At 28.1% G+C, this 144,179-nt stretch overlaps 1 protein-coding gene across 2 annotated transcripts; it reads right to left on the bottom strand.

Moving 5' to 3' along the window:
• Positions 1-43,059: 43,059 nt before the first annotated feature.
• Positions 43,060-131,183, bottom strand: Drgx (Dorsal root ganglia homeobox). Of its 2 annotated transcripts, none has more exons than XM_016065680.3 (8): positions 131,067-131,183; positions 94,629-94,725; positions 76,579-76,670; positions 73,785-73,886; positions 62,770-63,117; positions 55,845-56,074; positions 48,227-48,374; positions 43,060-46,133 (listed from the first exon to the last, which is right to left on the bottom strand). In XM_016065680.3, exons 2-8 carry the CDS (start codon positions 94,723-94,725, stop codon positions 46,095-46,097), a joined length of 1,056 nt encoding a protein of 351 aa, XP_015921166.1. In that variant the 5' UTR covers positions 131,067-131,183; the 3' UTR covers positions 43,060-46,094. The 2 variants fall into 2 exon arrangements, with proteins under 2 accessions (XP_015921166.1, XP_015921165.1); XM_016065679.3 differs by having other exon boundaries at positions 48,241-48,374.
• Positions 131,184-144,179: the final 12,996 nt, after the last annotated feature.

Here is a 144,179-nt window from a genome sequence, read left to right as displayed (position 1 = left end):
AAAATTTAACATCTAGCGCTTTCCTGACCAAACTATTGGGACCATATTTCCCAGATTTCGGCTACTCCCTATAATTTGGGGGACGGAAATCCTAATCCATCGAAAAAAGGTATGTTTGTTCAGAGAAAGTACGTCTTTATGTCTGATTCTTTATTCCGTAACTTAAAATATCGTCTGCTCTTATTAATTAGCTTATTTGAGGTTACCCCCTGGAGCCATTAAGATTGAGTCATAGAATGTGAAAATCCAATCATTAGCTTAAATAGTTATTGAGGGGGGTTCTTTTTTTCGGAGCACAATACATGCATAATAATGGTGTTCTATGATCACTACCTTTAAAATACTATTTTAGAACGATTTTCGAAAAAGAAATTAAAAAAAATATTCATGCATATAGTATAGCAGACACAAATTAAAATGCGAGAAAAGAATAAACAAAACCCCTATCGAAATCCATGGATCCGTAGAAAAGCCGGATGAAATCAGCCTAATTGCCTCGTGAGGCATGGAGGCATTTCTAACAGCATCTTCCAACTTCTCCCTGATTCCTCTAGAAATCAAACAGGTTTTGATTCTTTCATCCCCATTTCTTTCAATATTAATCTGTTAAATTTCGATATCATTTCTATTTAAACCCTCGCTTAAATGTTAATTTTTGAACCTTAATATTTATTTTCCTTACTTAATTTTTAACATGGATTTCAAAAACACAAAGTAAGAGTGATAATAGAATTAGGCATTTTCATGCATAACGCAGTATTTATGCTCTTTTCCGCATAATGCATTATGCAATGCAGAACAGTATTATACATATGCATTTTTAAAAATTATTAATGACACAAAAAATATGCCTCCTAATTAAAATTTTAAATTGTTTCCGAGACATAAATAGAAATGATCAAAATAAAACTTAAGAGTGATTCAAATTAAAAATTCCAAATAAAAATCTTTTACCTTATTGAAACTAAGATAATGAGTTTAATATTTAAAATCTAAAATTATTGAATTGCTATTCCCCACATATTTCGCATTTACATTATTTCAAAATGTTTTAAAAGATTAAAATTGTTAATCGAATAGTTAAAAAGAACATAACTATTTCAAGCAATTATAGATTGAATTGTTTATTTAAGAGCATGTGTATTGAAAGTTAAACTAAATACATCAAAGATTTCGGCAAAAACAATTAAATGCTACTTTGTATTAAAAGATTCCTTTTATCTTTTCCCTTTGAGGTGAAAAAAATGCAAGTATTTTTTTATTAAAAATTTTTTTTTTTCGAATTTTTTTTTTGTATAAGTAAGTGATTAACAAACCTTATCATGTTCTCTTCAGTAAAGAGTAATTATCTATTCTTTCGGCTTCTTTACGTTAAATAATCATTACCATTTCAAAAATAATACTATTTATTATTAAAACACTATTTAATTTCTTTTTGACTCCTCTGAGGGGAAATGCGCATTTTTTTTCTCAACTTAGTTAACCATTACGAGTTCCTTACTTATACCGAAATCTAAAGGTGATTATTGTTTCCGCAAATGAAATTAATGCTTTGAGAAAACCACAAGATTGAAATAATATAGAAAGAAGAAGAAATAACTTCTACTTCGACTTTGGAGTAAAGGAGAAATTGGGAAGAAAAAATTTTCAATTATTCTCGTTACCCTCGCTCTAATCCATTCTTGGCGATTTTTTTCCCTCTTCTTCCATTTTCCCGTGTGCTCCTAAGAATATTTTGAGATTTTTTTTCTTTTTTTCCAGTTTTCTTTATCAGGCCCGAGCTGACGGGGACATAATTTCGTTACACTTCTTAATCAAGATTCTCTGTGTAGCCCTAAGTTCTTTATGTTCTAAAAGGTAGGTACAAAATTTATGCTGTGTTAAGAAAAAGAGGGATAAAAAATTAAGTTCGGGGAGAAAAAGTAAAAAAAAAAAAATTAACTTCAACCGTAACCACAGCTTGTGTTGACATTGATATTCTAACCATGGTTTCTTACCTTATATTAGTATTTTTTGTAGACATTATTTAATTATTTTGTGCTCTCTAGCTTCTTTTTTTATATTTTTAAGTGATAGTTTTTTTCTTTCTATAGGTTAAAAAGTAATGACTTTTCTTTTCTTACTTTATAAATACTTTAGCCTACGGTTAAGAAAATTAGTAAAACAAATTGGTGATGTGATGTTGTTATACTACATTTTTAAATCATAGACAATCGCAAATAAAAGCTTTTTACATTTTGGAATTCATGAAAATTAATATCTGAAATTTGCATCCATAAACTAGAAATGTAATTCTTGTCTGGAAACAAAAATATTATGATATTCATTGTGTCAATGCATTGTTAAAAATTTCTCGGAAAAAATGGCTTAACCCTTTGTAACTCAACAACTCTGATTTAAGAAATATTTACGTGGATGTTAGAATACATCATATTAAGCGTGTAAAAAATAATGAAAAAATTAAGATCTTAAAATTTAAAATTTAATGATAAAAAGCATTTGTTGAACATCTCCAATATCGTGAAAAATAGCACAAAAATTCCAATATATTTAAAACTTCATGTGAAAAATTTTGAAATTGTTGTTTATATGGTAACAAGATCTGACACCACATTTTTCAATCCCTCCTTAGCCAAATATACAATGAAGGGGATTGTTGTTAAAAAAATTGTATATCCTGCAATTATGTCGTGGAACAATTCTTGCTAAACGCATTATAATATTGGCAGCTGCACCAAAACTTGGTTCCCCCGAGTTTGCAATATTTTCTTTACCTGAATTTAGTTCGATTTTATAGGTAAATCCACCTCATTATAGGATTGAATTTTCATGTATGTTGCAGATATGTAACGCGGTGATACAAAGGGTTAAAAACAATTTATTTAATTGTTATTTTACCATATTCAAACGAAACAGTCAAATAAGCATAACGGTTTTCAAACTGTTAGCTAGCTGTGAACAAAACCGTTTATTAACTATTTTCTCTTAATACGGTTAAATAATTAGAGTTTCACAGAACCAACTAAACCTGCCTAATGAAGCCACTTATTAGTTTGTTGCAACTGTGTACATATTATAACTGAGAGGGCGAATCTGTCAACCTCATGACTGACAGAACTTGGGTTCGAGTCTCAGCGTTGACAATACAATATTTCCCCCATTGTAAACATTATATTCAGGGTTTCATGACCATATTAATTGTAAACGGTTCCAAACCCGTAAAAGTAGAAAAAAATGTTCTTTACCATAAACTTTATGATTAATCGGCTGCTGAGACTGCTAACGGTTATTTTATCACAATTATATAAAAGCTCCTAGTTCGATAACTTATAAACGGGTCAGAAAAGAAAAGTAATTAACAATTATGGAGAGTAATAAGACATCTGCTTCATGAAGTATTTAATTTACGCTTAATTTGTGATAAAAATACATTGTAAATATTGTGTGAAAGTGGAAAGTGATGTGATGAGCAAACAACAAATTCGAATGCCGCATACTATTCTCTTTTTAATATTCTGAAACTAAAATTTTGTGCACCAATATTAAATATCGAAACTGCTTGAAAATCTCTAAAAAAACCTTCACGCTTTTTTCATATTTGGAAAAGATGGAAAGTCATTAAAAGGATGTAAAATGTAAAAAAATAATAATAATAACATTACAATTACGTAATATTCTAAAGATATTCCTACACTTGTATTCTTAAAAATATATATTAAATGCGAATAAACACATTAATTGATAATTAGGAAAAATTACTCTTTAATTTTTGACTTTAAAATTTTTTTTTATTCTGTCTTTAAAATATAAAAAAACAACTTAGCAAAGTATTATATGGTTAAGTTTTAGGAATGGCATCAAATGACTAAAAACTTTAGATAAAAATTAAGTATTGGAGATAGTAATAATGGAAACTAGGAATATTGTCATGCAATTATTTCAATTTCAAGTGACCCAAATCAATAAAGCATTTTAAGTTTGACACCAATAAACCATTTTCCAATTTCTTGTAGAAAGAAACAATACTGTTCTAGGCTTGAATCAACACATGCCAAATGTTTCGTTAATAAACATAATAAAATCAAATTATCTTATTTTTGAACTATTATACATGTACAAGAACTTATCCTAATATGCATGTAAATTAAACTACAAAATAATAGTAAAAAAAACTACAAAATAATTAAGAACTTACTGATAAATACGTATTTGTAATTAAATATTTCCCTATACTATTTTTTGCTTAGTAAATTATCTAATTGGCTGAACTATTAAAAGTCTTATTAACAATATCCAAGTTTGAAGTTAGATTTTATTTATTATATTATTTTTAAAACTTAACTACTCAGATTTATATGGAAAAAAATACAAGTTGTCTTCTTCCTGGAATTTTTAACATATTCAAGAACTTATCCTAATATACATGACTTAGTAAAAAAAACTGCAAAATAATTAAGAAATTACTGATAAATGCGTATTTGAAATTAAATATTTCCCTATACTATTTTCTGCTTAGTAAATTATCTAACTGGCTGAACTATTAAAAGTTTTATTAACAATAAAATCCAAGTTTGAAGTTAGATTTTATTTATTATATTATTTTTAAAACTTGACTACTCAGAGATTTATATGGAAAAAATGCAAGTTGTAAAAAAAACCTTTGATCAGCCTATAAATACCATTTCACCACTTTCTCAGTACATTAAAATGCAGGCCGGGATTGCCAGGTAGCTAGGGCATTGGGTCCATGTCCAAGAAGTATCGAGTTCTATCCCTGCCTATCGATACTGGTGCCCGTTAAATTTGTCGGGTCACAATGTTCTCTATGTTCCCATAACTAATTACACCTCTGGGAGCACTGAATTGGAGTCTTCTAGTTCAGGTCAAATTGACAAACTCTGGATAAATGAATAGATGTATGAATAGGTCTACCCTATAAACAGGCTGTGAAATGTGTGTGGCTAGAATCTTATTTTTGGCCATAGATGGCGACAAAAAGCACGCCACTAAAACACACCCTCTACTTTAAATTTGCTTTATTTCACTAGCGGGCTTGCTGATATTGGCAAGTGGCATTAGAGGCATCAAGAACAGCATTTTAAAGCTAGGAAATGGCAAGCATAATTGTTCTCTTTTAAGTAATGGCACTTTTCTTAAAATGGTGACCATCTTCGACTAACCAAAGATTATTCTATTATTTTCTTAAAACTTAAACTCAGATTGACATGAAAAAAATGCTATTTTCGCTATATCAAAAATAATAGTGAAATTAAAGTTTTCGCCATTTTCTTTAATATATTAAAAAGTTTGGAAATTTTTATAAAAAGGTTTGGTCACCTTGGTTTAACCAAACGCTTTTAATGTAACCAAAAGTTAAAAATTATATAAATATTTTTTCTTGGCAACTTCGATATTTTGTTTATGTTCCACATGACTTCGTACTGTCTTTGTGTTAAGTCTTTGTAAAATTATTTAGAGAAAAAATTAAAATATTTAATAAATAATCTTTGTGAAAGAATTTAGAGTCTGTCAATTAAGAAAATTGATGCTTGACTTATTTGGCTTACTCGAAATAGAATGATATGAACAGTTGCTAACGCAAGCAAATGCCACGTTTCAACATCCAATCAGGATCGAGATACCCGCACTACGTCACTTGCAGGTATAACATTCAAAGATTGACAGTAATTTTTGATATAGCCTCTTAACGCATGCGCAAAAGTTTATGTAAATGAATTAACCTGCGTAGATTTGCACAAACGTGCACATAGACTAGAAACGATGAAACAAACATAATTACCGCACAAAATATCTATTTTTAAAATGATTGTCAAACATGTAAAGAAAAGAGTATACTCAGTGGATGTCACAAATTAATAATTAGGTGAAAAACCGTTATCATAATAAACCTTTACAGCGAAAAGCGGAGCTTTATAGAATATAACTTACATAATACATATATAACGTAAAATAAACGTGAACAAAAATAACATTGAAATCCCTTTATTTGTGCCTACATTTGCAAATTAGGATTTTTCAATAGAATTTCTAACAAATCTAATCTATTGCAATTTTAATGCTTAGTAAACCTTCAAATGGGGCATCATATGCCACGAAGTCAAAAAATATAAAATGCTGATTCTATTTCAATGAACATATTTTGTGTGTTTAAAATAGGTAGAATCGAATTTTTTCTCGTTTTTAAGGATTTATGATAAGCCAAGATACATTAAATTTAATATTTTTTTAAACACGCTATGAAAAAAAAAGACCAAAGAAACCATAAGTGCTTATGTGGTCCCCTGTCATAATACAGCGCATAATATATGTGAATTGTGCAAAAATAAACAAGAATGTGACAGTAACTGCATAAAGCTAGAGATTTCACTGTCAAGTGGGTTTTAAAAATGACTTGAGAAACACGTCTGCCTCCTTCGATAACCACATTAGAGTCCCAAAAGAAACGTTATTTTAGCTTTTATAGTTTAAGTTACTTATAAACTTTTTTTACTCATATTTTTATTCTTTTATACTTTTTTTAAGAGGTTTTTTTTTGTCGTCTGCTTTATTGAAGAAAAAAAAAAGCTTTTACATTTTTATTTTCGTTTATTTTTTTTTATTCTAAGAATTTTGCTTCTGACATATAAATAAAATAACAGCAATAAAAAATACAGCCCCTTTAAAAAAACATTTTTTTAAGTTACCAAATTAGAAATAAGACAACAACTATGTTAAAATCTTTTGAGTGATTAAAGTGTCCGAAATCTGGCAGTAAAAAGAAAACTTAAATAATAATAATAAAAAAAAAACACTTTTTTTTCCAGCAGACGATAATTACCTGTAATCGTGTAAAAATATCTTGAGAGCCATTTTTGATCGGTTTTTGAAAAACTTGAGGTAGAAAAAATTCAACGAAGAGAAAGCTAACGAGTAAAAATCAGTAAACACAAATAAAAAGAAGACAGAAAGAAGGCAAAAACCCAATTTGTGTCAGAAAGAACGTCCGCTTCGTGAAAGTTTAATAATGTACCCAATTAATACGGAAGCCGGCCTTTCTTTTTACTAGAATGCTCTGCGATCAAATTGTTAAATGATTCATAGCATTAGTGCCTTGAAGCTCGGCTTAATTGGGTGCGCGGAGAGAGCCTGCTCATTAAATATGCACTGCGGTTGTCTCATTTGCATAGACGCGGCGTCCGTACGCAAATTAACTCGCCCTCTAATAGACGGCAGCGCCACCTGCAAATCGAATTAAGTTACCAAATGGAATTATCGCGCAAGTGGATTTGGATGAGCAGTCCGCCTAATTCCCTGATATGATAATGGCCGCTTTTCCACTACTGTTGCTTTAGATATTGATACAAACATCTTGTCTCGAATTAATAAAAACCTCTTCACCAAAACAAATATCTCATTTTTTTCTGGGAATCACTTTATTCTACATGATTGAAAGATTATGGGGATAAATGCTTTAGCGTATAAAATTGCTGGTATTAAGCAACAGCTTTTAGTTACAAAGGCCTATATTTATACTTTCGAAATTAATCGAGTTTTCAAAAGCCATGATATAGCTTTTAGAAGAAAATATAGATGGCTTCATTTGCTGATATTATTCTTTTAACACAGTAAGTTTAATGTTAAAATACATTTTTAAGCATGCAGTTATTAAGGAATTAATTAAATTTAGGATCAAATAAATTTTTAATAATTTTTTACGACAATGTCAATTGTCATGAAACATTATGTTATGTTTTTTCATTTACAGAATTGAATCTTTACTTAATCAATTTCATTACTTAAAATGATTCCAATACAAAAATTACAATGACAAATACATTAAGAAATTACAGCCATAGAGAGACTTTTGGATTATTAGGACCTTATCAATAAACTATCACATAAGGACTTATTTTAATGGAACACTTTAGTTTTTTTATCCTTACCCCCATCAGCACCGTGATCACATATACGTGATAACGCGATTCCTCCCTACCGGCCAATGGTATCATACAGGGTCTTTATAATTAAAGTTCCACTTTGAAATGGCTATAAAAATAAAACTACTCGACCAAATGTCATCAAACTTGATAAATGTCTATTAGAAGTCATGGGATTTTAGTTCCCGCAACAAAAAAAAAGAAGAAAAAAAAATAGTTCAAAAATTCACCAGCAGCGGAGAATGGCGCTGTAGGCAATAGTGTTAAACAAATGTGAAATATGCAAATTGTTTTACACGTCATGTGACTTTGCAGTTATAAAAGTGAGGCGCCTTGTCTGAGCTGTCAGTGTTCTGAGTCGACAATGTCTGTTACCATGCAAGACCGTGCTTTGCTCGTGAAATGTTACTATGAATGCGACAGCAATGAACGGTGGGATTTACAAAAGTTCCGTACTGTAAGAGGAAAACGCCGAGGTCCAATGAAACCGCAAGGTTTTCGGCAAATTTACGGTAAAAGACGTGTAAAACAAATTTGCATAATTCACATTTGTTTAACACTATTGCATACAGCGCCATTCTCCGCTAGTGGTGAATTTTTGAACTATTTCTTTTTTTTTTTTTTTTGTTGCGGGAACTAGAATCCCATGACCTCTTATAGACATTTACGAAGTTTGATGACATTTGGTCGGGTAGTTTTATTTTTATAGCCATTTCAAAGTGGAACTTAAATTATAAAGACCCTGTATATAAAACCAGTCTTTCCAATCATGAGCGTGATTTCAATTTGGAACTTTTTATTTCAATTTTTAGGCATTAGATTGCGGTTGAAGTCCGTTCTGATTTCTAATAATATCTCAAAGAGTGTTGACCTCCCATATGCGCTTTCGGTTCCAAGTTTGTTTTCTTTATTTGATCCGGGGTATTTAAACATCTAAGATACTGCGTGTGTTCGGCTCTTCCGAGAGGATTGGGCGTGTGAATTACTGCATTCTTGGTTTTTGTTTATATTATAATGAAATGCTATGAAGGATGGTTAATATGAGCCTTTGTATTTTGGGATTTACTAGATAGTATTTTGTACGTTTTGGGCCAGTTTTGCAATAATTTTAGCTGTTGTTGTTCTGTTTATCAGGGGACTTGGGCGAGTCATGCTCAGCGGCCATAGATCTTTTGTAAATTAAGTCAGGAAGGTGTGCTCTTCGTTTGACAAGAGAGCACCGTAAGGGTGAATATGCATTTTAGCTCCACAGGAGACAGCAACACCACTCATTCGTGAGGCCACTTTTTCAATTTAGACAAAGATTTGATGGGGAAAGAAATTTTCTTCGGATCCCTGTACCCAGGGTACTGCTTACGACCGACTACGAGGCTTTCGATTCCACGGATTTTACGAACACTTATATCGCATCTACTCAGTGATTTTTTGTGGAATCGAGGATCAAACCCCGACCTCTCCGGACAGGAGTCCAATTCTTCCATTAATGGGCTTCCAAGGCCATTTTTTCTTAATATCATGGACATTTTATCACAGTATATTTAGGTATTATCAGTGATAATAAACCGTGAATTTCAGCGTATTTAATGGCAGCATTGATTTTAGAGGAATTTTTAAATTAGGCTTGAAGAGAAAATAATTTAGTTTCGGGCTTACACGAAAGCGTTCTTAGCGTTCAGGTATGGAAAAGTGCTTCTTTCTGATTTCTCTGGTCCTGAAGAGATTAATGAATGGTATCAAATAAATTACTTGATTTTTAAGACTTTTAAGAATTTATTATATTCGTTTTATTTACTTTGGTTTGAATTTAATAGTTTATGATCTATGATAAAAATCTTAAAATACATGCTAAATAATTTAACAGAAATATTTAAAGAATTAAAACTTGTTTGAATTTCTGACGAAGCAATTTGTCAATTTTTTTATCTAAGCTTCCATCATAGAAAAGGCAAATTTTTGCTTTAAATATCTCAGAAAGTTGGTCATTCAGTTGATCACGTTTTAATTTAGTCACATGCATGCTTTATTATATCTTATTTTGTTGCATTTGCTACAGCTAAAACCCTTATGTTTTACATTTAAAATATCTAAATGGAATTTAAAGTATTTTAAATTATATTCAAAAACGGAACAATGCGTTCTTCAAAATAACACATTGAAAAATCTTAAAACATTCTAACAACAAAAACAGAAGTCGAAACTACTGTCCACACTGGAAATTTTGTTAATTTTGAGTAATTGAAACCATAAATTATTTTCAAAAAAATTTTATTTTGTTGTAGGGTTTTATTTCTAAATTTTTTTTTTTTTGTTCATATCAATTTATTGTTTTTATAAAACTTCTTTTAAGCATGTTTTAATGCCTTCTTTACTTCATGGGGAAGCAATTAACACTTGCAAAGAAACTGACAGTTAATTTATCTCTAAATACTTTTGTGCATTCTCCAACATGCCTTTCTGTTTTTTTTTACATAGGTAAAAAGAATAATGGGGAGCGAGAGATTTTAAAATAAGTGATATATTAAAATACCAAGCTAAATTGCATTTATTTTTTGGATTAGTTTTTACAAACTTCTTCGAATAGCATATCCGATTTTGAAATCCATAGGTTTTCAAATTTTACCTTTTATTCAATTTCAAATTACTTTTATTCAGTTATAAATTTTACATTATTTACAAACTAGATCGTTTTATCTCATATAAAAACCGTCGTTTTTAAACACTTCGAAATAAATTTAGAGTGCATTTGGAGGTGCCCCATGGTTTAGCGCCAAGTTGATCACCAGGACGAACGATGTTGTCTCATTTATGGCAACTCAAAGAGAAACTTTAATAACGCAAATAGTATTTTCCTTTTTTGAAGAGCATATTAGGTTTCATGACTTTCATTCGCATCATATTTTTTTTATGTTTTGCTTTTAACATCGTTTCATTGGGAAAGGCGTTGCACGTAGGCTCAACTCTAGCAACAATTTTACCTTGGTTCCAGTTGGGTTCAAAATTGGCTAATATGGGTCCATAAGAACATGCACCGGGGGACCAATATTGGGATGTCTAGAGTTTTTAATATTGGCCCTAGAATGGCTTTCAATATTGGAACAAGATTTATTTCTATCTAGGACCATTATTACAAAATATAGACATCTAGTATTTACCCAATATTATGGGCCTATAGGGGACCTAAATACAAATGAATCGTAATACAAAAGCTATTCTAGGACCAATATTAGGAAATCTAGACATCCCAATGTTTAGCCAACATTTAAATTCTGTAAGAGACCTTCATAGAAAATAATATTAGTCCATTATTGAATGCCTTTCTAAAACCAATATTGAAAAACCTAGCAACACCTCAATTTATACCCAACATAATAAGTCTATAAAGGTCCTACATAGAAAATGATGTTGGTTCATTATTAAAAGTCATTCTAGGACCAATGTTAAAAAATTTAGCCATCCCAATGCTTGTCCAACATTATAAGGCTATAACGGTCCTACATAGAAAATGATATTGGTCCATTACTGAAAGCCATTCTAAGACCAATATTGAAAATCTAGACTTCCCCATGTTAATCCAACATTATAAGTCTATAAGGGTCCTACATAGAAAATAATATTGGTCCATTATAAAAATCTCTTCTAAAACCAATATTTCAAATTATAGACACCCCACTATTGGCTTGTAGAGTGTTGGTTGAGGCAAACGTGTTCAGATCATGCCCGCGAGTCGCCATGACAACTTTCATCTATCAATCTCCCCCACCAGAATTTTATCTGTGATAGAAATTCAATGACTGGATACCACTAGTTGATTCATTGCTGTTTTGAGAGAGGCCAGGAGAGCTGTATTAAGATCACCAGCCTTTGTGTGCTTGCCTTGAGAGGCTGCATTAAGATGACGGTTGTGTGTGTGGCCCTTCCGGTGTTGCTATTAGCAGTCGAGTGTGTAAATGCACCAGATGTGTCTGATCAAGATTGAGTAGTGAACTGCACGAGAAGGACAATGTCGCAGTCACAAATTGCATGCCAACAGCTCTGTGTTCCATCTATCAAACTAGGCGTGTTCATATCGAGTTAAGCGTTTCTGTCGAAATAGGTTCAGATCACGCCTGCGAGTCACCCATGTGGGGCTAGGCTACCGACAATATTAACCTTCATCTATCATGAGGTATCCCAAGATAGAATCGATTTAACATGTCATATATACTAATGACCTGAAATTTAATAATTGTAGAGGTAGTTACGTTACAGGTACTATATCGCAAGCCTACAAGGGCCCTATATAGAAATCTATATTGGTCCAATGTTCAAAACATTTCGAGGACCAATATTAAAAAATATAGACACCCCAATAGTGACCCTATATTGTAAACCTATAAAGGTTCCATATAAAAATAAATATTTGGCCAGAAAATGAAGCCATTCTATGACCTATTCTCGCGCCTCAATCTCGGACCGATATCAAAAGCCATTCTAAGACCATTGTCTAGAAATATATACCATTACAGGCTTGCTATTAAGGTTCAGTTTTGTATTTACATCTATTGAACCTTGAAAGACTTAAAATATTTGAATAATATTCATTTCCATATTTATAGTTCCCTAATAAGTAATTTTCAATACAACCAAACCTATCTATAACAGATTTTCCTTTTTTCCTCATAAGACATTTTTGTTTATTTCACAATAGTCCAGGTACAATATAAACATTCACCTTTTGAAAAGAAATAATTTTCTTTGTTTGCCTATTAAACTTCTGATAGTTCATATAAAATTTTGGTAAAATTGTACAGGATTGAAGGAATATCTTTGTCTAGGATTATTTATTATGAAATAAGAAAACCACTGCGTCTTAAGACTCTCAGCTGATCGTTATATCTTGAAAATTAATTAATCAATAGAACAATTAAACACATATTTTAAGAAAAAAAATTTCTTTTACTCATCATACGGCTTTTGGGAGGGTAGTACGATGTGATTTGGCAAAGAAAGATAAGTGATGCAAGGGGTCTTAAAAATTTATTCTGTTTTTTTCTTGTTGATATTGCAGGATGTTAAAAAATAGATTGCTTAAGCTGCACTTAAAATATAGGCTACATTTTAGAGTGGGCTTAGAAGATACAATGAGCAATCCGATTAAGCACTGTCTTTACAGCATCACTGGAAATGATTGGTCAAAACGGCAAGTTTCTGGTCAAAATTTATGTTTGATACTGCAAAAGTTAAAAATTAGACTGATTTGAACTATTGGGGAGATTTTAGAGTGGGGTTCAGAAGACGTGATGTGCAATTCAATTAAGCACGCAGTCTTCTTCGAATTACTGGAAATGATAACTACAAACATTTTCACCTAGAGTCATGGTGACTCAGGGGATAGAACGTGAGTTGAAGCGGGTTCGAATCCCAGCAATGGCTGGTCAATACGAACGGATCATGGGTTAGAGTCTCCTTACCGTCAGGCTAACCATGGGAGGTTTAGTGGTTTTCCTCTTCATGCAACGCAAATGCGGACTAACTCCATCAAAAAGTCCTTCACGAAGGCAAATTTCTCCCAATACTTGATCTAAGATCTTTCGTCTTCTGGATTAGGTTCAAAATTACAAGTCTGCCGAGTAGAACATCGGTGTCCCGCAGTGGACTGATCGTTAAGACACTGTCCCCAGCAGATCACCGAAGTCAAGCATCACTGGCTACGGTTAATGGGCGGGTGGGTGACCACTTGGATCAGTCTGCGTAGGGACCGAGGGTGTGCGGTATTGGTCCTCGTTAAACTGTTCTACCATAAAGTGCTCGACTTCGCGTGCAGGTCGTCGGGCTACCGAAGAGAGGGTTTCCATCCCCTCTGCAGAGGATCAAAATTGTGATGGCATGTCTTCGGATCATCCTCCGGGATGTTCCCAGGCGGTCGCCAATAGCCCATTGTGCAGCTCTAGTGAGACGTAAATTAACAACAGCAACAAGAACATCGGTAGTCGTAAACCCAGAATTGGATCGGCTGTTCAACGGCGGTTATAAAATGAAACATTTTCACCTTGGTCAAAATGATAATTTCTGATAGTAGAAAATTGAGCTACCAAGAGCATTGCTTGTTTTGATTTTATTGTAAATATTGTGGAGATTTGAAAGCAACTGAATATGATTTTAGAGAAAAGCATTTATTATACTTTACCTTTTAGGTTTTAATTAACGACTATAAAATATTGCATTAATCGGCCAATTTGAAATAGTGTCTATATTGGATGAATAACGTCTTTAAAATATCGGATGAATTGAACGATTCGATGTATGGCCTATATTGGTACAGTAAAGGTTGCAAAATATCGGGTCAGTCGGATAATTTTAAGTAGGGTTTATATTGGCTGAATAACGGCTATAAGACATTGGTAGAGTCGGACATTTATATATCGAACCGACATATGCTGAATAACAGCTATAAAATATCGGGTGAACTTAAAAAATCTGTATGGGGCCCATATTAGCGAAATAAGGGCATTAAAATATCAGTTCAATTGGACATTTCTATATAGAACAAACATTGGCTGAATAGTGGCAATAAAATATCGAGTGAATTGAACAATTTTATGTATGGCCTATATTGGTTGAGTAACAACTATAAAATATCGGGCCAATTGGAAATTTTAAATAGGGTCTATATTGACAAAAAAATGGCTGAAAATATTGGATGAATAGAACAATTCCATAGAGAGATCACATTGGCTGTATAACAGGTTTAAAATATCACTAATTTCTATGTATGTAGGGTTATAATTAAACAAGTAAGTTATTATTTAGCTATTTTATTATGAAATATAAAGCATTGAATACTTACTTAAGCTACCACAGAAGCAGAAAAAAGAACACTTTGCTAAACCTAACCATATACCCCCTTCGAAAACAATTCTTAATAAACGGAATTTTGAAATTTATTCTTAAATATCTATGTATATCTGTTTCCTAGATGTCCTTCTACCAGTTTGAATTAAAATTAGTAATTTCTGCGAGTTTTTAATGACATTAGAACAAAGTTAATCAACGGCCGAAACTAACATACTGAATAAGTTGATCATAAACAGATGGTTTGAAAAATTAAATTTTTTATCAGTTTATAAAACTGAAATAAAAATGCTTGCTGCAACCCCAGTAAATGTCTCTAAAATATTAAACAAATTATCTCCATATAGAAGGAGAAAATAGATGTTTTTTTTCGATATATATCCACTTTACCAACCCTACCTAATTGCTATTGTATTATCATAATTTATTTCTTAACATATTTTTTTTAAAATTTACATATTTTATTATATTATTGTATTACATTGTTAGTTAATAAAATATTAAAAAAATGGCATTCAAGTTCTTCAGAGCTTGAAACCCAGTGAGTTAGAATAGATTTCTGTTTGAAAAAATTTTTTTAACTTATTTCCTTTTTAACCAAAACTTTAAGGTGAAAGCGATAGAAAACGATAAACAAATTAACATTTTAATAAAATGAATTAAGTTCTTTGAAAAATCGATAACTTGTGTTTAACTTCTTATTTAAAAATGTAGTTTGCAATTTTGTTTCAAAAACATATTATTATACACCAGGTGTATGTTTTGTTTCCAAAAAAATGATTGTAGGTTTTTTTCAACACCAGCTCAGACATTTAAAAATAACATTTTCGAAGTTGGTTTGATAACAAAATGAATGAACGTAAGTTTTTTATTTCCAGCAGTAGATCACACAGTTTGAAATTTCTAATCTAAACTTATCAGTTATATGAGTAATAATATATAAAGTTTTTTTTTAAAAGAACTTCTACTTTTAGTTGAAATAATATTTCTTAAATAACTGCCTAAAAAATAAACTTAAAGAACTTTCTAACAGTAAATTTTCGTTAAGCCTAATTCTACGACCACATTCTGTTTTTTTAAAAAAACATCTTTAAAACAGTCTGCATCACAACATACCTTTAAATAGAAAGAGTTTTTCAGAGATTTAATGAACAAATTATTCATTAGAAGTCATGTATTTTCTTTGTCCAGTCTTCTTGATAATAGTTAAATTTTTCGTCAAAATGGAATAATCGCTTCCTTCTCTTCGCTCATGTTGACATTAGATTAATTATATATTCAATACTTTGTTTATAACTTTTAGAAGCTGAAGTAAATCGATTTAAAAATTAATCTAAAATTTTAATAAACTAAAAATTTTAAAAACAACGTTTTACCGAGCTGATTTAAGAGAAAAAATATGTAATTTTGTCAAACGTAAAATCGAAATTTAGTGGTACGTAAGGAATATTTTCGGTGTTGAAGTAGTTTATAAAGAAAGTGATGCCATTTCATTTTTCGTTTTAGGTCAGACGAAATTCAATAGTGGCGTGGGAGACATTGCCGGTGTTGAGATAGCTTATTAAGAAAGTTATGCCTTTTTAATTTCTGTTTTAGGTCTGACGAAATTCAGTAGTGGTGTAGAAGACATTGTCGGTGAAGAAGTAGCAAATTACGAAAGTGAGACTTTTCGTATTTTATTCTAAGTCAGACTAAATTCAGTTTATTAGGGGTGGGGGGTATATTTTCGGTGTTAAAGAAGTTTCTTATGAAACTGATGCAACTACATTTTTAGTTTTAGGTCGAACAAAAACTAAAGTATTTTCTTAGTATGCTTATGAACGGTATTTTATATTGCTTTACTATTTTTATACTAACTTTGTAGTTCTGTTTTGTTAATTTTTCTTCTTGATTTATAGTCTGTTTTAAGAATAAAAAAATATTTTTTTCAGAAAATTTCTGAGATTATTAATAAATTAAAAATATATGAATTTTTTTTTTTGTAAGTATATATAAAAACCAGTTGGGACCAATTATCGAGAGGCATTTTTACTCCAAACAGGAGTATAACTTAAGAACTTTATTTATTTATTTATTTTGAATTCAATTAAAATTCATTGTATGTTTAGTTAAAAGTTTTAAATTTCGGAAAGCTATTACATAAACACACCTGTAACAAATGACAGATAGCTTAAATCTAAAAAGAATTTACGTTTACGGCAAAATTCAAAACTATTTTAAGATTTGATAAAATAAATACCACTAAAAGAGAGATAATCACTTCTTCAATTGCCCAAGAACAAAAACGAATTCTTCTCTCTGTTAAAGCAAATCAATGTTGCAAAGATTTCTTAAATCAAAAGAAGAAGAGAACATAAGGTATGTTTCAGCATGATAACCACCCGAGCTAAAATTGGAAGGAAAAAAAATGCAAGAAATAGGAAGAGAATTCAATGTGTGAGTAAAGAAGAGATCGTGAATGCGGAGATGCAGTTTTTTTTTTTATTCCAGTTGGCAAAAATCTTACTTTGGATGTGAGAGAGGAAAAAGAAAAGAAGGGGAAAGGGATGAAAAAAAGGGGTCAGGAGTAAATTGATTTGTTCCCCATTGAGCGAGCCCAAATGAGGTGACATGCTGCAAGAATCAAATCACCTGTGGCTGCGATCGCCTTGGCCCACGCTGCGTAGGTTGCAATACTGTCTCTATCTTCAGCTTCTGCACATTTGACGCTGAATTGGCGCCGATTATCGCCAACAAATACAGCTCGGGCAAAAAATATGGCATAAAAGAATAAAAGAAAAGTTAGGATTTTATATTATTTTATTGGATTTTATATGGTTTCATTAATGGCTTGATTTTACTGAATCATTTAAAATATATATTATTATTATTATTTAAATCAGTATAATTGTTTTTATATTTAAGAAATTCTATTTTTCGCATTTGATATTTTAATAACATAAGCGTTTAATTCTGGTAAAATTTCGTTTTTGTATGGTAAAGATATTTCTGGATCATTTAAAATATATATTACTATTATTATTTAAATCAGTATAATTGTTTTTATTCTTAAGAAATTTTATTTTTCGCATTTGATATTTTAATAACATAAACGTTTAATTCTGGTAAAATTGCCGTTTTTGTATGGTAAAGATATTTCCGGTAAAAAAAATAAACTTAAGCATGGCAGGAAAACCTAAATATTCGGTATTTAAACCATTGGCAATTTTTTCATTAGTATAGCTACGGTTTACCTGGAACTCTGATTTTCAAAATTATAGCTCTTAATACCACATATTTGGAAAAAATACTGGAAAAACTGGAAAGTAAATTCAACTGAATAAGAGGTTTTTAAGCCATTCTTTAGTTTATAAAATTAACACATTAGTCATCAAACAGTATGACAATAAAATCTTATGTTATTGTTTGTTTTACCAAAAGTCATTACCAAAACGCCTCGGTAAATATTACCATGCTTTTTAGTGTTCCAATAGAGCAAGAAACACGGTATAAGTTCTACCATATTCTGGTAGTTCTGACCACACATTTTTTCTCAGAGCAGATAAGCTTGTTTAACTATCGCCTGTTGATAAAATGTGTGAGTCAATGATTTTTTTTCTCCTAAAGATGCAGGGAGATTATCAAGAAATGAACGTTGTTTTCACAAATTTATTTTAATTCTCACAAATATAAATAATTTTTGAAAAGCATATCAATTAAAGAAAATATGTAGTGCTTTATAAAAATTATTAAAATACTTAAATGACTACTTAATTGCTATAAATATTTGTAATTTCAGTTAAGTTGGAGCAAATAAAGACATCATTATTATAATAATGGAATTGATCCCAATTTTGATAAAAATACCGGTTTTTTGAAGACTGCATCAAAATTTTTATGGTACCTTATTATTCTACACATAGCTTTACTGTCTTCATAAGCTTTATTTTTGCAATGACGTAAAAATGATTCCTAGACTTGCTGAATGAGGAAGCGTGCTTTTGATTTTTGCTAAAGCTGCTACTATTCGACAATGATGACGAATAACACAAGAGGTCTTCCCTGATCTCGCGTTTTTTATGATAATTTTCCTCTTCTCGACAATGTTTGAGACACCATGTTTTAAGTTTTCATCCTGTTAATGGCTTTCTATCATCTCTCTGAATTTATAAGTGGAATTTCAGAATTTCCTGCTCTATTAATCAAAATGCATTGAACTTAAATTAATGAATTTCGATTTAGTTTTGTTAGTTAAAGATAAAATATTTTTCAGTTGTGCGACTTCCAATTGCACGAGAAAAACTTAAACACTTTCACAATACATATTAATATACGAATTCCTGAATAGAAATTAATGAGTGTATTTTTAGATAGAAATTAAGCTATGAATTTTTGAATAGAAATTAATGTATGAATTCTTGATTTATTTATTTATTTTTTTATAATTACATAGTGCACATTTCTTGATTTAAACCCAACACAATAGAAATGAAAAAACGTTGATGGTCTTGGGTAGGACATGCGCTAAGAATGTCCCCAGAAGACACAACTAAAACAGCTTTGACATTGGCGCCGGATGGAAAACGGAAAAGAGGCCAGCTGAAACTGACCTGTTGACAAATTAGGATAATAAAGAATCGAAACATCCTGAGATGGCCCAGTTGGGGGATTGCAAGGGAAACTGCTCTTAACTGGCAGTGATAAAGCGTCAAGCTTATGGGCTTATGTGCCACCTGGTTGGTTTTTCCTGATTTTTATTATCTATTTCTTTTCTTTTCACCTAAAAAATGATGGTAAGGAGGGAAAAAAATCCTGTGTAAATGACATAGAGTCTCTCTCCTTTCTATATTTTAAAATTTAGTAATGTAAAATTGAAATTTTATGATTTACAATTCAGATAACGAATCGACTAAAATCCCGCATACTTCATACCGAATTCAACAATATTGCAATCACGGAAAATCGGTGAAAAAAATATTCTAAGAACTCATCTTTCTTTAATAAAATAATTTTTAAATAAATACTTTAAAAATGCAACGTCAATTCACTCCAAGATATTCCATAACCAAGTCTTTACCCCCTTTTTCAACAATATATATAAAAAAAAATAAAAAAACAGATTATCTGACAAAATTTTTTTTATTTGTTCAAGCAATGAATGTCAGTGTAATAGTCTAAAAAATTTAATATTTCTCTTTAACTAAAACTGGCAGTAAATCGCCAAAAATAGTGCCGCCAAATTTTCTATAGATCCAACAGCAGCAATGGCTTGATTTGATTTCTAACCCGGACTGTGAAAGATAGAGGGGGGTAAGAGAGGGGTGATGCGTAGGGGAGGGAGGGAACGAAAGAAAAAGCGAGGCCAATTTCATCACGGGGCGCTCTGTCGTCCCCATTTGGAGCCCGCTTGATCGAGTCAATGAAGCCAATTTGGGCTGCAAATTTGTTTTGAGAGCAGTGCAAAACGATGATTGAATTTGTGATTCAATTTGCTTCCCTCGCACTGCATTGCAAGAAAAATGTCCGCCTTCCTAGAGAAATGCGATCAAGGAATTGATAGATAGTATTAGGGACCGTCCGTCTGATGCGTGGGCCCTTTCGAACACCCCTCTTTTTCCACCAAGTCCATTCTTTTTTGCTTTCTTTACTCCAGAAATTGAAGTCCGATTGCTTACTCGCTTTTTTTTTTTATTTTCCTTCTTCTTATTTTGATTCACGAAGTAAAGAGGTATCGAAAAATGTACAAATTGAACCGGTAGCTGCAACATCCGCTTTCGGGAAGCTATTGGATGATGAAAAACACTAAAAAACGAAGTTATTCTTTTGAGAAGTTCTGGAAGTGAAGAACGCTTGTGCAAAAGGAATTTTACTCTGGGGAGTTTAATTAAATATGGGTATTTGGGAAAGTATAATTGCGTCTTAAATTTATTTATTAAATTAAATAATCGTACCGGCTAATCATTTAAATTTAAATAAATTATTAATGTTTGTATATCAGTGGGGATTTGAGAGGAACATATTATTAAAATAATAATGAAATGTGGTTGGAAGGAAGATGTTATAAGCTGTCTTGGTTATCTAGTGCTTTTTAGTAGACATCTAATTGGTTACTTGTTACTCGGGAAGAAGACGATCACTGATACACAAACACGTGACCCATGCCTCAGTGTCAGCTGATTGTTTATAAACAAGATGGCGTGTTAAAGTCGAGATAAGTTTCTCCACATGAGTTCGAATGTAAATTAATATGAAGTTATTAAATACAACATCATATCCCGAATATCTATTAAAATACAATCCTACTACGTATTTTACTTAACTTAGAGTTTTTATTTGTTTATGTATTTTATTGTAATCGTGATCATTTTTGTTTTGTGTGCTTGGTATCTTTGATACATAATTAGCTTGTTTATGTTCTAAATGGCCTCATGCCTATTTTTGTGTTAATTAGGAAGTATATTTTTGTGAAAGAGTATAGAATGTGTCATTTAATAGAATTGATACTTGACGTGCTTAGCTTACTCTGAATAGAATGGAAAGAACACTTGCTAACATGAACAAATGCCGCATTTCAACAGCCAATCAGGATCAATAAGCACACACTATATCAATTGCAAATATTCAAATGACTATTTAAACTAGGTAAATATGCAAATTTAAATGAATTATAGTTTCTTGTTTGCGTTAATTTGGAAGAAACTTTTTGTAATAAAAGTAATCGAGTAAGGTAAGGACCTCCTGTTTTGATTACTTAACAAATTTTGTTAGAAAGAAAAAAAATTATTTTTATAGAAATTATTTTTATAGATATATTTTTATAGAATATTTTTATAGAAGAAAAATTATTTTTATAGAAATGTGTAAAACAGTCCTGTTTTATTTATTTAAAATGAATTTTATTCGATTATTTTGTATGCCGTGAAAATTTAAATGATTCTAATGCGTATACTTTTATGACTTTATTTACGACAATGAGAGGAAAGATATATACACTAAAGGTCAATTTGAAGTCTCAGTATTTCAACTTAAAAAAACCCTTCCATTGAAAATTTTATATAAGTCAGTTTATCATTTAACTAGAAAACAATGCTACCGTTAGTCAAATAACTTCTATATTAAAATAATGCCACAAAATAAGCAATAACGTGTAAACTAGTTTAAAACAATGATATTATTTATTTCTCAAAATTCATCGCTTTCCTTTCAGAAAAACAAATCGGATTTGGCTTAAATAATTAAGTGCAAATTGTATTAGATAAGAGGCTATAGCACAAATTACACTGTTAAAACGATATATACTATATGAAATGTAAAATCAAAATTACACAAAGAAAAAAAATCTCGTGAAATTACCTTATTGAATGGTAATGACATTTCTGGTAAAAAAAAACATACTTCTGGTAATAAAACCAAAATATATGGTACTTATAAATCCTTCATTAAATGATTTTTCCGTTCAAGTGGCAATTATTTAGTAGAATTTCCGGTTTCCAAAATTATCATCCTTATAACCAAACATTTAGTAAAAACAATACAAAACTGAAAAACAAATTTAACAAAATTAATGGTTTTTATGCCTGCCCTAAGGAAAAAAAAAGGATAAATGTTTTCTTGAAAATCCGGAAAAAAAAAATTTCTATCCTTTTTTTTTCTTCCAGTTGTTTGTTACTTTTTTATTATGATTTTTCCTTCCCCCCTTTTTTCATATGTCTATAATTTTCCTTTGTTTTATCTTCATTTTGAACTTATTTAATGAGTTCTGTTCACTTGCAGCCAGCTTATGCGCAATAAATGAAACTTATTGTTTTTCTTAATTTTCTTCGTGTTCTTTTGCATTTATTTATTTTTTGTGTATATATATATATATATATATATATATATATATATATATATATATATATATATATATATATATATATATATACAAAGAATACTTTAATATATTAAAATAAGTTTTTTCACATTCGTCAAGAAGCCACTGAAAAATTATTAAATAACGAAAATGATTTCACATTATTACGATTATCGTCTCATGACTAGACACAGTATTATTAGACTCGTACTTTCAGGTGTTCACATGTACCATTTTTCTGTTAATGTCACATTTAAATGTTCAATTAAAAAATTATGTTAAATTATGTCAAATTAAAATGTGCATCACTCACTTTTTTTATCCTAACTCATTTTATTCTCCTACAAAGCTTTAATATTTTGTATTTCCTTCGAAATTTCCTCAGAATTTCAAACTGAAAAGCACCATACATAATTTTCTACAATAATTTCAATTATTTTATGTTTAGTCAAATTAATTTGAAAAGCAATATACATGTGGCAGAATTCAACAACCACTTCTTCCCCAGGAAAAATGTGACCTTCCCGAATTAGACAGTTGGCTTCACAGCAAGCATTTCGCTTCGAAGGAGAAACGGTTTTACAGATGTATCCTCGTACTTGGCTAGTTACGCTGTAAAAATTTCCGTATCAAATTACGGTGTAAAGTACCGGCATTTTGGATGCATCATTCATAAAATCCTCTTTACCGTAAAATCTATTTAAACCGTAAAATATTATACCCTAATTTTACAGTAACATGCATTTAATTAGAGTGAATTCAATGATTTACAGTAATTATTCTGTAGAAACTACGGTTGTCAGATTTTTTGTTCCGTAATATGCTCTGATGAAAATGGATTTTATGGTAAAAATCACCGGTTTCTTGAGTGCCAGTACTTTTTTTTTGCTTTGTCCAAATATAACCAGAAATATTCACCAATGATTCCTACAATAGTTACAGTACATCAGATTTTTTTTTCCGTAACATGTTCCGGTAAAAATGGATTATTTTGTTAAAAAGGGTGCCGGTACTATTTACCATAATTTGATTTGGAACTTTTAACAGTGTAGCTTTTTCTCTCCATGGGTTATTTGTGAAGAGGAATGGTTATTGATATACGATGTATGTATAAATAAAACGGCATGGTTTATGAGGATTATTATTATTATTTTTTAAATACTTTTTATTAAAAGTATAAAATAAAAATAAAGATGAAGTTTGTTCGAGTTAAAATATAGCAAACTTAGCAATTATATTTTTTGAATATTAAAATTACTATTTTTTAACAATTAAATGTAACCCTTTCCCCTATTTCTAGAATCATTTTTCGTTTCTAGGTGATAAACATCTAAATTAAAATGAATATAATTGATATTTTTTTATTGTATAAAAGACAGCATCATTTCCTCAGATTTAGTTCCCAATTTTGTTTGAGATTAAACTTAAATCAAGCATTTTTCTTGGTTATCCGTCGCAATTTCATCTGCAATTTTGATTTCAAATTAGCCTATTTAATTTTCTTAAAATCTTTTTCGCTGAAGAGATTATTTTTAAGTGCTGTTAAAAGTTAGTTTCTAATAAATGTTTTCAATTTTTTTAAGCAATATTTAAATTACATACGCTGACTGGTCATAGTTTGACACACAGTTTAATTAATAACAAATGTGAATCATTTTCTGTTTAATAATAGTAAAGAGGCTAATAATTTTAGATGCCGATTTAAATATGATAATCATAAAAGGCGTCAAATTAGTTAATATCATATCAATATATTAAGTATCATAGTAATCATACTATATCACGATAATAACTAAATAGTACAAGGAGAAAAAAGTTCTGGTGAAATTACCGTACTCTGTGTTTATGACATTTATGGTAAAAAAATAAATAAATGAATAAAAAAGCATAAATCAATTAATTAAACCGAAACATATGGGGTTTAAACTATTCATCTGGTAATTGTTATGTTCCTATAATAACGGTTTATCGGAAATTCTGCTTTTCAAAATTATAGTACTTATTACTACATATTTAGTAAAAAATATAAAACTTAAAAGTAAATTTAACAGAATAAATGCTTTCAATGCCATGCTCTAAGGTATCGTGATAAAATAACATATTTTATCACATTTACCAATCTTCCTCACATATTAGCCTCTGGTCATCTGGTCAATTCTCAAAAGTTATAACTGACGCTTCAGATATTTATAAAAAGTATGATATAGAAAACGTAAAACTTTATAAATAATCTGACTGTCTGTATAAAAACATTTTTTACGAACGGAAAAATAAAAAGATAAGGAAAATTAAACATTTTTTCTGTGTTCAGGTTTTTAATTTTCAAAGCTTTACATTTTCTTTCTTTTAAAAAAATTATATATATCCCATTTCTTTTGCTTCTCAAAATAGGAGTTTGATTAACCAAAATTTTCCCAAATTGGCCTAATATTTTGAACTCGAGAACTGAAAATTTGGAGAATCAACCATAATTGAGATGAAAGATAAACTAGAGAACAATTTATGAGGCCAATTTTTATATATTTCTCCCCAATTTAGTACAGTTCTGCAACTTTATAAAACGAAGCTACTAAGCGTTCATTCGTATCACGAAATCTTTTTATGGGTGTAGTTATGGAGTAAAATAGTAAGAAATATTTTTGAAGAGTATTTTTAGCGTTTTTATTTTTTCTACTTCTTATTCAACTTATAAATAAATTATTTTAATTACTCTTAATTATAAATTATTTCATTTCAAAAAGAAAATAATAACTGTGTTACTTTATTAAAACTTCATTCGCTTCAAAAATATAGAAATTGGAAATAATAGTTGGCATGTTTCAAGAGCTCAAAAACAGGCCCTCATTTTCAAGACTTGCCAGACGTGAATGAGAAAAAAACAAAAATGATTTGACAACAAAGCTGCCAATGAAAATTCAAAATTTTTTTCTCAGATTCTTGGAATTAGCTTCTTGGGATTATTTATTATATAGGGATTATTTATTACACTTATAATTTATTACTTACTATTTAAATTTTGAATAAAAAAAGCTTTAAGCTTTCAAGATTTAGATATGAAGACACAAACGATCATTATTCATTTTCACCATAGATTTGTTTAAATATAGTTGAGGAAATGAGCGAGAAATAATGCATCTATAATATAGGTATTTTTATTCAATTATAGCTGCTTTTGCGTAAAATATATGTATTACGCCTTTTATTGTTACATTATAAAATGGAAAAAATTGGAGATATCCACATCATTCAAAAGTAGAGGAGGAAATTTTTAATTATTTCCTTTCATGAGCAAATCAACTTTTCAAACTGATTCCGGCTGGTCTTACTTTCACCTTTACAATTGGCATTATAAATTACGCCAACTATAGATCTAAACTTGACATGGTTAAGTGATTAAGATTTGTTAAAGTCATTACGCAAAAATGAAAATTGAAAACTGGGAATACATAAAAAGATGATTAAACATTTAAGGAGTGTAAAAATAGAACTTGTTCTAAGTAATGTGATAAAATGTAGCTGTAATGAAATTAAACACACAAGAATATTATTAGTAGATAAAAAAAATATGTAATTTATAACTGGCATTAAGTGAAGGAACAAAATGGAAGACAAATTTTATCTGTCGGTTACATAGTAGCGACGCAACATTTCATCGCTTAAATATCCTTAAAATTATTGTTATTTGCATGAACGTTTCCATGAAATGTATTTGAACTTTGTGTCTATTTTAGCAATAAAAACTTGCTATCACTAATGAAACCACTAAATTTCTTTCAAAAGTTTCGAGCTAAAATTCATTTGCAAATAAGTTCTTGGACGAGACATATTTGTAAACGTCTGGAAATATATTTGCTTATGTCTGGATAAGAGATAAATGTGTGTGAGATATAGTCTCCCTCGAATGCATTTATAAAATGATGAAGGCGTTATATTCGTTAAATTTGTTTTAGAAAAAGATTTTGCTCTAAAAATAAAGTGAACTTTCTTTTCTGAAACTAAATATTTCATTTTTTAAAAAAAAACACGTGAAAATGAATTTTTTTGGAATCTATTTCTCAAACTTATTAGTTTAATTATTTATCTTTTAAAATATTAATTTTATTAATAAAAAAGGGTGTCATGGTGTTTTAGGGTTAAAAGTTGACGGGAATTAGTTTTACGATGTTAAAATAAAGTTTTAGAATAAATTTTTTTTTTTAGAAAATATGAAATTTTTAGAAATATCAGTCTTATGCTCTGTAAAATATCCTGGATAAAATTACGGTAAAACGTACTGGCAATCAGGGTGCCGGAACTTCCTTTCGTAAAATTCATTTCTACCGGAACAGAAAATTTTATATAACATAAATTTTACAGTAAAAATTAACGTAAAAACCACTAAATCACTCTAATTAATTAAATATCAGTGTTAAAGGAGGGGATCCTGCCTTCACTATTGCACGCCACACCGGCCCTCAACAAGGCATTATGGTCTGGGGTGCCATTTCCTTTGACAGCCGGACCCCTTTGGTCTTCATTAGAGGTACACTTACTGCACAGCGGTACGTCGACGACATCCTAAGACCTGTTTTGCTACATTTCCTTTCACAGCGCCCTGCGCTGGTTTTTCAGCAAGACAATGCCAGACCACATACGGCACGTGTTGCTATGAACTGTCTGCAAGCTTGTCAAACTCTTCCTTGGCCTGCCAGATTACCAGATCTCTCTCCCATCGAGCATGTCTGGAATATGATAGGAAGGCGATTGCGTCTGGCACGGAATGTTGATGGCCTCGTTCGACAATTGGATCGAATTTGGCAGGAAATACCGCAAGAGACCATCCGAGAGCTTTATCGGTCTATGCCACGCCGTGTGACAGCTTGTATCCAGGCTAGAGGCGGGTCAACACCTTATGGAACTTGTTACTGTAACTCTGCAATAAATTATTCAATTGTTCTGAAATTTTAATCATTTACTATTCTGTATATTGTCTTCCTATCCACCAATTTTCGTTTCAATCTGACAGCTCCCTTTTGGTGCGTCGAATTTTTTGTTATAGAGTGTATTTGATCCCCTATGAGTAATACATAAGGTCTTAAAATGTTGTCTATACAATAACATTCCATTGATAATATATACAATAATATTTACACTAAGTTCTACAGGAATAGAAGTCTTCATCAGGGTTCCTAAGTGGTGTTTCATGGAACGCTTGAGCTCCACGGAAAAATTACAAAGGTTCCCAGTTAGTTAACAGTTAGTTTTAGTTTTTTAACAAGCAATGAGTTTTTTTAACCTGTAATTTTGCGAATAGTAGCCTAGATCAGGGTTCCCAAGTGTTGTTCCGTAGAACCCTAGGATTCCAGGGGAAATTACAAGGGTTCCCAGAGTTAATGACTTTTTTAACCAGCAATGAGTTTTGAAAACTGTAATTATATATTTATATCCAATTAACAATCCATAATTTATGTATTTCGTCATTTTTGTGAAATTTTTAAACAATATGCCAGTGAAAAAATAAATAAAAAAAATTCAAGATAGCCTTTTTTTTCCAAATACAATACATTGTATACATTATGAAAAGGTTATGTATTTCTATATAATTCCATCAATATCTCTTATCAAAGATTTCAATTAAAGATAAAGTAAATAAATTCTAAAATAAGGATATTCGTTTCTCAGATAAGCAGTCTCATGATTTATAACAGTTTCTTTCGAAAACTATAATTCAGCTAATGATATCCCTAGAACAAGTTTAGATGCCGCTTTAGACTGAGAGGTTTAACAGCCTGGCATTAAACCTATTTTTAGGGCAATTCTTAATAAAATGATGAAAATATTTCCTTATTCACAATAAATGTTTTCAAAATAATTATTAATATTTCTTTGATTATTATATTCACAACTAATGAACTTCATTTATAAAATCGGAATCCTGTCAAAAGTATCTCGATTACTCAGTGTTACAAATAAGCCAAAAAAATAATAAAATCGGAAGAACTGGTTTAGATAAAATTGAATTTTTTACCAATATGACGGCGATCCAACATTTTTTTTACCTGATTTTAAAATTATTAGCACTGGGTGAAGGGAGGGTACAGGTCACAATGCATGGCTCATCAAACAAGACCCTGGATTAAATTTAATTAACCTTCATTGTCTCAGTTGAATTATTAGTTGATGGATAAACCATTCATTATACTCTTTTTATTTACGTTAATCGATACGTTGCCTAAATCACAATGTTTTTGACGAAACTACACGGGAAAATAGAGTCTACCAAAATTACCAAACTGAATGTCAATGGCATTTTTGATTGAAAAAAAATATCATAATTCTGGTTAATAAAACTGAAGTATACGGTATTTAAGCCATTCATTTGGTAATTTTTTCTCACCACGCTCTTACAGTTCACCGGAAATACTGATTTTCAAAATTATAGCTCTTATAAGCATAAACTTAGTTAAAAAATATGAAATTGAAAAGTGAATTTAACCGAATAAATGATTTTTATGCCACGCTCTATGGCATCATGAAAAAAAAATTTCAAATTTTACCACAATTACCAAGTTTGATCACATATTATAAGACCATATTTGATTGTTAGCTTTTCAAATTCATTTCCAAAGTGCTTCGGTAAAAATTTCCTAGCACCCTGGTGTTCCCATAGATCCAGAAGCGCGGTAACATTTACCTTATTCTGGTAATTTGGATCATATTTTTTTTTATGTGGAGTAGTCTCAAGTGAGAGTAGATAAAAGTTTTCTCAATTTCACAGAATGTATACTTGAAACATTTCCTTAGAAACGGCTGCTTAGAAACTGAGGAAAATTTCATTAAATTTGAGTATTCATTTTTTAAAGTCTATAGCATACACCAAATAAAAACAACTTTACAAATTTAAGTAAAAACAGCTTTACTCAATTTGACGAAATCTTCGCTCGATTTCTTTCCCAGGAGACGGTTTCGTCAAAAATAAAGAAATGTATTTTTAACAATGCATACCTTAACCTTAAATAAAGACAACAATACTCAATTTGACGAAATCTTCGCTCGATTTCTTTCCCAGGAGACGGTTTCGTCAAAAATAAAGAAATCATCAAGTAGTTTGAGTATCTAAATTTGACTGTGAATAAAAATACACTAAATAAAAACAAGTTTAATTAAATTATATGTCCAAGTAATAGTTTTAATATTAGAACGCCCCCGTTAAAGGTACACTATGTAGAAAAAAAAGTACCGTAGACGAAGAAGTGTCAGCCTGAGGAAGGCGGAACCGAAGAAGAAAAAACGAAGCTGGGATGGAATAGAGGGACAACTTATTTTAGTAAGAAGACGAGCGAAATGCCATTCTTTTGCCCGCCCGACGAATAAGAAGACCTAATGGCCTCCAATTTCTATTCTATTCCATTTTTCTGGGAGACCGAGGAAATGCGTTTTTAGCGTCTTTCCGTTCCTTTTCCAACTTAAGGGAAAACCTATTTAAATTCCATTCGAATGTAAATAACGGCACTATTTGAAGGCTTTCTATTATGTTTCAGTCTCTCATAGTTTAAGCAAGATGTCGCCTCTTTTTCCCTTTCAATGGCGATGAAAGGAAAATCGCGTATTCGCCTAAATTCCGAAAAGTCCTATTGTGGCGGTTTTTATTTCGAACACAATTTCCCGCCAATTCTTTATTTCGTTCTCGTTTGCTTTCTTCTCTTGAAAGTACTCTTAGAATTCTTGCATACACTCATTTTATTGTAGTTTTGGAGGAGCGTGGAGCATGATTACTGTAGTATAAACATGCGCATATATGCCTAATATATATTTCGGATTCTTATTTGGTGAAAAGCTTCATGAATATGATTTTCCTTCGCGAACTTATTCAGAAAGAAACGACCAATGACAATACTGAATTTGTGATAGATATCGAGTCACAATGCTATTGGAATATTTTGTATTCTTAAGATCATGCATTGAAAGCTACTGGAATTGATGGGGGATCTTATGACATTTCTGCACATCCGCGCTTCTCAGATTTGTAAAATATTTTTTAGAACATTTTATTTTCTTTGATTCATATTTTTTAATAAAATCAGTGTTATCTCTACAATCTACAATATAATCATTTTACCCATACGGGTGCTTTTCTAAGCTTTTTAACCAGGTAAAATTTAATAAACGAGGGAGATTAATGGGTACTTTGGTACTTTTATTTTACGTCACACTGGAGTTGCGCAATGGGCTATTGGTGACGGTTTGAGAAACATTACTGTGGATGATTCGAAGACAAGTTATTACAGTTTTTATCCTCTGCAGAGGGGATCTCATATGTGAGGTTGCCTCCTTAATTTAGACGTAGATGTGAAAGGGAGGGAAAGATTTCCCAGATCCATGAACCCCTTGTACTGCTGAGGCTGACCACAGGACTTTCGATTTCACAGATTTTACGAACATCATGTACTAGGTGGGTTAATCGAAAATCGAATCCAAGCTCCTCCCGTCTGGAGTTTGATTCTCTAACCACTGGGCTACCACGGCCACAGAGATTAATAAATGGGATTATTGGACTCATAAAAATACATAACAATTGTATATTTATTATGTCCTCGAATGTAATAAACTCAGATTGAATGAATTAAGGAATGTTTTTGACACTCTAGTCCTTCTGCCCTCGGATTGAGAAAACTTTTTTCCGGGCAATTTGTTTGTTTAACTCAGTTTTTAATAAAATTAGTGTTGACTTCTTACTAGAACTTCTAAGTAGTGGGATTACAATAATAAATCGTCATGGCGTACTCAAGAGTGTTTTTTGAACTCTTTCGCCAAGAACTACAAATAATCGCAAATTGAATCCGTTGAAGTGATTATCTGTAATTTAGCCTTTTTATGTATACAAAATTATTAATAATTGCATTAATTATAAATTTTTTTAAACATTAATATAATTATTTAATATATTTATTCAGCACTCGAAGCAATACGTAACGGTAATGCATCAATAACCCCTGAAATTAAAGCCTTCTTCTTTCATTAAATATCCGTTGCACTCTCCAGTGGATCCCAGCTCATGTTGGAATCGAGGGAAACGAATGCGCAGATGCCCTTGCAAAGGAAGCACGCGACGAAGATCAACCTCGAGCTGTCACCTGTGCAGATGCGAATGCTGTCGCCAGACGCAGGATATACAACCAGCATTTTAGCAAGGCAACAATCCCCGATCTAAACTGCCCAAGAAACCTCTCCTCTACAATAGCTAGACTACGTACTGGACATTTCAAGGGCATGAAGATCTCACGCACCCATATAAAATTCTATGCCATGTGCAAGTACTGTCCTCATTTGCAACTAACTCCAGACCATGTTTTTGACTGCCAGGCTATTATCGGCTCCCTCTTTCAACTTGGAGCACCTCCCATCGAAATTCTCCATAGCCATCAGGCTCCAGAACTTGCAAACCTTGTTATCAAGACTTTTGGAGGACTCTAATCTTTGCACCAGCATAGACACGACAACAACAACAACAATATATTTATTAAATATAATTATTTAATGCATTTATTAATATATTTATTAATATATTTATTAATACATTTTTAGTATATTTAAAAGAAAAAACGGTCTATAGATCCTATAGTCTATAGGCCTAAGTAATTTTTTGTTATTACTAACCGACTTAGTGGAAGTTGTATTTTGTATTCCACTGAATTATTTTTAATTTTTATTACTTATATTAAGGCGTTTTGAAAAGTAACTTTGTTAACCTAGTATTTCATGGATTAGAATTACAGAATAGTAGGTAATTAGTTAGCTTAATGATAACAATTATTGAAAGCCGTGAGGTGATAACATTTTCCCCTATTCTTATTGAACAAGACAATCATGTGACACAGTTTTCAACGAAATTCATAATAAACTATCAAAAAATTTAATTGCTAAAATCATTATCATTATCTCCACCTACAAAATCTTTAATACTTTTTATGTTATATTTATATATCTTTTTGCTATGTATAAATAAGGTATGTTAACACTGTATCTGTGAATATATAACATATGTTAACAGTTACAGAGAACAGGAGGTCTCACCATATAGATTGTAAAAACTAAATAATAAATAAATAATAATGTATTTAAGTTGAATGAGTAACCTCAAAGCGATCTTAACCACTTCATAAATGAACTTTAACTCTTTGAAATAGAAATTCTATTAAAATTATTAACCAGAATAAGGAATAATTTCAACGTCAGAAAAAAATATATATAATGGGCACCAAGGTCTTATCTGCATAAAAGGGGTAAAATATCATTTATTGAGATTTTTATAAGTGCTTTTTAAATTAACAAATAATATAATAAATATTTAAAATAATATTCTATGTATGCAAAAATATTAGTAGAAATTATATATAATCTATATATATATTTCTCTTACACGGCACCAAAAAAAAGCCTCATTACAACTCCCCGAATGGCAACGTTAGAAAATCGACCAATGATTGCTATTAAAAATGTCACATGCCAAATCCAGCTCAGGTGGCTCAACATATAGCGCTTTTAAAAACGGAAACAATAACCAGAGTGAGCATTATCAGGTTGTTCAATTCAGATCCATGCCCCAAAACATGATAATATTTAATTTAAACTCAATTCGCGATCGCAACGAACTATAGGGGGCGTTGTTGTATGAGACGCATACCTGCGATTTCTATATGAACCGTCATTCAGTTACTCTGGAGACGTCGTTAATGTAGCGTGTAGCATTGCAACGTTCCTTCTTTAATGTGGCTTATTAAATTTAAAAAAGAAAAATGCTTGATATTCTTTCTTGTACAACCGAAAACAAAATGGTATCTCTTTTTATTAGAGAAGGAATATCCAAAACACATCGGAAAAATATTTGCACATTAACAGAAAAAAATATGTATATTCTTATAAGAGTTAAAACCTAATGCCCGAGAAATAGTATTACTAAATTTAATGATATAACATGAAAGGCCCATTTAAACTTTACATTCTATAGTTTTAAGAATCATATTACTTCAAAAATTAAAATGTACAAAAAAGTATACATAAGCCTCATAATTTTATGAAATTTAATTTTGTAAACAAAGTTTTTTGACAACAATTTTTATCAAAAAATTTCAAGTTTCAATAAAAATCATTATTTAGAAACTAAGAAACGTAAAATAAAGAATGCTGACGAAACAAAAACAAAAAAAAAACAGTTCTTTTTTGTCGCCATTTTTAGTGCTACAAAAATTCGTCTTTGGGATTTGCCAAAAACAAAACAAGATGCAATTTTATTTTTTCAGGAGGGAAATATTTTACCGAAAAAACGAAAATGTACCAATTCCCACAACATAAAACTAACTTTATCTTGGTAAACGTACGTTTTGGAAATGTTATTTCATTTGGAATCTTATTTATCAGAGTTCATATGGCGATATGATTGTTTTGAATCTATGCTAAACTCTATATCGGCTCATTTTCCACCGAAATCCGATTGACTACTTTGGTTTTAAATAAAGTGTTTTATTTTATGAATTGTCACAAAAATTTTAAGTGTAGATTAGCGGCACTTAAAAACCGCCAAATCTGTAGCGGCGGTGGCGTTAATACGTAAGTACCGAATTTTTATTCCATACTTTTCTGAATCATATTACTTCAAACATTGGAATATACAAGAAGTATACATAAACACATAATGTTATATCATTTAATTTTTCAAAAAAAGTATTTTGAGAACAATTTTTATCAAAAAATTATAAACTAAAAAACGGAAAATAAAGAATTCTTAGGATAAAAAAAAACGATTTTAAGAATTCTTTACATTGAAATAAAAACTTTCATATTGTTTCTTTTTTAATTATTCTTATAGTTCTTAATCAGACGTAAAAAACCATTCTGTAGAGAACCATCATCAAATGAAAAAAAAATATTTACAAGCAAATTTTTTATTGTAAAAATCATTGCACTTACCTGATTTATAATTCCCGGAGAATTCCAAAATGATAAGTTCCTTGTTTGAAAACTTTATTCTCAAATAATAGATACATAGTTTACCCTTCATTACTTTTAGATAACATACTACACAGCAAAAATTTATAATTGATGTGAATTTGAATATGTAGCTAACAACAGAATAGCTGAATTCTAGTTGAACTTATTCTTTCAAAACTAAAAAATACTTACCAAGAAAACGATTTAAATTAATTAAGAATCAGCACAAATGGCACTATTTCAAGTAACTTGGATAATTTTTTATTGTTGTTTTCCGAATTATATGGATACAGAAATATATACTATTCTATAACGAGGAAGAATATGCTATAAATATTATAATTCTGTATGTTCTGAATTCATATTTATTCACTGGAATGACGAAAGCAATGTTGATTTCACTTTAATTCGTAATGAATTGAAGACAGAAGAAATTCATTTTATTTTAATACACACATCTGTAACAGTATCCGAAATCGGAAGTCATCAGTTGCAAGTTTGTTGATAATAGAAATTAAAAATTATTTGGAATTTTTCTTCAAATGTTTGGCGTGTTCTGTTCCTGAAAGATTTACTAATATTCTGGAGATTTTTTTCAAGTTCTTCGGCCATTTCCTTAGGGAAATTTTGTTTCTTATTTGCTGCTAAAAAATGGCGTCTGATTCTGTCAATGACTTTGATGGAACTAAATGAAAACGTGATAAATTAATGTCTGATATTTACAGGCTCCCGCTAGACGGCGTACTCGAGCGTTGCGATCGCGAATTAGGAATTGATTAATTAATTGAAGTGAGAATGCTTTAAAACGCCGCTGTTGAATTGATATTTTTCTACTGGGAGCTACCTAAACGTCTAAAAAACGTCTAAGTGTTTGTATTGAATGCATTGAATTTTTTTATATTTCGCGTTTATTTATGCATTGAATTTTCACGCTTTAAAATGCAGAATATTAGTGAAGCTGCTAGGGCTTTTAAACGTAATGAAAGAAAACGTGTTCGAAGAGCCCAAGAAAGTGTTGAGGAATGCTATGGAAGAAGTAGATTGCAGAGATCAAGTGCAATAATAACTGTTAAAGATGTAACAGTAGATGTCGAAGAGTATAATATTGGCTCAATGACGGAACAATGTAGTTATTGTAATGCTTACTTCTGGGCCAAAGAAAGAAATTCTTCTGGCAAATATACGAAATGCTGCCACGATGGAAAAATTAATTTGCCTACACTAATGGACATTCCCGAGTTGCTGCAAAAATTATTAAGTGATAATTCGATTGAGGCACGAAATTATCGAAATCATATCCGGGAATATAATTCTGCTCTTGCTTTTGCATCATTTGGAGCACATATAAAGATACCTCCTGGAAATGGACCGTATTGTTTTCGGATTCATGGTCAAATTTATCATATGGTGTCACCTTTGTATAGCAATGATCAAAATAATGCTGGATACGGGCAGCTGTATATTTTTGATTCAACTGAAGCTACCAACAGACGCATTGAAAACAATACTGGATGTTTACGCTCTGTGATGGAATGGTAAAATGTTATGTACTTTATCACAAATGTTAATTAATATAGAAATTGATTTCAATAATGCTGATCACCAAAATATATTTCATTTGGCGATAAAACAAATTTTTGTGTTCTTGAAAATGAAAGACTTTTGAGGGTTATTATCTCACAAGGAAAAGTTAGGGTTTAAAGCTTATGTTTTAAAATAATAAAAAAAAATTCTAAAACTTTCAGAATTTCTACCATTAACTAATTTATTATACACACTTAGTTGTACTTAGGTGAGTAACTGCAATATTTGATAATTTATTTTGCTAATATGTTTCTCATTTAGCTAGTGTTTTGATTTTTTCACCGTGTACAATCTAAATAGCTAATATACTTTTTTAAAAGCCAATAAGAACATTGATAGAATTCTTCTACATAAGTACAATACTATGTCTTTGATGATAAAATACTATGTCTTTGATGATAATATACTATGTCTTTGTGCTGAAACATTGTGTTCATTGGCGAGCGAGCGCAGCGAGTCATGGTTCGCGGCGTGAACCACATAGGAATGCGTAGCAGTTGTCGGGGGTTGGCGAGCGTTAGCGAGCAGGGGGCGGAGCCTCCTAGTTAATTTAATTTTAAATGTATGTAAGTGTACTTCACAATTTTACTAATGTACTAATTTTATTGGCAAATACACAAAACGTGCATTATCTAATCATGAAATAACGAAAACAAATTAATCCTTAAAATATTTAATAGCATTTGAAATAAAACAAATACTTTTAATTTACAAATAGAAGTTTTTTATTAGATTTCAGACAATTTCTCCGAACTAATTTTTTTCCATCCGATAAATTTTGTTTCTTCCATTATATGTCAATAAAATAAAATATATAAAAATAACTCAACTTTTTTCCGGATTCTATAATGACGAATAGTCTGAAACAATAGCAGATTCGAAGGAGGAGAGTTGAGGAGTCAGGGTGCTTCTCGTCAGGTGGCGTGGAACTAGAGCCAAAGCCTAATTCGGTGCACAATCGAATCAGGACACATTGATCGCTTGACACGGGAGTAATTTGCCGTCCCTCATTCGATTAGGCCTCCGGAGAGGGACAGACGGACCTTCCAATAAAAGGCAACACGAATTACCGAGATCGTCGGAATTTGATCTTCTTTGAACTCTTCATGCAATCCAATGGCAGACGACGGCCAATTGGGAAAACGACTTCTTCTAACTGGCAGTCGTGGACGTGCACAAGAGAATCGGCCTTAATTTATTTTTATTTTTTTTCCCTTGCATCCTTTGTTCTTAAAATAAAATTCTTTTAGGATCTGGCAACATTAGGAAGTGGAAAGAAACACTCTACCGTTGATGTTTTTAGGTCCATTTTTTATTTAATAAAAAAAAATTCGACGCAGAAATAGAAGAAAAAAAACTATCGTCTGAGTTTTCAATTGGATACTTTTTGCTTTGTTTCTTGGAAAGTAATAAATAATGGTTTAAGTTGTTGAATTTTTAGAATTGAAGTGAATGAAAACTCAACCTTCAATTTTTTTTAAAGAAGTATAGTAATATTGATTTTAAAAATTTGAGCAGGTTACGAACTTTTTTTAACAATCTATTCTAGCGACAGTATTTACTTCATTTTGAACGGGAATTATAAAAAAAAATTAATTCTACCATTTTTTGAACAATGCCTTAAAAATTGCGGAAACTAATCAAATAGCACCTGTTTTTAAGACTTGCCAGACTTTTTCACGTCTGACAATTCTGGAGAATGGATGCCTATTTTTAAGCGCTAAAAACATGTCGACTTTAATTATCCTCTTCTTACTTTTGAATCCAATGAAATTTTTAACCAAATATTTAAATTCTATTGTTAACAGCTTCTATTCAATCAACAAATTCCTCCAAGATTTCATACAAATTCATAGAAATTCATACAAATTCACAATTTATTTCACAAGAAACCAAACCTTCAATTTGACAAATATATATTTTTATACAGAACATTTTTTGGATGAAAAACATGATATAAACCATAAAGTTAAATTTCAAAATTTATATCATCTCATATAATATTGATTCTATAGCAAAAAACTTGTATCATGAATTTTTATTGCAAATTAATCCTTAAAAAAAATATATTTATTTTTGTTTTAAAATTTTATTAAGTCATGCTAGTAATGATAATAATTTTCAAGAGAAATTGAATTTATGCAACCTATTTTAAACGTTTTAGAATAGAAATATCAAGAACGTAATTTTAATTAAAGAATAAATAAAACTCTCGTTACTATACACGTTTAAATTTGGTACAGTTGTAAACTAAAGTAACTTGATATTTGAATTTTATCTTTAAATAAATTAATCCAAATTTAATGTTATTTTTGTCGCACAAAAATGATTTCATGTATCAAAAAAAAAAGGTTTCATCGTGGCTCAAAAATCAAATATTTACTTTAGTTCACAGGTAATTAGCATTTCTTTAGAAATGAAAGAGTACACTTTAAACCTTTGCTTTTCAAATTTTTATTAATGCAGCATTTCAATACCCTATTATTTCATAATTACAATTACTTTCATTAAAAAACAAAGTATACTTCGTAAAAATATTCTAAAGTAAAGAAAAACTTTGAAGTTACTTTTTTAAAAAGAAATGAAAAAAAAACATTGAAAGGAATGTTGAAACTCGAGCGAGTTAGAAAGTGTATCTAAAAAATTTGTATTTTAAATCAAAATACACCAAAGATATCTGATTACCGGTATTTGTTATTCGCCTACCAGGCATATTTACAAGAACCCAAAGACAAATATTTGACAATACTGGATTAAACTTCTTTCCACTTTTTTGTAACATCTCATTACCAAATTGTTTTTTTTTTCTTTTTTTTTTTAATATCTATAGAAACTAACGACAATGTTTTAGCTCAAAAATTTAAACAGTATTCTCGCTGAGTAAACTCTATTTTCGGGAGATTGTTTGTTTTGAAAAAGGTTGCTTTAAGTCGCTTTTTATATTAATTAAAAACTCAAGATATAAAATTACTGCACACTTTCGTATCACAAGTTAATAATACATAATTCTACATGCTAGTTCCAGTGAAAATGAATAATTTCGTTACAATGCTCCTTTATTAATTTAATACAGTTTTATAACAGTTAGCATTTTATTAGAGTTTTGATACTATTTTTTCAGTGGCAATCACATAAAAAGTTATATTGAATGCGATTTTAATTGAAGATAAATGCATAAAGAACTGATTTGAAGATTTCAATTGCCACAGAATAAAATGTAAACGCTGATTATTTATTTCCTTTAACATTTGATTACACTTTTAGAACAATATTTTTTCTTCACATTTCAGTTTCGTTGATGACCATGCTTGCATATGTTCAACCCTTTAGCATTTAGTGATGAGTTTAAGTAATAATAAAAAACACAACCTTAAAACTAAGCACACACAATCACATACGAAGAAGTTTTTTTCTGATATTAATGTATTCATAATTCATGATATAATCATACAGAAGTAAACAGAAATATGGCGGAGACACTACAAATGAAACGATAGAATTTCAACTGTTCAATTCTATCAAGTATCACGTAAAATCATATAAGTAATCATTTCTTTTTAGTGTTCATAGAATGATAAAAGGTCCGTTAAAACAGAAACTTTTTTTAAAAATTCGTCGCGCAAGTAAGAAGAGTATCGGAGATCAAAATTCTATCGAAATTATTTATTGCTATTTTTTATGTGTAGGTAATTACACTGGCTGTTTAAAATACAATATAATACATTCAATAATAAGGTTCCTGTTTTACTATCGAATTATTACAATGTTATGATATGTATGACTAATATACTTTGATTAGTAGAGAAGCTTTGAAATAATATTCAATATCCTTCGGTAAAGAATTAGAAGTTCATTCGATTAAGAGAGAACAAATACATAGGAAACAATACTTTCTTTTTCAACAATAGCAATCATGATGCGTAAATAAATGCAAGTACAAAATTGTACTTTTGTGTACGGAATCCTTATAACTTCTTTTACAAATTGCCGTTTTATCTCATTCAATTTCGTATGAAAAACTCCTTTGGTAATAATAATGCCTTACTTGTTGCCAGTGTAACGATTGTTTAAATGGCAATAACAGATGCTTGAAAAGATATAAGTGCAAAATTGTACTTTATGTATAAAACTCATATAATTTCTAAACTTATAAAACAATCGTCTAAGAAATTGTTTCATTTAATCCAGGGTGAAAAAATGCATCGGAAAAAATGCCTCACTAGTCTATATAGAAGACATTTAATTCTCCCCCTCAAATCAACCCTATTACCGTCAAAAAATAAACGCAATGATGGCAGATTTCAGGCATCATGTGTAAAGACATAACACAGTTTTTTTATGAAAAAAAATTTTGGTTATTATATTTTTCGAAGGAAACGTCTAATTTTATTGGACTAAAGATTACAATTCTGAAACACATAAACGGTCTTATGAAATGGTGGCAAGAGATGAGAGAAATTTTTCATTTGGATTGTATAATTAGGGCATATAATTAGCTATAAAAATTATAATTGCTTAGTCATGCTAAGAAATACAACAAAATTATCTTTTTTCAAAATAATTTCATAACAAATATTTAAAGGAAGGTGGAGTTTTTAGTTTTCATTTTGTTTATTCTTGTTTTGATTTTGTTAAAAAAAATATATAAACCCTCTCCATGCATGGATATGATGAATTAAATGGTACACCCTTTTATTCAATAACTTTTCAAAGCATGGTTTCACTTAGAAAGTATGACTTTCGAAAACATCACTGTTATATTTATTTCCCTTTAAATTTTTTTAATTTCATCTTAACCTAATTAATTTAGCCTATGTTACAATATATGTTATCATAAAAAGAAATTATAAATAATTTTCTTAGTCGTGAACATTTACAAACTTTATTCTTTCTTCACTTAAAAGCTAAGTTGACACTTTTTGATACGTTAATTACTATACTTCATTAAAGTTAATAAACGTTTAACACTATAAAAAAGGATGACTCAAAATTATTCAAAGACGCATCAAAATGGCTCTGATATAAACATAGTCAAATTTGAAAACCCCATATGCTCATGATTGAGCATACACAAAATCGAAATAGTTCTGAGAAGCCACATTCATTTGTAAACATGGCGGTGAGATAGGAAAGTTTTGATTACAGATTTGAAGACATTCTTTATCTGTAAAATATAAGTTTGGAATGAAATTAAAAGTTCAGTAAATTTTTGTCTGAATCGTTTTTCTTTTCGAATATTTGATTATTATGAACTATTTGAGTTTGCACTTTGTCATATTTGAAGATGATGAGTTAATTTTCTATGATGTGTCTCTTTTAAGACTAATCAATTTTGAGCATATAACTTATGTTCAAAAACGAGCCCATGAGCTTTTCAAATTCACTATATTTGTTTCGGAGTTTTTTTTATACATTTTGACTCATTTTTTTACAGTCAAGTAGTGATTTAACATAGCTTCGGGAGGTCTTGATTTAATCTAAAAGACTTCTGAAAACAGAAATTACTTTATTATAATCTATTTTTAAATAACACAACAGTGGTCTTCAAATTTATGCTAATGTAATTAATTCTCAATACTATTTTAGTATCAATAAATAAAATATTTCTACTTTTTTGTAGTGAAAGATTTCAAATAATTTATAAAATATCGCATGATTTCCGAGATCTTCTTACGCTAATTTAAACTTATCATTGCTAGTAAACTTGACGTTAGCACAGTAGCACAGTAAACTTATCGTATACTGTGAGTTCAATCATACTCTACATTGTCAAAAAGTTTTGGATTTGGTTTGACCTTAAAATCGAGTAAATTTTCTGAAAGCGTAATACAAGGTCAAGCTAAGCCATTTTGACGTGCAAATTAAGTCATCTTATGCTTGCATATGCTGTACTATGGATAAACATAAACCAAAATATGGTTTAATTTAACATTTCATTAAGGTTGTATTAAAGTTGAACTGCATGATGGTTAAAAGTATCAATATTATGATTCAAAGTTACACTAATTTTTTGAGAGCATAATACATATAGCTTCTTAAACTATGAAACGCATAATCAAAACTTCTTAAACTAGGAGTCCTGCATTATAACCCATTTTTTGTACTGTAGAAAATATTCAATGAAAAATTTACCAACTCTCAACCTTAAAAAAACTTCTCTATGAAATATAGAAGTTAAGATTATAAGGTAATATTATGAAATAAAGAAATGGTACTTTAAGGAAAGAATTGGGAAAAGCTAAAGTTACGAAATAAAGAATTGGTACCAGGTCAAGGAGATTGACCTGGTCTCAGGAAGATCTCGAGATCGAGTCCCACTTCAGGCATGGTTGTAATTTATTTCTCTATTCTGACAGCCCTGCTTGCATTATTCGATAGTCATTAATCCAACTATATGTCCAACTATATATCTTAAATAAAGGGATTATTAGGAGAGTTAAATACTTTAGGCACTATAAGATTTTTTATTTTTGTGAAAAATAGAATGACGAAAAAAAATTTTTTTTAATTTTGGTGAAATTCATTTTATTTGAGAAGTAACGATAGTTAATTCATCACTTTGACAAAAAAGTTTTGCTTGGAGCATATAGTAGGAAACGGTTTCGTCAGAAACGAAGAAAGTTTCGTGATATTTAAGTATCCAATTTTTCAGTGCATTATGCTGTAGTGCTCATGATGAAGATAACATCATTAACAGCCTTTCCACAATATTATTATTATTATTATTATTATTATTATTATCGTTATTATTATTATTATTATTATTGTCGTTATTGTTATTATTATTATTATCATTAATATTTATAAAGGTAGGGTGGCTTAACATTTTTAGTTTGGAAAGTGTTTCATACGCAGTGCATTTTTATACCCTACATAAGTAACTAAAACACAAGAAATAAATAGAAAACATTGAAATTGCATGAAGAAATTTATTAAACAGATATATCAACAGAGATTCAAGATTAAATAATGTACAAGAACATAACAAGATTTGAATTCTAGGAGATTTGTGATTTTTGTATAAACACATTTGTTTTCTTTTACAAAATGACTAGAATTATAATGAAGAAATATTTGACTAGAACAAAACATAGAGTTAAATTGTAAACATCACAAACCTATAGTCAAGAAATTCTTAACAAAAATATCACTTTTTGTTGTATAATAATAAGAGAAATAAAGCATAAGAAATCAGAAGAAACAATTAGTGAAAGAGAGAAATAAACAATGGAATACGTGTGCAATGCAAAGCCTGTAAACAGTGTTTTTTACAGTCTTAAAGCATGACATAAAAACCATTTATTCGGTTGGATTAGCTTTTCAGATTTGCACTTTTAACTTAATGTGTAATAATAAGAACGATAATTTTTCAAGCCAGAATTTCCGGTATACCGTAATATATTATAAACGGAAAAATTACCAGATGAATGGTTCAATTACTGTATATTTTGATTGTATAGACCAGAATTGTGTTCCTGTTTTTTTACCAGGAATGCCATTACCATGGAGTACGGTATTTTTACTAGTTATTTTGGTTCAATTTAACACTTAAAGTCGCTGCTAATTTTTTGCATATTAATGTTCAAAGTATCGATATTATGGTTCAACGTCTACGTTGAACCATAATATCCACACAAATTTGTCTGAGAGAGTAGATTTTCTTTTAAAATCATTAAAATATTAAACAAATCACAGTTTGAACGAGATTGTATTCATGCTAAAACTGAGGGCAAACTGCCGAGAAACAAAACTGCAAACTGCCGAGAACAATTGCTAGACTTGCTGCAGTGATAATTGTAGACGCATAGAAAGTGACGAAGGCCATTTGCAAACGGCAGGGTTTTCGAATAAGCTTACGGTATGCATAACTATTTTTTTTTTCTAAAAGCGTAGTTAGCAGGCTTTGCAACTGAATGAATCCCTTATTACTTGAAATAAAAAAAATTCTTACAGAAGAAATATTTTTCAATCACTTTAAGAATAGGTGGAGTAAAATAATCATGAAATAGTATTTTTATTTTCAATTTACTTAATTAAGATTTAAAGTTTTCGGTTTAAATTTAAAAATACATCGCATTACGTTTTAAGTAATATTTTTATTGAATAATTATTGTGTAACATGCATTTTTAGCATATTTTTTATGAAATAATTCTCTTAAAAAGAGGGGGATACGATTATACAATAAAGTAAAAATTTTATACAAGAAAAAAAAATATACAAGAAAAAATAGTTCTAAACTGGTTTTATTGGTCAATAATTTTTTAATAAGTTAAAAATATTTAGCACAATTTTGTTTTAAGTGAAATGCACCAAATTTATTTTATAAAAAATGTTAAGAGACTGTAATGAATTTTAACAGAATTAGAAATTTTAATAGATGCTACGAGGTTATTTTGCAGCTTAAAGAAACTTAATGGTACCGCAATGAAAATTTAATTTTCCTTAAAATATATTTATATCTGTCTTATTAATTGGAAAAGAAAAACTAAATTTTAAGCTCTTTAACTTCGAGCAATTTAATCATCGCTAAAAAATGAATAAAAATATATGTATATACTTCCTACTACTATTTTTATCGCAATTATATCTAAAAAAAAAACTACTAGTAATTTATTGCAAAAGAAAAATTTAATACAGTGTTTTGCAAGAAAGGAACTTTGTTTAAAAAGTTAAAGAGCATCTTGGTAGTAGAAAAGAATTTCCAAAAGTATTGGATGCTTGTTTTTTCTTCATTATCCAATACAGTAGAAAGACTTTAACCTACGTATTTTTCTTTTCCCTTTTTAGAATTAATTATTCCAGCGCATATTAACAAATTGAAATTAATCAAAAAAGCCAATCATAGTTTATCGGAATTACATTTACATGTTGTAAGGAAATCGAGATGCTTATAGCGCAATAGAGTAAGGTTCTTTTTGAGGAATTTTTAAATTTCAGTGACCGTAAGTGTTATTAAAGCTTGCGGTTTTATCAATATTTCAAACAATAAAACAAATATTGAAAAATAAAACAATCATGCCACTATAGCAATTAACATATCTAACATTCCAATTAGATAATGAGATTATTGCAATCTTGCAACTAATGAAAACATTGCAAATAAGGTTTTACTCCTGCAATTAATGATAATATTTTGCAATTGTAAATAAAAGATTACAAAATATGAATTTGTATTTAGACTTCGTACTCTTTTAGCAGTATTTTATATTAATTGTTAAAAGTATATATTGTAAACCTATAATTAATATTTCACCATTGCAATTAATGCAAATAATCTTGTTTTTCTTAAATTAATGTTACTATTATTGCAATAAATAATAAACATTTCTATTATGCATTCAAATTTGAAAAAGAAAATGGCAATATCACATGCATTGCAATCTTGAAATTATAGTTTCGAAATCTAGAAAATAATACAACTAATATTACAATCTTGCAATAAATTTAATCAATATTACAATCCCGAATGAGGATCTGATATTGCGATCTTCTCAGTCCATATTGCAATCACGTCAATGCTGTTTAGATTTAAATATAACTGTCAACGTTTTTAATAACACTAAATTGCCTTTCATTCCAACTCCCTTGAACATATACCAAACTTCAATAAAACTCCTTTAGCACTAAATTTTGGGAATAATCCATAGAAATCACTGTACAACCCGAATTAATCCTCTTTCTTGGAGTTGAAGTTCAATCCGTAGCCATCAAGGTTCTTACGATCTTCCGTATCATTCCAAATAGATATTCCAACAAAAAGAATAAATTTTTTTCTAAAGATATTTTTTGTATCAGTCAGAACTGCTCTGTTGTTGAGTGCCGTTATTAAGAATAGCAGATTGAAGCAAGGCTTCTGAATGTTCTCGAGCTTTCCGTCGGAGGTCTGTGACACTTGTCGATGTCGGGTCGGGTGAAGGGCTTTCTGATGTCACCATGGATGACGTCATGGGTTTTGGAAGACAACACGCGCAGAAGGGAAATGCTGAAGAAAAAAACAAGAAAACGAATGAAAATCTGTAAAATAAATATTGAAATGCATATATCAATGTTAATGAAATGTGATAAAGATGTACTTTAATTTCTTATCAATAAATCCAAAAGTTTAGTGGTAAATTACTTTCAATACTTTCCTTGAACTATAGTTGTACTGGGTCACTGGTCTACCCAGTACAATTCATTTACATTTTTATTGCTTTGGTACATGGACACTGTTTTGTCACACACTTATTAAGAGGACACTATACCACGTGAGAAACTTATCGTCGCAAACTCTTTTTATCCTCCATTACTAATGAAGAAGGAAAAGTGAGTTCTGGCAAACCTAGAGCAAGTCATGAAGTTTAAATTTCAAAAAATAAAATTTCAAAATATCAAAATGCAAACAAATTATTGAAAGAGAACTTTTCTATTGCGTAATCTTAAGTTATCCTCTCATAATTTATTTTTATTTTGATATTTAAAAAATTTCCTTTCAGTATTTGAAACTTTGTGACTTACTCTAGGTTTGTCTGAACTCATTTTTTTCCATACTTCAAATTACAAATTAGAAGAAGTGAAAGGAAATTTGCGATGAAAAGTTTCTCCCTTGGTATGGTGTCCTCTTAAATATCAAGTTGCATGGCAAACTATTGATTTCTGAATCAAACTACTTTAACTATCAAGTTACTTTGAGTAAACTTCAACAAAACTTCCTAAACCTAACAATATTTTTTCATTGAATAAAAATAAAAATTTATAGGTGAATATTAATATTTATAGGTGAATAGGAGGTACATTAAAGAGGATGAAAAGAAAACAGTTCCTAATCCGAAATGAATTCGAGTCTTGAGAGTAACAATTCCGAGAAACAAAGGACAAACAAAAAAGTGATTGCCTTTCCGAAAGTTAAATATTGCTTCAATTGAGTGTAACGATAAAAGAATTAATTTCATGCTTTATATAAAGTAAAAGCCTCCAACAACCTTCTCTCTATATATATATTGTTTTTTTTTTCTTTCTATTTTTACCTGCCGACTGGACTATGTAGGGATGAGGGGACTGGCCTTACATCAGAAAGGTTCTGAGTTCGATTCCCAGGCATGTTCTTTCATTCTCTGTACTATCTGTCCTTACTGTGGGAGCAACATTGGCCCACCTAATAAGGTGCTCCTGAAAGAGTGGTCAACAAATCTGCCCTTCAGATGTCTGTATGACGAAAGGTCATTCCCCAGAAGGGCATTGGGAAAAAAATATTTTCTTACCCTGATTCATAGCTTTTCATAATCATTAAATAATCATTAATTGTAGAATAGAATTAATAAAATCTTAAACTAAGTGATTTCCTATGATTATTTAACTTTTGAGCTTAAGCCTCTTCGAAAAGAAATTGAAGTAACATGAGCAGAGGCTATATGATTACATATAAATTAACTTATCGTTCTGGCTAATAAATTAAACGCCTACAAAATTTCTCAGTCCACTCTCATAATAAATATAAATAGTTTATACTATCTATAACACTACCATTCAACCCCGTCTATTTTACCTACTGCGATTATTTTCTTTCTCTTTTATATCCGCTGATAATGCTTGTATTTATGTTATCTTCGCTATTTTGCCACATTTCGATCATGATTGTCGTGGTTTAGATCTTCTCAGGTTTAGAAATATGTGATTGAATTGAAACTTTCGAAGTTTTATCTTTTTATTAATAATAACTTATTAGATATGCTTGTCGTGGTTGCAGGAAATGGTTTTTTGAAAAGTCATATCCGCGTAATAAATGAACAACTTATATAAAAACAATTTTTAAATTTATAACAAAAAAACAAGACAGTAAAAGCTATAAATCTTATGACAAAATATCAAAGTATTTATTTTTTAAAAAAGCTGTTTTCAATAAATTTCTTTAGAATTTGACTTTAGTTTTCCTATGTAACACAAGTCAGTTTTTTTTAATCAATTATATCAACATCGATTACTCTCGCATCAAGTGGCAGGTATAACAATAAATAATCTAAGTATCATTGTGATATCACAATGATATCTAAATGTAAATAAATATTCAACAATCCATATACTGTATGGTATACGTACATAGTTCCACTGACCTTTGAAGGGCAGGCTTGTAGGAGTAAATTGATGGCTGAGGTGGTGCGGAAAGTACATAGGAGGTAGAGGAAAGCGTCCTTGGTTGGCAGGATTCATCATGCTTTCCATACAGGCTTGACTGCTTAGGGGACCCCTGTACACATACATTTAAGGAACCAATTAATAAACATTATTCATTTTATTAATTATTATTGTTAATTGCACATACTTTATATTATTACTTTTATTATTTTATCATTATTACTTTTCAATAATTGCAATATCTAGAAAATGTCCAGTTTCATTCTATTTTTCAATTCTATTATATTATTCTATTTTTCAATTATATTCTATTATTCTACTTTTCAATTATATTCTATTATCCTATTTTTCAATTCTATTTTTCAATTCTATTCTATATCCAATTTTATTCTATTTTTCAATTCTTTTCTATTATTCATGTTGGTGCAAACGAAAATTTAGAGTTTGTATATTTAACTTAAAACAAGAAAAAACTATCGAAAACAAGAAAAAAACGACTAGAATATTGAATCAGAAATTTTCTGAGCAAATTATTCTCTAATGATTAAAGTAATAATTCATGAAATTGTTATTGATCATTTGACATTAGAGGAGAGAATTGCTGATTATTTTCTAAATTTTGATAGAAAAAAAATTTGATTTTGTTCGTTATTCATTTGTGATAGCGATTACTTTTGTATTTGAATTAAGTTTGAATGAAGAGGAAGAACTGATTTCGCTTTCGAATAATCGAGATTCAACTTTGAAATATTCGAAAGAATCAATTAATTCATTTTGGATTAGAAGCAACTATCCCATGATAGCCAAAAAAAGTCATAAAAATATTATTGCAATTTTCTACATCTTATTTGCGTGAATTTGCATTTTCAATATTATCCAACATAAAAATGAAAAATAAATTGAGACTGTTAAATATTGAAGACGATATGAGAATAGCATTGACATTTTTACGACTAAATATAAATGAAATTATCGAAAACCATTAAGCTCAAATTTCTCATTAAAAATATTCCTATTATCAACTTGTAATTAATCCCTTAATAAACGTACTCTTGTTTTTGTAGTACATATTATTTTATTTTACATTTTAAATTATTATCATAACTCTTAATTATTATTATAACTATTTTACACTGTGTATTATACGTAAGTAAACAACTTATTTTTTTCATTGTGTGCCGGCAAATTTCGAAATCGATAAAAGTGTGCCGCAATTAAAAAACGGAAAAAGAAGAAAAGAAGAAAAGAAAAAAGAAGAAAAAAGTTGAAAATTACTGCTGCAATCAAATTTGGCGATTGTCTTCTTCTTTTTTTAAAGGTTTGTTTTTTACTCTAGCCAAATGAGTAGAGTATTGTATTTATGCAATTTGCAAACATTAGAGTAAAAAAAAATATTTGTTGTGTCTTAATATATCTATCTTACTTTGTTAAATGAAATAAATAATAATGTTTTTAAAAAAAAAAGGATTACAATATTCTGAGCAAATAAATATGGAATGCATTTTTGAAATTATCTTCATCCATTTTAGTTTTTTTGCATTATAATTTTCAAGTCACGTTGAAAATAATGGCCAATTTTATTATCTAAAATGTAATTGTAAAATATTGGTACATTTTAAGGTTAGGAAAAAAAACTATCTTTGGTAAAAGTGTTGCGGAAAAAAAACATTCTTAAACATTTTTAAAATTAAAATTCCTTTAATAGTTCATCCGCCGATCTGATAGAGGCCTCAATTCTCATGTGGTTTCTATTTCTATGTTCAGCAGTTAAATTTATATCTGAGTCATATCAATTATTGATTACGCCGAAATGTTCAAAAACAATAACTGTAAACTGTAACTGTCTATAGGTTTTGAATAAACTAAGAAAAGTTTTTACTCTTGATTTGTGAATGTTTTTCTAACCATCAATGCAATTCCTTTATTAAAAATCTCAACATAAGTAAATCAATAAAACTGGTTCATTTATAGAAAAATATATCTTATAGAATAAAGTTTTTAATGACGATCTAATTTTAATTGTATGTAGCTGAAATACTTTCCATATAATTTTTTGGGGGAAAATAATTATTCTTTTAATTGAAATTATATGATGATGTAAACATTTTGTTACATGCTTTTTTGAAGTTATTGATCTTTTTAAAAATGTGATTGTATTAACGTAAACATTCCTTGCGTTCCTAAATTGTAAAGTCAGCTAGAAACGAGACTAACATCTATGCAATCATATGGTGCTTTTAACCATTCATTTATTTCATCTGCTCCTTTTATTGATTTTTTTGATGATTCAGCAATAATTGAACTATATTTCGTTAATATTGGGAATTATTTCGTCACGAAATTTTGTGATTTTGTGAAGAAATGGGAACTCTCAAATCTATGATGAAAATTTTTCCTCAATTCGAAACCTCATCCTAGTGCTTTGAGGGATATTTTTAACTGGAATGAAGGAACTATGATGAAGACTAGACGATCGAAAATGATATAATAATGAAATAAATCTACCGGCCTGTACTACGTTGGACTAATATCTGGAAAATTTGACGTTAAATCTCGCTTCGGTCTAAGTTATCTCTATGTTTTATTTGTATTTTTTGTGTTATAACGATCACTTTGGTTCAGCTATTTGATGCCAACGATTAAGTGAGTATTATAAAAGTTAAGTGCATTAGGCACTATGAGTTTTTTCTTTCTTTCCTTTTTTTCTTTCTTTCTTTTTTTTTTTTTTTTTGGTAAACAATAACTTGTACAAAATATTTTTCTTACTGTTGACGAAAATCGTTTCTTTGACGAAATTACGATAGTTATTTCGTCACTTTGACGAAATGTTCGCTTGGAGTATATATCAAAAAATGGTTTCGTCAAATACCGAAGAAGGTTTTGACGAAAAAGTTACAGTGTGCTCAATTTTTCAACAAAATTACTTCTCGATCCATTACTTAAATTTAAATTTTAAAAAATTAACCAAAGCTTTATTTTTTAGTATGCGTTTTTAATAAGAAATGAAGAATTTTAACCAATAAATAGGAACTAATATATAAAATTGGTCCAACATCTTTGCATTTAACACCATTATGGCAGTAATGAATCATAAAGTTAATAACCAACCTAAATATTACTTAAGACATTATACAATACCAAGATATAAAAATTGTGTTATCTTGCGTATATTCCTTTAGGGAATTATTCTTGCTTGGAGCAACATAATTGTTTAATACATCGCAGTGGAATTAATGATATTTTCGCGATCCATTAACAGCCATAAATATATTTCACGATATATGGTGTTCACGTCAATGCCTGAGCACGTGATCTCCAATTATTGTTACCTGACAAATGAAAATGTATTTATTCAAGTCGCTAACTGCATCTTTTAAGGCAAAAGAGCCGGGGGAAAATCTTCTCAAAAACTTTTCTTGTGTTGGGCGAATTGTAATGACACCTAGCAACGAGACTGGCGACAACTTAGAGAGAAAAGTACAACATAATCTCTTTGATTTCTATTAGCCAATGAAATGGCTTGCATAGAGGCAGAGAGAGAAAAGAGATCGAGAACATTAGCAAACTCACTCTCTTTTCTTCTCAACTCTCTAATTCCATTAGCCGAGTTTGCGCCTGAAGATCTCTTTTCTTTATGTTAACCTTTGGAATGTTTTATACATTTTCAGATAGAAGAATCTCTCTCAAAAGATTTCTCTTACCAAATCGGGTTGACAGCTGGCCCGGGTAAAACGTCACAACTAGAACCTCGACTTTCCATCAAATTTTAATTGGCTGTCCCCCTACCCCCGCTATCATCTGCCATTTTTAAAGGCAGACGATGGAATTTTCTTCCCAAGTTTTACTCTCCGACAGAATGGCAACACGATTATATCCGGAAGGAAAGGCGAGGAATTTTTAATTGAATCGAATTAAGACTTTGCACTCTTCTAACTCGATTCCGTTTTGTTTTCTTTAGCCATAAAGAAGTAAGATGCCTTCCTCTAATGAAGGCATTCCCTTTAAAGGTCGAAACAACATAATGGAATGTTTGGGAGAGGGTTAAAAAAAAGGGAAAGATTCCTCTTTGTGGTAATTAAAGGAAGTACAGAGTCGTAAATAACCCCCAATTAATTGAATTAAAACGCGAGTATTACGTTCACTTGGCTCCAAATGGATTTTTCATTAGTTAGTTTTCCCTTTAAAACTCGTTCTTCTTAAATTTTTGAATGGGAGTAAATAAGGGAAAAAGAAGATCGAATTGGCGACAGTGTACGAATATTTTCTTCGAGAACTTAAGAGAACCTATTTGCTTCGAGCTTTAAAAGAGCAACTATTTCAAATGAATATGTATATTAACTGTTTTTTTTTTCAATCTTATTTACAAGATGGCCATACTAGGTATTAAAAGAGGGTTTTTAATACAAATAAATTTGTTCTTCTGAAAGTTTAATCGAACCAATAAATAATTGAAAGATACATTGTCCATACATTTTAAGGATTGACCAAATGTTTGCGTCAAAACACTTTTTTATAATTTTTAATTAGTTTTTAAAATTAAAAGTACCAGCCATAATTTATAATAATATTTTATAGGCATATTTTTGTGTACTTTTCAATATTAAATAGTAAAAAAATATAATAAACTCTAGCTAGGTTTAGATATCTCTGGCATTACAATCAATTAGTGAAAAAAGGATCAACTATTTTTAAATAACTTCTTAGTTTAATGTCATCATTTATGATGTGACGTAGTGTCCTCTTTGATGTATTCTTTTGCTCAGCAACTCTTCTTTTAACAAGAATTTCAACCACGCTTTTTCAGACAATTTCGATTGAAAGTTATTTTCACCGAGCGCTGTTGGGTGTGGTTTTTAATACTGTTGATCTCAAAATGTCTTTAAATTCTTCTGAAAATTAATAAATAATTTGATATATAAATGTTTGAGAGCCGTAAAAATCTCTTACGCGCTCATCTTTTCTTGATACAAAGAAATGAAGAATGTAAATTTCTGTATGACGTTCACTTTACTATGTTTTCCCGTTGAAGCAGAATTTTTATTAAACATATTTTTCACACTTTTCTTCATTATTTTACATTAATTTAGGTCAAACTAATTGAAAAATATTATGATTAGAATTTTAATAATTTATAGTTATATCTATACAGCATGAACACCGGTGTCATTATGTATACGTTAAAGGCAAAACCTTTCAAACACGGCTCACTTCCAAACAATAATATTTCGAATTTGAACTTTTTTAGATCTAAGTGAAACAGTTATTCTTCATTGAAATTTCTTTAATTTACAAAATAACTTATTGATAATTTTTTAAATATGAAAAAAATTGAGATTTTAAAATACTTTTTCTCAATTTTTTAGAACAAATATCATTCCAATAACCAAACATATATTTTTAGTAACTATAAGACTGTTTATTACAAATAAGAAATACCAAAATATCTTTTTACTTGTAATTAGAGTATCAGAAAAAAATTTGTATAAAAGGGATATAAAATATAGATAAAATTGCCTTTACTGGGTCAAAGTATTAAAACTATGAATGCTATAACGTGGCAAAATGCGTTAAGGACTGCATTGCTTTTAAAAATAATCCCAACTATCTCCCGAAATGAAGTTTAAACTCATCTTCTGCATTTAAGCCAGATTATACGATCTCAAATGTGTGAATTTGAATTTATGACGCGATTTGATATTCTATATGATTCCCTAACTCTTTTAATTAATGTTCTCTATATAAAGCAGAATGTTCATGTGTGTATATACGTGTACGTACCGCATACATCTACGCAATTCTGAACCGATCCTCTGCAAATTTTTTGTACATACATTCGAAGACGCAGCGGACATTAACTGTTTACTTTAAAACTTCCTCCGATCATCGGTTCGAGTTTTACATTTTTAAAAAAGTGCTCATGATAGGATTTGATAAATATTTAATTAAATGAGTGATTTCGTTGCGTGCTACTAGACTCAATCAAAAATTTATTGATTAAATCATTCATTCACTTCAAAAATATTTAAATTGGAAATAACAATCAACATGCTTCAAGCGTTCAAAAACAGGCCCCCATTTTCAAATATTGCTATATGTGAATGAAAAGAAAAAAAAGTTATTTGAAATACAAAACGTACGCCAATGAAAAACGGAAAAATAAGAGTGAGAAACAAAGCTAGAAAAACCGTTGTTACCGAGAGAGAAAAAGGATGTTAAACAGAAGAAGAAAAACCACAGTAGCAGAGTTAGGTAAAATGCATTTCCGCGCGCTATGGAGAGGAAGTGAGGAAGTAATGTCGTTAACAAGGGAATCAGGATTCATATGAATAAAATAATGTTCCATCAGAATATGGTTCAAGCAATTTTATTATATTGATTAATATTGATTCACGGATTATTTGATTTTTCCCCCATATGACAAACGGCTATTCAGATAATTAATACTAATGCTTTCATCTGCTTACTTAGTATTTAAATAAAACGGTTAATAGTTTTCTATTAAGTCAGAAAAAATTATTTTTAATTTTATTCCTGTTATATTAATGGAAAAAGAATCCAACGAAAAGAACAAAAATTAAACAACCATTGCTTTTTTTTAAAAAAATTCAGACAGTTGTGAGTTTATGTAAAATAAATAATCGTCCGCTTAATCAGAATTATTTTGATTCATTTTTTCTTATTTTATCGGTAAACGAGATTTGAATGATAAGAATAAGAATAAAATATAATTTTTTTTGTCAATTTTTTCCATAGAGTCTTTAAATTAGTATTAACAACATAAATATTAACACCATATCCTATTTTTAAATTAAAAGGATAAATCTGTCTTCAAACATACGAGAATTAGAACAGGAGAGTTGACAGAACAGAAAGTAAATTCAAAAGCAGCATGACAAAAAGGCAACTTTCGTATAATTCCAATTTGATTTGAGGAGAATATATGTATATATATATATATATATATATATATATATATATATATATATATATATATATATATATATATATATATATATATATATATATATATATATATATATATATATATATATATATATATATATATATATATATATATATATATATATATATATATATATATATATATATATATATATATATATATATATATATATATATATATATATATATATATATATATATATATATATATATATATATTAAGTTAGGAATGCAGCTATACAGTAATTTAATTTTTTCATAGCAATTTTTTAGTCTTATAGCTGAAAAAAATGAGCCTCTTTACGCAATTATTTGTAAGAATATTGATTGTATTATTATTAGTAGTAATTATTTGCATTTATTCTTTAATTTTGTGATTAAGAAATTTTTGTGGCCATACTTCAAAAAAAAACTCATTTCAATGCAAAAGGGAAAATGGTTTATCTAAAGAAAAAAATAATAATAAATATAACGTAAAAAAAAAGAATTTTAAACAAAAAAAATAATAATTTTTTTAAATTTTCTACAGAGACAAATAAAATGTAAAATATCTTAACCTCTCTTCATTACACTCCAAAGGTGAATAAGAAGAAAGAAATTAATAGTAAAAGAAACTTACCCTGATGAGAGCGATGAGAAGAGTGAGGACCTAAGAAAGGAACCCGGCCTGAGACAGCCCGATGGATCCTTTAAGAGATTACTATCACCCCCGAAAGAGCCCATAGAAGATCTAGATGATGCAAGCAGAAGGGAAGGGAAATCAGCCAACGATTCTGATGTACCACCAAGCAGAACTGAAGATTCAGCTGAAGAAGTGGAAGACGTTTTCGAAATAACAGCTAAGGAATTCTGAAAATAGAAACATTGCTCAGACACAAATACAAATAAACAACAAGTACAGAAGCATCGAGTTAACAAGAGTAAATTAAATCCTTGAAGTTTCAAATTTAAGTAAAAAAGTTAATTCTTTTTTCTTTTTTTTTCTTTTTCTTTTCTTTTTTTTTTTTTTTTTTTTTCGTTTTCTATTTACACTAATCTCACAGAGACAGTCTCGTAAGACATGTTTCCCAGTAGATCAGAAAAGTCAAACATCTTTGGTAGGGGTCTGAAAGCATGACCACTCTGATCAACCTGCGAAAGGACCGAAGGTGGTTCAACTTCGCGCATTATCAAAGTGGGGGAGCTGAGGATCTTCATATCCCAGTGATGGCTTGTCGATACGAATTCGCCTTCCAATGCAGCGAACCGGGTTCGAATCCCAGTCGATACGAATTTGCACCGATCACAGTGCTGACGGGAAATATCCTCAGTGGTAGACGGATCATGGGTAGTCCCTTTGCCGTCAGAATTACCGTAGGAGGTTTTCGGGGTTTTCCTCTCCATGTAACGCAAATACGGATTAGTTCTATCAAAAAGTCCCCCACAAAAGACACTTTCTCCCAATACTTGATCCAGACATGAAACAAATAAAATTTAAATTAATGATTAGATTTTGAGAAACTTACACCCTTACTTGGAGCTTCCCGATTTTAATTAGATAGTTTTTCTCTTTTTATAATTTATTCGTGAACTTTTGTGCACATTGTATTTCTACTTCATATTTACAAAAATTCTGAAATAATATATTAAGGTATACATCATGGAACACGCTGTAACTACTTTATCAAATAGTTATGAAAGCAAAAGTTTCTCACCATTTCTAAAATATCCAGTAAAAAATACCTACACATGAACAAACAATAGATAGAAACCCTTAGAAACTCATTCGTTAGACTTTCCAAAGTAAAGCGTAACTGCTGATATAAGATATTGATACACAAAAAAGATTGTTGACATACTTTATAATGCAAATATCATGGAAATAATATCAATAGTAGGGGAAATAAATCAACAATTTGAAAAAGCTGTGACTTTTGAAAAATTTTAGAAAAACTTATCAATGATGTTATTCTAAATCATTTTTTCTGCATAAATAATTGTCAAGAAATACAGCACATTAAATTTAGATGAGATTTTATAAACGATACAGCAACAGCATTCTGTCAAAACAAAATACCCAAAATAATGAGTTACTAAACCATTGTTCAGTATTTAATAAAATAAAATAATTTCATTACAATGAAGTATGACCAAGTTCATCTTATTTTTAATCAAAAAATTTTTAAAAAAATATTAAGACATGAAAGTTTCAGGTTCATACGCGATTTATAATATGCATTATGAAACGTTATAATGTTGTACGTAAGAAAAGAAATACTTTAAAATTTTCTGTCATTATGCATTATTTGTATTTCGCATTTCTTTCTTTCATTTTTTCATACATTTGATACAAATATAAAATGAATTATAAATCAAAAAGATTATTTGTGTATCTTTCATTATACAAAAATTAATCAAGGAATCATAAATATAATGCGATTTTCCTTAAGCAAACGATTATATAAATAACGCGTTTGAGCAAAATATTATAATTAAAATTCACTATTGCGTAGCAAAATACTTTAATATTTAGATTATAAAAGAAATATTAGATCAGCTTAGCTTTAGATTAGATTATTTGTTCACCAAAAATTCATTTTTAAAACAAGAATTCTATTTATACATAAATTAACTACTCTTTACAATTCAGTTCGTTTATTTACTTGTGGTTTGCTTAGTCTAATGAAAAGAACTTTAGTGTTGAATCAAAGTCCTTTAAATAATTAAATAATTACTACAACCCCGGGTTATTTACAATTTAATTGAATCTCTTTCCGAATAATTACAAAAGTTATAAAGTGTTTGTAAGATTACTAATTTTTTTTTAATTCCTGAAATATCAAACAATATAACAAAAATGTCACTTTTCATTAACCATTCAAGAATATTCTATCGAAAAATAAACAAAATCATCAATTTAATGAATTACTAAACCATTGTTTTGTATCTAAGAAAATAAAATAATTTCATTGCTAAAAAGATTAACCACAAACCAAATTGATTTTATTTCACTTCTATTCAAAAAGAAGAAAAAAATTAAAGCACAGATAAATGATACGGAATGTATAATGTTTAATAAAGGCTTTGAATTTATCCCCGCTTGTTTACACAATTCATTTTTTTTTCTCAATCCGTGTACTATGTCAATATTTCATTCCAATATTCGAAAGGAAAGAAAGATTCGAAGACATGGTACGGAAAGAACAAATATACCGAGTTAGGAGTTTATTCTCTTCGGAATGTTTATCTTTCTTCTCATTTCTTGGAACCTAATTTGGAAAAAGGAATGGCTTAATAACACTTGATGAAATTATTCGTAACCGTGTGAAATGCACACCCCATCTATGAAAGAACGTATCTTCGAAAATTTCATTCAAATAACGAAAGCGAACTATGAAAGCAAACATAAGTCAAATTGATTTGCTGGGTGGAAAAAAATAATATTTGTTCTAATTTTTAAAGCGAATTTTTTGGTAAGGTGGTAAATTTATAATATTTGAATCGCCTGAGGTTTCACAGGTAATGAGAAAAAGGAATTATTTATTGCGGAAATGCTTTTTATTAGCTGCTGTTGAGTCTGCGATACTGACATATAATAAAATCTATATTTATTGCTGCAAATGAGGTATTTTAGAAAATATTTTTGGATTAATTCTCTTAAAATGAAGCAGAAATTTATTTTTAGATGAATTAATAAATAAAATTCATCTCGATTTCAATTAGTTCAAACTAAAAAACATCTATGTAGCAAATAATTTCTAATATATAATTCAAAAGCTTAAAGGAAAAATATTAGGAGATATTTGTAAAGCATTAATATTTGCATGCTTAAAAACTTATTTAGATTATCCGCAAATATAGAAGATAATTTTGCTTCGACAAGACTAAAAATAAAATAATTTATGCTAATTTTTTTTTTTTTTTTTTTTTTTTTTTGGAAACAGTATGTAAAATTTTCTATATGTAATAGAGCTGATTTTCTAGAAATCAATAAAGAGCTAATAGGTTTTCTCAATAAAAGTTTTCCAATACATTACACAGAGAAAAAAAGTATAATCAAAGCAACCGGAATATGATAACATTTACGGTTTTTCTGGCTCTATGGGAACAGCAAAATGCTTTGTAATTTTACCAAAGCGCTTTGGTAATGATTTCGGTGAAAATAACAATAAAATATCGTTTTATAATATGTAATCAAATTTGGTAAATCTGGTAAAATTAGGTAATTTTATCACGATACTTTAGAAAATGGCATGAGCCTTTTATTCGATTAAGCTTACTTTTCAGTTTAGTATTCCTTACTAAATGTGTGGTAATAAGAACTATAATTTTGAAAACCAAGATCTTCCGTTAAACCATTACCATATGAATGAAAAAATTTCCAAATGAGTGGTTTAAATACCATATATTTTAGTTTCTATTACCAGAATTATGGTTTTCTGTACCAGAAATGTCATTATCATTCAGTACGGTAATATTTCCAGAATGTTTTTCCATGTAGACTACAGTTCGAATTCATTTATAGTTCAAACTTCTGCCTTTAAAAAAAAGAAGAAAAAAAAAGATTTTTATTTTATTTTCGCTTGAGAAAAAAAAGTATAATAGTGCTTCGATACTCAAATTTTTAAGTTCAGTAACTGTACATGGTATTGGAAGTTCTTCATAGAGTAAAATTACTTTTAACCTTAGCAACTACTTATCCAATACATGTATTCATTGTATTCTAAACTCTTGTAAGCAGATAGTTCCTATAGTTGCTTTTTTTAAAATATACTCTGCTTCATTTTGTCTTCGAAATCAAGAATAAATAATTCGAAACATAAACAATAGTCTTAAAGTCAACATTTTGAATGATCCAACTCATAGTTTTCTTGCGAAGTCATTAGTCTTTATTTAATAATAATTCTTTTATCAATATTTTAAGTAATCCTATCAGGAAATGAAACTACGGTAAAATAGTTAAAATTTTAAAGAATAATAAAATATGATTCACGATTTTTGGAAACTTAGGGAACATTCTTACTGAATCTGATTTGATCGTTCTGCTTAAAATGCACCAATCAAATTCTCAATTTCTATGTGTATATTTCAGGAGAATTTTCATTTGGAGGAAAAAGTTGAAATGAGAAAAAGAATGTTCGAAAATATTTTGCATTAAAAAAAAATTTACATAATATAGTAATTAAACAAAACCCATATTATTTATATATAAGACAGAATATCTCAAGTCTTCTTTTAAGATTAAAACCGCTTAAACTTTTCTGTCTGTTTTCGAGCAGCAGCCTCAGAATACCTTGAATCAAGCTCCAAAACTTCCCAATCGGGGAACTCACTCAGTAATCAATGCCCTCAATTTTTCTCAATTCTCGAATCACCCAGTTTGAAAAAATTAAACTGTAAAGTTAAGTTTGTGGGCCAGAAGCACATTTATTTAATGAGTTCAGGATATTTAATCCGTAAAATCTAAGAAATATAATTGAAAACAAAGATTTAGATCTATTGGTTGGATAATATTTTGTGAGGATAAATGTGAAGTAGCTATTCGATCCCCATTAAATATGTGGTGGGAAAATGAAAAAAGACTGTAAATTTTCTATAGTACTCTTATGTACAGTGCGCAAAATAAAAAAGGACCACCCAGAATAACTTTTAATCTAATATATTTTATTTTGATCTAACAAATAATCGGATTTGTAAATTTTAGGACTCAATTTTAAGGGATAGAGAGGGTGATCTCAAATATGCTCATTAATTAGTGCAGGCGATATTTTATGTAACGAAATCAGGCACAAAAACGTACTTTCTCTGAATAAACATATCGTTTTCCGATGGATTTGGATTTCTGACCTCCAAGATATGGAGGGTAGCCAGAATCTGGAAAATATGATCCCCATTCTTCGGTCAGGAGCATAGTTTGGACCCTTTAATATTAATTTTATTTTTTGCGTATTTCGCTATATCTCGTGTACTTTTTAAGCGAATTGAAAAACTTTTGTTCACAATTATAAAATTTGTTTATCCAAAGGTAGTTCCATGCAAAATATAACTTTTAGTAAATATTAATTGAACTGTAAAAAACTGGGGTTTTTTTCTTTCACTCACTGCTGTTATTAATTGCTGTTATAACGAACACTTACGATCTCAACATTTATTGTGAGTTAGGAAGAGTTATTCATAACTATTTCGTTAAGTTCTGTCCATCTAAAACCAGAAACCGTCATTCTGATTATGAATTTGGTCCACAATGTCATAAATAAAGGTTAAAATTTTGTGTAAATGATTATATTAATAATCAAATAATTTACGGTATAAAGTACCGGCTCTGTGGCTGCATCATAAGTAAAATCAGTTTTACCATCATATGCAAAATCTATTAAAGTCCATTTTTAGCAGAAAGTATTGTACCGTAATTTTTACACTAATATTTATTTAATTAGAGTGACAGTGATTTTGCGTCAATTCTTTCTGAAAAAATTACGATTTTTTGTTCCATATGTTCCGGTAAAAATGAATTTAATGATAAAAAGTACCGGATACATGAGAGCGGATACTTTTTACCTAATTCGATCACGAATTTTTTAAAGTGCGTGCTAAAATTTAGAATTTTTTATTGATTTTTATAATTTTGAATAAAGTGGAAAAAATTCTCAAAATTGGTAGTCTTGTTTTAAAAAATATATTCAAGGTACTTGTCTGCTCAAAATTTTGGACAATATTTTAAGTAATAATGTGCACTAAGTTGCTTGTTTTCAAAGCTTTCATTTGACTAATATTAAGCTCTCAAACTGTTGCTTTTTTATCATATTGTTATTATAATTATTATTATGGCTCTTAATGGTAGAAAAAAATTTAAATAAGTCAGCTGAATAATTTTTTAGAGGTAAGAAAAATTGTGAAAATATACATATTTTAACTATTTTTATCGTAATATTTTAGCATAGCTGCTATTTTTTAAACTTCTTTCCTTTCTTATTTTGTTTTTATCTACTCAATGTACAAGTTTTTTTCCCTTAAAATCTGAATAAAAATTGTTTATTTTATGATATACTCTCGACTCTTAAAACGAGTGGCAATGATACTGAATTACCCCGCATACAAACATAATTTTCAAATCAAAAATTTTAAAAAATAAAGAACATTTCAAACTAATATTCAAACGAAGTAGCCAGTCTTTGAACTTCAATTTGTATTTAGATAAAGAAATTCTATAAAATACAGCTAAAAGATTTTTTAACAAAAAACAAATCCATTTTTTTTTTTTGTTTAACAGAAAATATAAGAAACTGCTTCCTAAATATGTTACCAAATATGCAAAACACAAATGCTCTGGAAAAAATCTATACAAAAAAATTGATCAAGAAAAGCATTTTTATATTGACTTTTATACTCAGGGAGTACAAATCAATAAAGAACCCCTAACTTTATTTTTATGAAGAAAAATGAAAAGTGTTATCGATCTATTATGTTATTTTGCCAAATTATATATGATATATGTGTTATTATGTAAATTAAAATAATGCGCATTCATATCTGATTTGAATCAATTTCTCTTTTTTTTCCCTCACCTCCATAGCGCTGTCCCCGGCGACGTCATCTCCGGATCCCGCGGCGGCGGACGCGGCTGCTGTGCGGGGCGGCGATAGATCGTCCTCCCTGCCGCTACAACTGTCAGCATCCTCGTCGTCGGTGAGGTGCCTTTGGGAGGAGGAGGGAGATGAGCCGGACTTGTCCCCTCCGGAGGGTGCTAACAGGAGAGAGGAGGGGTCATCCGCCCCCGCAGGGTCTTCGTCGGGGGAGGCAGGATCGTCCCTAGGGGTTTGATCATCTGAAGAAGGAATGCGGTCTTTCTCCTCCCTTTCTTTTCGTAGGCGCTCGGCCTTTCTCCACTTTGCTCGTCTGTTTTGGAACCAGACCTATAAATAAGAAACAAAAAAAATTCTTACTACACAATTTTTATAATTAGCTCTTATGTTTGTGCATTTCTGCTATAAATGTTTACTAAAATATTAAAATTATTAAAATATTTTTAAAATATTTATCAAAATATTTTAATAAAATATTTTATTATGTTTTTATTAAAATATTTATCAAAATATTTTAACCAAACGTATTTACAACAAAAGTACTTTTAAAACCTATAAATGAGTGGAAAATGTGAGAATTAAGCTATCATGTCAGCTTCACAATTTTCATAATTAGTTCTTATATATGTGTATTTTTATAATTAGCTCTTATATATGTGAATATACGTGAATTCTACTTGCTAAATTTTTCAATATTTCTTTTCCTTAAACATCACTTATCTCCCAGATTGAATTTAAAATTTTTTTTAACAATTTGACTGGTTTAATTAGCTTATTTCAGTGCTCTGTTTTTAAATACATCTGTTTTTAAAATTTGACTGTATTGCCAAAAGTAATCAAGTCAAATTTGTATTTGATAAACTACATTTTAAAATTTTACGTAAAGTTTCATGTCATATAAAATCTGCACTTTTAACTAGATTCTTCTTTTCAGTTTTACTTGATATTACACTGACTTGAGATTTTTTTTTTGTCCAAATATTTAACAGTGATAAAGTAAATGACTTGCACATTGTCTACTTTTTGTTAATTATTGACTTCGTCATTTTTGACAGTAAGTCCACGACACGACATATCTTAAATGTGAGGCATGTTTTTAATTTTAAAAAAAAGTCTTCTCTGGGAAATTCTCTTTCACAATTAGAGACAACATTCAGAAGACTGTTATCGTATATGAGAAATATTTGTATCATACAATAGCAAGTTTGTCTAATAAATTTCCTGTTGTAATATTTATAGGCTGATATTTAATATATATAGTGCCAGAACTGAAAAAGAAAATGTTAGAAATGTTCAAATTATCTTTATTCAGTTTTTACTCAAGAGCAAAAAAAATTTATTTACTATCATTTTATTTACTTTTATTTATTAGTATTTTTCAAAACAATTATATTTTCAATGTTAAAATAGATCAACACTGTAAAAAATACCGGAACATGCTTCGGAACAAAAAATCTGAAATATTATAGTTCTTACAGTAATAATTACCATAAATTCGCGAATTACTCTAATTAAACAAAACTATTACAATAAAAAGTACTATATAATATTTTACTGTAAAAATGCATTTTACGGATGATGCACCCAATATGCCGACACTTAATACCGTAATTTGATACGGAATTTTTATAGAGTATAATAAAATATGTTCTAGAAAGAGATCTTAGAAACGTTACTTTAGATTATCTAGTGGTACATAACTGCACAAAATAATTTAGACTATGATTACAAATGTACAATCAGCAATACCAGATTTGTATTTAGGTATTTTAACGCTTAAATATTGTACAAATTTTGAATGAAATATTATTTTAACGTTGGAAATATCTTTACGTTGAAAAATTGTCAAAGTTATCTATATCTTATTTTGTCTATGTATAAAACTTAAAAGAAAATTTAAAAAGGAAAAAAAAAAACAAGCTCGCACAGTTTCGAATAATTTTATCCAATCTTAATAAATGCATAGTTTCATTGCTTGGAAGAGTACTAAAGAATTCAATCTCTCAATCAACCAATCAAATGAAGAAATGACTTTATTTCTCAAAAAAAGTAATGTGTTGTGAATTAAAAATATAACATGAAAAGTTTATTAAACAACAAACAAACAAAAAATTTAAAAAAAATTAAAAGTCTATCCAAATTGATCAGAGAAAAAAACTGTTAAAACTAAATTTTAAGAATTGCTGATAAAAAGGAAGTCCCTGAATTTAAACATTAGGAGACGAAATCAAATAATTAAACTAGAAAATCTAGAATGTTTTTAATATCTGTCAAATCACTACTTAGGCAGCAACAAAAAGAATGAAATCATTAAAATAAATTTTTTGAGGTGAAATCAATTCCCAAAAATCGTCTCTCACCACTGTTTAAACTCAATCAACAAATAAACTACCTTTTCTTCTGTAACAACATCATTGGAGGGATTGAATAATGTCGATGCTGATTTATTAAATTTCGATTTTTTTTTACAGTGACGTCAGCAGTTTTCAAAAATTTTCCCATTGGATAATGATTTTCCAATTAGCCTACAACTTGTATAAATTTTTTGTCCTTAACATTTAACATAAAGATTCTAAAATTTATATCTATTGCGATTATGAAGTAAGCAATATAACAAGTACAATATTTCGAAGACCCATCTTCCATTTTGAAACTAACAATAATAACAGAAATTTTCAAATGAAAATTGCAACTGACTAGATTCAACTAATTAGATTGAATATAACTCAGTAGAAACTGATCAGATTGAATCGTATTTCATTATTCATTTTTCAATCATTTTGAATTTTTAAAGAAAAGGTAAATTTTTAAAAATTTAACGCAACAATCAATTTGAGTGCATATTTGTCTATTTAATTCTCGCATTTTATCACTTATGAATGTTACTTTCTCTAAGCAGTCTAAGATATCTTTACTCATTAGTGCTTAAATCATAATTTTTAATCAGTATTTCGCACATTAACACTAAATATTTTCATTAATCACGAAGAAAAATAATTCCAAAGAAGTGGTTAATTATGCTAGTTTTTTTAATGCTCATAAAATTTGTTTATACTTATTTGAAATAAAATTAAAAAAAAACAAGCTAGATATCTTTATTAAATTTCATTTTTGGCGACCATCAATTTGCTAATTTCTCCTTTTAATTAAACATTTTACAGTTCCCTTAACTAGATTCCTTCTAATCCAAGCAGGTGGCGACAGAGATGGTGGGTGAAATCATAATTTCTCGCCAAAATGATTTCCACTCTTTTAATCCTGAAATCATTCCAACAATTTTTATGATCATTGATTCCTTATGTGACGAATGGTATTGCCAAAATCCCAAGGCTTTACAAGATCGGCGAAGCGGATCTCGGAGATACTCCAGGCAAGACGATGTGTAAAATACAGGGTTGGGGCAAACACACAAACTAATGAAGAGGCCCCTATTCGCAGATGGACCCCCGCGAGATCCACGTTAACCCTGTGCCGTAATCTGCCTGGAGCATCGTTAGTGTCAGGCGACGGGGCCCGGGTCCTTCATCACACTCGCGAGCCGAATGGCCCTTTTGGGAATGGGGACCTGGGCATTCTGCCCCGAAACGAGGTTTTCGTCAGAATTAAGCAACTACCTTCGCTAATCTCCTTCTCCCACTCTCTCCCTCCTTCTTTCCTGCTGGCGCAAGAGGAGTTGAGTTGTTGGTAGACAGCATTGAGTTTTGGAGAAAACCTCTTACGAGTTACCCTTTATTCTCAAGCAGAGCTTTAAACGCTTAATTACACCTAAAAGTTCTGTTAAGATGACCTCAGATATATATTTTTCTTCCAGTTGATTTTATTTTTATTTAGAACGTTTTGATAATTAAAAAAAATGGAAATCTTTACTTCACTTTTCAGTTACAACGTTTAATTAATATGACTAAGAAAAAGAAATTTCTTTTTAGAGATGAAAAATAGAATAAATAATGAATAACTTATTGAAACTTATAAAACGCAAATTTAATGAATTCTATGAAAGATTTTTTTTTTTGTTTTCAGTTTAAACTCTTTGACGAAAAATGGTTATTAAACCTATTTTTCATACTTTTTTTCATTATTTTGTATTAACTTAGGTTAAACTAAATGAAAAATATTATATTTAGCATTTTAACAATTTATGATTATGAAACACAGCATGAAACACTGGTGTCTTTAGCTGTGTTAAAGATAAAATCTTATAATCATTTCTCGCTTCCAAACAATAATTTTCAAATTCAAATTTTCAGTTATTTGGGTTTAAGAGAAACAGTTTTTCCTCATTTGAATTTCTTTAATTTTCAAAATCAATTATTGATAAATTTTTTTAATATGAATGAAAAAACATTTTCAAACTACTTCTTTTGAATCTTATATTCTAATACAAATATAATTCCGATAATTTAATGAGTTTGTAGTAATCATTGGACTATTCTTAATAGTTAAAATTAACAAAATATATTTTTGTTTATAATAGGGTCAGCAATAAATAATAAAACAGACACCAGGTGGCCCATCCACGACAAAAGGATAAAGAATAAAAATGTGTGAATTGTAAGAGTCGAAAGACTAGGCCATCATTTAATAAATAGCAGAACATCAAACAAAAGCTGTTACCACTTTGACTTTAATTAAAGTAAACATAGTTTAAATTTTTTTAAATTCTAAGTTATAATTTTTGTTACAGGGAAAATTTATAAATAATTGAAGTAACATCTATATAAAATAACAGAAGCAAATAATAAAATACAAATAATAAATTCCAAAAGCGTATTTCTTCATTAATATAGTCCAAAATACTTATTAGTCAGAAATATGGAATGCATTTCTGAGTAAAGAAAATATTGAAGCAATGAAATTTACAAGAAATAACAATGTTTGGTCGTAGCTTTCGCCTCGTAAAGTAACTAACGGATTTTTTTATTTTCTCTTGTCAACTTAGTTTTATGGTCCATCAAAAGCTTATGAAGTTAATCATATACATTTAAAATAACCTTATTTAGAGACAACAGAAAATAGTTTCAGTTCACTTTACTTTTGATTTTTATCAACATATCCCTTTTCTCTGCTGTTTGCATCAATTAATGAAGACAAACTAGTTTCAATTTTGGAAACAAGAACCTTTTTCAATAGCGAAACACATAATGACAGAAGAAAACATGAGCCGAACAAGTTGCAACAAGGAAAAAATGGTTTAAGCAAAACTAGAAGGGGAACGAGTCTGAATAAGATAGTCAAGCAAAACAAAAGAGAAACAAGTGTAGGTAGGTACTTTATTTGCGTCACACTAGAGCTGCACAATGGGCTATTGGCGACAGAAACAAGTGTGAGTTTGAGAGGAATAGGTTAAGAACCCCATATGAGCAAGATATCGAAATAAAATTAAAATAAGTTTCCTAATGTTAAAAATGGATGAGATACTAGAAAGATAATTAATTAACTTTTCTAAGTATGAAATCATTCTTAAAAGTCAAGGTTAGTTTGTGAAGAGCAGAGTTTTTTTTAATTCATATGCAGGACAAAATATAATCAGCGTACATAAATTACTCATTAATGTAATATTATTACCCATTAAATTTTATTACTCAGAATTTTAGTTTCTTCCTAGCAAAAAGGTTTAATACAAATTATTTTTCTTTCTAAATATGCTGCGTAATTTTACTTTTTTTTTTTTTAACTTATTGTAAATTCTTGCAAAAATTACTAACATTATTAACATTTTTTCTACTTATCTATTGAAATGTAAGATTTAATTAAATTTTTAAACTTAAAAAAATAATTAAGTTTAAATTTAATTAAACTAAATAAAATCCACATTTTATTACTTATAGTAAAAAAATCTAGAATTTATTCTTATAAAATTCATTAAAATTTTTATTTTCTAAACACCTTGCAGCATAAAAAACACAAATAAATTAATACTAAGTAAATATAAATTTAAACTTAATAATTTAAAAAGTTAAATTTAGTTATGAAACTTAAGAAAAACTAAATAAATTAACTAATGTTCGTAATCTATTGTTTACTAATATAGTAACTTAATAATTTGAAAAGTTAAATTTAGTTATAAAACTTAAGAAAAACTAGATAAAGTTTGTAATTTATTATTTATTGTAAAATTTGCTCTCATAAGAGACTTCAAAATTCTTACTTTCTTAATATCTTGCTTTACCCATAAAAAAATACAAAAAAAATCAGTTTTAAGTAAATAAAATTCATAAATTGTTTATTTATTCTAATAATTTAAAAGGTTTAATTTAGTTTTAAAACTTAAAAAATACCAAAGTAACTAAATAAAACTCGCAATTTAATACTTTAGCTAATAATTTGTTCTCGTATGAGCCATTAAAATCCTCATTTTTAAACGCCTTGTTTTATCGAAACCCATAAAAAAATACAAATAAATGAATACTAAGCACTCTATTACAAAGTTTGATGACCGTTTCGCTTTCAAGAACAACAAATGAGCAAAAACTTATATATTCCGATTGAAAACTTAGTGCTGCTTTTCAAACCTCTCTTCATGTTATTTCATCACATCTCTGCAACCGTACTCACGAAAATATAATTCTTCGTATATACTCATCTGAAATCAGCTCATGGTGCATGCAAACATAACCATCTAAAAAGCCTCACGTATTTCGAAATAAGCTTCATTTCGCTTCAGTTCGTAAGTTTTTCACTAGCATCGGAGCTTTATTTATCAGTTGGAAAATGGAATGAGATCCTTTTCTCTTTCTTGAGCCCACGTCAGAGTTCGAAAATCCGAATACAACGAAAAGGAAGAAAAGGGAGGAGGGGGATAAAAAAAAAAAAAAAAGAACGAAATGTGGTATTCGTGTTCGAAACAACTGAATTGAATTAGTGGCTTTCACTTGGAAAGGGTGTGTTTGTGAGAGACTTCTTACAATACTTCTGCGAATGGGCTGCAAAGAGACACGGTTATGAGTCTGGTTGAGAGGCAGCATTAAGGGTTTGTGTGAAAAAATGATGCTCAAAAATACCGCAGAAATGAATAATGCACTGAATAGGAGGGAGAAAATAAGTAAATAAATAAATGGGAAAAGTAGGCAAGGGTTTCAGAAACCCGTCCTGTGACAAATATTTGCATATAGCTCTGCTTGAGAAATAGGGGCTTTTAAAAACGCACACTGAGAGTGTCATGTTTTATTAAAATTACAAATTAGTGCTACTAAAAATCTCGAAAAAGATAAAAGTAAAATAATATGAAAATGCAAAAAAAATAATAAGTTAAAAAAAAACCTCACCGGAATGTATAATTGATTTCTTGAGCAGGGAAAGTCAGTAATATTTTTATAAGATTTTCTCTGTCAAGAAAAGGCGAAGAGAGGGATAAAAAAAAGCAAACGATAACAGAGTAGAAGCTGCAGTGAATGAAGAAAAGAAAAAGAAAAGTGGAACAAAAAATGGGCAAAAGCAGAAAGCCGGTAATAAAGAAGGAAGTGGCATTTTATAGCACAAATGCTGTGTTCATGAATAGTTCATACGGATTAGAGACTGCAACTAACGAAATTAAAACTTTTTTACGAAGTCTACGTAATTATGCAGCATTTGCGACGCACTTACTTTCTTTCCTGGCAACGAAAAAGAAGCAAACGATAATATGAAGAAAAAAATTTCTACGATGTTAAGACGAGGAAGAGAAAAAAAATGTCTGAACCGATAGAATAAAGAAGAACGGAAAGAAGGAAAAGGTATCGTCTGCAAAAGAAGCGATAAAATGATTATACGTTCTTTCCCTGCGCCAAGTTTAATCCAAATTACTGATGAACATTGCCGAATTAGATTTTTTTACAAGCTGCGCCGCCTAACGATGTTATCTGCCGCCTTTAATGCGCCTAAGGAGCGATGTTGCGTCTTCCTGCTGCTCTACTATTCTCTTTGTAGTTGGTCATATTAGCTCTCCGCTAGAATTAACGTTTTCGTAAAAGCTTTAAACTGTTTAACTCGACCGAGAATAGAATTTCCTCTAAGTAGCTACTCTCGCCGATCGAGAATTAGAATAAGCGAACAGAAAGGGAAAAAAATCGTTTAATTAGTTATAAAAGTAAGGGAGGCTTTTTCTCTCAAACAGAAAAATTGCACACTCTGCCCTGTTTTCGTCATTACATAACAAGATCACAGCTAAAGAACATTATGGTCGGTTTTCAAACACCAACTAATAATGTTTTTTTCGCCGTATCGCCATTATGATAAATGCGAAGAAGTTGGAATAAATAATTAGATAGACCGTTTTTATAATGTGGTTGTATTATGGTTGGTTGTCAATATTCACTGCATTAGATGAGAAATCAGTTTTTGTGCGTCTCTTTATGCCTATAATTAAACTACTTTCCAACAGAATATCATTTTTATGCAAATGGAAAAAATATCTTGATAAATTTGCAAATGACAGTAATTTTTGTTTAATGTTCTTATGTATCTGTCGTTAATCTCATTATAACATCATAAGAAATAAAATAAAAATAAAAATAACGCTAAAACAATTTTTTATGTTCGATTTTGTTTTAATCAGATGCTGGAATGGATTAATATTACTTATAAATAAGTAATAATGTCTTTGAAATTATTTTTTTTTTATTGGCTTAAAATTTATGAGTTAAATTTTTTTTATGAAAATATTAAAAGATGAACAAATACCATTTTGTTAATGACTAGTTCAATTAATAAAGTATGTTTTATATTGGATTTTTTAGGCTTTACTCCTTTTAGAAAATGGATTTATCAATATATTGATGTGCTTAATGTATTCTTTAATTACTACCATATTGAATATTAGAATATTAATGACACGCAATTTAAAGGTTTTTAGTATTATTATTTTTTTTTAATATTTCATATTAATTATAGGCATAAAAATGCCTCTGTATATAACTAGCTCACATCTAGGAATATATTTATTTAAGTAAATAGATATTTTCTCATCTAATTATCTCAGTAATAATTAGTTATTATCTCAATGATGACAATAAGTATCTGAGTAATGTATATAATCTCAGTAAATGTATTTTTCTCTTAACTAATGTTTTTTCTTCGTAAATATACACCTGTAAATGTATTTTTATTTTCCTTTACATAGTAAAGTAAGATCTTTGTCTTTATATTGAATAATTGTTAATTTCCAAATCATTATGAAATATTTAATAAGTATTTGAGTGTTGTATATAATCTCAGTAAATGTATTTTTCTCTTAACTAATGTTTTTTCTTCGTAAATATACACCTGTAAATGAATTTTTATTTTCCTTTACATAGTAAAGTAAGATCTTTGTATTTATATTGAATAATTGTTAAGTTCCTAATCATTATAAAATATTTAATAAGTATTTGAGTGATGTATATAATCTCAGTAAATGTATTTTTCTCTTAACTAATGTTTTTTCTTCGTAAATATACACCTGTAAATGAATTTTTATTTTCCTTTACATAGTAAAGTAAGATCTTTGTCTTTATATTAAATGATTGTTAAGTTCTCAATCATTATGAAATATTTAATAAGTATCTGAGTAATGTATATAATCTCAGTAAATGTATTTTTCTCTTAACTAATATTTTTTCTTCGTAAATATACACCTGTAAATGTATTTTTATTTTCCTTTACGTAGTAAAGTAAGATCTTTGTCTTTATATTAAATGATTGTTAAGTTCTCAATCATTAGGAAATATTTAATAAGTATCTGAGTAATGTATATAATCTCAGTAAATGTATTTTTCTCTTAACTAATATTTTTTCTTCGTAAATATACACCTGTAAATGTATTTTTATTTTCCTTTACGTAGTAAAGTAAGATCTTTGTCTTTATATTAAATGATTGTTAAGTTCTCAATCATTATGAAATATTTAATAAGTATCTGAGTAATGTATATAATCTCAGTGAATGTATTTTTCTCTTAACTAATGTTTTATCTCCGTAAATATACACATGTAAATGTATTTTTATTTTCCTTTACATAGTAAAGTAAGATCTTTGTCTCTATATTGAATGATTGCTAAGTTCTCAATCATTACGAAATTATTCTCAATCAGTTCTCAATCATTATTTACTTATATCCTCTTCCATAAGTTTCAAAGATTAATACAATTTTTTTCAAATTTTCATTCTAAAATTGTGATAAACTGACCGGAAACAGTTTGTCTATCCGATTATCCGTAAAGTTTACGGTAAAGAACATTTTTTTTTACCTTCACGATTTTGAAACCGTTTACAACTAGCATGGTTTCAAAATCATAAAAAAGAAATTTAACTAGACATAGGAGCTAGGCTTTTCATTAGGTAGTAGGCATTGGATAGTGTTCATGTGTTGAAGGAAACGGAAGAATTACATAATCAGTATTGTTAATCGTTATGCAAAACTGATAAAACTGATATAGCGAAATTCATTTCTTCAAATAATTGAAGAAATTAATTAATTCAATTAAAGCGTTTTCCAGAAATCAGTTTTGTAAGTTACTTTTTATGTATTTCTCCATATCTCGAGAATTTTTTAAGTGAATTGAAAAAAACATTTGAACGGAATTATGAAATTCATTTATCCAAAGAAAACTATTTTGCTTGGAATTAGTATGCAAAATTTAACATTTAGTAAATATTTGTTATTTTTTAGTATTTTATTTAATAATAGTCAAAGAAATTTCAAATTTTTAGGTCTACAAATTTTTACATCATTTTAAATAACGCAGTTTTAAATCGCAAAATACAAAATTTGAGCGAAATAGGTCGAATAGTTCATGAGAAATCAAATTTTGAAAAAATCGTATTGTGTTCTTAAAGTTATATCATCTTCAAACTAATATTTGAAATATGCAGCGAAAGCGATGAAATAAGCTTTATTCAAACGAGTATTATAATTATTTTGGTCATAAATCATAAACAATACGCATATGAAAACTCGTATTTTAAAATTTAAAAGGAAGTCATAAGCAATTATTAAAATATAATATACGAATGGGAAAAAAAAAACATTTCAATATAAACTCACCTGAACTCGAGCTTCTGTCAAGTTAATTTTCATAGCTAAATCTTCTCTTGTGAAAACATCTGGATAGTGTGTCTGTGCAAATGCTTTCTCTAATTCTTCTAACTGCAAAAGAAATATTATACATTCGAAAAATGAATGCAATAAAATTTCCATTTTAGACTTAATTATAATAAAATATTTGTGCTAATCTTCCTCTAATTCTTCAAACTTAATTTTAAAAAAACTATGTATTTGAAAAACTAATAAGTACTAATTTAGATTTAATTTGAAAATAAAATGACAATGTAAATAATTTCTCAAATTCTCCTAGATATAAAAAATTAAATATAGGTATAAAAAATACAATAATATTATTATTTAAGACTAAATTTTCAAAAGAAATTATTGTTAGAACATTCATAATATCCTTTAAAATAGTACGTTTAAAAAAGGTCATGCTTACTAACAATGAGAAATAAAACGACTTCATCATTTCATTATTACATTGTTTCTCAAAACTTAGAAGTATGTAAGCCCACATTTGTAACAAATTTGTCAAGGTTAACTTTCAAACATTTCCCAAATTAAAATTCATCATTATACTATGAGTTAATAACCAAATTAGTATATATACTAATCTGAATAATGTACGTGTGTGTTAGAAAATGAGTGCTTAAAACTGTCAGTTAAAATCCGATTTAAAATTACTTTATCAGTATCATTCGATCAAAGTTGATTAAATATATTAAAAAAAATTACATTACTAGTATCGTCTGATCGAAGTTTATTAAATATAGTATTATATTGTTAGTATCGTCTGCTCAAATTTTGTTAAATATGATGTAATTATTATCGTTTTCTACTAAAAAACTATATTCTTTATACTCCTTGAATGAAATTGAAGGTATCTTGACACTTTAAAGCAATAATTTGATGCACTTGCAAAATTAAGCCAATATTTCCTTTATACAAATAAAATTATCATGAATTTTTTAACTTAAATTGAGGATAAAGGCAACTACAAAGTCATTTTAAGGAAAATATGCATTCGAAGATTTAAAAATACATTATATAACACTAAATTTATTCAAAGTTCATTAGGTAAAGTTGCGAGGAAATTAATTCATAGAGATTTAGAAGTCAGTAAAAAAATATTAATAACATTAAATACATCTAATTTTCGTGATTTAAGTACAATTCATTTCCTGTTCTAAGTATAGAATTGTAATCCATTCTTAAGAATTCAATGAAATAAAATATTTGCTTAACAGCTTCCTGGTATTTTTGCTAATTTTATCAAATATAAGGTATATAAAGCTAATTTTATCAAATTCACTAAAATGTCATCTGCCAATGTTTTTCACGCGTTTTAAAATTAACATAAGATTAAGTGTTCATTTTCTGTACAAATAGTAAAAATCTATAAAAATGCAACCTATACGTAATATGGAATTGGATACTTGTAATTCGAGAAGATGTGGAGTGATTATGCCTAACAATGTTATTTGAATTAGATTTAATTGGAAGCAACGTCAAGCGTATGTGTCGAACCTGATTGGCTTCTGAATCGACAAATGCCACGATTTACCTACGATGATGGCACTTTCAAGCAATTAACAATGTAAAAACAACAAGATACGTAGAACAGTGTAAAAATATTAAAATGCGCTATTTTCAGGATTAAAAAAATTATGAAAAAGTAAATTTTACTAGCATTAGTGGAATTTTCATCTATATAAGCCTGAAATGATTTCTAAATTTTTTTCAAAAGCATTGGAAAAGCGAACAAGTTTTGCACATATTTTGTATGGTATGTAAGCTATGCTTTTCACAGCTATGCAAAAGCCTTTTAAGAAAGTGTAAAAATGAAATTAATCATTTCAATTGAAAATATTTTTAAAATTATTTTCATGTAGCAGGGTTTTTGTAGTTCACGATAACGCGAAAAAGTAATTGGGTATACTATAGCCTACGTCACAGGTTGTGTTATTCCTACTAAATTTAACCTATGAACGGTATTTTCTGCGAGCCTAACTTCAAGCCACAAATAAACAAACGAAGTGTTTGATCGTTTAAATAGCTGCTCGCCAGATTTTATTGCATTATAAAGAAAAGTAATTGATATTCGATTTTTGATTAATAATTGATTTATGTGGATAGTGGCATAGAATTTAGCATTGCGTCATGGTAAATGTTATTCCTACTAAGTGGAAGTAGTTGTGTTTTTTTTTATATTATACCCAATTAACATATTGCAGACGATAATGCTTTCCATAATCTTTAAATAACCAAAAGATTAATTTTCTTTTCTTAACAGTTAATAAAAATGTTAAAACTATTATCTTTATAATTATAAAAATATAATTTTTACTTTTATTAGATAATTTTTTCTTAGAAAATTTAAATACACAGAAATATTTTTTCGATAAACATACATCCCAGAGTTTTGGATAGGAGAAAAAAATTTTATAAATAGAGTGCTTTTCAAAAGTTATTCAAAAAACGTAAGGAACACTGTTCTTGATATTCATTTTTAGGTGGATCAAACAATGTGAAAAACAACACCAGCCTCTTTTGGTGGAAGTATTTTGCAAAGAAATTTCGTGTTACCGTTTATGATCGTACGAAAAGGTTAGTAACGCATTTCACGCAGACGATAATGTAAGATGCAAAGGAAAATGCAATTTTTTTCAAGATTCTATACTACTTTCGAAGAACAAAAATTCAGCTCAGGTGCGAGTTGGAATGAAGATAAAAAGAGGGTAAATACTTTTTTGGTGAAAAAATAGAAGGAAATAGAATGTTCAGTTCTTACCTGTTGAACAGTAAATGTAGTTCTATTTCGTCTCTGTTTTCGTCGCACGAAGTTGTCGTCGTGCAGGTCCGACTGGTACCCGTAACCGCTGTCTGAAACAAGATCAGGGAAGGAGAACATGAGTTTAGGATGCGTGACAGGAATATGTAAAATGTACAATATGGCATAACAAAACATATGTTAAAGACGATGGAACAAAGTTTATCATTTTTCTTACCAATAATGTAAAATTCCCTTTTTATCATTTGAATATTTGACAACAACTTGGGTTTACGTGAGCAGATAATATGAAAAAGGTAAATATTTATGTGTGTAAGTTTATATTTAGGAATAAGAAAAAACCTCCGCAATTTTATTGTAGAAAAGTAAGAACTATATATTCTTCGGTATACATATTTTGAGGAATTCTCTTCATGTAAAGGGAAATAATTCCTTGTTATACAAATTTTAAGATATCATTAAAATTTGGTTTTTTGCAATATGTTGAAGTTTTAAATCATTTAACAATATACCTTTTTGGAATACTTTCCCTACGTGAAAAGAAAAACGGAAGAATTTTTTGTGATAAACCTAATAAGTTATGGCCAAAATTAATCTTTTCTGCCAAATATTCATATTTTAAAATCTCAGGTAAAGTAATTTCTTTGTTAAAATAAGTTTATATTTCATAGAAATAAACGTTATACTATACATTATTTCTAAAAATAAACATTATATAATACTATTTGTTTTAAATATTAATACTTATACAACTTAACTTTACACATCAATTTAAATAATGCAAAATACTTAAAAATATTTCTAATATTGCTTAAATTCAAATACTATTGGTAGCATTACTTAAATTTTAATACCAATATTTAAATCAATTAAATTTTAAAGTTAATACTAAAATTATTAAAATTTTAATACTTGTAAAATATTATTTATAATTTCTTTTTAATAGTATTTTTAAAAATTCTGTTTAAATAAAGATAGTATTATACATATTAAGCTTTAAATAAAATGCGGCCTATATGAAATGAATTATTTTTTAAATAGTCCGTTCATTGATTGCAAAGTTTTTTATTTTATTTCACTTATTGATTGAAATTTTGAATTTCTAATTTTTATGGGATCGATATTAATTTAAATAAATATCAACAAAAATTAAAGTTGAACTTTTAAAAAATTAAGTTACCTGAATATAGTTTTAATAACTATTTTATTTTTTAATTCACTTTTCAAAAAACACTTATGAGAGTTAGTTATCGAAAAGTCATAAAAAATAATAAATTAATGATCAGTAATAGAAAATATCTTATTTTAATTATTTTTAATTACACACATTAATTAATTATTAGTATTTAATTATTTTTATTAATAAATTATTAGTATTTAATTATTTTTATTAATAAATTAATTATTTTAATAATAAATTAAATATTTCTTTCTAAGAGCATTATTTTGATAACATGTATTTAATGGAATACATAAATTACATGAGCTTTATTAAGCATTATTAACTAATAATTAATTATTATTTAAAAGTTCATTTAAATAAAATAAAAAGTTTTAATCTACTTTTATTTTACGAATATAGTTTATATACATGTTGTAATATAATATGTTATATAATATGTTGCATTAGATTTTTGAATTTCATTGGTTAATTGCAGACGTGTTAAATATTTTTAATCTTAAATGTTCAGTTGCAAGAATAATTATTAATTTAAAAATTGTTAAGTTTAGAAAATTGTTTTGTTTTAGCGAGGTTATCACTAAAGGGTGTTCCGTAAAAACTGCTCTTAATATGTATTATTGGAATACTTTTGAAAAATGAAAGACTATAAGAGTTCGCATAAGTGTATATAAAAAGTAATATTTAAGAGTTGAACGAGCAAAAACTAATAGGGGTTCTCAAAGTTGTTTTTCGGCTTCATTCTGTTTAATCCCTCTATCAAACCTGTCTTCTAACTTATACCATACTTTACTAACTATACTAGACTTTACTATATATACTAACTATAGTATAACCTTACCCTCCTGCACTATAATTTTTTTTTAGATTTCGATAGTGCATTTGTTTTTTCTAATTTAGATATTAATTTGCGAATTCCAATATACATCCTTTTTCTAAAATTTCTAACAAGGATTCCAAAAATTCTCATTTGGGATGGTTTTTGTGCAACATTCTGTATAAAAGCTCTGTTAAAATTTTAGAACACACTAATTCAAAATAAAATAAAAGACTCTAAATGTACAAAAATCAAATTGTTAATAAAGTTATATAATTTAATTAATTAAATAATCTGCAATTAGATATAAATATAAAAAAATAAAATGAAAATTTTGAGAAAATATGACCTATTTCTTTCGTTAAGATAATAACTATACTATAACTATAATTAGTATGAGAACTAATTCAAGTAAAACTTTAAACTGAACTCAGTGGCGCGACAACTCATAGAGGGCCAAGGCCGACTGTGCCCATCTCAGTTTTCTTGTCTTTGGGCTCTGGGGTGCAGGAGCAGATGTTCCGATCAGGTGGTCAGCCGAACGTGGAACCCGCAGTGTTTAGTTCCCAAGAGGCCAGAGGATCGAAACAGGGACCTGTGTGCACGATAGCGCGAAGCGCTACAGCTCAGTCACCGGGCGTCAAGTAAAACTTTAACTATTCTGAATTTGTCCTACTAAAATTTTTTTATAATTTCATCTTACTTATAGTAATATAAGCTTTTCCTCTGTTTTTCCATAAATTGATAATACTTCAAAATGATTCAAAATTGAATTAAATGAATTCAGAACTAAATTCAAAAGTATAGGAGACATTGTCCAAAACCTTCAGAATACATTAATTGAGCTTAAAAAATAAAACTCATTGAAAACATATATGATTGAATCACACATTTCTTACGAAATCATACATAAAATTATTAAATATGATATAAATGAGCATTTGAATAAAAGAAGCAAGTAAAATCTACTTATAAAATATGAAATAATTATTACGATTCATTTATTTATAATAATACATAGTTATTAATAATGGGACTAAAAAATATTATAAAACATAATTGAAAATATGATTAATAAATTATTATTTGACATTGCAAATGAGAATTAATTTAAGTTCAATTATAATAATTATAATTTTATTTCATGGGTTTTGTTTCATAATCGAACATTATGATTGGATATATTCCCTACTTTTTCCCGCAAACCAGTTGCATTGTATAAAAATTGTTTGATTAAACTTATAACATTAAGTTTACGAAGAAAAAAATTTCATAGAAAAATTACATTTGGCATTCTCAAAATTTTTTCAAGAAATCTCAATAGTCTCATAGAATCAAAACTAGAAAAGTCTTACATTTTGATGTGAAATCATGAAAAAAAAATTATCTAATTCCTATCTATTTCAAAAATATTTTAACAATATACGGAAATTCCATCAAGACTTCAGAACAAACTAAATCAGCTTAGGAGAAAAGAAAAAATTCTAAACAAACAAAGTTGATTGAAAAATACATTTTAACATTTTCCAACCTTTCATGAACTTATTAAATCTATTTTATGGAAGAACATGAATGAATAAACAAACAAGTAAAAAGCTACCTTTTGAAATACAAAATCAAAAGTAAAACAGTTTTTCATGTTTTTTAAATCATCAAAAGCGAGTTGAGTTGCTTATAAACAAGGAGACCTCCTATTTTATGAAAATCTATTATCGTAATTGCAATATGCACACAAAACTTTCAAAAGAAACTCCTTTCAATATATTTGGCGAAAAGCTTTGATAAGGTTTTATAAAAACACGCCATAATAACTATTTGCCTATTTGAAACAATTAATTTCTTAATGAAATGAATTATCATGATAATGAGTTTAATAATTTTTATAAATTGGCTTCATTCGATGATATTTATTTCATTATTTTATATTAAATGATTTCCAAATTTATTGAAAGAAACACTGTTATTAGTACTGTATCCAATTTCTATGCAAATGAATTCATTCAAGGAAATGTAAAATAGTTTATGTATCTTTTTCTGAATATAAAATACTTATTTAGTGTCGCTTTTTTTTAAAAAATCATTTTTGCTAATAAAAGTTGAAAACAAATTTAGTTTTGCTTTACTTTTCAAAATTTTAAGAAAGAATAAGTTTTTGTCAAAGAAAAAATTTATTTGCTGATTTATATCAAAACATCATTAATGCAAACACTTCTTCACCCTTAAATCTACATTAAAAGTTAATAAATAAATAAATAAATAATAAATAAATAAATAAATAAATAATAAATAAATAAATAATAAATAAATAAATAATGAATAAATAAATAATGAATAAATAAATAATAAATAAATAAATATTAAATAAATAAATAATAAATAAATAATAAATAAATTATAAATAAATAAATTAAAATTAAATTTTTAAAAAAAACACCGCCATGTATTATTTTGTAAAATTAGCTGTTATTAAAGATGCCTTCTTATTTTTCTACTAGAATACTTAGATTTTCATAACTAAGAGCTTAATAATGATATTCTAATGATAATTAGTTTTAACATGATAATAATGAGCTTAATAATCCTTATAGATTCGCTTCTTAGATGATATTTATTTTTTATATTTTATATTAAATGATTTTCAAATTAATAAATAATAAATAAATAAATAATAAATAAATATTAAAATTTAAATTTTTAAAAAGCACCGCTATGTATTATTTTGTAAAATTAGCTGTTTTTAAAGATGTCTTCAAAAAGTGTCTTCTTATTTTGCTTATAGAATACTTAGATTTTCCTAACTAAGAGCTTAATGATATTCCAATGATAATTAGTTCTAACATGATAATAATGAGCTTAATAATCCTTATAGATTCCCTTCTTAGATGATATTTATTTCTATATTATATATTAATTGATTTTCAAAATTATTAAAAGAAACACTTATATGTATTGTATCCCATTTCTAAGTAAATGAATTTATTCAAAGAAATGTAAAATAATTTATGTATCTTTTTTTCCGAATATAAAATACTTATTTGGTATCGCTGCTTTTTAAAAAAAATTTCTAAAAAACTTCTACTTTTTACTTTTTGTAATTTAAGAAAGAGTAAGTTTTTGTCAACGAAAAATATCTTTTGCTTTATATATACCAAACAATCGTTGATATACGTAATTTTGAGAAAAGGAAATTTGTAAAAAGAGAAAATCTTTGACAAAAAGAACATTTATTTTCTAATTTACACTAAGCAATCCCTAGTGCAAACAATTTTCACCTTCAAAGCTACATTAAAACTTAATAAATAACTAAAGAATAAAAAAAATTAAAAACACCGCCATGTATTATTTTGTAAAATTGGTTGTTTTCAAAAAGTTTCCTCTTATTTTGCTAACAAAATACTTAGTGTTTGGTAATGAAGAGTTCAACAATAATATTCTAATAATAATTAGTATAAATATGATAATGAACTTAATAGTCTTTACAAATTGATCTTTATTTCCTTATTTTATAGTAAAAAATTTTCAAATTCAGTGAAAGAAACACTGCTGTAAGTGCTGTATTCAATTCTTATGGGCAAAATTACTTTCGTCATCGGCCACAGGTTGGCAGAAAAAGCCAGTGGAAATTAAAAAAATGTCTGTAAATCGCCAACCAATCTTCATTTTTTTAAATATACCCCAAAATTGAGGATTTTCAAAAAATGTGGCCACTATTAACAATTGGCTTTTAGTAAGGAGCAAATTTTAAATATGATCTAGATTTTCGCTAATAAAAATAGAATTTTTATTTTAGTTTTACTCTTATTTTGGGAAAAATAAGTTTGTATGATAACTGAAAGCAGAGAAAAGATTTTTCGTGCTCGGTTTACACTGCGGGAACAATGATGTAACTAATTTTTCAGCTTTAAATCTATGTGTGAAGAACATGTCAAAACTTCGTTGAAATAAAAAAAATACTCTCATACATCGTTTTGCAAAATGGGTCGTTAAAATTATCTTCAAAACGTTCCTTTCTACTTTGTGAACTTTGTTTTTCATAATAAAGAGTTTAACAATAATGTTTCATAATAATATTTATATTATAACACTATATTTGATATTTCAGCAATAATATTTTATAATTTTATCAATATAAGATAATATTAACAATAATTTTTTATTTGAATTTCTTTAAAAATTGGATTTTTCAGTAATATTTATATATAAACACTTTTTTAAAAAATTTATTGAAAGAAATATTGTTTTAAGTACTGTTTTTGATTTCTATGGAAATGAATTAATTGAAGAAAATGTGAACAAGTTTATTACTTTTTTTCTGAATAGAAAATGCGGGTTTTTTTGAAAAAAAAGACTTCAGCAAATAAGATTTGACAACAAATTTAGCTTTACTTTTCATAATTATAAGAAAAATTAAGTTTTAGAAAGAAAAAAAAAATTTTTTTCCTTGACTTGTTTTAAGCAGTTGCAGATCTAAATAATCCATACGTGCAAAAAATTTTGCAATTTATATTACATAAAAAAAAATCATGTACCATTTCACAAAATAAGTTTTTAAAAATGCCTTCGAACAGTTTTCTTCATACATTTGCTTTGTTTTTCATAATGGAGAGTAAAATAATGGTATTAATGATAATTAGTATTAACATGATAATGAGTTTTATAATGTTTGCAAATAAGTTCATTCGATGATATTTAGTTCATTATTTTATATTATATGTCTTTCAAATTTATTAAAATAAACACTATTTTAAGTAATACATCCAATTTTTATGGGGCAAAATTTATTTTCAAAACCGTCCTCAGGTATAAAAAAATAATATTTGTCAGTCACTAGCCAATCGTTACTTTTTTTTCAAATTGTCAATTTTATTATTGTTAATTATTAATAAATATTGAAATATTAAAAATATTTCATAATAATCTGAAAACTGCGTTATTTCACTCTTGTTTCTTGAAATGTTTCTTTATTTTAGAAATTGACCTTATAATGTTTATCATAATTTGAGAAATGCTTAGAAGGAAAAACCTAACATTGTATCGACAGTTTTTTAAATCCTTTAATATTTTCAATTATAGAAAATGTGACCACATTTTTTTAAAAAGTGGCCACTGTTAAAAAGGTTAAACTAGTAATTAGCTAGGCGCAAATTTTCTAATTAGTGTATCTAATTAGTTTCCTAGTGTCCTCTTTTGTAAGGATGATCAGGATTTTGAAAACAAATTTAGTTTCACTTTTTGCTATTTTGAGAAAGTTTTTATGATTATTGAAAACAGGAAGAAAGTTTTTTTTCTCTTTTGACTTATATCGGGCAATCATTAATATAAATTATTTTTTCTCCCTGAAATTACTAAGGGCAGTAAATGTCAAAGTTTCATTTAAATAAAAAATACCATCATATGTAATTTTTTTAAATGTCTTCGAAAAGTTTCTTCCTGTTTAGTGAATTTAAATACATTTAGTTTTTCGTAATATTGAATTTAATAATGATATTTTTAAGATAATTAATAACATGATTTTCACTTTGAGATTTTATGAATTGGTTCTTTCATGTGGTATTTATTTCATTAATTTATACGAACTTATTTTCAAAATTTCTGAAAGAGACACAGTTATAAGTACAGATTCCAATTTCTATGTAAATGAATTTATTATAAAGAAATGTAAAATAGTTAATAAATTTTTTCGTGAATATAAAATACATATTTAGGGCAGTTTTTTCATACAATGATGATTTAGATTTTTGTTGATAAAAGTTGAGAAAACTTTTTGTTTGGTTTTTCACAGCTATGGGAAAAAGAAACTTTTCATGAATAATGCCGACAAAATACATTTACATTGATAAAACTACATTTTCGTCTTGAAATCCTTGTTTAATAACACCAATATTTTACGTTTACGTGAAACATAACTTTTTGCATCTAAAATTTTCTTTTTTAAAAAATTTCTTTTGAATTTTGATTTTCTTACTTTACTAACTATCACATAAAAGAATTTATGATCTTGTTTTAGAAATAAAAATTTCTATCAATATATTTAAACACAATTCTTATAAGCAGAAATGCCTTAGCTTCATTGTACCTAGAATTTCCATCAGCTAACATACCATAAAAATGTGATTTTGCAAAGGTAAGACTCCAAAAATTTTCTGAAAAATAATGGCAAACAATATTTTGCGAATGCTCAGTTTTTAAAATCCAAAATTTTCTTAATGTATTTGAATTAGTCTCAGTTACCTTCAGTTATACTGAATAATAGCAACCGTTAATTTAGCACACAGAAAAATGATATTTACTTTAAAATTTTATACCTTAAGCAGTTTTCATTTTAGATATTTGTTATTGCTAACATGTGGATATCAGATATTTTGCAGATTATCAGGTCAGGTTTCCCTAATTTGATGGAACCCTAAATAATCAACCTTTTTGTGGCAAGAACCCAAATTTATAAATGAAGCTGAAGATAATTACGGACATTATTGTCGTAAAAAACTAAATTAAAATTATTTAATATTGAGGAATAAAGAGTTTTCAATATTTTTATCATTAAAATTAGGTTTTACGTCCGGCAGTTAAATTTTCTCTCCTTGTGCTATATATCTAGTCTAGTTATGAATCTGTTTCTGGTGTATATACATAACCTGAAAATGGTTTACTTAGAAATGATAACTTACGAGAATTTCTATCAACGTTGAAAATGATTACAATAGAAATATGTTTCTTTGTTTAAGAAGTTAGTTATTTTGATTTGAAAAGCACGATAGGAATATTTTATAAACACTTCTTTTTTTTTCATAATTTGCTCAATTTATTGTTATTATAAATTTTATTTTTTCCTTTAAAATATGCCATTACTATTTCTTTGGCACTTTAAATAATTTTATAAAAGCAAACCGTAAGATTAAATAAATTATGAATTATAGTTTGAATCTAAATATAGTCATTGTCTCAAAATTCATCACATGTTTAAAAAAATTGCTGACTCCAAGAACCCCTTTAACTCTTCCATGGAACCCTACAGTTCTTCGAAACACTATGGAAACTGCTGATCAAGATAATGTGTATATTAACTAGAATCAAAGAAAGTTTCATTTCTCAAATTGCCTATATATATGCAAACTAATATTATAATATGCAAACTAACTAGACAGCATGCTCGTTAACTACTAAGCATTCGTTAAAGAGAAAATAAGATCTTTGCTGGAATAACAGCAACGTATGTGATCCCTAAGATTTACAAATATGTTACTTATTTACTTTTAGCAATCCAAAACATGAAGCTGCTACAATCAATCAGCACATTAATTGATATAAATAATATTTACTTAATAGAACTATTCGAATAGTTTTAATAAGTAAATAAAATATTTATTTACTTATTAAAACTATAATACCAAGAATCTGAGCCGCGGTTCCTCAGGGGGTAGAGTGCCCGCCTCCCAATGCGGTAGGTGCGCAATGTTCGAATCTCAGTGATGGCTGCTCAATGCGAATTTCACACCCAGCTCGCACCGACCACAGTGCTGATGCAAAATATCCGCAGTGGTAGACGGATCATGGGTTAGAGTTTCCATGACGGCAGGGCTAAAATTAGGAGGTTTTCGTGGTTTTCATCTCCATGTAACGCAAATGTGTGTTAGCTCCACCAAAAAGTCCCTCACGAAGGCAATTTTGTTCCAATACTTGAACCAGAGGTTCCCTTGTCTTCTGGATTGGGTCCAAAATTACAAAGCTACGGGGTTGAACATTGGTAGTAACTCAGTATTCAAACTCAAAATTGAATTGGCTGTTCAACGACGGTAATAAAATAAAGTACCAGGAATCTAATGTTAAAGTTTTATTATAGTTTAGAAAGTTTATATAATGTCAGTTATTTATTTTATTGTAAGTTGATAGAAAGAGAAAAACAATTTAACTATACGAAAGTCAATAATGGGCACATCAAGTAGGTAAAATGCAGAAAACTCTTGATTCCCTACTTAAACGGAATAAATCAGTTAATCTGCAAATAAGCTTAGTAGTTTGCATTTTTACGGCTTTCACGCTTTAGCGGAAACTTATTCATGTGTTAATTTTAGGAATAATATCATATTTAAGATGTACAGTTTAAGATATCCATTAATGAAGTTTGTACTTAAAGAAATAGGTGTCTATTTGCCTCCAGTTTTGGTTTTAAGGTAAACTGAAATTTTTTTCAGTGGATGGAGCAACATTTTTTTCCTCTTTTATAGTTTTATGTATTTATTTATTCAATTTTTATTGACTTGTTTACTGACAACACATATTATCATGTGCATCAGATTCAATATATGGCTTTATTGCAAAAACATTTCTCTTATGAAGCAAGCATATATTTAAGAATTTATTTGCATTTATTCTTTTAAAAAAATTTTATTTCATCAATTTTTTGTAACTTTTGCAAACTGCAGTTCTGTACTTAAAAGTGTATTTAGTTTACCGCAACACAACGCCAAAATTGGTGGAAATATACACCAAAATTTTTTACAGCCTACATCGTCTCATATTACTCTATTTCAAATCACATTCCTTTCCTTTCTTAAGAAAAATCTGTTAACACTTTATTATCAGATATCTTCATTTGCATATTTTAATGGATTATTTAACAATAATATAGTTTTGTAAGAAATAACAATGATATTTTTTTTCATTGATTCCTAAAGTGTGCCTTAACGGGGTTATGTGAAGGTGATATGAATTAATGGAAGCTGTGCATGAAAAATAACTGTATCATAAATCAGCAATCAATAATCAAAATAAAATAAAGCAATAGCAATTAAGAAATTATAAATTAGAGATTTATCTTTAAATCTCAAATTGAAAAAAACATAAGACAAAAATTATTTTAAAGGGATGAAGTTTTGATCTAAATGCTGGCACATGTAATAAATTAGTGGAAAAAAAACAATAAGAAACGCAAAATAAAAATCAAGGTAAAATTCTAATACTTTAGTACATAGTTTTTAATATTTATGTGCTGCAAGTTGCAAGATGATGAGAATTGAAGATAAACCATTGGCGTGATTATTACAGAAATCATGCAATATATTTTTAGTTTTAAGTTCACTATCTGTAAAACTATGAAAAGCATTTTTAAGACATCTAATGCATAAAATTTGTCAAATCATAATTCAAAGATAAGTTTTTGCACTTTAAAGTGGTTCAGAATTAATGTATAGAACTTTTAATGACGCATGAGTCATACTTTTAATGACTATTTTTAATGACGTATGAATTTAATAATCGATTGATGGTCTTGATATGACCTTACAATCGATCGCTGTGAATTTTTAAATTTTCGGTCTGAAGTAAGAAAAGCGATAAGTATGAGCAAGGACTTAAATTTTTATTCTTTTGTCTAGATTCATTTGTTCTAAATTCTCTCTAGTGATTAAAACTGGTGGAAAAAAAAGTCTTTAGAAAGAATAGTTCTCTGTCTTTTAAACTGGTAAGTCCTTAGAATTTGATATTGCCTAAATCAAAATTTTCGAATCGATGAATAATAATTCAAACTGATCAAACCAGAAACTCAATATGAATATCGATAATTCTATTCGTTCAAATTAAAATGCTCAGCCTATAAATTATTAAAACATTCCTGTGATTTTGGTCAAATGATTTACATGCTTTTTTTTAGTGATTCTTGGATTCATGGAATCTTAAATCATTAAGTTCAATAATGTTCGAACATTTAAAATAAGTTTGTCAAGATTTGAAAAAAAGTGGATTTTATGATTTACATGTTTTACAATTACAAAACAAAATCTTAGTACGTAAACTTTATATTATAATTACAATTTATTGCCTCTAAACACTTTTAAAATTCTTTAAGAAAAGCTGAAGACTTAAACAAATTATAAGCATTCAAATAAATAAAGTATTAAATATCTTGTTTAAATAACTGAGAATCCTCGCTTACTATATTTATTTTAAATTTAATGATGTTCAATTTTTATTGATAATAATAAAATTTTTAATGAAATATTCAGTCAGCAAATATACCTTGTATTACTTTTAAATACTGTGTACGAAATAAGTATTTACAGATGATTGGTGTAAAGTAAATATTACCATAATTATCATACTGATTCCATATTAGTTTCAATCATTCAAATACGTAAGTGAAAGATCACATTAATATTGCATTTACAATTACTAATATCATCATTTTTTAGGATCAATAAATATTCCAAACTAAATAAATAATCTAATATAGCATATTATCAATAAAATTACAAATTTATAACATTTCTAAGTAATAAATATTTGCATTAAAGGAAATTCTTTCATCAAAAAAGTAGTGTAATAAATTACTAAAAGCTAATTAAAAGATCAGATTAATTATTTATATTTTTTTTCTTAAAAAGCAATAAATCATTTCAGGATATTAAAGTTTACGAAATTAGCTCTTAAAGGTTAAATTATAGCTGGAAAGTTAAGCAAATAGAAAATCAATTTCAGAATATTTACGAAGCATTTTTATGGCGATTCCTAATGTTAAAAGTGAAAACGACAAGCTCTCGCCTTAGAGAGATGCTCAAATCATTTCAATAATTCGCACTTTGTAGCGCTTAATGGATTTTCAAACTTTTTAAATATTCTAATACCATATGCAAAAATAAAAATATTTAAACAATATATTCAAAAATGATATCCATCATATCTTAATATGTATATTTGCACAGCCTTTAAAGGAGATGGAATTTCGTTCTAAATTCAAAAGAAAGGCAAACGATAAATTTGATATCGTATTTCAGCAAGCGATTCTTTGTAAGCGAATTTCATTTTCTGGGGGAAATTTTTCTATGCCGCTTAAATATTTTGGAATCGGTCGGCATAAAAGATGGCAAATTCGACATAAAAATGATTCGCTAAGAAAACTCCGAGGTTTATATGTATGTAAACGATCCTATTCCCTTTCGAAATTATTGAACCAGAAAATTCTTAGAACAAAGAGAAAAGCCAGAGATCAACTAGAAACGAATCACGGTTGCCCTGGAGGGGGACTTGGAAGAAAGCGTTTTCTACAAACATTTTGACGATGTTTTGCTAAGAATGTTTGGGCTTTAAAACACGACCCTGGGGGCATTTTCCATAGAATAAAATAGAAGGAGAGAAGCAACCCTTTTAAAAACCTTTCGTTGCCAGATTTTTGTGAAAGAATATTAGTTACACGATTAGGTGAGCGCACTGGGGGCGAGATTTCACTTTTAAGTGCCTATTTGGTTTATGGCAAATGCTGACGTCATTATCTCTTCGCGAGGATTCGCTTTTGTGATGCTAACGAGTTTACTTTTGTTGCGGAGAATTCTGGAAGGCAGCATAACAAACGAACGGTTAAGCTCGATCCCTTCTTCATCCACAAACACAAATTTCAAATTTACATTCCTCCCCAGCTAGAGTCAATATTTAGCAACAAAGCCTGTGAGGATGTTATTACGACATCAAAGATATTCGCGCCTTTCGGAGGTGGGGGAGGAGTGAGAGCGAAGGTATTTTTATTATTTTTTTCCACTCGAACATTCATGTTTGTGGCAACACCTCGTTGGATGATGGTAATAACTTTTGTGTCGATCGGTCTTATTCAATTGGGTATTCTTCGTGCCATCAAACTTCCATCTTTTCTTCGTCTTGTGCAAATATATCGCGAATTACTATGGGAAGCCGCCACAGAAACATCGAAAAATTCTTTACAAATCAGCATCGGCGCTCTGTAGTTGAAAAGCGAATTTTCAAGGCCCGCGGGCCTGCAAAGACTTCAATTGCGGGAAGAGGGCTGCCAACAAAGGCAGCCTATCCTTTCCTCCCACATGACTGCCGCCCGCGGGCGCCAAAGATCGCCTCGGGCTTGTTTGCCCGGGTCTGATGAACCGCTGCGCCCCTTGATGTGGATCATATTTGCATTAACCAACCACCAGTGAAATTTTTCCCCACGCCCCTTTTTTCTTTTCAGCTTTTCTCTCTCTCTTCATCTGTCCTTTTTATATTGAAGCAGGGCGGCCACCCTGGGGCGCACTCCTAGAGTTGAAGAGCGTAATGAATTTATGACGCCCATCAATTGCGGTATGATTCGATTCTGAACAAGCAATTGCCGACCCTTTCGTCTGTGATAAAAGAAGTACGACGAACTGCCACAATCATTCAATATAGCTGCGACTTCATTACTGACGATGAAATTAGCAAGCATGTCGACGGTATTTAGCAATATTATCACTTACGCAACATTTCTTTTATTGATCAATTATATATGTCATCAAATACTAAATGAAATTACATGCGTTAAAATGTTTTTGAGATTTACTTTTTCATCTCTTAGTCGTCTGTCACATGAGTCGAAATATTAAATGCACAAAGCTATTTATAATTCATCTGTTTATAATTTTATATAAAATTGGTTTGAGCTAATCAATGACATTTTTTATGAAATTGATATTAGGAGAAAACTGAGTAATCGAAACCAAATGCAGAAAGAAGATCCTAAAATAGCACAACCCGGAAAAAAGTTTTGTCATTTTTAATCCAAGCATTAGCTTGCTTTTTTTTTTCTTCTTAAATCTTATAATAGCTGTTTTTAAAAAAAGTTGTCTTTAAAACAATTCTAAAATCCAAAAATTAAAAAAGAAAAGAAATTAATATTTATGAAAATAATTATAAGTTAGACTGTTAGTAATCTTTTAATTAAGGCAGTCCTCATAGTTTAGTTTGTATTAAATTTAGCTCCACAATTACTTGCCATGTAAAGTTAAAAAAATATCTGTGTATTACAATACCTTACTACCTTACTACATTGTAAAACATTCCTGATAAAATTACGGTAAAAAAATATCGTCACTCAGGGCACCGTTATACTTTTTATCGTAACATTTTCACAGTAATAATTACCGTAAAATCGCTGAATCACACTAATTAAATAAATATTACTTTAAAATTTACGGTATAATATTTTACTGTAAAAATAAATGTTACTATAAAATGGATTTTACGGATGAGGCACACAAAGTACTGGTACTATTCCGTAATTTTTTTTTTTTTGTAAATGTTTAGTGATACTAATAAAATAATTAAAAATGTATTAAACAAGATTGATATAAATAATCTTAACTTAGAAAAAATATGATTAGAAATTAAATTAACTAATTTTCTCCTGAAAATTAATGAATATGAGTTGGAACAAGTGGCTCAATTTAAATATTTAGACACAATAGTAAACAATAATGACGACATAAAAATTGAAATCAAAAATAGAATCAACATAACTAACAGATGTTATCATGGATTGAGAAAGCAGTTCAATTCGAAATACATAAGTTGTGAAACAAAAATACAGTTGTACAAGACACTAGTGAGAACAATAGTTTTATATGGCAGTGAATGTTGGGCAATTAACAAAGCAGACGAAGAGAAACTGGTGATTTTAAAGAGAAAAATATTAAGAAAAATTTTTGGTTCAGTAAGAGAAAACGGAAACTGGAGAATTCATTACAACCATAAATTACAATCAAAATACAAAGAATCTACCATACTAAAGATTAACAAGGTTTCGCAAATAAGGTGGCTAGCACATGTATTTCGATATAGCGATGAAAACCCTGTTAAAATATAACCTTCCAAGCACCAGAGGGAAAAAGAAAAAGAGGAAGACCCATAAAAAGATAGTTATGTGGAGTAAAGAAGTGGTTAAATGACTTGGGAGTTCATGGATGAAGATATATAGAATCGGATAAATCTAAATGGGGTAAACCTACTGAGATGGCCTTGGTCGGTAACCGGCTGCAGTGCCTAAGAAGAATTTTCTTTAAACATCTAGTACTACATAGCCAAAGTTCATATAGTTGTCTTTAAAATTAGTAAAAGAAGTCAAAATTGATAAATAATTATTTAAAACAATAATTAGAAAATTAATAAGAGGCTCAACTTCATGTGGTTCCCTTGCATAAGAAGTTTTCATTATAATCCAAGAGAAGTAAATGTTATTCGAAGTATACTTAAAACTTAACATATGAAAAGTTTGAATTTATATTTATTAAAGGAAATACGATATTGCCGTATACATTTTGGCAGCTTACAACTATAACTTATCCAAAAAGTCTTTTTTTTCCTAATTTAATCAAAATTAATAATTTAAACTCAGGAAATACTATAAAAAGAAGTACTTACAAAGAATAGAAATACATTTACAACAAAAATACTATAAAAATAAAAAAAAGCATTTTGTTGCCTAATTTATTCAAAATTAATTATTTAAACTCAGGTAAAAGAATAAAAAGAAATACTTACAGAGAATGGATATACATTTGAAACAAAACTACCACAAAAACATATTAAAAAACTGTTTTATAATTTACAATGCTTTTTTGAATTAAATTAAGACTTGTGAATGCAACTCTTTGAGTAAAAAAATATTCGTTATTAGAATTTCGTAAGTACTTAAAAATTTGACTTATTTTTAATAATTTTTAAAAAATATGAAAATAATTTTTATCCTTCAATATTTAATCATAAAAAATAAACTTTTATTAGATGATGGATTTGTTCAAAGATTCAAAATATAGGTATGTCATGTTCAAAAATTATAAAAGTCTCGACTTGAATTTAATGTCCAATGACAATTTGCGCTTTAAGGAATCAAGTATTTTGCTACCGTTAATTTAACAATTACATTAATACTTAAACAAAACTAAACAATAATAAAATTTTAGAAAACTGTATTCTGTGACCGATTATTCTAAAAAAAAGTTATTCTATAAATAAAAATATAAAGAAATTATATTTATATTTTAAGAAAATATTTTTAAATCTGCTGCATTTTTTAGAAAATAAAATTACTCTAAAAAGATAGATAAGTAAAATATGTATTTTTTTACACGCATTTCTTCTATAAGACGTGTATAAGACTTAGCGTAACTTAAAAATTATTAATCGCTAGCAATTTATAACAAATAGTATCTGAATATATTTATTTAAAATCCAAAATTTGAAGGGAATAAATAAATTCTAAAATTTCTCTTATCCTTTGTTCAAACATTAGCATGCAACTTTCTTTCACTTTTAAACATAACTTTGAAAAAGTTTTGTAGAAAACAGGGCATTTTGGGGCTCACCGTAAAAAAATTAATAAGTAATTAAAAAATACTATTAAATTTAATTTTAAAAGAATGTCGGTATAAAAACGTTTACTTCCCTGAAAATTACTGTTATTTAAAAAGGAATGCTTGTTTTTCAAGCAGATAAGTACTGCTATTTTAACAAAGGAAAACTGTTATTTTAATTTAAAAATAACTCCATAAATTACAACTTTAGCATTGTAATCGGTGCGAGCCAAATACGTATTACCAGTAAACGGCGTGATTCGAACCCATGTCGCCTCGTTGGAAAGCGAGCACTCTGGCACCAGAACCACAACAAATCCAATGTTTTCATATGATGAGAAAACGTGAACTATCTTTATCTTAAATGTCTAATTAAAATCATATTTAAGTGTAGAAATGTTTAAAACTATAGTGACCCACCCTTATAAAAATGACTGTCGATTTAACTTCGATTCATCAAGGAAATAGAATCATAATTTTATTTATGCGATCAAGTATAGAAAATAATCGCAGCATGATTTAAAAAAAGATAAAGTTGCATGTCAAGTTGCAAAACTGCATATCAAAAATTATAATTTGAATTGATAGTTTTAATTCATTTATGATTAAAGAAAAAAACAGTGAAAAACTGTTTTGTGAAAAATAGCTTTAAGCCATCAAATATGAGGGGAAAATCTGTAAAAAAAATCGGAATTTTTTGCAGCGAGTGGGTAACGATTATAAACAGAAAAAAAATCTGTATTTATCTTCAAACAGTTTTTTCGCAAAATAAATGTTTTTTTTCTGTAGAATTTACAGTTATTTTTTACAGTACGTCTAGTTGCTTCAGGAAGAATTTTAAACATTCAGAAAAATTCTAAATCTTATTTTAATTCAATAAAATTATGAATGTTGAGTGTTTAAATGTAAAATAAAAGACACGTGACATAAGAAAAAAAGTAATATTACTTACAAGGAGACACGGTAGAATAGACGGAAAATGGCAAAGGAGGAGGCCTAGGTGCCACAGATGAAGGAGGCATCGTCAGAGGACAGTGATAGCAAAACATCTACAAAAGAATAATAACTATTATCGTCTTATAATTATGCACATTTTTCATACACTGTGAAAAATTAAGAATCAAATTACGGTATCAAGTACCGGCACTTAAGGTACACCATCCGTAAAATCTATTTTAACCGTGAAATACTAAACAGTAATTTTTACAGTCATATTTATTAAATTTCAGTGATTCAGTGATGTTCTAACTATGTACAGCGACAAAATTAGATTTGGATAGCATTGACAGTTTTTTTAACGTAAAAAAGATATTTTCGAACATTGGAACAATATTTAATACAAACTTAGTACAATATTTAAGAGTCAAATAATTAAACAGAAAACTGGAAATGCTGATCGTGCAATTGTAATCATAGTATAAATTATTTCGTTCAGTTTGAATGCATGCTTATACAATTTTCAAAATGAAGTTAGAAAAATTTGCAACTAATATATCCTGTGATTTATAAACATTTAATTAATTTTATATATTATATGATCTTATATTAATAAAAGTTTAAATTTGAGTTTTTTGTGGGCAGCAAATTTTTTATTCTTGCATAAATTCTGAGCACCTTCATTCTACAATGTATGGGCACCAGAAGAATATCTAGGAAAATGAAAAAAATATATATATGGCATATCTCTGTTAATAAAACGTTTCTCTCTTCCGTGGTAACCAAGAAGCATCATTGAAACTAAAATTTAGCTCTAAATTATTATTGAGCCAGAGTAAATTTATTTGCTTATTTTTAAAAAAAATTATTTGTTGATAAGTACTATTCACTGTCAACCCTTTTTTACCTCCCGACGCAAATATTATAAGAAGTTCTAGATCAAATTACGGTAAAAAGTACCGGTAATAAGGGTTTAGGTACTTTTTACAGTAAAATCTATTTTCATCAGAACATGCTACGGAATAAAAATTCTAATATACCATAATTTTTATAGTAATAATTACCTTAAAATCACTGAAACAGTCTAATTAAATAAGTAATGCTGCCACAATTATAATATAATATTTTAGGGTAAAGTTGGATTTTATAGTAAAATGGATTTTAGAAAGGATTCACCCAAAGTACCGGTACTTTATACCGTAATTATATCCGGAATTTTTTGCAGAGTAGCTCGTTTTATTTAAGCTTTACGCCATCCTCGCGAAAAAAGGATTTTCATTCAGAAACTTGTAAATATGTATGTTTCACATAAACAGCTCACTCACATATTATTTCAGTTCAACGCGAAAAAAAAGCAAATACTTTTTTGTCACCGTTTAAGTGAGTTCTTACAAATTTATTCAAAGGTTAATAACAAAAAAGATAGAAATTAAATCGTCGGAGCTTGTTTATTTGTTGAAAGTTAAAATCTGTTCAACACTTTTCCATTTCATTCAGCAGACAAACTAGCTTTCTCGTACTGATTGAATGATCTGACTTGTCAGATTTCGATTATGTTGTTTATTTTTCCCTTTGTAATCAAGTTTATTTATGAAAAAGATCAAGTTTGAAAAAACTGAAATGTTATGCTTAGGTACATTGTAAAAAATTTCGGATCAAGTTACAGTAAAAAGTACCAGCTCTAAGGATTCCAGTACACAGAGCAAACATCTGTGGTAAATTTACCGTACTACATAGTAATGACATTTCTAATTTTAAAAAATCATAATTCTGGTATTAAAAACCAATATATATGATTTTTAAACCATTCCAGTTAACCGGAAATTCTGATTTTCCAAATGATATTTCTTATTAAATCACATTTAGTAAAAATACAGAACTGAAAAGTAAATTTAAAAGGTTAAATGGTTATTATCCCATGATCTAATTTTATGCCATAATAAAATTACCAAATTTTATGACATTTATCAAATTTTATCACACTTAATAAGTTAATATTTTAAAGTTAATTTTATCAAAATCATTATCATCTTGGTAAAAAATACCGAGCTTTTTAATGCTTCCATAGAACCAGAAAAACGGTAAATTTTACATTATTGTGGTAGTTTGACATTACTTTTTTTCTCAGCACACTATATACTGTAAAATCTATTTTTACTGTAAGGTTATACAGAACAAGAATCTGATATACCGTATTTTTTTACAGTAATAATTTCTGTAAAATCCCTGAATCACTGTAATTAAAAAATATTACTGTAAAAATCTGTAATACTACTGTAAATACTACTGTATTACTATTAAATTTTACTTCAAAAGTTAATTTTACTGTAAAATGGATTTCATGAATGTTGCACCCGAGGTGCCCATACTTTTTACTGTAATTTGATCCAAAATTTTTCCCTGTATATGTCTTCTGAATTTATATAGTGTTTACATACACTTTACTGTAAATACTGTGACAATTCAATCCCCATATTAAACTTAAACTAAGCAAAATGTTAAATATTTGTCATAAAATTCACTATTCCAATTCCTTTGTATTATTTGAAGTACTTTCTTCATAGTTTTATTTCCCTCAGCTTTTTAAAAACAAAACTTGCATTTATGCTTTAAAATTCCTAAATTTCATATTCATAAATAAATCATATTTCATCTTCAGAGAACTGTTTTAAGTATTATTTGACTTAAATGTCATTCAGTTTTCCTCATCATATCCAATAACGTTCGTAAAAGATGTTTTCAAATTCGTTTTACGAATGTGATTGTAAATTTTAACTCGATTTTATTTACTAAACACACGTAGCTATAAAATGAAATCTATCTGCTTATACATTTATATTATTTCAAAGATATTGCTTTAGCGGATATAAACTACCATCGAGAAGTGAGTTTTTATTACATTTGGGACAATATTCTTTGAAATCCAATTTCTTTAGAAAGAATTCTTATTCCTGAATCCTCTCAAATTCTATTATAAACTTCTTTCGAACGAAAATAAAAACAGAAATGTATCTCCTTTAGAACTTTCAACTGATTCTTATTGGTTGAAATAAGCTTATCGTATTTTTCAAAGATCCAATAAAATAATATTATTTTTATTTTCCAAATACCTATAAAATTTCTATCTTACTTGAATGAATTTCAACAAATATTACCTTCAATACTCCGAAAAAGTACAGATAATTTAATAATGTGGATGTTACTAAAATGCATTATTATATTCGATCGAACGTATGATTATTTTCATATACGTGTGGTATTTTTACAAATAATCATAATCTATATGACGAAAATTAATTGAACCATTCGGTTCTTGGGAAACTGCCGCAGTCAAATTGAAAGAATCTCCAATATTTAGTAATCAAACTGAAGCTATTTTTATGTTCATTTCACACTGTTAAGAAAAATTCTATTCAAAATCTGTGTTTGCATAAAATCGTTTATTTGTCAGAAAAAGACTGTCATTTAAAAACGGATGCCTGTCTTTTCAGCACATAATTACTGTTACTTATTAACAAGCACCGTTATTTTAGCAAACTCTGTTGTTTTAGCAAACTCTTGTATTTAAATAAAAATTCTATAAAATAAGATTGTAATTGGCCTGAGCCGAGAGCCGTTGGAAGCTCTCGTGGCTCACCCGTATAAAGATGTCTGGCAACTTAACTTACCAAAATTATATCTAAAGAAATATGATAATCATGCAGAGCATCGATCTGACTGTGGAATCGAATAGCATTTTTATTTATACGATAATCAAAACCATGAAATATTTGCTCAAAAATAGGGGCTAGTATAGAAAATAATCGTAAAATGATTCGGACAAAAAAACAGTTATCTTATGGTAAGCAAAACTGCATGGAATAAACTAGAATTAGAAATGACGGTTTTAATCCGTTTATGATACGGATGAAAAACAGAGAAGGATTTTTTTATCAATAAAACAGCTTTAAACAGTCAAATATACAGAGAAAGTCTGTAAAAAGAACTAAATTTTTTACAGCGTGAGGATAACGGATAGAAAAAAGAAAAATCTGAATTTTTTTGTTAATTTTTTTAAGGAAAAATATGCTTTTTTTTCTGTAGAATTTGCAGTTAATTTTTGCAGGGCAGTTTAGTCCACATACCTAATATGGTAATCAGAAAATATGTTATTTAGTGCTAAAATTGCATGATTGATTTCAGGCAATTTCTAAAAAAACTAAGGTAGTAAAGGATCATTATTATAAATAGTCTTATTAAAGGTTAATTGTAATAGGTCTTAATAAATACAATCTTATTGAGTAATTCTTAGTGCATTCTTTTATATGTTCAAAGGCATACAAGCTGAATGTGAAGAAAAAAATCTAAAAGAGGAAAAAATACTGCTTAAAAATGCTTTTCCAATTCACCAGATACATTGCAATTATTTTACATATTACTATATACACAATACGTTAAATTTTGCAAATTAAAATCTTTGATTCCAAACGAAAGCTGTTCTACTTTATTATAATATTTTCGCTATTTATGGCACTAATATAATCCATTGCGGCAAATATTTGAGCTTTGACGGCTCAGAGGTTAAGGCACCAAGATGTAATTGTGAAAAGCTGGGATTCAATCCCCGGTGACTTGTGACCCATCCCAGCCTCAGACCAATGGACACCAGCTTTTCTGGAAAAAAGGAGTGGTCGAAGTGCAATGTTGACCGCATTCTCACCATCATGCCGTTAGCCACTAAAATTTTCTCCATGAAATGCTCTCAATTGACCTACAATAGACCTGCCTCAATTGACCTGCGGAATTGCTTCACTTTAACTGCTACTAAAAATGCCAGTCATATTTTTCTAATACCAGCTTAATTTCTTGAGAGAACTGAATAAAATTTTAAATAAATGAATTATGAGCTCAAACATAGTGTTAAGAACGATAATTCAGCTCTCACGATTACGGTTGCAGAGAAAGAATTTCCTATTTTTCAAATGGCAACAACTTTTTTTATGTCAATTATTCTTTGCAGCCTTAATTTTATTTTGTTTCTTTGCAGCATGTTATTAAGTTTTATTTTGAGGATTGAATTTTGCGCAGTCTAGCTACATCCAACTTTTGTGCCATTAAATAATTCATTAGAATCAAAAAGTCAAAAACTGACCACTTAAGATAAAGTCATTTCAGGAAGTTTTTTTAACGAGCATCTTTTACGTGTAAGAATTCCAAGCGTATGGATTCTAGGTTTAAAACAATTGTACTTCATAAATAGCTATATAAAAGACACTGTGCTAGCATTAGAGAAACTTGATTGTGGTTTTGTTTGATTTTTTTTAAAATTTGCTACAATGCATCTCACTCAATTAGCAGAGCTTTAGAAATCAAAATAAGTTAATAGTTGTTGTTATATTTCATAAACAGTCATCAAATCTTTACTTCCTTTGATGAAATCTTTACTGCCTTCGTGCCGTACGGGGTTCCAACTCAGCGACGATCATCAGATTGGCGTATGGGCCATATTAGCTCGGGTCGCCCGATTTCACTCCTTATTTCCTTTGATATCAACTTTTAAGCATATTAAGAAATTTGAACCACATACTAAGAACCATATACAAGTCCTAAGTATGCATTTCAAACTTACGTAATGGTGAAGCAATCGATATTATCGCCATTACTTAAGTTAAAATTAAATTTAATTAAGTAAAATTAAAGCTAATTAAATTAAATTAAGTAATTAATAAATCTAGGCACTTAAAAGTTAAGAGTAAGTAATTTTAAAATGTTAAAAAATCGGTATACTATCAATATACAAATTAGTTAAAGGTTTTAAATAAAAATAAATTTATTAGCGTCATACATTTATTATTATTATTTAGTGTTTTTGTTTATTATTATTTAGCATTATTTAGTGTTTGTTTTCTATAAACTTATTTCTATGATACGTATCTGTTTACGATATAATGAGTATATGTCATTTTATTTTCTTAATGCTTTTAAAAATCGAAATTAAATAATTTTGAGCATTTAAAAGCTTTTTAAGTATAAAATTTTAAATTAAATAATTATAAAGTATTAAAAAATAGATATGCAGTCAGTGTACAAGTTAATTAAATGCTTTAGATTATAAATATGCATCAGTGTTATATATTTATTATTATTTTGCGTTAGTTTTCTAAAGTTATTTTAACAACAGATATGAGTGTAAGATACAATTAGTGTATATGATTTTATTTTCCAAAAAAAAGCATTTAAAAATCAAAATTAAATAATTTTAAAAGCTAAAAAATTTCTTTTATGTTTAAAAGTCAAAATTAAGCAATTTTGAAATATAAAAAAATGGGTGTAACCGTAAAATCGAAATTAAATAATTTTAAGAGCTTAAAAATTTCTTTTATGTTTAAACGTTAAAATTAAACAATTTTAAGATATTAAAAAAATGGGTGTAACCGTCAATATACAAACTGCTTAAACGCTTTAATTAATAAATATTTAGCAGCGTTATACATTTATCATAGATTATTTAGTGTTTATTTTCTTCAAAGTTATTAGAAGTCTTAAATTCTAATTGAATTTCAGCCTGAATAGAATAATTCTGATGTCTTATGGCATTATGATTCTAATCTAATATTCTATTAGGATAATCATAATCTAAGATTTCCCGATCTAATATTTCGGATATAATTGTCTAATACATAATCTCATTCAATTGTAATTATGATTGAGTTAATTCTAACCGCATTAATTTCTTAATCAATTTCTAATAAAGATATTATGCTTACATTTTTATGGTGAAATTCAAATTACATGAACCATTCATATGATGTAATGTTAGAAAATGTTACTGATAATTTTTCATTGATATACCTTTGTTGTTAATGAAATGTGATTTGTATAAATATAAATCATTCACATAAGTTTTTATTTAATAATAAAAGATTAACTTGGTAAACTTGGTATTAAAAGCATGTATTTAATCTACCAATAAAACTTTTTTATTAATAAAAAAAACTGGTTCAAATAAACTTTAATCAATTAATAAATATATTTGCATTTCAAAACAATGGTACGTGTAAGTTTTTTTTCACATGTATATCATAAAGTAATAAAAATTTTAAGTTTCATTATAATAATTTTTTTATATAAATTTTTATTGTCTTATTTTTATCAAAATATAAACGCTCTAAGTTTTATAACTGAAATTGATTTAACTACTTATTTTTCTTTACTAAAATTGATTAGTTGTATAAATAAAATGATAATACCCTTTTTTAATTCACTAATAAACGTTTTCCCTTGAAAACAAAAATGATTATGAGACGTGGTTTTTTATTTAGTAATAAGCCTTTTCATTTGCATAACTTATAACAATTGACAAAGCTTCATTAAATGTTTCCATGAATAAATAATATAACGTTTTAATAAAAAATATAACCTTCAAACAAACGGTTGCAATTATACAGATGAAAATTATGACTATCTTTTATTTATAAAATAGTAAATGTTTTTATTTTTATAAATAAAAAAATGAAGATAAATTTTTTATTTTATTTATATTGATTCATAATGTAAATAAACAATCTTTTTTTTGTATACTAATAAATAAAAAAATATCACCATTTACTAAATAAATAATTATGAGGTCGGGTTTTTTTTTTATCAGAAAATAAATATTTTTAGATTTTAATAGAAATAATTGATAATTCTGTTTATCCTCGTATAAAGTTTCTGTTTGAACATATGAAAATGATATAGATCATTTTTATTGTGACGCTGTCATTTGAATTCAGATAGATCTATTTTTTTTTTTCACTAAAATGCTTTCCTTGTGTAAATGAACGTATGAAAATGATGCCCATAGTATCATTTGGGAATGAAGCTAGGTTTTTTGGTGTAACTATTTTTTTGTTCTGAAATAATAATAAAAAAAATAATAAATATAAAATATTTTGTCTGTTTCATATTTGTTGTAGAGATATAAATTATTGTTTCAATAATTTATATCTCTGCAAATAATATTAAACAATAATAATTATATACAAGCTTGGGCAAAAAACAAATTGATGAGATTTCTTCAAATACGTGATATATACAGTTAAAAAAGCAACGTTTGAGATAGTGTAAAAGAGTTAATTTTAAATAATTTCTTGTTAGAGTTCTAATTCAAATGATAAATTTTTATTTCAGAAAAACACACTTGTAAAATGCTGAATTGTGCAAGAACTTTTGAATATGTAACACAAACAATAGAAGTTTTGTTTTATGCTATAATTATACCTTATGATTGTAGAGAAAATTCACAAATTAGAGTAACCTTTTATATACAACAGTGTTCTTTGTCTTAGACCGAATTAAACTTGGCAACTTATTCATGGTAAAAAATTATTGTTTCTGTTAATTTATAATTTATTTCATTTTATAACCAGAGTTAAACAGCGCGCCAAGTTTTTATTTTCCAACTATCAAACCACAACTTTGTATCCTTGTAATTTTAAACCCAACTCAAAACTCAAGGAAGCTCCTTGGAATAGCATTGGGATAAACTAGTCTTTGTGAAGGATTTTTTGATGGAACTAACCACAATTGCGTTACGTGGAGAAAAAAAACCACGTAAACCTCCCATGGTTAGCCCAAATGCAAAGAGATTTTAACCTATAATCCGTCTACCACTGCGGATATTTTACGTCAGTACTGAGGTCAGTGCGAGCCGGAAGCAAAATTCGTATTAACTAATCACCGCTGCGATTCGAACCTCTGGGTGGGTGACCTTAATGGAGGACTGGTGTTCTATCCCCTGACCCGAACGCTATATCCCCGGCTCGATTTATGATTTATGATTTAAAAATCATTTTGAGTATTTCAATTTTATTTATTAATATTTATTATTTTAAATATGATTTAAGAACCAGAAGAAAAACAATTTTAAAAAAAGAACCCGATTCAACCCGATTTGTGAGTGATTTTTTCTGTTAATTCGGATCAATAATTCATGTGTTACAAACACATTATTTTAAGTATTACATGAGAATTATTTAGTTTATTTCATTTTAACCTTTAAAATATTCGTTCCATTTCCATAAATAAATTAAAATTTTCAAAATTAGTTTGTAAACACAAAAAATTGGAATTTAACTCCACTATTTCGTAGATTTCATGAGCAATGTATAAATAATAGTAACCACCGTTCTAAAAATTTTATATAGTTGGTTTAAGTTCTGTTTTAAGAAATTATTTACTGTTATCAAACGGCTTTTTTAACAACTAAAATCATTTTTACTAATATTATAAGGTCATAAATATTTCATCAGCATCGAGAAAATATACGTAGTTAAGTAATATGTACATGAGTGAATTAATATTTAGTCAAAATGTTTGAGAATTGTGATATTTTCTTTTCATACGTAAGTGAAACTGAAAATAAGAAATAAATTCTTTAATACTATTTTTTTCAGTTTTGTGAACATTACACGTAATGATGCGTTTTGTTTTAATTAGTTATGTGTTTCTATTTTTACATTGATCAAGTTAACATCTTTGAAAAGCAACATAATGTTCAATTATTTTGCTTCTTTGTTAAAGTATTTTGCAATAAAGTTTTTAATGCAACCCCAACCTGCCACCACATTTAATATTTATGATATTTCAATGACTCTATAAAATATAAAATACCTATAAATCAATACTCAATTAGTATGGTAATAATTCTTAACTATCGCAAAATTAAAAAATATAGTTTTCTTTAATACAATTAAAATTTGAATTGTTTTCTAATTCAAAATTACCTTGGGTTGAATAAAAAGTGTCATAACTTTACCTATAATATCTTAACCATAACCGTAGTCGGTTCATCATAGTTGGTTCTGTGATAAATATCATGGTTCATATCATTTATTATTATAAAAGAAAAAAAATTCTATTACTACAGATAAAATATCATTGCTGTTTCCTTCTGCATATCATTATATATATCATTTATTTATCAATCTGCAAAAAATCTAGTAGAAGCTCTTGGTATAATAAGCACAACTAGAATATCATATTTCTTTAAAGCATAAAACATATCGCAATAACTTCATCATCATTTTTTCACAAAGCCTATTATTGACCATATCACTTATCATCCCACTATCTAAAAAGTACCAGTCTCAAAAAACATCCTTTGAGTTATATAAAGCCTGTAATTGGCAGTATCAATCTCTTAAAAAGTATAATAACTCTTTCGTAAAGCATAAAGCATACCAAAACAATATTTGTATCGTCATAGTTCAATAAAGTACAAGAGACAAATTTATTTAATTCGACATTTTCTTGAAGTTCGCTATGAACTTAATACATAATTCTTTTAATGATTTTCAGGTATAGTTCTCACTCATTAAACCTAAAAGTAATTCTTACAGTTTTAGCACAATGTTCTAGTCGGAAAATTTTCTTGACTCTATTATTAATTATGCTTGATTTGGAACGAAACCGTTAAACAGAAGGCAGTAATGCATTGAACAAATTTAATTTTCGAAAGAGAAAGGAAAAAAAGTGTGTTATGCGATCCTTTTATAACTTGTTGAAAATGAAGGGGTTGAAGAGAGGAGGGGGAACGTGTTTTTCTCTTAATTCTGCCGAAATTTTATCGGGGCCAATCTGAGATCTGTCAGCCTGGAATTTAATCAAGTGTTAATGAAGGCGGGTTAATTAGTCCGCAGTTAAAAGTCTCTTTCGCTTTCTCGTAATGCGTTTAGTTCCCTCATTAATCTGCCTGCAAGCAAAAGAAATGGCGGCTAACGACATTGCTGTTTCAAGCGCCACCTAGTGGCGAAATGCTGCTTCCTCTCGTTTCCTTTCCGCCTACTTGTTAGCGGAATCGGCGCCCGCGGGCTGGCAGACGACTTTTCGTAAATTGCGACTCGCTCGTCTCTGCCTCGGGATACTAAGATCGTCTGCTAGAACTATTAGAAAACTGAAATTTGGCAACGAAGATGTATGCAGGATCTCTGCTGCTATATATAACCGTTATCATTGTAGAAATGCATCAGGAATTTAGCCAATAGGGTGACGTTTTGTAACTGAAAACTCTTCCTCTTTTCCTTCCTTTTAGAATCCACTTTCTGAAAATTGCGATCGCAAAATTTAACGATAGAAATATAACGAGGGTACAGAGTATCGTTTGGTAAAAATGCCCACGGCTCTTCAATGTAAGTCCGATACGGAATAAAACTAATTATTCTTCAGCGACGCGGAGTTCAAAATAAATTTAAGGGTTCTTTCTACTGTTGATTGGCAATGTCTCGGAGGTGTATTAAGTTTGATTTTTGCAGAAAACACAGCCACAAAATGCAATTTCTTATCGGAAAAATAATAAGCTGCAATCGAACTTTTCAAAAAGAAAAGGCGAAGAGCAATTTAAAATAACAAAGATCAAAAACTATTTCTCTAAAAGTGCATGATTGTCCGTAGGCATTTATAGCTAAAATATCTCAAAATAAAATTTCAAACTTAACGGCTGTTCTCCCCGATTGTGTAAGCATTAAAGCAATTGCATTCATCCTTACTGTTAAAAAATACTTTAAAATTCAAATTCGATTTTATCTTATTTGCCAACAGAAATTTTGAAAATAAGCTCAAAAATTTATGTTTGAGTAGGGCAAGATACTTAAGTTACTGTTCGCAAAATTTTAATGCAATTTTTAAAGTTTTCTTATGAAAAATAATTTAATTTTTTTTTCTTCTTAGTAATTTAACATTGTCAAGGTTTCCCAAACAGGTAACAAAAAATGAAGTGTGAATCCAAGTTGCTAGTGATACTCGTGCTAAAAAAAGGAGTTTGATATTTTTTAAATGATACCGAGACGGAAATCTTTTATTCATCATTGATATGGACTTAGGAAAATAATTTTTAGAAATGCATCTTACACTTACTTGAATTCAAGCTAGTTTTCTTCGTGTTCTTAAAGAAATTAATTCGTTCTTTCATTTTAGCAATGTATTTATCTTTAAAATGCATTTTGATTAAAACTTTACTGCAAGTTGTTTTTAGTTTATTTTCTTAAGTAAAGGAAAATTTTAAATTTTCAAATATAGGAAATAAAAAAAACCGTTTTAATGACGCAAAATCTTTGATGCCAGAAAAATGAACTTAACATTAGGCGAAAATTAATAAGGATTTCGGAAATTCGCTCAAAAAAATCTGTTCTATTATTTAAAAATTTTTTTTTCATTTATGCATGTTCACAAACATATGCTTATTATATGTATATATCTTTCAAAAAGTAAAAGTAAGCTTTTAACACTGGTGCAGATTTTTATGGCTTTATATTTCATCTTAAAGAACAATACTTTCAGTTTTGGAAAGATCATGTGTCTCACTTTAGTACTATAACAATTTTATTCTTCGCTTTTGCCTTTTCTAATTATTTTATTTCATTTCCATTGAATGCAATTTATAAGAATGCAGAACATAATTTTGTCATTTCTAAGAATAAAATACATCACTCATGACATTTCTATCTATTCATCTTATCAATTTTTCATTCTACTTTTCTGCTAATTACTAAATCTTTTACTTCGTTTTCCTTTAATTTCACTTCATTTCTAAAAAATCAAATGCATCTTTTGTTACATTTCTAATTCTTAATTCTTCTAATGTTATTTTTAAGAATGTAAACCACATTTTATTTTATTTCAACCAGCTCTACCAATCATTTTTTTCTGTCATTACTTCGTTACTTATTCGTTTATTTTGCATTAATATATATATATATATATATATATATATATATATATATATATATATATATATATATATATATATATATATATATATATATATATATATATATATATATATATATATATATATATATATATATATATATATATATATATATATATATATATATATATATATATATATATATATCAATTATTATTAAAATTATTAAAAAACGACTAAAAAAGGGAAAAAAGTCTACAAAATTATAAAAATGACCAAAAAATATGATAGATAATGGTTAAAATGACTACAGATTTTAAAAAAATGCAAAAAAAAAAGTAATAACCAGTATCCTGCATATTGCAGATTTAAACAGTAGATAAAAACTATTATGCTATAACTTTATATTTTAATTTTGTATAAAACATAAAAACATTCAATCACTAAAATATTATATATTTAAATATATATATATATTTGATTCAAACATAGAAAATATCAATACATTTAAATCCCTTTGAAAATGTTAATAACATGGAGTCATTGTTGAGCTCTCTCAGTAATAGAAAAATTAAATTTGAGAAAACCTATTTTCCTCAAAGCTTTCCCTAATTCCCTTAATAGATTCTCAAAACATCTTTGTGATGCCAAAAGAAGATTTTAATGTCTTAAATATATTTAATACCTCTTTTTAAGCCAAGGCACATCCGTAATATCATAAAATGCATTCTTCTATCACATTAAATTTCCCTTCTTTATCATAAACAGCTTGTTTTCTTCACATAAAACATCAGTTCATATTTCCTCATCTGTGTTTCTTTCTGCAATTCAATTAAGCGACAGATAAATCCTTTATTTTCCTGATTAGAAATGAACAGATCCCAAATTGAGTTATTCAATCTAATGTACAGTCTCCCACGGTTAATTCAATTGTGCCCAAGCGCTCTTCCTTTACGTCTTTTGGTGCTCGAAACATGAAAAAAAATTCTTCACCAAAATTTCGAGTCTGATGTTTCATTTTGGGTTCTGATAATGCCCGAGACAGATGTATTACTAAATTACGCCGAGCTTCCGTAAAGTAAATAAATAATTAAAGAAGAAGAAATGCCTTTTCGAAACGAAGTGAAGTAATACCCACTGCGAGAAGTGGATTTCTTTGTCTGTAGAAATGGCAACGCAACAGATGAGAAAATGTAGAATAAAATGTTGTTGAACATTTGTTACTGTAATCAAAGTATTCCTCCTTTTTTTCTAAACTTATTCTTAGAATATTTGATTACGAAACATAAGATTCAATTTTGTAAATAAACTCAATTTATAAACGGAGTTCAGGATATAGAATGATTTTTAAAAATGTCTGTCAGTTCTTATTAGATAAAGGATGTACGAATTGATCAAATGAAATTAAAAACACATTTATATTATCGTCATTCCAAAAGATAATTTTTATTAGCTTCCTTTTCAATGAAAATGGCAATTTTCGAAATCAACGATAAAGCAACATGTATTTTCGAAAGATAAAGTTTATTAATTTAAATTTTAGAATACTGAATTTTTAAATATAAATAGTTAATGTATTCATTGTTGAATTATTCAAATATTTCTATTTAAAAACTTTCAACAATTAATCATTTTTATCATTTTACGTTTTACGATTATTTTAAAATACTTCTCTAATAAAGTTATAGGAAAGCTTTGCAAAAAATCTTCACTAATTTTTAAAAAATTTCACCATAATTTTTTCAGAAAAATTAATCTTTCTCTAAAAAGAAATTGCTGCAGATTTTATTTTTACTATCTTTTTCGTATGAAAAAGTATAGCTTAAAACTCATTGCAACAAATTATATTTTTGCATATTTTTAGCAAAGAATTAAAAGTAGCTTCAATGGGGGCTGCTTTACCCTGCATTCAGTGCAAGAAAAATGTATTCAGACTGGAAAGTAATTACCCGACTGCTGTCAGCTCAGGAAAAAACGCACGTAGAAAACATCAACGAAATAAGTACAAGTCAGAAGCAAACTTAAATACATCAGAGAAGATTAAAATAGCAGTGATAGATATGATCTAATGTCAGAGCAGGATGTCAACAAAATTTACTGGAATTAAAGTATCATATCCTAATTAAATGGCTTTTTTTTCCTATTATTTTGCAAATTCCGTACGCTCTTTCTCTTACATAAAATAGCATTAAGAATTTTTAAACGAATATAAAGCTCTAAATTATTATGTAGTAATTATTATGGCGAAAATCATTAAGTACAAGTAAAACTAAAATTCGAACACATCTTGTTTGCTTATAGTAACAGTTATGTTTCCATTTTTTTAATCCTGTCCAAATTATAGCTCAATTTGTTTCAGGTCGAAGAGATTATTATGAAAACGAGAAAAGAATTTTTTTCAATTACATGTCCATGTATAAGCATTTCATACAATTTAAATAAATCACACATTTGTCTAACCACATTTCGTATATAAAAACAAAAGAATTTGCAAATTCCAAAATTTTTTTCTAATTATGCCAGCGAAGATGGCAAAAAATATCGTTTTTATCATTTATTTTGAAATCTGAATTTGATAAACATTAAATGTTCATACAAATTTGGCAATTCAATTTTAAATGAAATGGTTTTTCGAAATAAATTTTTATGATTCCGAAAAAGGAAAAAAGAAAGAGAGAGAGAGACAAAAAAGAACCTTTCGATATTCAACACTTAAAAGCCAAAAACTGCTCTGAAGCATGGTGTAGAGTATCTTTGTTCAAATGTGTTAATCCTACTTTGCTCTCAAACAAGAGTGAGCGTAAATCGTGTTGGGGGGAACTGTCGCTCTTTGCAAGGGGGGAGACAACCCTTCAAAATGGGGAAAATATCAGCCACTGTCACATAGGGATTATGTCAGCTATGCGCAACACGCATCTGCACGTGCTTGAAAAGCAGGCATAACAATAGCGTAAATGCCTTTTGTGATTCATTACATAATATTCAGGCACCCTTGCTTACTCTTTTTTTTTTTTTAAATCTTATGAGTGTGTTAAGTTAATCAATTTATTTTTATGGGTAATAATTTGATGCTAAATTAACAAATCTCGGTATTTATTTTTTTCTTTCTTATTCCCACTCGATAGACACTCATCATTCAGGTATCAGTAGGACAGATTTGTTGGCCACTCTTTCAGGGGCACCATATTAGATGGCCCAACGTTGCTCCCTCAGATAGCTCAGGGAATGAACGAACATCCATATCTTGCGTCTTTAAAACTGTTATTCCTAATGTTTATATTTACACATTTTCATAAAAATATGGTTATAATTATCTTTCAAACCCATCCATGTTGCTCTCCAACAGCTTGCTGTTCGTCTTTGAGAAAGCTGTGATTTTTTCAGATTCTACCTCTGCCCTTCAGGCTTTGTCAAGCAACCCAGAAAATAGTAGTTCCCTTGTATTGAGCTGCAGAGAACTCATGAAGAGGATTCAGGGAAGTATTGCATTTCAATGGATATCATCCGATTGTAGTCTTCGAGGAAACGAAATGGTGGACTTTTTGGTCCAAAAAGGAACTTATATTCTTCAGAGATCCTGTAGAGATCTGTCCATCCATTCCTTTAAACTTGAAATATAAACAATCTTCAAACAATCGTTCCATTGTTTGGCATCTCACACTGCTGGAGTTAAGTCCTGGAAAAAGCTCTGTGGAACTCACAGTGTTCCGAATTCACTCCGTGCTACTGCGGTAGCCATGTTCAGACTTTTGATCGGACATGATTGTCTACGTTCTCATTTATTTCCCCTCAAGCTGACTACTTCATCAGATTGTCTTTTATGTAACTCTGGACAAGCCACGGTCCCGCAGTGAACTGATCGTTAAGACACGGTTCCCAGCAGATCACCGAAGTCAAGCATCACTGACTACGGTCTGTGTGCTAGTGGGTGACCACTTGTATCAGCCTGAGTGGGGACCGAGGGTGTGCGGTATTGGTCCTCGTTAAACTGTGCTACCTTAAAGTGCTCGACTTCGCGTGCAGGTCGTTGGGCTACCGAAGCAGGGGCCATCCCCTCTGCAGAGGATCAAAACTGTGATGGCATGTCTTCGGATCATCCTCAGGGATGTTTCCCAGACCATCGCCAATAGCCCATTGTGCAGCTCTAGTGCGACGTAAATGAACTACTACTAAAACAACAACAAGCCATGACTGCTGCGCATTTGGACACTTGCTCTGCACTGAAAGACTTTGACTGTATTGTTAAGAAGTACTGGAGAGCTAAAAGCCTAATGATCTAATAGTCAATGGCTAGCATTTGCTTAATAATTAACTTTTAAACCTAACGCAATTCCCTAACGATTGCTGTGCAAGACCCAAAAAGTTTGTTCTTAATGTGTATTTTCTCTAGGGAAAAATCTTAAAATTATAAAAACTATCTTAAAAATTATTAAATAAAAAAAACTAGAACTAGTTGATAATCGAGTTGATGAAACTCACTAAAACTGATTTGATTTATTATAATGCTGTGAAATCTGTATAAAAATGGAAACTTGAAATTGAAAATTAACTTAAAGGATGAAATTAATTAAAGATTGAATTGGAAAGTTAAAAAAATTCCAAAAATTTGACATTTTTAAAATTTCTGTTAAAATTGTATTCCTTAATTTTTCTTTAAAATATTTTTGGTTTCATTTATATTCAGAGATTTCTGATACTGAAACATTTAGCGAAACCGTGGTTCACAGAATATGCAAAAAAATACTTTTTAATGAGGAATTTTAAAACATTTTGGAAGATTAAAAATAAATGATAAACATTTTAATACAAAACACAATCATTACAAAGAAATTCCGGTGTGGAATATCTAAAATTAATACAAAGCAATACCGGAGTATCGAAAATGTATTAAAACCATCCACCTAACTTATGTTAAGTAGACGGTTTCAAAAAAGAACTAAAAATATGCCGATTTGCATTCCAAAATGTGGAAAGATTCGTAGGAAAAATAACTGTTAGCCATGAAATTTTAATTTCTGTTTCAAGTAATCGAAATATCTCAACAATCTTTCAGTTAACAAATAGAATATTTAATTTCGAAATTACAACTCTGAAGCATTTTAAAAATCTTACATAGGTTATGCTATGTTTTTTGAGTTATCAAACACATAAAAATATTTCTATTAAAAATATCTTCTCCGAATCAATAATAAAACTATTATTGAGTAAATAGTCCTTTTTAAAATAAAAAATGAATTGAATTAGCTTGTAACTACTCTACATTTTTTCTGACAGTTTCTCTATTGAATAACACAGAAGAAAGAAAGAAAAAAAGACTAATTTACTTTGCGGGAAAGCAACCTTATCCTACTTTCACGGTTTGACAGTTTAACTGTGATGAAATAAATTTTGTTAATAATTCAAAATATGGCTTTATAGTTTCTTTAATAAATATATCAATTATCAAAAAATCAGAATAAATAAATAATAGGAGGAATAAAATGCTGTTAAAATTCAGATTAGTCAATTAAAAATTTCATATAGTCCTTTTAGATAAGGAAATTACTCTTGATCGAAAAAATACAACATAAGCTTCAACAAATCCTGAATCAGGAGAAAATCTCTCCGCCTAATGAATATCCTCTCAACATCAAATGATTAAACGATATACTTTTTGCTCCATCAATCATTATTCATTCTCCAATCAACCAATCAGTTATCAGAGGGTGTCAAACGGCAGGGTTACTTATCACGATCTACAATCGAAACGATAAACATCTCAAACAATTTCTAATCGTACAACATCATTTATAAATAGGTTCCTGAAATACATAATAATTTCCTCCCCCAACAGCGGAAGGAGCACTTCATATTTTCCACCCCAAAATGAGGGGGATTGACATAGAGGATTATGGGTCACTTAGAACATTTTCTACCTCCCCATACAAACTCTCATAATATCCAGACCCTCATAATCAAGTGGTTTCAAGTTTTACAAGTTAACATTTATTCTTTATGGTGAAGTTTTAATAACTTATTCATTTTTCGTGTTTTTTTTTTATTCATTTGCTAACTTATTTTAGTTTTATTTTCATTTTTTTTTATTTCTTTATACTATACAAGTATAAAAAAAAATCAGGATAACTTAAGCAACAATAAAAAGCAGTACAAGATGGATTAAAAAAGCAGACGACATTTTTGGAACTGACTAATTCAGTCTGAGTTTTTATGAAGAAGTGTGGAAAATCCGAAACGGGAAGTGTAGGACATAATTTTTATTGAGAAATATCGTGTATTTTTCATTCATCTGTTTACTTAGTTAAATTTTACTTTCCTTTTTTTAAATTTATTTATGCTATTAGAGTCTATAAAGACCAGGTTAACATAAGCAATAATAAAAAGAACTACAACAAGATCGATTAAAAAAGCAGACGGTAATTTTGGAACTATTTTTGAGTTGACTAATTGGGTATAATATGAAAAAAACACAACTACTTCGATTTAGTAGGAACAACATATGACGCAATGCTAAACGAATGGAATTTAGTTGTTGTTTATTTAGTTATTGTTATTAGTAGTTGTTGTTATTTGTTTTAGTTGTTGTTGTTTATTTAGTTGTATTTAGTTTCAATAACTTTTCTTTATAATGCAATAAAATCTGGCGAGCAGCTATTTAAACGATCGAACACTTCGTTTGTTTATTTGTGGCTTGAAGTTAGGCTCGCAGAAAATGCCGTTCATGGGTTAAATTTAGTAGGAACAACACAACCTGTGACGTAGGCTATATTATACCCAATTCAGGCCGAATATTTGGGGAAATATGTAGAAAACCCGTCTCGGGAAATATAAGATCTAGTTTTCGTTTAGAAATATGGCCTACTCTTTAGAGGGTAAGGAAGTAAAGAAGTTTGAATTATATCATCTATTAAAGAATTTCCTTCTGTTCAACTATTTCAGATGTCATCGTATGAAAATCGTCTGAATGAATGGTTAGTGTCTGATTTGATTTAGAAATGGTAATAATCTTGATTGATATTTAAATAAATGTAATTTTTATAATAATTGAATCTTCAATTTTATCACTCGGTACAATATATTCTTCATTTACTACTTCAATTCATTTTTTGCATTTGTTTATTAAGTACTGAATGTTTAAGAACTATTTAAACCTGGATATAAGAGTGACACACATTTTCCCCATTTAATCATTGTTATCATTCAACCATGAGTGATCAATATTGAAACTATTAATGCAGAATATTATTTTAGCATATCTTATATCCAATCCATTTCTTCTTTGCTACTTTTCGATTAACTGGGAGCAAGGAAAAAATCGAAAAAACTGCAAACATCCATAAATTTTTATTTTTATTTTTTAGTATTTTTTATTCTTAATATTTTTTTTATTTTATTTATTTCTTTAAACGCTGAAAAAATGAACGTTAAAAAATTAAATAAAATAAAAAAAGTGAAATAGGTTTTTTTAAAGAAGTATTTGAATTTCCTTGCTCCCCGCTAATCGAAAAGTATATTTTTTTAGCTTTGGTACTTTATATTTTAATTTATCTATAAGCTGTTGCGACACTGAATTTAGTTTACTTTAATTGCGGCATTAATTTATCTGTAGAGAAAGAACTACGAGCGTTCTGTAAAGTATTATCCATATTTTTTATTGTTTAATACAACTCAAATTTATAATAATTTTAGTAACAAAAACTATGATTAATGGATACAATTTAGTAAAAAGATATATCTTATAATGCATGTAGATACATCGGAATTTTAAATATATATAACAAAGTATAATGGCGTCAATCAACTAACTATGCAGAACACATTAGTTGCGGAATAAATTACATTCTACTGCAAGTAAATCATTTTAGAATTCACGTCACAGTATATTTATTCACATCATAAAACACGTTACAATAATAGTTTTCATGAAACGCATCTCATTTACAACAATGTATCAACATTCAAAAAATTTATTAGCATCCTGTAAAGCAAAGTAGCCATTAAATAATCTAACAATATGCTTGACTCAATTTATAGCTGTCATTTGCGGCCAGAGCCAATTATACAGAGCCGAAAATATATTTACACGCATTAAATGAATTAGTTTTGTGCAACAATAATTTTCAGACGCGTGAAATGGCAACTAACCCGATTTGTGTATCTTTTAGGCGAGAGAACTGGCAACCGTGTCAAGGGGATATTTGTCGTCACTTCCTCAATGAATCACTGACTGCGACCACTCAAACCTAAGAAAGGAAAGAGTGAAGTATTGCGATAAGTGTCCGCAAAATACTACTTCCGAAAATTCTTATGAGATTATATCACGAATCTTCGCTAAAATTGGAATTAATTTATTCAAAAGAAGAACCATAATACTTTCATCATTTTTGTCAGAAAATATATTTTAAGTAAGTGCGGAAATACGTATTACATCACTATCAAAATTTAAACACTACGTTACAAAACAGAAATTTTAACAAAGCATGTAGTCTCTTAGAAAAATGGGTTCTACGTTGAACAATATTTGCGCCTTGAACTATAATATTGAGTAAATTTGCTAAAACCCTAACGAAGTGTTAAATTGAAACAGATTTTAGTTCAATTGGAGCCATAATATGTGCGCCTTAAACTATAATACTGTAAAAATTTGATTAAATCTTAATAAAGTTTTAAATTGAAGCAAAGTTTCCGTTCAAATGGAAATATAATATCTGAACCCTGGCCTATAATGTGTAAATTTGCTGAAACCTTAACACAGTGTTATATTGAAGCAAGTTTCTGTTAAAATTGAACCTTAGTATTGAGTAATTAAGTTTAAGATGTGTGATAAGGTGATCCACCTTAGCACCATGTTAAGTTACAGCAAATTTGAACGATGTTATGATTCGAGAAATTTAGGCTACTTATCTATTTTTTGAAAACAAACATTTTTATTTGTTCCCTGAGCTCGACAGTAAGACTTATTTTTAGTTCAACATTAATCAAGGCCATTTACCGTTCTGAATTCTTAAAAAAGTCTTTAAAACATCGAAAATGACAAAAATTCCTCAATATGTTTTCTGAAGATTGAAAGTTTGAACAAATTTTTTAGAGTAACATGAGGCGTAACACTTTGTTTTTCATCGGTTCTTTTTTAAATACTGTTGCATAAAAAGCTGTCAATGTTGATTGAAACTTTAAATTAATCAGTAACGGCTAATTATACTAAGTCTTTAAATTAATTCTGAATAAATGTTCAATAGCAAAAAAAAGTTTTTCTTTTCTTTTCTTTGTTGTCGGATATTACAGTTGATAAAAAAATAATAAAAATAAAATAAAAAAATAAATAAGAAACAAAAATCTTTTAGTTTTTCATTTTCACTTTCTGTTTCAAGTAGTAAAACTAATTATTTATTTATTTCATTTCATCTTTTAAAAAGTCCTATTCCTATTCTGGAAGTTCATCTCTAGGATACTAACTATTAAAGTATCCGTGAATTTCAGATTTAATCTAAACACATTTGACAAATAATTAGTATGTAACAAGTGCAAGTTTTAAACCTCAACGCTAGCAAATAACACAAATTCAATCTGCAAAAAAATATATAATTCAATAATAAATACTTAATCTGCAAACAAAAATGAGCACGGTTTTCGTCAGAATATGCTGTTGAATATATGTTTTGCCTCACATTTATCACAGTGCACTGTCAGTGCCCGTTCACTTTCAACCTTTTTTTTTCCCCAAACCACCCTCAATTATCGTACATGTAGTTAAAAATCCTTTTATTATTTCTAAGATAAAATCATACATAATGTAACTTTTACTATCCTCTAAAAATATGTTTCATGCTTGTTCATTTTAAATTTGCTTTCAAAGATACGAAAATAGTATCAACTAAATATAAAAAGTTTATTAAACTAGGAGAATCAAATTGACTTATCTGCGTTTCAACTTAATTTGAAAACCTGAATCTAATTCGCAAACAATTGTTTGCAAATTAGATAATAAGTTCACGAAATCCTGTAAAACCTTACTAAGAGCTTCAAAAGTAATTAATATTTCAATGAAATTTAATTGAAATTTAATAAAGAAATGAGAAAAAAATAATTAATGATGACTATTTTTAAATAAAAATGAAAAGTTCAGCAAAAGTGACATTCTTTTAAGTGTTTAAAATTTAGACTTAAGTGATTTAATTAACTTAATTTCATTAAATCTTATTCACTTAATTTTACATTTCAATACTTTGGCACTAATAAAATAAAAAATAATAATAAATGCAGAGAAGAAAATAAGGTATAAAATTATAATAAAACTTTAGAATAAGTATCTCATAAAACAGAAACGTCGACACAATTGTTAACATGTATTTTATAACTTCCCTTTTTTTGGTGTTTTACGAAATAGGAAGAAAATCTATTATGATTGTAACGTCCACCCCTATCAAAAGCCGGCACCTTAGAGGAATACTAATGGGGTTTCAGTGATGAAGAGTCAATTAAGACAGCTGCTACTCCCATTACACTACAATAACCCATTAATGGGAAAAGTTAAGGTTAACTTATGATAAAATGAAACAGTTTTTGGATTGATTTTTAGTAGTCACGAAAAATAGAAAACGCTATTGAAATAAACGGAAGTTTTAAAGATTAAGAGGGGGGAAAGCTTATATTCTTTCGAGTCAAGATGAAGTAGTGTAATTCTTTATATTTTACAGGGACATTCTTCCCCTTGCTCGCTTCTTACCCCAACCTCAACAATTGCTACATCATTATCCAAAGAGAAAATAGGTGTTGTTCTGGATTTTCCTTGCCCGCACACTTTTAGACAAAATCTACTTCAAACCATAATCACGATTAAAAAGTTATTAGAGTCTTAAAAAATTATGCTGTCATAATCATTTATGAAAAAGCAGTACAACAAGATCAAATAAATAAAAAAAAATCAGATGATAATTTTGGATAATCTAGTATTTCATTCTTTTCGATGCAGATTTTCTTCTTTTTCTTTTCGCCATCGAGCAATTTTGATGTACATAATATTAATTTAAAGTTAAATATGTTATTAATTATTTCTTATTATATTAATTTAAAGTATTTTTATGTTCTTTTTATGATTAACTTATTCATAACTACTGCCTTGCCCGGCGATAAATAAAATAATTTTAAACCTATGGAGAGCTTTATAAAAAATAAAATAATAACAGAGCATGTACCCAAATTTTTTCAAGTTAAAAGTCTCTTATGCAATATTATTGGCTGATAAAATAACATCAGTTTTTAATTTTGAAGTTAAGGTATGGAGAGTATAGGGAGGATTAAAAACTTCATTGTTGTTAAATAATTGTGTTCAGTACGTTTAAATATTTATACCGATAAAAAAAAATCTAAATGCACATTTTTAATACAATATTATTTTAAACAAGTGATTCCAAAACACAACAATTTTCGAAATCAGTTTTTCCTTTTCAATTTTTATAAAAAAAATATGAAGACTTAGTTTTTATAACACGATAATCAAACGTTATAAATAATTTGTATATTATGCAAATTTTGGTATGCTTTTGAAAATGAGTACAATCTCCATTTTTTAAATGTATTGACACATTTAGATTTTTACAAAAACTACATAAAAATTATTAAAATTACGGACCATCGTTATTGTTAATATTATTTTGAAACAAAAATTTTGAAGTAAACATAAATTTTTTTAATAGTGCTTGCAATTAATAATAAGTAAATGATTCTAAAATTTCGTAACTTATAAAATCATTTGCCTTCAGAATGTGTTTTCCCTCAATTTCATGAACGTAATTATATTACTTAAAAAATTTAAAAGTATTTTTGGTGTAATTTCGTAACATTAGTTTGCAAACTTCTTATTTCTCTTAGACATCTGAAATCTAAAGTTTATACATTCCTGTTATAAAAACCAGTATTATAGCAGTTAAGGAATAAAGATATTTTCGGCTTTAACTAATAAAGAATTATCTAGAGCATATTAAACACTATTTTAAAATAAACACTCGAAGACTTTTCACAGAAACAGGAAAACAATAAAATCTACTTCAAAATTTTTCCATAGTAGAATATGGACTAGTATTTTCTTTGGTATAAAAAATAAAGAAATGTCTCTTTATTGAAATTCTACGAGAGATTTAAACAAATATTGAAAAAGTTTATTCGAAATGAGCATTCAAGACCTTGAGAATTTGTCTCAAGGTTAGAAAACGTTGCTCTAAAGTAAAATAAAAACATTTTGCTGAAAAATTCAAATTATAAAACCTAAAACGTAAGCTTAGAATTGAAAATGTAAGATAAAATACTCTATAGTAACATTTTGTTTCTATTGTGCTTGCACGTAACGAAATAGTGCTAGCAAACGATATTTTTTTTTTTTTTTTTTTTGTATTTCAGACATTATAGAAGAATCTAATTTGTCTATTGGACATGGATTGAATGCTAAAATTTAAAATATTTGTTTCAAATTTTCAGTTTCGATTGATTATGTATTAATAATAAATCCAGAAAGTCACTCACGGGCAAATCTAAAATTGTTTAAGTACCATAGAATAAAAAATATCTTAAATCAGATAATTAATGAAATTCTTTTCTAAAAAATGACTATTAAATATTTGGTGTGCTGTAAAACATTCCAGAACAAATTACGGTTAGAAGTATTGACTTTCAGGATGCTATTACGTTTTACTATAAAATTCCATTTTATCGTAAATTTTACGGAACGAAAAATCTTAAGTAGCGTAATTTTTACAGTAATATTTACTCTAAAACCACTGTAATTAAATTAATATTACTGTAAAAATTACGGTATAATATTTTACAGTAAAAATTAATTTTACGAATGATGCAGTCAGGCTACCATGACATTTTTATTGATTTTGATTCGGAATTTTTAAAATGTATATAGGATCTATTGGTTTATAAAATAGTCCCATCGCTTTCTACTGTTAAGTTAGTAGTCAAACTTTGAGCTCTCATTTTCTATTTCAAAAGAAAATGTTAAAACTACTTCCCTTGCATGCTGCTTATGTAAATCTCTTTATTTAAAATTGAAATTTCAATAAAAACAAAGCATGGATGGTTAACAAAAGGAATATTTTTTTAATTTATTATAATTCGCGATCGCAACGCTCGAGTACGCCGTCTAGCGGGAGCCTGTAAATATCGGACATTAATTTATCACGTTTTCATTTAGTTCCATCAAAGTCATTGACTGAATCAGACGCCATTTTTTAGCAGCAAATAAGAAACAAAGGAAAAGGCCGAAGAACTTGAAAAAAATCTCCAAAATATTAGTAAATCTTTCAGGAACAGAACACGCCAAACATTTGAAGAAAAATTCCTCAATAATTTTTAATTTCTATTATCAACAAACTTGCAACTGATGACTTCCGATTTCGGATACTGTTACAGATGTGTGTATTAAGGTAAAATGCATTTCTTCTGTCTTCAATTCATTACGAATTAAAGTGAAGTCAACATTGCTTTCGTCATTCCAGTGAATAAATATGAATTCAGAACATACAGAATTGTAATAGTTATAGCATATTCTTCTTCGTTATAGAATAGTATATATTTCTGTATCCATATAATTCGGAAAACAACAATAAAAAATTATCCAAGTTACTTGAAATAGCGCCATTTGTGCTGATTCTTAATTAATTTAAATCGTTTTCTTGGTAAGTTTTTTTTAATTTTGAAAGAATAAGTTCAACTAGAATTCAGCTATTCTGTTTTTAGATACATATTCAAATTCATATCAATTATAAAATTTTGCTGTGTAGTATGTTATTTAAAAGTAATGAAGGTATAAACTATGTATCTATTATTTGAGAATAAAGTTTTCAAACAAGGAACTTATCATTTTGGAATTCTCCGGGAATCATAAATCAGGTAAGTGCAATGATTTTTACAATAAAAAATTTGCTTGTAAATATTTTTTTTCATTTGATGATGGTTCTCTACAGAATGGTTTTTTACGTCTGATTAAGAACTATAAGAATAATAAAAAAAGAAACAATATGAAAGTTTTTATTTCAATGTTAAGAATTCTTAAAATCGTTTTTTTTATCCTAAGAATTCTTTATTTTCCGTTTTTTAGTTTATAATTTTTTGATAAAAATTGTTCTCAAAATACTTTTGAAAAATTAAATGGTATAACATTATGTGTTTATGTATACTTCTTGTATATTCCAATGTTTGAAATAATATGATTCAGAAAAGTATGGAATAAAAATTCGGTACTTACTTATTAACGCCACCGCCGCTACAGATTTGGCGGTTTCTAAGTGCCGCAAATCTACACTTAAAATTTTTGCGACAATTCATAAAATAAAACACTTTATTTAAAATCAAAATAGTTAATCGGATTTCGGTGGAAAATGAGCCGATATAGAGTTTAGCATAGATTCAAAACAATCATATCGCCATATGAACTCTGATGAATAAGATTCCAAATGAAATAATATTTCCAAAACGTACGTTTACCAAGATAAAGTTTTATGTTGTGGGAATTGGTACATTTTCGTTTTTTCGGTAAAATATTTCCCTCCTGAAAAAATAAAATTGCATCTTGTTTTGTTTTTGGCAAATCCCAAAGACGAATATTCGTAGCACTAAAAATGGCGACAAAAAAGAATTGTTTTTTTTTTTTGTTTTTGTTTCGTCAGCATTCTTTATTTTACGTTTCTTAGTTTCTAAATAATGATTTTTATTGAAACTTGAAATTTTTTGATAAAAATTGTTGTCAAAAAACGTTGTTTACAAAATTAAATTTCATAAAGTTATGAGGCTTATGTATATTTTTTGTTCATTTTAATTTTTGAACTAATATGATTCTTAAAACTATAGAATGTAAAGTTTAAATGGGCCTTTCATGTTATATCATTAAATTTAGTAATACTATTTCTCGGGCATTAGGTTTTAACTCTTATAAGAATATACATATTTTTTTCTGTTAATGTACAAATATTTTTCCGATGTGTTTTGGATGTTCCTTCTCTAATAAAAAGAGATACCATTTTGTTTTCGGTTGTACAAGAAAGAAGATCAAGCATTTTTCTTTTTTAAATTTAATAAGCCACATTAAAGAAGGAACGTTGCAATGCTACGTGCTGCATTAACGACGTCTCTAGAGTAACTGAATGACTATTCATATAGAAATCGCAGGTAAGCGTCTCATACAACAACGCCCCCTATAGTTCGTTGCGATCGCGAATACTCTAATCTAAAAAATTTCGTTTGTGTATGACAAGCAATATTCAGATAAAAAATTATAAATCGTTTGTAATTTGTTAAAATCATAAAATTTAGTACAAGTATTATCATCAAAATATGCACCTAAATTTACTTTATTTTACCATCAAGAAGTGTAACCTTAACAAACTTATAATATATATTTTCAATCGAGATATTAAAAAAAAATTAAGTAATTTACAAAAATAATTTCAAACATCTTTTACTCTCCATTTAACTTTAAAAAACAATCATAATATTCTTACAACTCAAAAGAAAAGTAATTAAATTTTTTCTCAAAATTTATAAACTATTATTATCGAACTAATTCTTGAAACATAGTATTTTCCTTCAAAACAAAAATTTGAATAAAAATACAATATTTCAAAATAATTTTTGGATTGAGAAAACTTGCTGCAAGTTGAATAAAATTCGAAAACAACTTCTCACGTAATCCTCCTACCAAAGGAAAAATTCTCGAGAAAAACAAAGGCTTAAAAAATTTTGTTAATTTTTTTTTCTTAAATATTACAGCACTCATAAGCTTTTTCCCCAAAAACTATTGCGATATCATTGTAAATTTCTAAAAAAAAAAACTACATGTATTAGAAAATAATTTTTTAAATCTTATAAACATGATATTTGTATATTAATTACTCATAATTTTTAACACTTTGTCATTTTTTTCCCTTTTAAAAAATTTGCAATTTTTAAGTTCAATACTTTTAACTTGGTGCCATGTAAACTTTAATTTAAATATTATGTAAATAAAATGTACCGATGGCTATTGTTTTATCAATTATTTTTCTCAATTTTCTGATGACGTTCATTTTAATATTATTACAGTGCAATTTAAAAAACTATGACGTACTATCCTTCCAAATTTGATGTTGAAGAACCGAAGAAATTGTGTGAAAGAATACCTCAGGTAAATACCAAATCGAGCTTTTATATACAATTAAACGGGTATAAATAAATATAAAACTCTTATACCACACGTTAAATATTTTTGATTCCGAAAAAAACCAATATTAGCACACTTTGAATATCGTCTGTAGATTGTTTACATTTCAAAACATGTTGTCGAGAGATGGTAGTTGACTTCAATGCCGCTATACATTTACTGAAACAAAAATTTGCCCTTAAAATGTGTATGTGTGGTTTTAGTTGAGTAATAAGAATGATAATATTCTAGATTTTGAATCTCTGTAAACCGTATTAAATAATTTTATACAGCATAATTTCAATCCGATTCAGTTCTGTTACACCTAGTTCGAATTAATCTTAAAATTCCCTCTGTAAAACACGCTGTCTGACTTGCGAAGTAATTTTAGTTTAAAAATTAGTGTATTAGGGAGACCGGAAAGTAATGTCGTTTCGGTGCATTCAATATTCGCCAGTCTTAAAAACTAATTTTTTTATTTTTTCGATCTATTTAAATTCATTTTCTATCTTACACTGAAAGATTGTTGCTAACGAGGGTGAATACATTATTGATTAAAAATAAAATCTTGATAACAATTATCAAATTCACCGAAACGACATTACTTTACGGTCCCCCCAATTCATAAACATCCCATATTAATGATTCTTACTCTATATTGTCTCGCAAAAACAATTTTACCGACTTTTATGAGTATCTTACCTTACTGTTATTATAAATATTTGTGTTACTGAACTCTAAAAACTGTAATAGCTGTTTTACACAGTAAAAAAAAAAAAAAAAAAAGCATGGTCAAAACAGTCGGAATATGGTAAAATTTACTTTTTTTCTGGCTCTATGTAAACAGCAAAAACCTGGGTAATTTTAAACTAAGCACTTTGAGGATTTAGGTAAAATTAATAATAAAATATGTTTCTACACTATGTGACAAACTTTGACAAATGTGGTAAAATTTAGTATTTCTATTATGATATCCTAGAGCGTGACATAAAATCCATTTATTCGGTTAAGTTTACTACTCAGTTTGGCATTTTTAACTATATACAGGTTTTGTATTTTTATGATGACCCTTAATTCTGAAAGCCAGAATTTCTGGTAGACGGTTGCCTGACGAATGGAAAAATTATCAAATGAATGAATTAAAAATGGTTTGTTTTGGTTTTATTAACCAGAATCATGTTATCGTTTGTTTGTTTTTTTACCGGAAATGTCATTACCATATAGTACGGTAATTTTACTTTATGTTTTTTCTTCATGAAGGGTTTGGTAAAAAAACATACTGATTTCCATTATGAAAATGCTCGATTTCATTATGGAATCAATATTAATTATACATGTTATGTAAGGAAAATTAAGTAAGCTTTGAAGAATTGTTATATTATGCTAGAATTTGCTCAAAAGTAAACTACATTAATTTTTAACTACTTCTTTTAAATAACAAATTTTCTTGTGAGAATTTCTCAGTTTCCTACCTTTTCTATTCATTGTAAATATGAAAATGAAAAGAAAGAACTTGATAATGGAATGGAAGAGTTACGTGATAATATTTAATTTAATTTCTTAATTTTTTAAACTGGGAGCGGGTAATCATGTTTGAAAGCTCGTAAGTTTCCGTTAGCTTACAGTTAACTTATCTTTTTAGCGTTAATGCAAACTTTTTCAGATTTCTTAGTTTGAAAATTGGATCAAAATCAGGGTGTGAAGTCCTGTAAGGTAATCAAAACCTTTGAAAAACCTTAAATTTTTGGACGAATTTGGACGAATATTTTGCTAATTCTTTGCAAATTGAATTTAAAATTGTAAAAATTGTTATTCCTTCTATTATGGGATATTAAAAAAATTGATCAGTTAAATGATAATTTCAAACTGAAGAACACACAGAAAGATTATTATTTGCAATTGTAGAATTTAAATCGATTAAAAGTTTTTTACTATCCAAAAATTTAGTTTTTCGGTGACCCTGACTTGGATATGGGAAGTTTTATTGTACTGAAAAAAACAACTAATTCTAAGCCCTGCTTTTTTTAAAAGCAAATGAAACCGAATGCATGCAAAAGCTATAACTTATCTAAGTTACACAAATAAATTAACTATATAAAAAAATCATTTGTTTAAAATAACATAAAATTCATTAATTTTCATTTAAAAAATTTATGTTGAATATTAATAAATAGGTTATTAAACGAATTTTTCAAACGAATAACAGAATTAAACAAAACAAATAAGGAATATGATGTCAACAAACAATTAAGTCAGACATTATAATATTCATCGACAGTAAAAATTTTGCAAATTTTGCCATGAATTTTCTCTTTAATACTCTAACACCTTAAAAACGAAACCCTTTAAAATAAAAGCATTCTGCAGTGCAATAGAAAAATCTTCGTAATCAAAATAAATTAAAAATTTATATTTTTATATATTTTGCATTTTTGTATGGCAAGCTACTTATAGCAAAAGATTTTTTTTCAAAAGTAAATCATTCTCATAATTAATCAGTTTTATCAGTTCTTTGAAATTCTATTTTACCGTCCATAGCCTTACCAATAGAAAGAAATCGTTGATAGAAAGAATACTTTTTTCGAAATCTATTATGAGGCACTTACTTTGTTTTTTCAATTACACGACAATATTCACTTCAAGTAATTCTGATATACATACACAAAATATCTATTTTTATTATATTTTAAATTATAATATGTTTTTGCATTACTATTTGAAATTAATTTTAAATTAATGGACTTCAAATAATTAATTATTTTTAATAGTATGTATTATTTTAATATGATAACTTAAACTTATGATCAAAATATCCAATATAAATTCTATCACATCTGCAGTGTATCCCAATTAAATAAAGCCGTTTTGATTTTTAGCCATAACTGGATTCAAGGAAAACCTCTATACAAATCAAACAAATATATTATGAAAGTTTAAAACTAAACACGTATTCACAAGGAGTTACTCACTTCCCGCTATACCTGGACTGGAAGAAAAAATGTCGAATAAATAAAAAGAAGAAGAAAAGAGTCTCATTGAAATAAAGCCTATTCTGATTACAGTCAAAATATCCGTAATATTTTTACATGACATTAAATATGTGATCTTTTATACCGTTTGTCAATTCTAAGATAATAATGACATTACATTGTGTCAAGTTTCAATGATGGCAGTCTTTAAATTCACCAGAGACTAAAACTGCTTTTTTTTTTTTTTTTTTTTTTTTTTTTTTTTTTTTTTTTTTTGTATATACAATCTTACTGAGGATAACCCTTTACGTTTTCATGGGGATTAAGGTCATGAGAAAGGGTAGGTCATTCATGCCATTTGCCTTATTATCCAAAAAAACCGCTACATTAAAGATTTGGCAGCGTAATTGTATTCTTTTGCTGGAACATCCATTTAGGGTTGACAATTCTCGCTTTGAATACCAATAAATGAGTTCATAGTAGTTTTAGTAATCGGTAGCCAAAATAAGTTAAAAAATCATAACTGAACTCTTCCGTACAACAACTCATCAACTGTTTCGCTTTATATATCCTTCAAGAAATTTGCGATTTAAAAAAAATTAGCAGCAGTCCATGTTGAAAGCTATTCACAAGCAAAGGAGAGTAGAAAATACAAGAATTGAGATGACCCATACAGTTTTGCTTGCATATTTATTAAAAAAAGGTATTTAATTATGTAAATAATTTTTGTTATAAGTAATGTTTGCTAGTTCATAAAAAAATATTTCCATCATAATTTATTAAGATTTTAATCGGTTTTTTTCTTAATTTCTTTATTTGCAGAATATTCATTTACTAATTCCTAAAAAAATTTAAAATATTAAGAAAAATTAAAATAAATCTTAAACTTTACATTTTATTTAAATTTGGTCTTATAAATCTCCAACAAATATACCTGTTTAGAAAATTCGTGGTAAATATTTTCCGTGTTAAAAAGAAAAAGACAATGAACTGCAAGCAATATGATTTTAAAACTTTCAAGATTATATACTATATTTTTAGAACCAGAAAAATTTATTTCATTCGAAAATATGAATAAAATATTACAATTTTTAAAAAGAAAATCAATTTATTCATTGAAAAGAAATCCAAGTAAAATGTTATTGTAATGTTACTTTACTGTAATTATTGAAAATCCGTAAATGTATTTAATCTGCAAATGAAAATTAAAAAGTTAAAAAGTCAGCATTCCTTTAAAAAATCTCCTATATTTTTGCACGTTTATTTGACTAACGAATCTTCACTTTTAGACTTCTGTTTTACTAGTTAATCGCCAAAAGTTGAAAAACAATTTCTACTTCTTAGCTCTTTTGAAATTAAATTTCCTTAAAAAAAATACTATCAATTACGATATCAAAAACTTTAGAACATAACTCAAGCAGTTATTTTTTTCAGAACAAGAAATATGTAAATTAACAACTTTTGTATGAAGTTATCATATTTTAAGTAAAATGAACAAATTGAAAATGAACAAAATTTGAGAATGAACAAGCTATAAGCAAATAATCCAGCTGTTTAGCTCCTCTACTGTAGAAAATCTGTAAATGAGTTTTTGCTGCAAGTATACTTCACTAGTGGAAAAGCTAACAATACTCCTAACAATTTTCCCACTACTTATTCTAGCGCATTATAAAACAGCGGTCCCTAAATGGTGAACCAAGAGGTTACGTTCCCTGAAAGGTCCCTAGGATTACGAGAATTTAATTTTTTTTAAATGTGTTATGATTTTTGAAACTTGTTATTACATTTATATATTAAACAATAAATCATAATTCATTTGATATTATGATTATTCTTATAAAATTATTTAAGTAAAATGCCAGTAAAAAAAAGAAGCAGCAAAATTTATTTTAAAAAAATTTAAAAAAACTACATCAGTATTTGTCGTCGAATTTTTCAATTTAAAATAAAATGACCAAATTTATGAATAACGAATTATGTTTCTCGGATAACTATTCTCAACGTCTCTAAGAGCTTTTCAAATCTAGGATTCATCTTATTTTATTCATTTTCAGAAAAGGTATACACTTAAAACAAATTCAGAACTAGACTATATACCACTCCAACCCTGCGACTTTAGTTGTTTGACATAAAATCTATTACTTTTAAGAGTTTTATTGGTAAAACAACCATCGAAAAAAATTCATTATTTCCACTAAATTTATCAAAATAATCGGTAGTCTTCCTCAGATAAGTATGTACACACATGCCAAAATTTTCATTTATATATTTGAGGTTCCACAAAAAGATGCTCGATTATTTAGGGTTCCGTAGCAGTAAAAAGATTGGGAACTGCCGGTCTAAGACAGTCAACAAATTAACTTTTTTCCCCCCATCTTGATGTATCTTTGTTTACTCTTTTAGACTTTTAGTATCTTACAATAAATTTAAATAATTTGTTAATGGTTATCGGATATTCTTTTTACCTTTTTGTTTCCTCGCATCGATAGAAAATTTTAACTTCGCAAAAACTTAATTTGAAATAAAAGAAATACGACATAAATTATTAATTTTCAAATATATTGTTATTAATCATAATTTTTACTTATTTAATTACCAGCTTTAATATTTAAATGACACATACGGGTTAAAAAAAACTTAACTTGGAAATATTATAATTTTTGATGCTAAAATCTTATTAAATTTGATCTCTTTAATTATTCAATTGTACTCATGTCATTTTAGGTAAAAGATAAAATAATTATATGAACTTTTTTTAAAGTAAACATTTAACTTAAAAAGATTAGGTTAATTCTCTTAGTTTAATTTTCTCCAACAAGATTCATTTTCTTATTTTCTTAATTTAATTAATGTAAATTGCAATTTTTCAATTTAGTTATTATTATTGCAAATTATAAATTCGTTTTTGTTTGTTTGTTTTTTTTTCTTCTTTTATTTGTAAATTTTTGTTGACAATAATGTTTTTATGATATTTAAGTAAAGACAAGTTAGTTTGAACCTAAGAACTATTTCAAATTAGTATTTTTAATTTTATTCATACGAAGCACTGAAGTTGATATAAAAGGAAACCAAAATTTTCCACAAATTATACAAATGAAGTAATCTAATTCAAAAATTTAATTAGAGTAATTACAGCCAAGTTAAAACAAATCTTAGTTTAAATGGAGATCATAAAACGTTCAAATTACGCACAATTTCGTAAATTTCAAAATGAGTTCTTCAAATTTTTAGAAAGATTTCCGTAATAAGATATTATTTATTTTTGATTTTATAAACTTGCACTGTTTAAGCTTTGTTTTTTATTCTGTTGTTTCTCTATTATTTCAATAGTGTATAACAAACATAAAAAAAATAATAATTCACTGTAATGCTTTTATCTTCTGCTATTTTTATATTCTTTTAATAGTGAATTATTTAGTTCTTTTTCTTTTTTTTTTCACAAGTAAAATATTTTTCTTTTAAAATCTTCAAGAGTCATTTAACTATCTTGTTGATATCCTATTGAATACATACTTGTTTGACTTGACATGAATTTAGTTTCCTCGATACATTTTTATGAGTATACTTTGGAATCAAAGTATTTTTTTTTCCAAAACAAATTTTTTAATCATCTTTAAATAAGATATCTGTGATACTTACCAATAAAAACAATTAAACTATAAATAAATAATATTGATGAATGATCAATAGTTAAAATATTTAATTGCATTAATGAATCAATCGTAGACATTTTCACGAGAATTAACATTTATTTTTAATAAAGTAATCAGAATAAATTATTCACAAGAGTTGACAATTGAAAGAAAATATCATCTAAGATATATATTTTTGAATCGAATTTGAAATAAATTGAATTTCTAAGTAAAGAATATTTTAGAAAAACTTCATAAACAATAAATATTTGTATAATTTCAATAATCAATTAACACTTACAAAAGTTTTAAACCAATGAGAAAAAAAAAGCTTATTGGTATAGCATGGAAATGCTTATTGATGAAACTTATTGTCATTTATGCTTGCAGACTCCAAAAAAGTTTATGGGATGCTTTTTTATAATCAAAATTTTGACTTTTATTAGATATTACTCAGACTTCTATCACCGTATTAAAATTTTAAACCAATTTAGAATTAACTTTGAATAGAATTCATTCATAGGTAAGAATAGAATAGAATTCATGGAACTGAAAGTGTGAAAAGCACTACACATAACAGTTTTACTAAGTAAGCAACAATGATTTTTTATTGTATTAATTCGATAATTGTTTTAAAAAGATCATAGAGTTAGGCATTAACTTTCCAATTAAAATTATAATCAGTTAGATAATTTAAAAAAATTTTTAACTTTCTATGTGCTTATTAGTCTAATTTAAATTTAAACTTCAATTAGACTGAAAAAGTTATGTTTACAACTAGAATTTTAACCTTTTACGATATTAACCAGGCATTTTACACTCATCATTGTTGAAATTAAAAAATGAAATTAGAATTGAAACTTAAATTGAAAGTTTGAAAAACTTCAAAATAAAACAGTTTTTAAGCAGAATTTTGTCTCAACGTTCGATTTTTAAAAATCATCGAATTTAGCCGAAACAATTCTGAACAAAATCACATTTAGTAAGATGAATAGAAAAAATAATTGCTTACTTTGCTATATGCCTTTTGGAGATATGAATTATATTCGTCCAGAATTACCTCATGCAAGTAACACTTCAAGAATCACTTTTCGTTGGATTATTTCGCTTCACAAACAGCAATGATACTGGAGCCTGCCAGCCGCAAGACTCCGCCGCCAACTTCTCAGTAGGCGGGGCCATTTTATGACATCACTCAGTTTAAATTCTCCTATTGGTGAAAAGCATGCGAGAGGCGTTTCCCTAGCGGCAGAATGCCCTTAACAACATTCTAAATGCAGTCGTTAGAGGCCCAGATTTGAGGAGATAAACGAGTGATGTTACGAAGTGTTCAAAATAAAAACAAATAAGTGTGAAAAGAAACTAAGGAGCTCTTTCCTCCAATTAGAAAACGACGATTTGGAAAACGGCATTTTGTTGATTACCTCTGTCCACTAAAACGGAGATAAATATTTCTCCCGTCGATCTTCATGAAGTTAGCGGCGACCGTAGTGGCTTTCTAATTGCGTCGCTGAGCTAAAAGAATGGATAATAAGAATGAAAACGATAATGAAAAAAAAAGTCATTCCATTCGGAAGTGAAGTGAAATAGCGTTTTAATGTATGATTAATGTTTTGTAAAGTTATTAGAGGTGAAATAAAAAAATGAGGAGGATGAAGTTTGACATTTCGCTACTCGCTGCTCGAATCTTTTATATTTAATTTTTGACATTGAAAAATTAAGGAAACGTAGTAATCCAATGACGATTTTTTGAGCAATGGTTAACTTTGGGGCTTATAAGATCTTAATTTCCGATCCAATCTCATTCCCCTGGAAGTAAAATCATTAAAAAAATATTTTTTTCGCTCTTCTTCGAATCTTAATGGATCATATTTTATAATTGCGGTTACTTATTTCATTATTATTTGCAAGTTCCTAAATTCTTTGCGTAACTTTACGATATTGATTCTGATTAATGTTTGAACACTTAAGTAATTATTTAAGTTCGTTTCTATTTATAATCATTATTCACTAGACTAGGTCGTTTATTTTAACAGTTTTAATTATTTAAATTCATTAATTTCCTGCATCTAGTACCATTATTTTAATAGCATGATGTAATAATTTTAAGTTAGTTTGTTTATAGATAAAATAACATAGTTTTAAAAATGAAAAATAAAAAAACAGCAAATGATAAGTTTAAGTTTCGAATGAGATTATTTTTTGCTCCTCATTTTCCTTTATAAAATTTATAAACTGAGATTTGTTTTAATTAATGTGGTAGTTAATGGTTAAAACAAAGATTATATTATGAAATAATTTCATTTGATAAAAGAAATGTTATTTATTATAAGAAAGTTATTTTTACTAATATAGTTAAGTATAATTAGAAAGTCCTGTGTTTAAAAAAGTCAGATTCATATTTTTACATATTGGAGAAGATTTAATGTTTAATTTCAGACATTTTCTAATGAATTTGAAGTTCAAGCTTTTTCCTGTTCTTTTATTTTTTTTACTTTATTTATTTTAGAAAATTTGCAATTGTGTAAATTTATTTTTATAATGCATTATTTTACGTTGAACTTATTGTTCTGAAATCTAATACTACAATTTTTTTTCAAAAGATCGTTACCATTTATTGTAATTATTTATTATACCTTCTAACAGAGCTGTCAAAAAATGTTACAAGTATTTCTTACATAAGCGATTGCAAAATATGATTTTTAACATTGGAAATATTAAAAGCACATTGTAATTAACTTACGGTTAGTAATTACTTATAGTTGAAAGATTTTTTATTTAAAAAATACTTATAACCTTAACATGGCATAGTAATGAAAGATTTAATGAAATGATTTCTTAATTGAATAGTTAAAACTGCTATCATGTTGGTCAAATTAATGACATTAGCAATATTATAAAATGCAAAAGATAATATGGAAATAAAAATTAGAATTGAAATAGAATATTGAAAAGAATTGAATACAGGAAAGAACTATTATTTTGTTGCAGAGTTTTAATAAGTGTAAATGTATTCGATAATGTTGCTCATGACAAACTACAGACGATGCTTCAAAGTAGATAAAAGTATAGAGTACTTTTTATGCTATTCGTTAACTTTACTCTTGGAATCTTTTTGATGACTTTTTTCTGAAAACTGCAAATTTCCAGACAAGAGAGAAATTTTCTCGAAAACCACTACTTCAATAAACCTGGATTTCGGTGCAAACTATCCTTATATTTTTACATTAGTTTTAAAGAGAAATTTTACCCAAATATGTATTCGAAATAAATGTATTAGAAAAAATTTGATTTAGCATTTTTTTAAAACTTCTTGCGAGAAAAACATATATTTTCTGTAAATTTTCTGATCAATATTTCTATGAAAGCTCTCGTTAAATTAATGACAAGCGTGTATACTTTTTTTAAAAAATAAAGGGTTTCTCAAAATTGAGTAAAAATGTGTCATAATCGCATAAACAAATAATGCTCGAATTTAAAAATCCTATAAATTCAAATTTGAATCAGTATATACTAATATTTGAGCAAAATGCAAAGCCTCAAAGTGAAGGAAGAAATTAGTGAGAGAGATGTTCATTTTCTGTCAATGAAATAATAATATAATGTCGGTCGATAAAATACTATAATAAAATCCCTTACTTAAAAAAAGGAGCTTTTGAGCTTTGGGTATAAAACTTTGAAAAGTACTTTGGTATTTATAAATAATATTGAGCAACATGAACAGACATACTAAAAGTTTCTGTTCTAGAATGAAGAACCTTCACCAGAGGTCGAATGAAAGAATGAAACACAGAGATACAGAAGAAAATTGAAAACAAGTTATAAAATGAAAAACAAACAGTAGATAAATTAGGAAGAGAAAACAAATTTTACAAGAAATCCTATTCTTTTGCACCGAATGTTATGTGACCGAATGTTACCGATTGTTTGTATCAATGTTACAAACAAAGATATCAAATAACACATCAAATTGCACCGAATGTTACCGATTGTTTGTATCAATGTTACAAACAAAAGGAGAAACATAAGAAACGGAGTGGTTGGGACTATGATGAAAACCGCGGACGTTGTAATATAAAATAGATAAATAAATTTCCAAATATATTTGGATACTTCAAAGAACATTAACAGGATAATTATATTTTTTCGATATATGACGTAGTTTCCATAAACCTAAACAAGTGATTGAGGAAAAGTGTTGTGTGATTTTAGCAGAAAAAAGCTCAATCCTATCACTGAAATTCATTCAGATAAAGATTTGGGGTACTTTGTGTTTATCCAATATACGAAAGACTACGATGATAAGAAATCTGATAAATATTCTAGTTATTGATATCAGCAATTGGGTCTTTAAGATGAAATTTAGATTATTTACAGAGGAGAAGCGAAATAGATCCTGCTCTTCATATTACGAAACTTATAGATCCTTGATATAACACGGACGAGAAATTTGATATATATAAGCTATTGTTACAATAAAGCTCGCGGTATGATTCATTTTATCCAAATATGGCATTAAAAGAACGAAAATATAATTCATGTTTCAGTTTTGTTTGAAAAAAGAATTATTAATATATCAATACATTTTTAGTTTCAATTAAAAGAAACAACATTCAATTAAACCTGGTTTAATGTTTAGTATAGCTATCTTCCTCTACTGTAATTTATCAGATTTCTTCAATGTTTATGTTTTTACTTCGTTTACTTTACGACCTTTGATGTCCTTATACTTTTTGCTTTCATTTTTTACAAAGATTCTAAAAATACATTCTAAGGGCAGTCATTTCGGAGACTTCTATATAATAAAAAAATTAAAAAAAAACAAGCATCTCTTTTGCATGTCAATACAAAATGATATTTTGAATAAAACTCTTAAGGAAAAATAGAAGCTAATAGACTTTTGATTTTTGAAATAGACTCTTGTAAAGTGTCAAAAAAAAATTTCTGGACATTTAGATCGAAGGCAATCGAAATCCAAACCCAAAGTTTTGCTTCCCTTTAATTTTTATTTTGATGTACACGTTCCTCCAGCATACAGTTATGAAAAGAATATTCATTTAAATATCTTTTTTATACAAAATCTCTATTGCCATGTAATATGACGTTTTTAAGAATAATATGCTATTTTTATAACTCTTGTGATTTGTGAGTTAGCAACGGTTATTCTTGATTGCTATATTACGTTTCATCATTTTTTTAGCCAGTTAATAATGAAAATGGCGCAAAACTTTAACAAGATAAAAAGTCACAATTTTGTGCAAATGAAAAGTGTTTGCAATCTAGCTTTTTATTGTTTGGAAAGTTACTCCAGTGCTGCATTATCTGTACTCAGTAAATACGACGAATCATTCATAGATTTCAATAATTTTCAGTTTGACGAAAAAATCTCGATAAACTGACGATTTTGAAGAAGTTTTCACTTTTCTTGGTGGAAGAGCTTCACGAAACACCCTTACTTAATATAAATATAAAATATTAACCACTGCTTTTCAGAAAGTAAAAATTACTAATTTTAAAATAAGATGAAAAAACTGAAGCAGAATAATTGATTCATTATCTTTTCTTTTAAACTTATGAATTTTCAGTTATTATTCTTTAAAAATTCATAACTCTTCTTCTTCTTCATTATAGATACCAATTGACTCTTCTTGTTCTTCAGAAAAGGTTAGCAACCTTTTAAATGTGTATATACCAAGAAAAATTAAATTAACTCTAATAGTTTTAATTTATGTAAAATTTCGCTTATTATTACTATTCAAAATTAGTCGAAAGAATCCGTTTAAAATTTTATGAAAACTACTTAGAGAGTTTTCTACTTTCAATAATTATGCGGTTCTTATTTTTTTATATTTATTTTTTATCTTGATATATTGATATAAGATCATTTCTGTTCAGAAATAATGAGTAATATTTTCCTACATAGATTCCGTCAAATAGTGTGCAAATATTATGCCTTGCGTTTTTTTTTTTTTTTTTTTTTTTTTTTTGTCATTTTTAGCCTTACAATTATGCCTCCAACAGTTGTAAAAATTATTTGAAAATAATTTTCTGAATGAAATTTATTTATTAATTTAATTTTAATATTAAATTTAAATTAATTAAATAGATTTATTAAAATTTATTTACTAATTTAATTTAAATATTTAATTTAAATAACTATTTTAAATATTTTATTTAATTTAAATTAATTAAATGAATTTATTTAAATTTATTTAATCATTTAATTGAAATCTTAAATAATTTATTAAATTAAAAGCGTGCTAGATAAAATAAATTTTATAAATACACTGAAGGTACATTGTCACAAACTGTTTGCGTTTCTGCAGAATAATTTTAACACCATTTCTCAAGAATAATCTCTCAAATTATGTTAACAGTTTTGCCATGTAAAATCTTTTAAGACATTTCTTTGCAAAAGGAAAACTCTGTTTCTTCAGAGTTATTATAAACGTTTTTCGAATATTTTGATCAACGCCTGCTCTTTCAATGTTTATGGAAGTTTTCATAAACTTACGTGAAAGTTTTAACCTGTGGTTGCAGAAAAATTCAATTCAATATTTTAAAACGAATAAATTTTTCATTTAATACTGCTTTTTGTATTTTTATGTACGAGAGAGAGCATTTTTTAATTTAAAAGTAATAAATTCTTTTCGCATTATTATTAGTATTTTGTTTCTAACATTTGGCAGTTTTAAAGTTTCTTTAATTAGCACTTACCATTTCATATAATACCTAAAATTTTATTTTTCCTTTGAGAATCATTTTTATTCGCGACTAAACACATAAAAGTCAATTTGATATACATAGTTTCATAAAATACTATTATCTTTTGATTTCTTCCTGTTACCCTTTGAACATATTAATTTTTGATTTCTTCCTATGACACTTGAAAATATTACCTTTTGATTTTTTCCTACTCCACTTGAGAAAATTTAGCTCAGACTTTGGTCAGACAGTATTTTGAGTTTTTTCTTTTAAGCATTTGAGTTAAGCAGTTTTTTATTTTTACTAAATGTTAAGAAATTCATTTGTGTAAAAATAGATTGTAGGGAGTAATCAGTTGAACTGAATTTTAAATGCACGACTTTTTTAAAATTGATTTTCTCAGGAACAATACGACCGATTTCGCCCAAATTTTATATTTTGTCACGTAAAATTAAATTCTTTAAAATGTTAAAAAACGCATTACAATTCAAAATTTTTCTGCTTTTATCCAATAAAATAAAAAAATATAATAAAAAATTAGTAAACTTATTCTGTAGTATTATTTTGCATTAGCAAATTTTTTTACAAAATTTGCTTTTCTGAAATTTTTTGATTTATTCAAAATTATCAATTCAAAATTTTTTCGACATTATTAAACAAAATAATAAATATTCGCTAAAAGTTATTTCTTGCATGCACTTTTCTTTGAATAAACGAATTTTATAATTAAATAAGTGCTCTTCAGTTCGCTTAAAATTTTCTTGATATATGACGAAATACACGAAAAGTAAAATTAACATTAAAGGATCCAAACTTTGAACAGCTTTCTTGACCATGTTTCCCTAATTGCGACAATCCGCTACAGTTTGGGTATAACAAAATCCAAAAAGGTATATTTATTCAGAGAAAGCGCGTTTTTGTATCTGATTCCGTAAGCTAAAATATCGTCTACACTAATTAATTTTGCATATTTGAGGTCTCCCCCTCGAGCCATTAAGTGTCCAAGAATGTGAAAATATAATCATTAGAGCAAAAAGTAATTCGGAATAGCATTTTTTTTTTCTTTTTGCGTATTGTACATAATATTGGCGAACTTTTGTTTCAGTAAAATGGATAGTAATATTGATGACAACTAGCTCTCGTCAAGTCAACTGGTACTAAAATATAATCTACAGACAATATTCAATATGCGCCATCAATGTTTTTGGAGGCAAAAATATTCTGCGTATTGAGTGAAATCACGTGAGCTTAGCATAAGCTTCTTCTCTTGTTAGTGTCTTGGATTTAATTATGCGAATTAAATTGAAAAAAAAAATCATAATTTGCTGTTAATTTGGAAAAAAAGTGCTTCCTCACTCATTTTTTGGGTTTTTCAACACCATCAAAGGTTAGTACATCACACTATAATGTAAGATGCTTACCAATAAACAAATAGCTTGGTTTAGCAGGAAGTGAATGATACCGATCTATTGCTTATTGCAGTTTAATGATTTAAAAACTATTATTACAGAGTAAGTTTTAATCCGAAAAGATTTGTATATAACTTAAGAATGTTCAAGAATGAAAGTTTCAAATTGAAAATTTTAAAATTATAAGATTTTAAGAACGTGTTGTTTAAATTGTTGGATCTAAAAAACTTCCTAACTTTTACAATTATTTTTATTTTTGATAAAATTCTAAATCTGTCAAAACACATATGTCTGACACATATGTCAAAAGATTTTTCAAAAATGTTTTGTTATTTGACCAGATTATTAAAAAATAATCTTGTAATATTTTTTCTCGCTTCTTGTAATTAAAATGTTTTTACTGGATTTTAGCTTCATACTTAAACAATAACCTTAATTTTAACCATATTTAAATCAATTTTATTGATAATAATATTTTTTTAAAATAACGTAATAACAAGAAATGTGACAGAAAAAATTAAAGCTACATTTAATAGAGGCTGATAGTCAGTTATATTTTAAGGTTATTTTTTCTTTTCTTTTTTTTTTGTTGAATCTATTTAATGATGCAATGGGGTTATACATTCAAATCTAAAGCGAGTGACTTAAACTGGCAACCGAGAAATCTATAGCTAATGGCTTAACCTGCACGATGCACAGTGTGTAAAATTAAAATTAAAATGTAACACGCTGAATAATAACTTTCTATAGAATGATCGGATCTTCACGTCCTAGGACTCAATTCCTTAAGGACTCGAAGGGGTCACCTTAAATATGCCAATTAATTAGTGCAGACGATACTTTAAGTTAAGAAATCAGATACACAAATGTACCTTCTCTAAATAAACATAACTTCTTTTTTCGATGGATTCAGATTGATTCCAAAAAATAGGCGGTAGCCGCAATCGGGTTCCAATAGTTTGATCAGCAGAGGGATCCAAAGTTTGGACCCGCTGATGTTAATTTCACTTGTTGTGTACTTCAAAATATTTCTAGAACTTTTTAAGCAAATTTTTAAAAAAATCTGCACACAATTATAAAATTCGTTTATCCAAAGACAATATCATGCAAAATGTGACTTTTAGTAAATATTTATTGTTATTTATTATTATTTTATTTAAAAACTGTCAAAAAACTTTTTAATGCTAAGGTATTATTACATCATTTCATAAAATGCATTTTTAAATGGAAAAGTATAAAATTTGAACGTGATATCGGTCGAATAGTTTCAGAAAAATCTAATTTTGTAAAAGTCGTAAATTTTAAATTCGATTTCAATTTTAATTCGATTTTTGATTTTTAATTGATCAAATTACGTTAAAATCTGGATCAAATTACGTTAAAATGTGCTAGCACACTAGATGCAGCATTAGAAAAATCTATTTTTACAGTAAAATTAGTTTAATTTCAGTTATTTAATTTTTACCGTAATTTGATTTAGAACTTTTTGCTGAGTACATTCAAAACCTCGTGAACTCACTTTCAAACCGAATCCAGGCGGTTATCAATCCACTGGCAGAGTAGCATGTTATTAAACGATGTTATTTTTAATTTCTAAAGGAATGACCTATTTTTTTTATTCGGTATTCCCTTTTTTTATCTTAACCAGCTAATACACAAAAAATTAGTTCTTTATCATTACTTTTTAACAGTTTCAGAATTAGTTTAATTAATAACACTTAACTTAAAACGAAATAAATCCGATAACAGTATTTTAAATGTATATAAATGATTCAACGCTGATTAAATTAAATTAAACTATATATACTATTGTTTAAATCTATCTATATATATATTTCTCTTACACGGCACCAAAAAAAAGCCTCATTACAACTCCCCGAATGGCAACGTTAGAAAATCGACCAATGATTTCTGCTAAAAGTGTCACATGGCAAATGTCACATGAGGTGGCTCAACATATAGCGCTTTTAAAAACGGAAACAATAACCAGAGTGAGCATTATCAGGTTGTTCAATTCAGATTCATGCCCTAAAAACATGATAATATTAAATTTAAACTCAATTAGGAATTAATTAGGCTGGCCTTCTCCATGACTATAAATAAGTCGTAAGGTCAGACTTTTGAGAAAATACAGTTTAGTATTGACTAAACAAGTTTTTAGTCATGGACAACTTTATGTTGGCCTGTCAAGAGTTAAGTCATTTGACAGCTTTTCAGTAATTGCTCCAAGATGCCAATTCTATAATTGTGTTTTCAAAGAAATTCTAAATGCTTAGTGTTAATTTCTTAGAGCTTTGCAGAAAATAATGTTTTTTGGAAAAAATTTAATTGAAACTTCTATTGGCAGTAGGCAAAGGGAACTGCCAAAATCAAAACTCCCCGATTAGAAATGCAGCATGGCGACCTCCACGTGGTATTTCTCGGGTAATGCTAACAGCCATACATTTTAATTTATTGTATGTAAAACATCCTTATTTTGTTCTAAAATGCTATGTACTTTATCACAAATGTTAATTAATATAGAAATTGATTTCAATAATGCTGATCACCAAAAAATATTTCATTTGGCGATAAAACAAATTTTTGTGTTCTTGAAAATGAAAGACTTTTTGAGGGTTATTATCTCACAAGGAAAAGTTAGGGTTTAAAGTTTATATTTTTAAATAATAAATTTTGTTTCTAAAACTTTCAGAATTTCTAGCATTAACTAATTTATTATACACATTTAGTTGAATTTAGGTGAGTAATTGCAATATTTGATAATTTATTTTGCTAATATGTTTCTCATTTAGCTAATGCTTTGATTTTTTCACCATGTACAATGTAAATAGCTAATATACTTTTTTAAAAGCCAATAAGAACATTGATAGAATTCTTCTACATAAGTACAATACTATGTCTTTGATGATAAAATACTATGTCTTTGATGATAATATACTATGTCTTTGTGCTAGAACATTGTGTTCATTGGCGAGCGAACGCAGCGAGCCTTGGTTCACGGCGTGAACCACATAGGATTGCGTAGCAATTCTCGGGGGTTGGTGAGCGTTAGCGAGCAGGGGGCGGAGCCTCCTAGTCTATTATATATAATTCTCTTACGTGGCTCCCAAATTTTGGCTGTATTTCCTTTCCACCGGTGGCAACGTTTGCTTTGTTTTGTTTACGTTTTAGAAACAACAAAGCATTCTGCCTTTTAATGATGTGTTTCTGATCTAATATATATAATTCTCTTACGTGGCTCCCAAATTTTGGCTGAAGTACTTTGTACAACTAAATAAGATTCTTTTCACAACAATTAAATATTTACTTTATTTTCTTCATATATCAGTCGGCAAAGAATTCTGTTAGGTTAAAAAACATTTCGCTAAAAAAATAACGAATTCTAAAAAATAAAAATGCTGTTGCCAGCCATAGAATTTTTTGAAAGTTAACTTAGCAACATAAATGAAAATGACATAGAAGCACAACTAGATCAAGATTATGATACCAGAGCGCTTGACGTAACAAATCCTTCACTTCTATAAGTGTTGTATCGCCAAATGCCCAAATTAACAATTGTGTTTTTAAAGAAATTCCATAAAAATTTTAAATAAACAACCTACTTCTACAACTGATTCTTGAATAACTTGGCTCATTGATTAAAAATATTGTTTTAATTTTACAGTACTAACTTTACTTCTACTTTCATTATTGCTATGACTCTCTTTTAATACATTTTACAACTTCATGCTAAATTTGAGGAGTTAAAGTTATTTTGTGGTGGAATACTGACATTTAGAAATGTGTACATAAAAAAGTAATATTTAGAGGTTAAGAATTTGCCTCAGAAAAATTTGAATTGTTGACATTGAATTTAACAATGGAAGCAATCGTTTTTGTGAAAAATTGAATTGTATTGTTGACATCAAAACTAAAAATATTGTGTTTCAGCTTAGCAATACTACCTTAATTTATACTTTAGAATTGCCTCGGAGAAATTTGAATTGTTAGAAATGACTTAAACAAAAAGTTTTATTTTAACTGACAAATACTATATTATAATTTTAACTTTTTCTATGACTATACTCATTTTCTTACTCTTTTCTTTGTTTTTTATACATTTTATTTTTTTGTGATAAAATAAAAAACTTATAGTTGTTCTGCTTCTGAACACTGATGAAAACACAAAATGATGGGCTTCATCAACAATCAAAAATATAAACATTTATTTTACAAATTCCATATTATTAAGGTGGCGCCCTTCATAGAATTAAAAATACAAAATTATCTTCATCAAAGCCGATGCTTTACATCCGGCGTTCAATGGCAGACTACTATTTCATATTGTTTACAACACATGGCTTTAGCCCTCTGGTGGGAAAGACTTTAAAACAAAACTTACAACAGTTACTTTTCTCAACAACTGAAATTTAGAATAGTGTGATTAAGAAAAATATGTGAACTGTTTGCAATTTCAAATTAATATTGAAATGTACAGGTTTAGAATTTTCTACAGTGAAAAGTTTTCGGAACTTCAGTATTCAAAAAAGTATACAAAAGCTAGACGTTATGAACGTATCCAATTAGCGAGCAAAGCGAGCATTGGATTGCGAAGCAATCCGAAATGAACTGCGAAAGCAGTTCCGGGGGTTGGTGAGCGTTAGCGAGCAGGGGGCGAAGCCTCCTAGTCTATTATATATAATTCTCTTACGTGACTCCCAAATTTTGGCTGTATTTCTTTTCCGCCGGTGGCAACTTTCGCTTTGTTTTGAAAACACCAAAGCATTCTGCCTTTTAATGATGTGTTTCTGATCTAATATATATAATTCTCTTACGTGGCTCCCAAATTTTGGCTGAAGTACTTTGTACAACGAAATAAGATTCTTTTCACATCAGTTAAATATTTACTTTATTTTCTTCATTCATAGAGAAAACAGTCGGCAAAGAATTCTGTTAGGTTAAAAAACATTTCGCTAAAAAAATAACGAATTCTAAAGAAATAAAAATAAACAACTTAAAAAATAAAAATGCTGTTGCCAGCCATAGAATTTTTTGAAAGTTAACTTAGTAACATAAATAAAAATGACATAGAAGCGCAACTAGATCAAAATTATGATACCTGAGCGCTTGACGTAACAAATCCTTCAATTCTAAAAGTGTTGTATCGCCAAATGCCCAAATTAACAATTGTGTTCTTAAAGAAATTCTATAAAAAGTTTTAAATAAACAACCTACTTCTACAACTGCTTCTTGAAGAACTTGGCTCATTGATTAAAAATATTATTTTAATTTTACAGTACTAACTTTACTTCTACTTACATTATTGCTACGACCCTCTTTCATTACATTTTACAACTTCCTGCTAAATTTGAGGACTTTAAGTTGTTCTGTGGTTGAATACTGACATTTAGAAATGTGTACATAAAAAAAATAATATTTAGAAGTTAAGAGTTGCCTCAGAAAAATTTGAATTGTTGACATTGAACTTAACAAAAATTGTGAAAAATTGAATTGTATCATCATGAATTGTTGACATCAAAACTAAAAATATTGTGTTTCAACTAGACAATGCTACCTTAATTTATACTTTAGAATTGCCTCGGAAAAATTTGAATTGTTTGCAATGACTTGAATAAAAAGTTTTATTTTAACTGACAAATACTATATTATAATTTTAACTTTTTCTATGACTATACTCATTTTCTTACTCTTTTCTTTGTTTTTTATACATTTTATTTTTTTGTGATAAAATAAAAAACTTATAGTTGTTCTGCTTCTGAACACTGATGAAAACACAAAATCATGGGCTTCATCAACAATCAAAAATATAAACATTTATTTTACAAATTCCATATTATTAAGGTGGCGCCCTTCATAGAATTAAAAATACAAAATTATCTTCATCAAAGCCGATGCTTTACATCCGGCGTTCAATGGCAGACTACTATTTCATATTGTTTACAACACATGGCTTTAGCCCTCTGGTGGGAAAGACTTTAAAACAAAACTTACAACAGTTACTTTTCTCAACA

The sequence above is a fragment of the Parasteatoda tepidariorum genome, chromosome 4 (assembly GCF_982258835.1).
Source record: "Parasteatoda tepidariorum strain Cologne lab strain chromosome 4, Ptep-v5.0, whole genome shotgun sequence".
NCBI classification, from domain to species: Eukaryota; Metazoa; Arthropoda; class Arachnida; order Araneae; family Theridiidae; genus Parasteatoda; species Parasteatoda tepidariorum.
The sequence above is the reverse complement of the archived record's forward strand: the minus strand, read 5'-3'. Positions and strand labels throughout refer to the sequence as shown.

Bases quoted from the DNA above. Each gene is read 5' to 3' on its own strand.
- Drgx (XM_016065679.3), bottom strand. From the start codon at position 94,725: ATGTTTTGCTATCACTGTCCTCTGACGATGCCTCCTTCATCTGTGGCA. The intron at 76,671-94,628 runs GTAAGTAATATT...ATCTTGTTTCAG, and splicing joins CTATTCTACCGTGTCTCCTT to ACAGCGGTTACGGGTACCAG. The intron at 63,118-73,784 runs GTGAGTTTATAT...TCTTATTTATAG, and splicing joins TGACAGAAGCTCGAGTTCAG to GTCTGGTTCCAAAACAGACG.